Source organism: Molothrus aeneus, chromosome 32 (genome assembly GCF_037042795.1).
Source record: "Molothrus aeneus isolate 106 chromosome 32, BPBGC_Maene_1.0, whole genome shotgun sequence".
NCBI classification, from domain to species: Eukaryota; Metazoa; Chordata; class Aves; order Passeriformes; family Icteridae; genus Molothrus; species Molothrus aeneus.
Genome location: NC_089677.1, coordinates 1674299 through 1795812, shown reverse-complemented (window position 1 = coordinate 1795812; position 121514 = coordinate 1674299). Strand labels below are relative to the sequence as shown.

General features: G+C 41.7%; 4 protein-coding genes across 8 annotated transcripts; all 4 read left to right on the top strand.

Annotated features, from left to right (window-relative positions):
- The first annotated feature begins 7344 nt into the window (after window positions 1-7344).
- On the top strand, window positions 7345-24368 carry LOC136568411 (1-acylglycerol-3-phosphate O-acyltransferase Pnpla3-like). Of its 2 annotated transcripts, none has more exons than XM_066568401.1 (9): window positions 7345-7586; window positions 12264-12496; window positions 12846-12911; window positions 15652-15861; window positions 16938-16998; window positions 19126-19344; window positions 19661-19793; window positions 20968-21084; window positions 22146-24368. In XM_066568401.1, exons 1-9 carry the CDS (start codon window positions 7400-7402, stop codon window positions 22435-22437), a joined length of 1518 nt encoding a protein of 505 aa, XP_066424498.1. In that variant the 5' UTR covers window positions 7345-7399; the 3' UTR covers window positions 22438-24368. The 2 variants fall into 2 exon arrangements, with proteins under 2 accessions (XP_066424498.1, XP_066424499.1); XM_066568402.1 differs by lacking the exon at window positions 7345-7586 and adding an exon at window positions 8022-8099.
- A 1646-nt stretch (window positions 24369-26014) lies between these two features.
- Window positions 26015-45002, top strand: SAMM50 (SAMM50 sorting and assembly machinery component). Of its 2 annotated transcripts, none has more exons than XM_066568419.1 (15): window positions 26015-26073; window positions 27789-27899; window positions 28926-29027; window positions 29499-29586; window positions 30139-30245; window positions 32202-32332; window positions 32540-32627; window positions 33219-33347; window positions 34008-34079; window positions 35162-35248; window positions 36566-36636; window positions 37045-37112; window positions 37916-38062; window positions 39150-39291; window positions 40663-45002. In XM_066568419.1, exons 1-15 carry the CDS (start codon window positions 26053-26055, stop codon window positions 40706-40708), a joined length of 1410 nt encoding a protein of 469 aa, XP_066424516.1. In that variant the 5' UTR covers window positions 26015-26052; the 3' UTR covers window positions 40709-45002. The 2 variants fall into 2 exon arrangements, with proteins under 2 accessions (XP_066424516.1, XP_066424517.1); XM_066568420.1 differs by lacking the exon at window positions 26015-26073 and adding an exon at window positions 26966-26983.
- A 2420-nt stretch (window positions 45003-47422) lies between these two features.
- Window positions 47423-98825, top strand: PARVB (parvin beta). 3 transcript variants are annotated; one of them, XM_066568407.1, is made up of 13 exons: window positions 47423-47664; window positions 66885-66974; window positions 68828-68898; window positions 75463-75565; window positions 78890-79030; window positions 79360-79475; window positions 84683-84741; window positions 86323-86342; window positions 87525-87586; window positions 88799-88867; window positions 89764-89865; window positions 91488-91560; window positions 95781-98825. In XM_066568407.1, the coding sequence occupies exons 1-13, from the start codon at window positions 47550-47552 to the stop codon at window positions 95855-95857; spliced, it is 1098 nt and encodes a 365-aa protein (XP_066424504.1). In that variant the 5' UTR covers window positions 47423-47549; the 3' UTR covers window positions 95858-98825. The 3 variants fall into 3 exon arrangements, with proteins under 3 accessions (XP_066424504.1, XP_066424506.1, XP_066424505.1); XM_066568409.1 differs by lacking the exon at window positions 47423-47664 and adding an exon at window positions 47907-47927; XM_066568408.1 differs by lacking the exon at window positions 47423-47664 and adding an exon at window positions 64430-64538.
- A 1264-nt stretch (window positions 98826-100089) lies between these two features.
- PARVG (parvin gamma) lies at window positions 100090-120782 on the top strand. The gene is made up of 13 exons (XM_066568452.1): window positions 100090-100193; window positions 105014-105115; window positions 105615-105679; window positions 108477-108579; window positions 109525-109665; window positions 110060-110175; window positions 111050-111105; window positions 112000-112022; window positions 113962-114023; window positions 114135-114203; window positions 115053-115154; window positions 118641-118713; window positions 120676-120782. The coding sequence occupies exons 2-13, from the start codon at window positions 105037-105039 to the stop codon at window positions 120753-120755; spliced, it is 969 nt and encodes a 322-aa protein (XP_066424549.1). The 5' UTR covers window positions 100090-100193; window positions 105014-105036; the 3' UTR covers window positions 120756-120782.
- The last annotated feature ends 732 nt before the right edge of the window (window positions 120783-121514 follow it).

The following is a 121514-nucleotide window of genomic DNA, read 5'->3' as shown; positions in this document are numbered from 1 at the left end:
TGGGCAGATTTCTGTGGCACTTGTTAAGTCCCTGTACCCTTTGTGCTGGCATTGTGTGGTTCTGTCAACCAGCTTGTGGTTTGGTTTAGCCATCTGCAAGGTGCAATGTGCTCCATATAACATCCTTCCCTTCTCCAACTGGAAGGAAAAAAACCTAGGAACCTCAAATCCCTGGTATTTAAAGAATCAAGAGAACCAAGACTGCTCTACCAAAGGCCTATATTTATGCACAGCATGTATGTTTACATCCCACCCACACACTCTGTTGACAACATCTTCACCTATGTTCAGCTCCATAATCTCCTCTCTAGAATTTCTTAACGCATTTTCAAATGTTAAGAAGGTGTTAATGCATGCTAAGCAGCTTACTGGTCTCTGTGTACACAAACAATCACTTCCTTTTATTACAAATGTTAGTTTCATACTTTTCTCACGAGCTTCCACCTCTCAGGGGTGGTGAATGAAGGACCAGCTGTTTCTCTGCAGAATGAGAACCCCCGTAAAGAGGTGAATATAAAATAATCATGTACATTTCCTGGCTAATGGATCACTGTGTGCAAGACAAGATTCAAATGCATCACAACTCTTGGGAAAAATTCTGCCAGAGAAAGTGTACATATGTACATATCTATATCTAGAATAATTCCCTAAATAGTATTGGTCTTAGACTTGGGAAGACAAACACCTAGTCTTTATGGCAATTATAGGTTTGAAGTCTTTTCTTAGGTCAAGGCCAAAAGTAATTGATAAAAAACAAGGTTGCAAGTCAGCACTGGGCATGGTCATTGCTGTATCTCATTAGTATGATGTATAGAACTGCATGGGATCTTTTGCAAGAAACTGTTGCAACATGCATACCAGGCCACAAAGTTATGAAACAAAAATAAAGTAATAAATATATTTTTTTAAATGGGCCATGTTCCTGTGAAACAGTATTTGGACCACGTTCATATGAAATAGTTCTAGGCTATTTGCTCCATGCAAGAGTTTTGAAATTATGAAGAGTAAAGGCAACGGTTTTTGATATCAGATCTGAGAAGCAATTTTAACTCTCAGGATTTTTCTGTTTGGCTTTCAGAAGGAAAAACACAGCTCACACCAAGGAATTCAAGATATGAAAATTCTTTGCTTCTCCTACCTGAACCAGTTACACTGGTTTCCAGCCACCCTCGGATATAAAAATGTGCTGAGTGCACATTTATTTTTCCAATAAATTGACAAAGCAAGCCTCTGGCACCAGCACTCAGTCACTGTTGTCATTCCTTTAGCACGAGGTGGAAAGCTCTTGATGATGAGTGAGGGTGTTACATGCACTGTAATTAAGCAGACCCTGGCCAGTGGTTCTTCTCTGCCTGCTGTCACAGCCTGTTCTTGAGAGACACCTATTTGCAAACAAGCTGGCCAAAGGCAAACATGCTCTGTGTGGTTTTTTTTAGTTAACACATTCTTTGGATTATCTTTTCTAAATTTGTTTTATCATATTTCTCCCTCCCACATCACCCAGAGGAAGAAAGGGTTGGCAGCAGAATTTGCATTTCAACAGCCAGAATTTTTAGGCAGGCACCTAGGTCTGAGAACCTCCCCTATATTTTAAGGTTCAGCCACAGTCACAAAATTGTTTGCACAAGTAAACTACAAGCCAAGTAGTAGCACACCAAGTACTAAAGACAAAGCAACCAGAGAAAGTAGTTCCAATGCAGCTTCCAAAATGAAAATCCCTGTTTTGTAAGAGCATACACCTTGAAACAGGACCTGTAAAGAGATTTTTAAAAAAGCTAGACCTACAACCCTCATGCTTCAGCCACCGAGAGCACAGGGCTCTGTCTCTACAGAACGACTTAGTGTTGGATTGTAGCAAAAGGTATGTGAAATGGATGCTTGATTTTTGATTTTCTTTTCCTTTGGAAAAGATCATGGCAGAAACCTCTGAAAAACACCAGAGGTTGCTTTGTCTGTCTGGTTTTAGGTTTTGTATTGCCCTTTTGATACAGATCTTCACAGCTGATTTCCCTTTGCCCAGACTGGAGTCTGTTAGTCCACAGTCACAACTGCAAGTCAGAGAGAAGACCTCTCAGTTTAGTTCAAAGGGTTATGCTGTGAAGTTTGGAATCTGCACTAAAACTGCTCAAACTGTCATCATCTACTGTATCGGACATGGACAAGCCAATTTTTGAGCTCACAGTCTCAAGTTTCTTCAGTTTTACTGTACACAAAAATAATGACTTAGAAACAGTCACCAGAACCTTAACCTGAACTCCTAAATCCATACTCAAACGTTAGAAGATCAGGCCCAAGGGAAAAAGCAGTTTTCACTAAAACAACCTCTAGCCAAAGTACCCTGAGAGTAGTGAACCTGAGACCTTTGCAAGCTCACTGGGTCATAAGACGTGCAAAGAGAAAAAAACCCCACCAAGTGCCTGAGTCTTTGCTGGTCCATATAGTTTGAACAGAGCTGGAAGCCAATAATGGAACAGAAGGATGCTTGTGCCAAGTGTAGTTTCTCTGTGAGGTTTACAATAGAGTGTAGTGAGGGGATTTCAGTTGATGTTGCTAACGGACTAAAAACCATTGAAACATATCTTGGCAGGATGATTTCAATGTCCTTTCTTTGTCCCTGCTCCCCAGTGGTGAGCGTGCACATGGGGCCTTGGCACCAGGGATGTAATGAATTCCTTGTCCAGGTTATGGTCTGTATTTGTCCTCAGCTTACCTCCCTCTGTAACTCAACACTTATCCATTCCCGCCCTGTGGTTCCTCATGCATTTTAAAGAGGAAAAGCTGTTTAACAGTCTCCTGGCTACTTATCCAGTAGAATTTCTCTTATTTTATGAGGATGGTAGGATGATCCCATAAAAGGAGTAGAATTAATATTTGTTATTGATTATAATTTCTGTGACAAATTAGCATCTTCAGAGGAACATAAGCAGCAGTTACCTGAATAACAAAGACAGCAGAGCTCACATTCTTTCTCCCCTCCATGCACCGAAACAAGAGGAGTAAACTTGCAGCATCCCACATAAGAGATCTCAAAGGGAGTGTAAAGCAATCCCTTGGTTTTCCTTTTTGGGTTCTCTTAGGCAGAGGAGAGCAAGGCCTTCTATCATGAACCAAGGCTGCATTACCCACCAAGGGCACCTAAACTTTGCCAACAAATGTTTTGTGATTCTGCAGAAAATTTTCACAGCAGAGCATTTCCAGAAAGGTATTAGGCAGAGATGAGGCTTTGATATTTTTAGATTAGGTAGATGATCACTTGACAAGGATACACACACATGACAGACTGCACTGGCAAGTGTCCTGGGCTCCAGAAATTCTAGCAGGTGCTGTCTCCCCTTCCACCTTCCCCATGAAAAAGGCCATTGTGCTACATCAATCTCTTTTAAAATGCTTTAATAATGAATCTCTGAAATTGAAAAAAAAAAAATCATAGAAAACATTTGTTGTTTCCAAGCAGGGCTTAGCAGTAACTTCTTGAACCTCTTGGTCTGATGACAGAAATTGTTGTCAGATTTACACAGCTGGCCAAAATCTGAGACCTGATATTTTGTTACCTGCCCAGTACTGCTTGTCACTTCCTGCTAGTGCTCCATTCCATGTGGTTCCTTTTCCCATAAATTATGTGCCTTCAGCTACCTGCAGGTATTTAAATGGTACTTTTCTCCTAAGGAATTAAAGACACCTTACAAGTACACTACCAGTTTCTCTCTTTTTGCACGAAAGGTTTTATTTAGTCCACATCTTATGGCATGCCTGTATCATGATTAACATAGCTGCTAAATGGAAAGGATGAAGGGTGGTTAAATGACAAACCAATGACACACAGGTGTGTCTGTGGAGTTCATATGCCAGACATTGGGCTGGGTCAGTGTCTGCTTACAGGTTTGCAAGCTGCATGCAGGTTTCCTGGTAGATTATAACCCCACTGAAATACATTTGATTTTCATCACGAGGCCTTTCAGGCCTTGCTTCATATTCCTGGAATTATGGGAAAATTATTATTGTCTTGATTCAGTAAAAGATTTAAGATGTGTATGCAACACATATTGCAGCATATAGTACATGGAGTGATTCTTGGTAAAAAACACGATACTTGTCAACAATATTTGATATAAACTATGAACTTGATTAAAACCTTGATATAAACTTAATATATATCTCAAAACTGCATCTTGTACAATTGCAGTAGGGTTGGTAGTACTTGTGACAAGGTTGTATCACCTTTCTTGGATGGGATCCATCCTGTTGTTATGCACCTTAGCTTAAATTTTTTTGTTTGTTGCCCTTTTTTTTTTCTTGCAAGAGATGTTATTTGCTGAACTAGAGATGATGTAGTAGAGAAATTGCACTTTCTGTTAAAAGCAGCCCAAGAAGACACAGATAGTGAAAAAGGCTGGGCATATGTGGGACACTAGTTTTAGAAACAAATTTGGTATTGTGTACTGAGGGAAGTGCAATACATTTAAAAACATTGATGTAAATTGAGATAGGGAAGGACCTGGATTTACCAGTTTATCACAGTAGAAGTAATCAGAATCTGTGATTCAGCTTCCCTAGCAAGGACTGTGTAGAGCTCTAGAGAAGCCCCATCTGAAGGACCAGTTGCTTTACTGGTTGGGGAGCATTTGTAGCACCTGTGTCATGAGAGGAAGCCAGAGGAGCTCAGCTCACGGAGTGTCACAGAATGGGTAATAAAGGGAATAAAACTCCTGCATAACACTCTTTCCACTGTCAGTGTTATGCAGGAGATACTAATGTCAAAGGACCCAAATCAGAGGAGCAGATGGTTATGAACTGGCCATTTTACAGGAGAAATAGGACTCCTCCTGACTATTTGGGAAATGTGGTTCAGGAACAGCCTTCTAGTGAGAGTTTAGGGATTAAAAAAACATTTTCAAACAGAGTTGATGTCTACCAGCAAAACTGAGCTTAGCCCTGAAAAACCTATTGATGTGATAATGTTCTGAAAACCCCCTACTTGCCTGCCATTTAATTGGCTCTGACAGACTTCTGTAAATGTCCAGAAATGTCCCTCTCTGAACACCTTGGTGTCCATTTTCCAAAACATGGATTAAGAAATGGTATTCTCCCACACTTATGGTCTGAGTAAATAGCATGAGAGCACACATGAAGTGAATACAAAATACAGCACAGCTAGGCCCTTCCTTTAGAAGAGAATGGAAAAGTTACAGGAGTCACAATCACATTTTTAATGAAAGAAGGCTCCTCTAGGAAGTGTGAGATCTGGTTTCATCTTTTCAGCTCCTTCCTTCCCTGTGAACTGAAAGGGGTTCAATTCTTCTTCCTAAATAATGGGAAGCACCTTAAAGACAGGCAGGATTTGGATTAAGACACTCCCTGCTCTGCTCACTGAAATGGTGAATAGATGAAGCTGAATGGCCTAACAAGACAGAAGTGTCTAGAGAGTTACTTAGAAGTGAGAAAACTGGAAATATGGCCCAGTGCTTGTGGTGCTCACTTAGAGCCAGAATTATGGCTTCAAATCCACTTAAAAAGAGCTTGAATTCTGCTCTCATCATGGCAGTGCTTTCTATTAATAAAACGTCTCACAACATAACCTCTCCACCAAATACACCTCTCCTAGGTGTATTTGGAAAGCATGAACTCCTCTTGGGTCTTGGATGTTACAACATCCCATTGTTATGATGCAATGCTGCATGCAGGTAGCTAAAGGGGATTTCTGCAGTCCTGAGTGAGGCAATTAAATCCTCAAGTATTTCAGAGGTGCTATTCTCTGTTTTATTTTCATAGTTGAGCCCTGGGGAGCTCACTGCTGGGCAAGGTAATTGTAGTGAATTCCCTTCTGAGCTACTCAATCTCTACCAGCATTGCAGGGTGAGCCTAATGGGAACTCAGGGATTTGTGGTGACAGAATCACATACAAATGCCAGTTCTTACAAATTTTAGAGGAAACCTGCCCCTTTTACAGGGAGCTAAACTCCACCTGGACATGTTCAGATGCATTTAAGAGGACTTGAGGAGAAAATTAATTAGAGCATATCTCTGGCCTGAAATGCAGCACTACACAGAAATATCTGAACTGTTGTTTAGGAAAATAAGCCTGCAGAGCTCAAAGCGTGAGATCTTCAGAGTCTTAAAGATTACAAGACCTCCAGAAGTCCACCACTACCTGACAGTTTTGATGCATCAGTCAGTTGGTACTACTGAAATTCTGCTAGATGATGCTGTTCTAGACTTCAGATGGCATTTAGCTGCTTTGCTTGAACTTCTTTCTGTAAAATGCAGGTAGAACACGAACATAGAATTGTTTGCAGATTGAAATTGCAACCTGAAAGCAGATTATTCTATAATTTTCCCGCTATAAGCCTAGTGTTACTATCATCATGAATTTTCTTTAAGTTCAGGAGTATTAAACAGAGAAGATCATGCGATTTGAATGCCTGCACACGCTGGCCCAGTGGATTCCTTTGAGCCATGGATAATTGGAGTGATTGCTAAGCCCGCACTTCCCACGGCCCGCAGGGGCTGGGGAAGCGGTGCCGCCTCCCGCTGCCCGCCGTGCCTGGCAGATCCCAGATCCCTTCCTTTCCTACCTGCGGATCACGGCGCGATCGGCCCGGCCGGCTGCCGGCACCCCAGCTCACCGACCCGGACCCTCTGTGTCCCACTGATCCCAGACCCACTGTGCCCCACTGATCGCAGACCCATTGTGTCCCACCGACCCGGACCCCACTGTGTCCCACCAACCCGGACCCACTGTGCCCCACTGATCGCAGACCCATTGTGTCCCACCGACCCGGACCCCACTGTGTCCCACCGACCCGGACCCCACTGTGTCCCACCGACCCGGACCCACTGTGCCCCACTGATCCCGGACCCACTGTGCCCCACTGATCCCGGACCCACTGTGTCCCACCGACCCGGACACACTCTGCTTCACTGACCCCGCACCCCACTGCACGTCACGAACCCCGGAGCCCACCGGGCGCCGTGCGGCTTTGGAAGGGCTGTGGGCGGGCCGCGCCCCTCTGGACCGCTTCGCTCGGGGCGGGACTGGCAGACAGGCAGGGCTGGGGTACCGGCGGAAGCTGCCCGAGGCAAGGGGTCCGAAGGGTCTGGGGGGACCGACGGGTCTGCGGAGAACGGCGTCAGCGACCGACGCGGGGCCCAGGGCGCGGATCGCACTGCGCCTACCCAGGACGGGGGAGCGAGAAGGCGGGGCCTAATTTGCATTTGCCCTCTAGTTGGCTGGGGGCGCCTTGTGCCACCGAGCGGCGGCTCGGGATTGGCTGCGGCGGGGGCGCGGCCGTCGCGTAACGCGAGGAGCGGCCGCGCCGGACGCGCTCAGTCGCCGGGCTGCGGCCACCGTCACCGGAGCGCTCCGTCCCCGCCCGCCACAGCGCGCGTCCCACCGGCGACCATGCTGGACCGCGAGGGCGGCTGGAGCGTGTCCTTCGCCGGCTGCGGCTTCCTGGGCGTCTACCACATTGGCGCCGCCACCTGCCTGCAGGAGCGCGCCCCGCACATCATCCGCGACGCGCGGCACATCTACGGCGCCTCCGCCGGGGCGCTCGCCGGCGCCGTCCTCGTCGGGGGCGGCTCTCTGGGTCAGCGGCGGGGCCGGGGGGAGCGGGACGAGGCGGGCGGCAGGGAAGGGCCAGGTGCGGCGAGCAGGGCCCGGTGCGGCGCGGGAGGGCGGGCGCGGCCCCGGGGTCGGGCCGCGGGGTTCGCTGGGCCGGGCTGGCTCCGATTCTCTGCTTCTCTTCATCCCTAAAACGTGTGCCCGTGGGTGGCATTAAATCCGAGCGGGTCCGTGGCGCAGGGAATGATGCTGGCGATGCCCGGTCCGATTCGCACACTTGCGCAGCCGAAAGGTCGGAGTTCCTCCCTTGCGTGTCCCCCTGAGGGGCTGCTCTCGCCGCCGCTGTCCAAAGTCCAGGAGTTACCTGGGAGAGCGGGAGGCAGTCGAGCCCTCACACCCTCCAGAGCAAGTGGGCCAGCCCCGCCATCAGCTGTAAACAAAGTGTTTGCGCTTCGCTGGGAAATGGAGCATCTATCTCCCTGCACGTGAAGTGCCGGGCAGCTTTATCTTGCTTCCTCCAAAGCTGCTCCTTTCTGGGGTAAGGCTAAGAGAGTTAAGGTCAGGGCTTAGGTTAGCTTTAACGTGCTTTTCCTCTCTAATCTGGGCACGGTATATGTTGCAAAGGTCGTTTAGGTGTATGGCTAGAAACAGTAGATTGATTAAAATCACTGATTTTAATTGTTATTTAAACAATAGAGGTAATCTTGTGTTGTATTTATGCCGGATTAAAGATGTTAGTTTGAAAAAGAATGTAGTGTGCTTTGTGAAATACACACCTATTTTCTAGCAGTATTAAAAATACACCTTACTTTTACGTACTTAGGGCTCATGAATATACATTTTTCTAATGAATTAAACTTGATAAAAGCTATCAATATATCGAGGTGTTTAGGACAAGCAACAGGATTGCAGTTTAAAAAACTATATGAAATATCTGAAAATGGTTTTCTTTCTAAACTAAAGGAATCCACTTGTCTATTTCATTACTCCATACTGATTGCTCTTGCTAGCAGCAACCTTGACTGCTTTAGAACTAGAGAATTTTGTAAATTCAGATTTCGTCTTAGAAGAGGAGGAGAACAATGAGTACCTCTTTTGAATTTGGAGAGGTTTGTGGGTTTTGCTTTTAAATTTCTGAGGAAAAACTCCACTGACAGAAACAAGCAGAAGTTCTCTGTAAGTAAAGCAGCAGGAGAGCAATGCTTGTCCCTGCTGCTTTAGCTCCCGAGCTTTAGCACATAAGCTTAATTTCTTCAAAGCTTTAGCAGTAAACTTGTGCTGCTTAACTTTTTTTGCTGTAATATCCAAACATGACACATTTGAGTTATTGTGAGCCTGCTATTAGCTTTTGAAACAAATCATATTTTTCCCCAATAGTTGGTATTTTCAGAACATACCAAGTTTTAAGTCTTAAGTCATTGTAAATGATTTGAGAAGGAAACTGTCTTAAATATTTGAAGCACTCCTGAGCCCAGAAAATGTATATTGTTTGGCAGTATGAGTTAATAACAGCTTTTAAATGGTTTAGCACTTTAATAATTAAGAGTTGTAGATTTCAAACAATTTATTACCTTTCCCAATTATTACCAATCTCATATGTCAACTGAGATTTCTGATTTTCTCTAACTAATAGAATTTGTGTGTGGTCACTGTCCAAGGTAGCAGATTCCATGGGCAAGTGTGTTTCTACTGGGGAAAAAAAACCCAAACAAAGGCATCACTTGCAAAATAATTCAAAACAATCTACATTCTAAAATTTGTGAATTACTGTAAATTGACAAAACTAATAAGGTACTCCCATGCTAATTCTCTGAGTTTCTAGCTGCTGTGTTTTGTTAACTTGTGTGAAAGCAGAGGATGGTAAATAAGGTATAAAGAAACTCTGTTTAACAGTGATAATAAGATATATTTTGTGAGTTTGTATCGTATGCCTCTCTTACTCTGATGTATATTAATGTGCAGTATTTGTGGTTCCTGTAGTTGGAGGTGTTAGCAAGTCCTGTGGTTTTTTATCACAGTTGCATTTTCCTGTGGGTAGACAGAGCCCAGCTGTTCCTAGAGGTGAGAGGAAGGATGAGAGGCAGCAGGCACAAGCTGAAACCTGGTAAATTCAGATGAGGTGTAAGGAAAAGACAGTTGCTATGAGAGTGGTAAAATAATTGAACAGCTTCCCAGAGAGCTTGTGGGATCTCTACACATGGAGATGTTTGGGGTTTGCCAGGACCCAGCCCTGAGCTGGTCTGTGTGCTAGTGCACACAAAACAGGGGGTGAAAATCTGTGAGCAGGGGTTGTGGCTGAAATCTAAGTGCTTATTTAATTTCTTACAGCCTTGCAGCCAGATGTTTTAAGTGAAAGGTTTTCTCTTTGACTCAGATTACCTGCTGGATAGGTGGTGAGTCTGTGGAACTTCAAAAGTGGATAAATACAAACATTCTTCTCATGAATGGAGAAAAAAAGTGTACTTTTATAGACTGACAAAGAGGTTTCTCTCATTAAATTTGGGAAGCTTAGCCATGATTGTTTTGAGGATGAAGTGCATTCCAGGCTATTCCAAACTGGAATGTTAAAGTTGCACTCTGTGGATGTCCTGTAGATCTCGTATTTTGATGGTGCTGTGATCATCCATTCCAGTGAGGCACTTAGAGAGAGCAGGTTTAGTGCAGGCTGCAAATACAATGTCAGCTTTTACTCAGTGAAATGAATGAATAGTTAACAAACAATTAAAAATAAGAATGCAGAACTATAACAGGAAACAGTTCAATTTATTAGGAATATGACTTTCTTTAGCTCTCCTGTGTTTCAAAAATAAAACAGATGTACCAAGACCTGTCTAAAATCCCAGTTTGACTTGAGCTCTAGCCCTTAGTCCCTTTTGGAGGAGTTCCTGTTTTGGAATACACCAGCCTAAGAGGTAACTGTATTTTAGTCCTGTTGGAAAGGAAGGGAGAAGGAAAATAAGTTGGACTACTTTGAAAAGAAGTTGGACTACTACATTTTGTTGAACTATTAACAAAAAGCTTTGTAAATTTTCAGTGTTTAATATCTCTTAGATAGAACTCCTTTTTTTTTTTTTTTTTTTTTCCCTTGATTTGGAGCCCTTCCAGGGTTTAAAGTAGGTTACAATAAACAAAATATGTCAGCTTTTTTTTGTCTTTTTTTTCCCTATGAACTACTTTGAGCATAGAAATTCTTGTATGTGGAGACAATGGGTAACTGCTAAATCAAATTGTATGTGTTGGTTTGTATTTTAGAAAAAGCAAGTGACTTGCTTGGTGCATAAGCTTTCCAAAGTATTTATATTGGAAATGGTAATTATTGCGTATGCTCCAAGACTGCTCTTCCTGGCCAGAGCTCTGATAGTTCAGTATCTCAGGCTCCTGCAGTGTGGCTATTTTTAGAAAGTTTAGAAGACTGAGCATTGCTAAATAAAAAAAAGGAGTTGATAATGAGTATCTGGATGCAGGGAAAATTAGAACTGCTAGAACTGCCTGATTCTGCTTTTGGAAGTAAGTTTGTCACTGGTCAGAATGTGACTTGTGCAAATTTTTTATTTATGTGTAAAATGTGTTTTACTAAGATAAACATATATTTAACCATGAACAGTTAGCTTTGTCTAAATTGTTTTCTGCCTTCTGGAGTGGGGTTGGTGTCAGGCTACCTGTGTCAGTGGATTTGTGGCCCAGGATTTCCCTCTGTGAGGATGGAATGAAACAATTGAAGTGGTAAAAACAAAATGTGTCTGATACCTCAGATTTTGTAGAGATGCTCTTTTGGACATAGACTCTTGGTTGAGAATGATAAATGTTTAGTTATTGCTGTTTGAGAGGGGAATAACATTGTAGAAATGTAATATTTCTGGACATTAATCTGTGCTCAAAGGCTTAAGCAGATTTGTTGCCAGTGCAGTGCTCACATTTAAACTGATACATTTAATTTATCTGTTCTAGCAAGCTCAAGTATGCAAGTTCTGAAAATATTTTTAGAAGCCTATCACTCAGGTTGATAAGGTGTTACTTTAAGCTTTCCACCTTCTCCTTTACCAAATTACAAGCAATTTTCTCAAAGTGTGTCCTGGAGAAATGTGACATTCTAAGTTCAAACAAACCATTGCAGGTGGATGAGCTGATCTTCCTCCTGTGACTAAAATGTTGAGAAGATATTAGTGTTCTTCAGGGACAGTCCTGTCTTCTGTAGTGGTTTGAAGTTCCCAAACATAGATTTAATTGGAGAGAAGATTATAATGTGTCTGTTACTGTAAAAATGCACCTACCTGGCATTCCTACTAGATCACACTTCATGCTCCCTTTAGTGTTTTTATGTATCAATGAGGAAAAATTGTACCCTGAAACCTTAAGTTTGGTTCATCTTTTTTTTTTTTTTCCCTCAAAAAATGTGTTTCTGGAATGATTAATTCTATAACAAGTGTGACATATGGGTATTTTACACTTAGAATCTACATCTTAATGACATATAAGTAGCTTAATCTTCACCAAGAGATCTTTTTGAAAGTTTAAATTTTTTTTTTTGTCTCTCAGAAAACTCCTAAACTCCTTAACCATGTTGGGCAGTTACTTAATCTGTTAAAAAGCTCTTGCATTTTCATTCTAGTACTAAGAGAGATAAGTTGGAGCTCTAGATATGCTTTATTAGTCCAAATGTGGGTTGTGTTTCTGCTGTTAAATGCATGCATTTTCTTTCCAGCTCAGGCTTGTGCAGATGTTCTGGCATTAGCCAAAGAAGCTAGAAAGCGAAATCTGGGTCCTCTTCATCCTTCCTTTAATGTGATAAAGATAATAAGAGATGGGCTGATGAGAAATCTTCCAGAAAACACGCACCAATTGTCATCAGGCAGACTGTGTATTTCACTAACCAGAGTATCAGATGGCAAGAACGCCTTGATATCTAATTTTAACTCTAAAGAAGAAGTTATACAGGTATGTTTCTTTTTGGCAACTTTTAGAAACTTCTATACCTACTTTACATCTATACTTACTTTAGAAACTTCTTTCTGCTTTAAGCATTTCAGATATTCTTATTCTGACAGTGTTTTAAAGAGGAATTCAAGCATTTTTAAACCAGATTCATGTACTGCTTTTCCCAGTCATTGTGTCTGTGAACTGTTTTAGGGAGGAGGTGCAAGGGATCAGTCATAAAAAAGGAAAAATGCCTTAAAAGTGCAGTGGATCTAGCCTTAGTGAATAAGAATTTATTTTATAAAGATAAATGTTTATGTCAGCAATGGAACTGTTAACATTTAATTTTTATGGTGTCATTTTCTTACAGGCTTTAATCTGTAGTTCATTTGTCCCTATTTATTGTGGTCTCATTCCACCATCATTTAGAGGTGTGGTAAGTCTCTATTTTTAAGATCTAAAAATAGTTCTGGCTCTTCTAAAATATTAAGAATGCATGTGGGGTTTTTTGTTATCCTACTGTAAAGTAAATAACGTCATCATTGCTTCCAGTTCTGTAGCTGTAACAACTTTCCAAAAAAAGACAGGAACACTGAATGTGTGGAAGATATTATGTGTATTTTAACACATGTATTTAACACACTTATTGTCTCTGTCCCTCCTCTGCCTCATAAAATTCATTAATAAAAGAAAAAGATATAAGATAACGAGTATGTAACCTATGGATAAATATTTATTGAAGGAAGTGATGCTCTTTCACCTGCACAAATTTACAGGAAGAGTCACCTATAATTTTTGAAAAAAATGTCTCGTAATATAGCTTATTGTGTATCTTCCTGTTCTGCCTGTAGGGATATCTACCTTACAACTGGAATAAAAGTTCTGTGTTCAGTTAGGTGCAGACAAAGCTTTCCATTGCCTTCTGGCATTTGTATTCAGTGTAAGAAAGCTTACTTTTTAGAGGCAAAATATCAGTATATTAGTAAGTTCTGTTGCTTCCCAGGAACAGCTGGTTACAAAGCCTCTTAATACTTCATGGCTGTACTGGGCTCTCTAAAATCCCCTGTTTTAGAGACAAAAACTGCAGGAAAGTTGGCATGGTTTGTTGTAGATGTTATAATTACAGGTCTGGAAGCAGATCTGCATTTCAAATCAAGGCAGTGACATCGGTGGCTTTTTGTTACCCTGTTCTATTCACTTACATGTCCTTTCTCTCCACCTCTGGTCCTCTTTGCACAAGGAGAAGGGAAGGAAGAAAGAAAACTTTAAATGTCTTTGATTACACACTGTTCTCAAGGCAATTTGCAAGTGTTAAAAGGTCAATAATGGATGTGAAATGGTTTTGTGGTTTTTATTTTTTTTCTTCATGCTGAAATTTAAGCAAAAGTGATTAGAACTGTCTAGGGATTTTCTTCATCTGTACTTCTAAACCTTGTATGTCTCCTTAAACTCTTCCAGATTAAAGGTGTTATGAAAACAGGACATTGGACTACATCCAAGGTTTAGGTGGATCCAGGCTAATCTGGCTGTTCAGTTCTTGTCACCAGACAACAATGTTATTTTAAAAGGCTTAGTTCAGAGTACAAAAACATACAAGGGATGCTTTATTTGGCCATATTTTGGGGAAAGGAAGGCATAATTCTAATATTTCACTCTTTGTAATTATTTCTAGATGATTTTAATGCTTAGGAGGCATTTTTTGATGTAACTTGGTAAGAATACCACAGTTACATATGATTGGCATGACTCCTATAGGCTTAAGCACAACAGAATGTCAAAAATGTAAACTTTGGGGCATTGGCATGACTCCTATAGGCTTAAGCACAACAGAATGTCAAAAATGTAAACTTTGGGGCATTTTGCTGTTTACTGCTTGGGATTCCTGCCTATATACTGTAAAACAAAGGCTTAAGGATAACATTTAAAAGGTGTATCTAACTGCCAATTCAAAAGCTTCTGGGTGTGGTGGCTTTCATTTGTTTTTTTTTACTTCTTTCAAACACAGCAGTGGTTTTAGATTTAAAAAATTACTTGGAGGAACAGCTGAGTAGGTACTCCAAATCATGAAAATCATTTAGATCAGTAGAACAGTGACTCAGATAGGTACTTCCTACTTCCACCTTTTAATAATTTCATGAGAAGGGTCCTCCTTTGCCAGACCTGTTGTATTTTATTTATGTCACGAAGGACTTGGAGATTTCACTTGTACTTTAGTGATTGCATTACACACCTAAAGTTTGGCAGGAGCTGCATGCTGCTGGGTCCAGAGGGTATCCTGGGAAGCTGACAGGTCATGAACTGCCCTCTTCCTAATTCCTAATGTGTTTCTCAGAATTTCCTAATGTGATACTCAGAATGGTCAGGGCCTGAGTATCAGGGCAGCTGAAACTGATAATCCAGGTTGCTCCTGCTCAAATCAGTGCTCTGTTACATTTGTGTTTGACAATTTTTGGTTTGCTGCCCTTCTAGGAAGGAGGAGAATGCAGCCTCTGACCCAGCAAAGCTGGTGGTGTGGGAGCAAACCAGTTCCCTGTGGCCCACTGGAAAGCTGGCTGCTGCGAGTGAGTGGAGGGGGCTGTCTGTAGCCACTGCAGCTGCTGCACTAGACAGTAGTTACCCCAAAACAGAGCATTTTGGGGCTTGGATCTTAAAATGTCTGAGGTGGTGATGTATTAAAACTACAGAAATGGGTGATTCAGTGTGAAGGAGACAAAAGCATAACCTGAAACTTGCACACGAAGCACAACAGGTGTCTGTGACTTGGCAATTTTTCTGAAGCACTGTCCGTTTTTACTCACACTTTCCTTATGTCCAAATCTTTTTTGATGCTTTTTTATCAAATTCTAATTATGAAGAGTACTTTCAAGTTAGAATGGTTTAGTATCTTGGAACTTGAACTTTGAAGCATGGAGCTGCTTCTCTCTGTGAGTTGTGTAGGATTATCATCTTTAGAAAACATACTGAAAAATCCCAACGGGAATATGCTTTCACTGCCTATGGAACTATAGGTAGGAATGTTTATTGGCTTTAGAGAACAGATCATGCCACTCAAAATGTTTAGCTTGGGAGCAGCAGGCTTAAGCTACAGCCTTAAGTGCTGTTTCATGGTTGCATGGGGGACTGATGCTCTGACGTTGTCAGCCCTTGAGATGTGTTCTTTCTGCTCCTTTTTGTAGCGCTACGTGGACGGAGGAATCAGTGACAACTTGCCTCACTATGAGTGTAAGAACACCATCACAGTGTCCCCTTTTGCTGGGGAGTGTGACATCTGTCCCAAGGGCAAGTCAGCCAACTTCCATGAGATGAACGTGACCAACACCAGCATTCAGTTCAGCCTGGGCAACCTTTATCGCTTAACACAGGCACTCTTTCCACCTGAACCCAAGGTCAGCCCCTGCCTTCCTTTGCTTCATCTCTCCACATGAAAGCTTTTGCAGAAAGTTGCAGTGTCCTAGCTTTTCATCCAGTCACATAAACTTCTCTGTGGATGTATCTTGTTTCTATTTTTTCATGTTTTGTCTATGTCCTCCTTGGTTTTAGTCTCTCTCAGACTAAAAATGCATATCCAGCTACTGGCTTTCAGTATTTTTTTGGGAATTGTCACAGGATTCTACCATAAAATCAACACTGGGAAATTAACTACTGTCAGTTTGTAGTCCTTAAATGTTGGCCTGCTAAAAAATTAGAAGTTCTAAAGTTTCATGGTTTTGTCAAGATCTTAATTAATACTTGTCACAGGCAAGTTGCCTTTAAACTTTGCTTATTGCTGTTAGCTGCAGAGCTGAAGAGGGAAATGCTCTTGAATTGCTGTTGTGAAAATTGGAAAAATAAAACCAGACCTTTTCAACTGGCTTGGGATATAGTACAGCAAAGAAGCAATTTTTCTGACTGCTGCAGATATATTTTTCTGACTGCTGCAGGCTTTTTGACCACTTCAAGACAAATTCTAAATTCTACTTATGCAGGCTTTATTTTCTTTTTCTTTTACTAGTACCCTTGTGTAGGTGAGGTAGTATTGCATCTGGTAAAAGATATTTTCATAGCAAAGATAAGTCTGAGCCTGAGCATCAGAATTGCACAGCTGATTTTTCAAAGCTTTAGGAAGTAAGAAACACTGGGAGGGAATGAGGGGAATTGACACACTCCAAATACCCTGTTTCATTGCTGCTAGCAGCTTCTGAAGAGCTAATCAAGGAAACAAGAGGGAAGTCTTCCAAACTGTGGGAATGCCATAATTCGGTGCATCTTTAACAGCTGAAAGTCAAGTTAATGTACATGATCACTTATTCATCATCACAGTAGCCATATTAATCTGAATCTGCTGTATTCCAGCAATTGTTAAGGTAGCTTTTTTTCTTACAATAGTGGAAGGTGGAGGAAAGTGGCTCTTTATTCTGCAAACTGTTGATCTGAAGTTGAAATTTCTTTTTATTTGTCTGACTCATTTACTCTATATTTGCAGGTGCTCGGCGAGATCTGTGAGCAGGGATATTTGGATGCTCTTAAATTCTTGAAGGAGAATGGTATGTTAAACTTTCAGATAATTACTGATTATATGGTCTTAACCTAAGTTTAAAAAACAAACAAAAAGACCCCAGATCAAAACAAACAAAAAGAGTGAGAGGGTTGTGTGTAGCTAAGAAGGGGGTTGGTCTTTGAGAATTTTAGAAGGATCTTGATAGTTTCATTCTTGTAGAAATGCAACAGTTATAGTTCACCTGAGGTGAACTGTGCCACACAAAAATTGAACTTTCAGAGTTTTGTCAAATCTGTGTGAAGTAAATGTTAAGTGAAATTTCCAAAGAATTCCAGTTCTACGCAAATCATATTATTACTTGGCTTTATCTTAATTGTGCAAGATGGGTATAGGTTACTGCTTCCCACTCCTCTGAAAACTGTATCTTCTATTACCTCCACTCTGCTGTCATCCAAGTGATTTTCTGGTAGTCCAGAAGTGGGAGCTGGCTAACAACAATAAAAACTCAGTTACAGACAAACCGCCTGTGTGAGACAAGACTTTAGAAGATGACAACTTATGATGGAGCAGTTGTTGACACCCAGATAAGTTTAGGAAGAAGAATTACGAGTTCTGCTACTCTACTCCTAGAATTCTAATAACATGTTTTATATTGATAAATATTGTTGCTCTGCAAGCTTTGAGACAAACAAGTTGAAAACAGTAACTTGATATTAGGAGGAAGTTAACCATGTGTTAAATGTGCCTGGGCACTGTAGTCTTTGGATGCAGAAGCAAATTGGTACTGGGTCAGATCACAGGAATGGGAATAGAAATAGGACTTTTGCACTCTTACAGAAAGTACCAGCTGCAGGATGTGAGCAGTCATTGATGTACTCTGCTGATACCTGGTTACTGAATATTCAAGTTGTCTTGAAACAATTCTCTTCACTGAAGAACCTCACAATTCTGCTTATGAGCTTGATTTTCTATAAAGTTGTTATTATGTGTTATTATTATTATTTAATGAGAAAGTCTTGCTTTATAGCTTTTACAACATGATTAAAAGCACAAACTCTACAAAGAGCCTCTGGTTTGTGGTTGTCTGTGCTGAGCTGGGTTCTGTTGCTGTCCTGCACCCACAGGTTTCCTGTATGCAAGTTTCCATCTGACACTAATATCTGACATTCCTTGCAGTTCTTCCTTGGTCTCTCTGCCCCATGTTCTCTCTGTATTGCACTATTGTCCTCCTTTTCACACTGCTAATCCTGTGATCAACTTTGTTTTTATTCTGTCACAGGGTTGTTTTGCGTCAAGCTTAATCAATGATAATTATAACCCTTCCAAGGTCATTCATTATGCATCACCTTTCCTATTATTTCAGCTGTAGGAATTAATTTCCCCCCTCCCCCCATCTGTGACACTTCAAATATTTTCCTTTGCTAAATTCACTGTATATTCTTTTGACACTTGTCTTTTACTAGTACTTGCAGTTAGGTTCTGTTGTATGCAGGTATAGATTCTATTCAAATTTGGTAGTCTTGTTTCATATGTAATTTTAAAATTGTTTTCTGGAAATCAAGTGTAAATAAAATTTTTGTGTTTTTCTCTTTGTATTTGTGATCCAGTGCTTGTTTCTAAGGTAGTTATCAGTGCTGTTTCTTAATTGGCACCAGTTTTGCAATGCAACCCATGTTGATTTAGATCTGTACTTTGGATACAACTGAAAAAAATATTGTAACTAGTTGCTTTCCTTTTCAACCCTTTTGTAGTAATGCCTCAAAGTGCTCATGTGATACTTGGCATGTCAAATTTCCCAAATATATGATGCGTTTTAGGTGTTTTCTTTCAAATACATATTAAATCAGCTTTCCTCCTCTCCTTTAAATCCTTTGCTTTTTTGCAGGAACACAATTTTGGTAAATGACTGTGTGTTTCCGGGGCAGTTTCACTTAATTGTTCACTTTTTTCCTTCTCTTTAGAACCTGTTTTAAAGTAAGACCTAAACCTTCAGAACGGCCATCACTGTGATTAAACATTTGTGGGATCCTAAGAGCCAGATGCATTTGACATGGGGTGGATGATGCTGTTCCCTCAGGATAGATCTTTGCTCAGACACACAGACTTCAGGTTCTGTACAGGTACTCAGGAGACCTGTGGATCAAACCTAAGTGAAAGCTCTTGACTCTTTCAGGTATTCTGAATGACTCAATTTATATCCACTTGTCCTTCACAAAAAAAAAAAACCATGAGGCTGCACAACAACACCTTGACCATGTGAAGAGAAGAAAATTGACAGAAAATAACGGAGTAGAAACTTTGAAAATGACCAGCTTAAACGACCAGCTAAAGCAAAACCCATGGCCTTTGGAGAAGAGCATATTTGAGAGTCTACCTCCCAGACTTCGTAAAGGTACATGCTTCAGGCTGTTTCCTCTAACTCTGAGTGGCAAACTTTGACTTTTTTTTTTCCTTTTTTTACATTAATTCTTAGATTTATTGCTTAGGAGTTCTGGATAGTGTGTTTTGTCCCTGTGTCATGAGTCTGTGTTCCCATATTTTAAAATATCATAGAGAAAGTTTATGGTAAGAGATTAATTCTTTCATTTCCAACTGAGCTTTATTCAGTAACACTTGATAATCTTGACTGGATATTACAAAATTCTGTGAAAATTATTGAAACTGCTTTCAGATAGTGTAACATCTTTTCCCAAATTATTATTCTTAAGCACTGCAGGAAGCGTGTAAAGAACAGAATGGGTTCTATGCTCAGTTCTCTAAACTGTTCCCCATGCGGGTGATATCCTACCTGATGCTGCCGTACACGCTCCCAGTGGAGTCTGCTTACTCGGTCGCTTTACGGTAAGGAACTTGTAAAGAACTCTTCTAGAATTATCATCATTTTGGAAATGTGCTCATTGAGAGCTTGTTCAGTGTTGGGGGCATTCTGGGATGCAATAATTCAAATGGTAACTGTCAAAAGACCCATTATTTCTACCTATGTGATGCATCCTAAAGCCTATATAATCCAAGACTAGATAAATAAACATATTAAGAAGCTTGTTAAATTATATACTCATATTACTAATAGCTACCTTGTAATTGCTCAAAAGAAGCAGCCTTAGTTGTGCTTTCCAGGAATACATTCTTTACTATATTCTGCAGGGGTATCTGAGCTCTCTCCACATCCTTCTTGTGCTTCTTTCTGAAGTCTGGAGTGAAATCCACTGTTTACTCACCATGTAAATTCTCTTACCAGTTTTGTTTAGGTTGACTGAAAGTTGTGCTCTTGAAGTAGGGCTTAATTTGATAAGTTTCAATTCTTGTCAAGGAGAAGTTATGCTCAATTCACCGTGAATTCTAATCTTTGTGCTTGCTTAAGGAAATTCCAGTCCTTGAGCAGCAGATGTCATGACTATCTTTAGAAAATCTTCAAAAAATAGTTCTGGTAATCAAGTCATATAGAACTCCAGTGAAGTATTTTGTTTCTGTGCCACTGAATGTGGCACTTCCATGCCATTTTTGGTGGATGGGGAGGCAGCAAGTTTCTCCAGATGTCTCTGTGGGGCTTTCCTCCTTGTCCCACGCTGATGTTCCTGACTCCTGTTAAGGGGTATCATAAAGAAAAAATGTACAATTGGTACATTATTCTTGTTTTGCCTTCTCTTTGTTCTCCCATTGTGCTTTTCTTTTGTTCTTTCTCTTTTACCTTGCTTTAAAGTAAGCAGAAAGTTCCTACCACAAAGGTCTTGGAGACAGGAATATTATGCAGGATTCCTGTGCTGGTCACAGGGTGTGGAATGCACACACTGGTCAGCCACTGAGAGATGCAGTGATTTGTGGTGCCCCTTTTCTTAGCTTGTAGAAGAGAGGTGAAAGCGTAAAAGGGAATTCAAGAGAGAAGAAATAGACACCTTGGTTAGGGGAGTTGGTTTGGGGAGAAAAAAGCTGTTTTGGACGTGGGACAGGGTGTGTAAAAACATAACTGAGATTAAATCTCCTGCTTACAAAAGCTGCATTTTGGTTTTGCCTGCAGGTTGGTGAATTGGTTTCCTGACATGCCTGCTGATGTTCGATGGATGCAGGAGCAGCTTTTTCGGATTGCTGCCACAGTTTATGCCCAGGCTAAAAGCAAGCTGTTCTGTACAGCCAGGTAAAGTACAGTGCTGCTGCATTCAAATGATGCAGTTTTAGAAATTCTCTATTTTTGAAATCAGTTAAAGTCTTTTCTTGAATAAGAAAAGCCAACACTAGTTGGCCTTTGAGGCATCTCTCTGAGCAAAAATGTAGCTCTGGATATATTTGCTATTGATCCTACTGTCCTCTCCTCAGTTACTTGATAGCACATGTAATCCAGTGTTTTTTCTTCCTTCTTAGTGATATTTCTGATTCCTTTCCGCAATATCTATAGGTTGGATATTAGGAAAAAAAATTTCATGGAAAGAGTCATAAAGTTCTGGAATGGTCTGCCCAGGGAGGTGGTGGAGTCACCATCCCTGGATATGTTTAATAAAAGACTGGTGCCATGGTTTAGTTGAGGTGTTAGGGCATGGATTGGACTCAATGATCTTGAAGGTCTCTTCCAACCTAGTCGTTCTGTGAATTCTGTGAATAAATTTGGGGATTGCCACCTTCCTGCTTTTACCCTTATTTAGCAGTCTCTCATATTCCAGATTTACCAATCCTGAGTCTCTTAATCTGAGTCAGGCTTTGGGAAGACACAGAATCACAAGTTTATCTCAGAAATAACTTCTAAGAGGGGTTCTTTGCTCACTGCATCACAATTAAACAGAAACACGGTTTTCCTTGTGGAAAAGCAGCTCAAGCAGTGTTGAAGTGTCTGTGTATGGCAAGTTGAGGTATTTTTGTTTGTGAGAGGGGTTGTAGCATGTTGTTTTGTTGGGTTTTTGTTGTTTGGAGTTGTTTTTTTTTTTTCCCCAAAAGCACTGCAAGAGAGAAGAGAAAACTTTTTAAAAAAATAGGGTGTTCTTGGCTAAAACTTCAGTTTCCTGTTTCTCAAATTGGAAAAGGCTAACCTGGTGATTCAAGTGCTGGTTTAGTGTAGACAAGTTCTGTTCCAGTTGTTCAGGTTAGTGATAACAAGCTGATTGTAAAGTCGAATGCAGAGATGGCCTTTGGGAATATTTGCTATTTGTAAACATGACAAAAATGCCATTGAAACACTAATAATCTCCTTCCTTATTTTTTAAACAGGAAAGACAATTATGCATCACTAAGAAAATGTCAGACTGTCCCATCTACTGTGGAATTTCGTTCTTCATACTGCCACCTTAAAATGCCTCACTCTGCTGCACACATTGAGAGCTGGCTCTGGGAATCTTCATGCTTCATGCAGTCAGCTATGAAAAATGCTCCTGCTGATATCCAGGAGCAGTCTGACTTGAAGTCCTATCCTAATTTCCTCCCAAATCCTGATGAATCTGCGTTGGAAATAGATATTGACTCTTCCTCAGAGACAAGTTTCCAAACTGCTCCAGAGTATTAATAGGGAAGTAGATCCCACAGTTTCCAAAATTGAAATTGGGGAGAGAAAATTAAAACCTAGACTAGGGATCACTTTGTTTGTTGCCAATAAGTCTTGGGAAATTACTTGTTTACAGCTTCCTGACAAATCTGCCTTGGGACTCTTACTGTTTTAAGGATTATAAAAACAGTGGCTGCTATACTAAGTAACAGATTATAGCTCTGTCGAAGCACCAGCTCAATCAGCTCTACTGAGACTTGTAGTTAAACAGTGTCTCTCTGGAAATAAATCTTTTTAAAAATTCCTTCCAGCATAAAAATATAAATTCTGTAAAGAGATTGTTAGACAAACAGGCATAGATAACAAAACATTTTTTTAAATGGAATTCTTAACAATATTATGTGTTAGGATTACTTTTATAGCACTTAAATGAAATTAGATTTTTACTCCCTTAAGAGGAATACACAAGTGAGTTTCTTAGTGGCCTCCAGTGTCCATTTGCCTTATATTTAAATATACTGTTGTGTTTATGGAAAGTTGTCTGCAGAAGATACTGTAGGAACAATATTATTCTAGGTTGTTGTATGTACTCTGCAGTTCCTATTACCTTTTCTCTGTGTCTCTTTCTCTCCTGAAGTACTTCAGGAAAAAATGGCATGAGAAATGGGACACCTTCCCCTGAAGTATAAACAAGTACACTTTCAGTGACTTCAGAGGACTTTCTTTTTTTTTTGGAACTTAACATAAAGGCTTAATACTTGATCAGGTATTGAAAAGTAGGTAAAATGGTGACTGTGGTTAGTAGCAAGCAGTATGTGGAGAAGGTGTTAAACTTCACAGAAGATGTTAAAAAAATCAATTTATAGCAAGTGGTGAATGATGTTTAGGTTGTCTCTCTAATTGTTGCCCCATTGTTTTTGGGGTATTTTTCCCCTCTAGTTTCAGAGATTTTTCTTTCCTTCTTTCACTTACCTGTTGCTAAAGGAAGAAAAAGAAAGATGTCCCTCCTGTCTCAGTGAGGTAGGATGACCCAAAGGAAGTTTCCCAAGACTGTCAGGCACAGCAAAAGTGTAAAGCTTGGTGGAAGTATCAATATTCAGGGAGCTCTGCAGAGGTCTCAAATAATAGGTAGAAAATTTAGCCAAATCATACCTCTATTGAGAAATGGCAGCTTAAATCATTTCCACTACAAAGGTTCTGCATGATTTTAACAAAGACAATGCATTAGTGGATGAGGGCATCTGGGAAGGAAAGTAATGTTAGGATTAATTGCTGTTCTCATGGCTTATCAGGTCTTGTACAATTTTTCAGTAGAAGAAAACAATAATGGCTTTAAAATTGATTCGCACCTGTGTTTGGGGGGAGCATGTGACCTTGGGAAGCTTTTCATTTGAGAGGGAATTCTGTACAACCCAGGGAAAAGCTGCTTGAGGACCTCTTGTTCAGAGAAAGGGGTTGGATTGTGATGCTCTGGAGCTGGAATATGGGAGTGTGAGCTTCGGGCAAAATGTAGCACTTGAATTGGGCCTACCTTTCAAACAGTCTATCAGTTGTGATTTCCCTAAGCTTGGAGTGCTGCATTTTACAATATTCAAATGGATTTTAGGTTGGGGATGAAGTGCTGAGCTCTTTATTTCCGTACTCTACAAGGCTGGTGCTACTTTACTTCAACTCTTCTGTTCATTTTTTTGGGTGTATATATCATCAGACTTGCAAGAAAAAATGTTGGAATTGTTACTCTAACTACAATTAAAATATATAAGATCTGTTTTAAATTGTCTTCATTCATTACAAGTTTGTTTTAGAATTAAATCGGGAATGCCAAGTTTTGCTTCTGGTCTTTGTTGGAATACTTCTATTAACTACATTTAAATCAACCTTAACCACTTTTTCTGTTGGGCACAGCTCCCATTTTGTCTACTTTTTCTAAAATAAAAACACAATCTCTGTTACCATGGTCTCTGAGCTTTCTTGAGTGTAATTCACCCTGATGTTTTGAGAGATGCTTGTGCATACTCTGGCTGGACCTGAATGTCACCTCAGTTTAAAATTTTGTGGGTTTTTTTGTCTTTTCTTGGTTTTTGATGGGATTTTTTTGCTTTCTGCAACCAGTTATTTTACAAATACCTTGTTGCATTTAGACAGAAATAATTAAAAACCAGAGAAAGTTGGGTGTGAAGGGAGAAGAAAAGGGTGCATTTGTTTCTGAGCTAAAACTAACTTAACAGATAACTAAATATAAATAAGATAATGAAAACCCATTAAATAATTTGTTCCATTAATAATGCGCTAAAATATTTATTTATATTTAATATATATATTTTAAAACATACATAAATTATATCAGTAATGTAAAGTATAACTAATATATAATAACTATATTATCTATAAATATACAAATATAAAAATGACATACAGAAATAGATATAACAATTTCATGGAATGTGAAATAATAGTAGTAGTAATAATAATAATTATAATTACAATACCAACAATTTTAAGTAATTTACAACATGAGCTTTCAGTTTCAAGTGCCCAATCTGCTTTCCCAGATTTGGGACAAATCCCATGGGTTTGGGATGTAACACGTGCGTTTGGGGTGAATTCCCCGGGTTTGGGGTGAATCCCGTTGGTTTCGGCTGACACAGGTGGGCTTGGGGTGAAACAAACACGTGAGTTCAGGGTGAATTCATGGGTTCAGGGTGAAACTGTAGTATACGATAGAGATCATTCATGCTATTTATGTATAAAATGTTGTAAAATCCAAGCTATGTCTTTGACCACCCGGCTGGGAGCAGAGTCTTATCTTTATTCAATTAGCTCCCGGACAACGCTAAGATAATATCAAGTCTGTTAACATATGAATGGAACCTTCCTGGGCCATGATTGCTGACTTCCCTGGAATGTCAGAACCACTCAGGAGGGACCTGCACCTGGGAGATCGCGTCTACCACACTCAAGCACCGGTGCCACTCTGCTACATGCGAATACAGGCTCTTCAACCATCGAGACACCTGGATTCACTTTTGTCTATTCCTGCACATGTATGGCCCCAGTTCTGCATGTGAAGGGACACAAAGGAACATTCAGTCATTTCTGCCTCAGGCAGAATAAACTGTATATAAACTCGCTGCATGAAGCGGACGGGGTGAACCACTGGGAGACGCGGACACTTTGTCGGTCGGATCCAGGTTCACCCAGCGCCGACACGCAGGGTTGACGCTGCCTTGGCTGTGGTGGCTTTTTTCCGAAATTCTATTTTGTTAACGATCTAATAAATCATTGCTAAATTTTCTTATAAATTTTGTTTCTGATTTGATAATTTATAACAAAACGAACACGTGGGTTTGGGTGAATCCCCTGCATTTGGGCTGAATTCCCCGGTTTTGGCTGAATCCCGCGGGTTTGGGGTGAATTCGCCGGGTGTAGGATTAATCCCCGGGGTTTAGGGTGAATTTCCCAGTTTCGGTGACCCCCGGCCGCAGGAAGCGCTCCCTGGCCGCACCCCTTCCGCCGTCCTGACCAATGGGCGCCGGGCGGGGCCGCCTGTCATGGCCGCCCCCACGCTGCGGCCCTGAGCGCCCCTAGTCCGCCGGAGCCGCCGCCGCCGCCGCCGCCGCCGCCGCCGCCGCCGCCATGGGCACCGTGCACGCCCGGGTGAGCGCCGGGGCCCTGGGGGTCGGCCGGGGCGGGACCCGCCGGGGGTGGGACCCGGGCAGCCGCCCCGGGGCCGCCCGAAGGTCGCAGGGCCCCGCGCTCCCCGCCGCGACCTTCGGGCCGGGCACGGCGCGGCCGCGGCCGCGGCCGGGAGCGGGGCTGCGGCCGCGGATGCGATCGGGGGCCGTGTCCCGCCTCAGCCGCTCCGCGCCTCCGGGCCCGCCGGTTGTGGCACAGTCGGGCCGGGGCAGAAAGAAGGGGTCGGAGCCTGTGCCAGTGCCCGGAGGCGCCTTCCCTTCCCAGCTCATTCCTGGGACTTTTATGGAATCAGTGATACTGACGGCTTGGAAGCGACCTTTATGGTCGTGTGGTGACACGTCCCCGCTGCCATGGGCAGGGACATCTTCCACTATCTCAGGCTGCTCCAAGCCCCAACCAATCTGGCCTTCCCTGTAAGGAGTAGGCACAGCTTCTCTGGCCAGCCTGTGCCAGGGCCTCACCACCCTCCCAAAGGAGATAAATTTCTTACTATTTTTCTCCCTATAGAATACTTGGGTCTTTTTCAGAGAGGCTGAGGTTTCCCAGAGCTGACCTACCCAGCGGTTGGGCTGGTAAGAACGAGGCTGGGGAAACGAAAACAGAATAAAAACGACCAAAACCAAACAAAACCCAAAACCAACCAGCTGACAAAACACAGTGCAAAGAGAAGTGCCCTTGGTGAGACCTGGAGGCTGGAGCCTTGCATTGCTAGGAGAGGGCTGAGGGGCCTCATGCCTGAAATCATCGTGAATATGTGCACAAATCTCCAAATCCGTCTACCAGTGCTTAAAGAAGAAACATAGAGGTCTAAGTGGTCAGTTTTAAGGCTGAAGAACAGCTGCAGGGAGCTGCCTCCAATTAAGGCTCTAGAGTATGTAAATACTGTGACTAATGTAATTTCTGTTTCAAGATTTTTTGCTTGCATTCTTTGTTTTGTGTCCATCTGTGGTGTGAACTGCTAGACAATATTACGTGGATACAAAGTGTTTCACGCTTGTCTGAAATTTGTGGCAGTAGTAGAAGCTTCCTTTGACTGGATTTTGATATGCAACAGCAGTTTACTATTCAGGAAAGCAGCTATTCTGATAAGTCTTCTTTTAGGGCTCTTTCAGGTATAATAAATAAAGCCATGTTGTGTTTCATTAAAGTGTTTGGCTCTGATGGTCAGAACCTGAGGTTCTCGAGCTGTATTTGAAAAGAATAAGGCTAAAAATAAAAGAAATACTGAAATATAAAGGCAAATAAATACATGCAAAGCAAAGTAACATTCTGAGGAAACTCTTTTTATTTTATTGTTTGACATTCATAGTCTTCTGCCTTCTAAAACCCAAACTAGACAAGTGACAGCATGAGCCTTTAGGGTTTTTTAAGAATTTGGAATTCATCTTTCTACACAAGAAGCCTGTCTTAAAACTTAAGACTATTTTTTGGAAGAATGCAGATTATTTTTCAGAAATCATTCAATGTGGAAGCTATTTAGCTTTCATTAAAAATTTCAGCAAGCTGGTAGGTGTCATATATTCTGGTAAATTCCTTTCATTTTAGTTCTCTTTTGCTTTTTTCCCTTAGGATTGGATGAGCTCACTGTTGAGAACCACGGGTTTTTCTCATTTACAATAGGCACCAATCACAAATCTGTGTACCCTATTAAATGCTGTTTTCTCTTATGCTTTCAGAGTTTGGAGCCTCTTCCAATGGCTGGGCCAGACTTTGGTGCCTTGGGAGAGGAAGCTGAACTGGTTGAAGTTGAACCTGAGAGCAAGCAGGAAATTCTTGAAAACAAAGATGTAAGTGCCTGAGCAACATCCTGAATTTTTTGGAGAGCAATTTTTTTCAGCAATTGGCAGTAATAGAAGGTTGCTGTTATTTTGCTGTTGTATTATACATAAAACACGGAGTCATACAAATATTTCTGATCAAGTTATTATCATCTGCATAGTCTCTTTTACAAACTCTGGTATAGAATCATAGAATTGTTTAGGTTGGAAAAGACCTCTAAGATCACAGAGTCTTAACTGTTAACCCAGCACTAAACCATGCCCCAAGTGCCACATCCACATGGTTTTTAATCTCCCAGGGGTGGTGACTGCCCTGAGCAGCCTGTTCCAATCCTTGACAACTATTTGAAGCAGATTTTTTTTGAAATTTACCCCTAAAATTATAATTCACTGAAAAGATTGGAAAAATAAGGGAAATGCAATCACTGGACTCCATTTGTACTGGCTAGTGTGGAAAGTGCTGTGATTTTTACAGTAAAATTGTCTCAGGTGATATTGTATCAAAATGAAAGTATAAAACCTCATAATGGGAGTGATTTTTAGCTGCATTTCACAGTGCACTGCTTCTGTGGTAGTGATGATTTTAACAGAGTTTAAATATTTGTGGCTTGTACACTTGCTTGATTTTCTTCTTTTAATTCTTTGCTTATATATAGCTGATAAAAGAAGTAGCAAATAACTACAACTAACTACATAATTCTGTCTTATGTACTTATTACTTGTGTGATTTCTGGAGTTGCTTCTTTGTCCAAACAACATTTATAACCAAAACCCCATCAGCTGCAGTCTATCAGTGTTTCTTCTGCTACATCCAGTGTTAACTTTGGTGTTAGAAATCTCTTTTCTTTCATTTTTCTGTTATGGGAACAATGTCCCAGAATCTCAGAAAGCAGTCATTTCTGATGATGTAGGTTAGCAGGAATTAGCCCTAGGAATCATCATGGTTTCTCACAATAATTTTTGTGCATTGGTGACCTTGATCCTCGTTATTACATGCAAATCCAGTACTTGTGTGTAAAGATTTGTTGTGTTTAGGTGGTGGTTCAGCATGTGCACTTCGATGGACTTGGAAGGACCAAAGATGACATCATCATGTATGAAATCTGTGATGTTTTCAAGGCAAAAAATCTCATTGATGTAAGTGTTGCAGCAAATAACAGACTTGCTGTTTAGAAATTAATTAAAATTTTTTCTCTCTTTTTCCTGCTTTGGGCAACTCCCTTCAGACATGGGGCAACTCTGTCAAGAACAAGGGCCCCCTAAATAAGTTGTAACTACTGGAATCTATTTGAATAACTGTTCTAACTATTAAAGTAATTAGGAAGCAAACTAACAAAAGGTATGAAGGTATTGACCCAGATGCTCTGGGTTTAAATTATTTCTGCAGATGCAAGTGTTAAAGTGGTTGTGTTCTGTTTTGAAGCTGCACATGTGTGTCTTTATATACAAAATCTGTGAATATTTTACAACTTAGCTGCATTTTAACTAATTTATCCTCATTAGTTTTTATTAACCTGAAAGACTTGAAGGGACTAGATTATCTTGAAAGCCCCTTCCATCCCAAGTATCCTCTGATTCTGTGAATGAGCAACTTTTCTCGTGCTGTAGGTGATGAGGAAATCACATGAAGCTCGTGAGAAGTTGCTTCGTCTTGGAATCTTTAGACAGGTGGATGTTCTGATTGATACCTGCCAAGGTGTGTATTCCCTCATTTATCCTCACCTTTATTCTCTTATATTCATACCTGTAATATATATTTCCCTGTGTAATAGGTTGGATATTTTTTGTGTGTATAACTTAGTCTTGTATACCTTTTTATATATTTTAGAAGACTAGGTGGGTATGCTGTGGATACAAATGTATCTACATCAGTTATCCCTATGGAGGAAATCTGTTTGCATGTGTTTGCATATATGTGTATGTCAACGAATGAATTTTCAGCACTTACAATGATTACAGTAAGCTTTCCTTAATCCACAGTTTCAAGGAACATGTGAGGGAAAGCTTGAAAATGTGTCCTGTACTTGTATTGTGCATCACATTGACATGAAATTACTAAAGCCAGTAATCCTATGATTGAGTTAAATTCTGCATTCACATCCAATCATCCTTTTCTCAAGCCATTTCCCTTTGTAGTGTGGACTTTTATTATGCCTTAACTCAGTTTTCAAATAATTCGAGTAACCTTCTGTCTGTAATTTTTAAAATATCTCTTTAGAGATAACATGCACTTCATTTATTTCTTTAGGAGATGATGCCCTTCCAAATGGTTTAGATGTGACCTTTGAGGTAACTGAATTGAGAAGGTTAACTGGGAGCTATAACACCATGGTTGGAAACAATGAAGGCAGCATGGTATGGATTATTTCAAATTACTAGTAATGCCTTTTAATATTCCTCTTACCTTCAGTTTCAAGCCTAGCTAGGAATATGGTGATCCAGTCTTGATCCAGCCTTACTAAGACTTTGTCAGGCCTTTGTGCCAGGCTTTTATTCAGCAAAAGCCTATTTTGAGCTGGGGGACAATGCTGTAGCTTCCAGCTCAGCATGTTAGTTTTTTAATTCTTGAAACTTCTTGAATTATTTCTTGCTACTATTTAAGATGTTTCATCTCCTGGAGAGATTAGCTAGGAATTTGGCATTTTGTTTCTATGAAGTATTGTATATATATAAAAAGTATATATATATATATATATATAGTATATATACTTGAAGTATTTTTTTTTCTCAGTCAAAATGCTTTATATTTGACTTAGAAATTTTTCTTGTTTTTCTCTTTTAGCCTGGTATCAATTATTCTGGGCTGTAGGTTTTTATGAATTCTACAAACTTTGGAACTTGTTTTCATATGACTCAATTAAGGATGCATCAGATTAAAATCTTGTATGAACAATATTTGCCAGTTGCCCCAGGAAGCACCAGCTGTACTGCTGGTCTGTGAGTGTGCTTTTACCAGAAGTGCTGCTGTGAGCAAGTTGTGCTTTCGGGTGCTCATCCTGCACCCTTTTTGCCTTCTCATTTGCACAGGGCAGCTGTGCCTGGGGCTGGTGGATAAGCCAGAACAAGGGGCTCATCCTTTTCCTCTTAGGGGTATTTTTAACCTGGATGTGATCCCACATGACTCAGGTGATGGTGTTTTGCATGTCCAAGGAAAGTTGGAACTGGGTGAGTTGAGAGCTGCTTATGCAGCTCCACTGCCAGGAGCCAAGTCCATGGTGTTGTGGCCTGAAGGAAGCCAGCAGGGAATCCTACCTGTTGCTTCCAGTGCTGCTCAGAACTGACTGAAAGCTGCTTGGGTTTCTCTTTTTGTGCTCAGCTTCCTCTTCTGTTTGATGTTAATTTATCACAGAGAAGTAAAACTTGTGAATGCTCTAAAAGCATGACTTGTGTACACTGATGTTGGCAACCCAGATTACATTTCCTTAAGAGTTGAATAGATTTATTTATTCTAGTCCCATAAATTCAGCTGAAGCTTATACATCTAGTACTTCATACTAAAAGCCTTTTCTTTTTATGGCATAATAACCATCATTACAAAGCTCAGGTTACTGGTTTGCTTCCAACAGCTGTCAGACAAAGGCAGTCAGGATTTGGGAGTTTTTTAGTATTCTTTTCCAATAGAACACAACAATAGTACAGTGGTAGTGTATATGTTGGGAGGAAACCTGCTCCATCTTTTCTGTCAGAGGGCCAAGAGCTGGCTGAAGGATGCAAGGAATTTGTGTCAGAATTGGCAAAACTGTTTCAGCAGTTTCTGGAGAATTGCAGAATTGAGTTGTGCCACCAGGTCTAGTTGCAAAAGGATCTTAGTGCTCAAAACAAAACTACAGGGAAGTGGCTCCATAGTGATAATTTTCCCTTGCTTTGGTTCTGATGAACCCTCCCTGACATGGGTTTCTCCTGAGGATCAGTGGGAGAGTCTGCAGTTGCAGAGCAGCTGCTTGTTGTGCCAAAGATTTGTTCTCCAGGACTTTGAGACAGGCTTGGAGATTTTGCTGGAAGTAATACCAGTACTGATATCTCAGTGAGAGTGCAGATTAAGTCAGCAGCTACTAAACAACAATAAAAGTTGGATGGTTGATTGTAATTTGCACTGTTGGCTTTGCATTGCCAGCGCAGAGAGAAAACTAACAGAAAAAAAACACATTCACTTACGTGTATTTTTAAATATCTTAATTCTAATTCTCATGATGTCCCTGTCTTCAGCATATGATTTAGATGCAAGGCAGCAGACAATATAAAATATTATGGTGTGGGGAAGTATTTGTTTGTTTGTCTAGTGTTTTGGGGTTTTTTATTTATTTTCTGTAGGTACTTGGGCTGAAGTTCCCAAATCTCCTTGGACGTGCAGAAAAGGTGACCTTCCAGTTCTCCTATGGAACAAAAGAGACTTCATATGGCCTGTCCTTCTTCAAACCACGGCCTGGAAACTTTGAAAAAAAGTAGGGGATGTGGTTTTCGCTACTTCTTTTTTTAGTGAAGGAATATAAAACAATTAAAAGATCTTTCCTTGAGTAAGAATTACATTTATTCTTTCCTGAGGGTCTGGTAATGATGTAGCAGAGCTGGTTTCTTAAATTTTTGTAGTTATTCAGAGCTGTACCTTAAAGAGTTTCCCTTTAAAACATGCCAGTAATGTTGTGTTTCAGTTTTTCAGTTAATGTATACAAAGTAACTGGACAGTTCCCTTGGAGCTCTCTTCGAGAAACAGACAGAGGAATATCAACAGAATATAATGTGAGTGTAGCACAAGTGTAACACACGCTTCATTTACATTTCAATTGGGCTCTTGGAAATATTTGTTTTACTTTTTGAATAATTGAATCACTCATGCACAGGGCTGACTTGTCTTTATTTGAATGAGGTCAATGATTTGAAAAGGACAGTGGTTGTGCATCTTGGATTTTTTTGTTACAATTCAGTCTCATTTTGGCCATATAAAAATGCCAGTATGTTTTTCTTCAATTTTTTTTTAATTATCATTTCAGAGAAGCAGCTGACTGCCTAGTTTACTGTATCAGCCCAATTCAAGATATTTTTCATTTGGAATGGATTCATTGGTGTGCATCTAACTCACTTGGCTGGAGCAGAATTAGCATAGCTCTGAAATGGAAAAGGGCTTCTCTCTGTTTCAAGATGTTTGGGAAGAAAGCCACAGACTCAAATATAAAAAAATATTTATTTTAATTTTGTAACAATTGTTTTAATGAAAAGGGCTTTTCTCTGTTTCAAGATGTTTGGGAAGAAAGCCACAGACTCAAATATAAAAAATATTTATTTTAATTTTGTAACAATTGTTTTAATGACTTTCTCAATCCTTTATTGTAGTTTCCCATCTGGAAGACCAATCACACAGTGAAGTGGGAAGTTGTGTGGAGAGAGCTTGGCTGCCTTGCTAGAACAGCATCCTTTTCTGTTCGAGAGGAAAGCGGACACTCTCTAAAATCTTCTCTCTCTGTAAGGCTTTTTCATGATAATATTTTAAAAACACATAACTTTGAGTCATCTCATACTTAGGAGTGATACCAAAGGAGCTTTTTGTCTTTGGAGGGAATGTATTTTCCTTCAGACATCTTTTGCTGTGTCTAGTCATTGCCATGGAGTAATCCAGGAGGCCCAAAGGGAGAAGAGGGAATTAAGAGAATTATAGTTGACTGTTAGGCTTTGGCTTGTTCTCCCTCTGTCTCACCTGCCGTCTCTTTTTGCAGAATTGCTTTGTTTTGTAGCAGACAGGAAGAGTAAATTTCCTCATCCTAAGCCTTTTGTAAACATTCTCCCTGATGCCAGCTTCTGGTCACTTGCCATCTTTCACTTACAGCTTACAAACTGTAGGAGATAAGCTCTTTGCAGATTGGTGGGTTGCAGCTGGGCTGCTGCTCTGTTTTGGGTGTGTGCCATGGCAGAAAATACAAATGTATGCATTTCATGTGGCCTGTAAATGTCAAACAAAGCCAGTCTATACGGATATTGTTCCCAAATCCATGTAGCTATACTAATCTTAGCTGGAGCTGTGCTTGTCTTCCACTGTTTGCACAGTTTTGGAAGGAAAACAATGATGTCACTCTGAGGCATTCAACAGATATGAGAACCTAACTGCAATTTTTTTCTTCTTTCCAGCATGCCATGGTAATTGATTCCCGGAACTCCTCAATCTTACCAAAACGAGGTGCTCTGCTGAAAATTAATCAGGTAGCTTTAAATCACTTGTGCTATTATTGGGGTTTATCTGTATGTTCAAATAAGTCTTAATTTATCTAATTGATGTTCATGTTCAAAAGTCTAAAGTTAAAAATTAATCTAAAATTGACTAGGGGACTATGCAGACTGGTAATTTCCTTTTCTGTTTACCCAGTGTGCCTTTTAAAATCATGAAACTTTTTTTATGGTGGAAAATTTTCATTTGTATGCCATTAGTCAAAGAGCACAGCCTCTCCATCAGAATTAAATTATTTATTAGCTGAGAGACAATATCCGTGACAGTATTTGCACTACGCTTTCAGTGGGTATTAATTAGCCCTTCTTTTTTTTAACACTGTCATGCACAGATTGCCAGGCTGCAGTCCTGTTGCTACTTACATAATTTCTAAGTCTGAGAGTTAAAAATGAAAGACTGGGTAAAAATAACTCTCCAAGGCATATGCATGTAACATTTTGGCTGAGAAAATGCTTTTCCCTCTTGTTACAGTCAGAGCCTTTCTAAAAGTTGGCTTTTCTGCTGTGTGGGTAATACTTCAGCAGCATTAATTTCTCCAGTGCTTTAGAGGCAGATTTGAAATGCCATTGGAACTAAAAGTAAGCAGCAGTGGACTGTTGTGAGTGAGAAAAGTGGTTGTAATTTGGGGTTTAGGTACTGTGTAATTTGTTAGATTCTGCCTCTAACACTGAGTTAGTTCAGTCACTTCATGAGAGCTGAACATAACAAATTGTGTCATGCCCTTCTTCACCAGATGAAATCTTCTCAGATCTAGGAAAATACAGTCTTGATTTTGGATGCTGCATTTTCCAGCTCCATTCTATCTTGCCTTCATTTACAAAATGGCTTGGAAAGCAATAGTTTGGTTTAATATTTGCAACAGAAAAAAATGCAGCTCATTATTCTGAGGCTCAGAAGTTCATGCATGGCTCAGTCCAAAAATCAGCTGCCTCACCATGCCCACGTTTCTGTATTTCTTGTAAAGAAAAATACTGCCTGTGCTGATGCAGACATGCTGAACTTTTAGAGGAAAGAAACATATATCTGTTGCAACTTCCATAAATTTATGTCTTTGCAGGAGTTGGCTGGCTATACAGGTGGAGATGTGAGCTTTCTGAAAGAGGATTTTGAATTTCAGTTGAATAAGCAACTTCTCTGGGATTCGGTAAACTTTTTAAAGATATTTTAGTAATTGACCTGAGGTTTTTCTGGAGCTATTAAACTTATGTCTTATGATTATTTTCCACTATGGATTAGGGAAAAGATTGTGAAAAATGGCTGGAGTAGCTAACTTGATTCTGTTTTCTGGAAAATGGACTATCTGTATTTTTAACTTTATGTTCCTGCTGTGCACAATCACTTGAAAAGTGGGAATTTTGGAGAGAACTTGTTTCACAGTTAACCATAAGAATGTTTTTCCTTCCAGAAGTGATGTTGATCATGTCTGTTCTTTGTGGTCTTCCTTAGAAGAGATTTTTCAAAAACCTTGGAAGTTTTTGAAAAACTTAAAAGCTTTAAACCTTCATGAATATTCTGTATAATCTTGGTTTAACTTCCTTTTTAGTTGAAATATTGAATATGTAACTGTTCATCTTGGTATCATAGCATGTAATTGTTTCTTGTGTATAAGATTATTGGGAAAAAAATTGGAATTGATTTCAACAGCATTGATTTAGTATTAGGTGGAAATAGGATTTTGAATTGAAATACTGAAAAACTGTAATAAGAATTTCAACATATCCCAGGAATATTTCTAACTGAATTTAGAAAGAATTTTTTTATCACATGGAGAGAGTGCAGTAAATTCTTCTCAGAGCTGAGTGGGGAATTAAACAGCAACTTCCATCATGAAGATTTAAAAGTCAGGGGTTACAATAATTTCTATCCCAGAGGTATTGACAATAGATGTCACTGTCTATCAGTGACACCTAGCACACAGGCAGCAAGCAAATGATTATATCTATTTATTTCAATGATTTGAATTGCAAGAATTACTTTTTATAGATAAAGAATAACTCTGTAGTTTATTTGATATCAGTATAGTGAGTCACAGAAGGTGTTTCATGTAATTATAAAGGTAATTTACAGACAAGTTATAATTGTACATTTTGGCAGCTGCTTGTTGGACTCAGTCTCCTGTGGGTTTCAAATTGCCAGGAATAATTGATGGCAGCAGTGTTGTCTTAATTCAGGACATGAAAATTCTCAAGACAAGAGGTTGACAATGAGATTCTCAAGACAATGAGGTTGAGTGCTCCCTTAAGCTGTTGTGGTTCAATTGTGCTATATTGCCATTTTCAAGGCACAGCACTGCATAAAAGAAAGAGGGCAGCAGCCATCAATAATTTCCTGAAAATCCTGTTCAAATCTGACATACAGAGTGCGATATCCACAGGATGTGAGCACTGTTACCCTGGGAGACTGGATGGGAGCTCTGCCTGAGGAATAAGTACTAATAAACAACTTGTTTTTCTCTCCAAAGGTTGTTTCAGCATCACTCTGGGGTGGAATGCTGGTACCTATTGGAGACAAGCCATCCAGTATAGCTGACAGGCAAGTTTTTTAAATGTTTGGGGTTTTTTCCCAGTCAACAGAGGTATTGTATATAGAAAACTCTGCACAAGAGAATAACAGTAGTAGTTCTGAGGAGAATAAAATGTTTGCAGTTAGATGTAATTACATGTTCCTACTCAAGCCATTTTCATATTGGGCTGGTGAATATTTATAAATTGCTGTGTAGTAGCTCTGCCTGCCCATATTTCTGGTTGCAAAATGGTATTTACCACCTGCAAAATTCTGTAACAGGCATAGGTTTATTCAGACATGAAGCCGTATTTTGACTCTGGTTACTCTGTAGCAAATTTTGCCTTCTAATGCTGGTGTTTAAAGATCACATTACTAAAGCTGTTACAAAGTCACCTTTAAGTGAAGCATTAAAATAAATTTATCTGTATTCACTAGGTTTTACCTTGGTGGACCAACAAGTGTGCGTGGATTCAGTATGTACAGCATTGGACCCCAGAGTGAAGGTCTGACACTTTTAAGTCCCCCTCCTCTGACAATACTGTAAATATTAGTGTGTCACAGAGAGTCCTTAAACTTTGTATAACCTGAAAATAATTACACTCATTCTCTACTTTTGAGAAGTGTTATGGCTTTGATATGTTGTTTACAGATCAGTTCACAATGGGATAAAGCCAGGTAGTTATTAGTTAAGCTGTGATTAATTACTAATTTTATAAACCATGTGTGTGTTCAAACTTGCACACTTCCAGTGTGTCATTTTAATTAGTAAGCAACCTTCAAGCTGGAAAAGTTCCCCAAGCATGGTTATAGCAACAGTTTGTTTGATACAGCCTATGTTTAGGTAGCTTAGGGGGAAAGATAATCTGCTCAGCAGAGGTGTTTGGAGTGCCAGGAGCTTCCTCAGTTCTATTCCTTACTCTGCTGTTATCAGTGGATTCAATATCCAGTCTATTTTGAAATTAATAGTTCAATTGTATCAATTGGCCATTTTTATTACCAAGGGAAGTATTGCCAAGGTGGCCAGGAGGTAATTCTGATGAACTGTCATGCCTCAGGCTGTTCTGGTGAGGGAAGGAAGAAAAATGTACTTCCCTTGGAAGGTTTAAAGAAATGTGGAAGTTCTAATTTTTCAAACTAATAGTGGTGAGTTTGGAGAGAGTCAGAAGCAAATGGGAAGAGTTGTAAAGGGTAGAACTTATGGAATGTAAAACAACTTATGCATGTGTTTTTGTGCCTTTAACAAGTGATTCTTTTAATATGTTTCACAGTAAATTAAAATGTTTATTCCAACATTTTGCCCAAGCAGGTGATTATTTGGGAGGAGAAGCCTACTGGGCTGGAGGGTTGCATCTCTACACCCCTCTCCCTTTCCGGCCTGGCCGTGGAGGGTTTGGAGACCTTTTCCGAACACATTTCTTCCTTAATGCTGGAAATCTCTGCAATCTCAACTATGGTAAGACTCAACAGAATAAAAACCCCTCTTCTCTTTATATAAGAGCAAAAAGGAGAGTTCTGTGTGTGTTCGCTCAGAGGCACTTTGTTTACTGCATATATTTTGGTGTTTGTCAAAAACCTGCTGCTTTTTACTTCTATATTTGACAGATTGCCAGTAGTTTATTTAGCTCTCTCCATAATTTCCAGCACAACTTGTAGGAAAGAGAGCCAGGAGGGTAATGGTAGTGTCTATGAACAGGTGATGTTTGCAGACCAGAGTGTAAGTTAACACTTGCTATCTTACACCATTCTGAATGAAAGATGATGGTTTAGCGGGGTTCTGGTGTTTACTGGGATGAACTAAAGAAAAAGTAGTGGCATTAGATGAGGGTGCGGTAGCTGATGGGACTCTTTTTCCTTCCATCCCTAACTCTATTCAGGATATATTTCAGTGTATTAATGTATGACTTTTCAATATGATTTCAGTCAGTTTTAGAATATAGTGATATTTGATGTCTGCCTCACTTGATGTAAGAAAGGTGACATACATATGGGAGGGAGATAATTCAATCAACGTAAAAATAGTAGAGACCCACTAAATCATAGAATAGGGTCCCAGAATGGTTTGGGTTGAAAGGCACCTTAAAGCTCATCTTGTTCTCCTGCCTGCCATGGGCAGGGACACCTTCCACTATCCTAGGTTCCTGCAAGCCACATCCAGCTGGGTCTTGCACAGTTCTAGGGCTGGAGCAGCCACAGCTTCTCTGGGCAACCTGTGCAGGGCTTCAGCACCTTCACAGGGAGCAATTTCTGTCTCATATCCAATCTAACCCTCCTCTCTGTCAGTGTGAAGCCGTTCCCCCTTGTTCTGTCACTCCAGGCTCTTGTCACTTGTTCTGTCACTTCATTTTTCCTGTGGGCTCCCTTCAGGTACTGGAACAGAGCAGTAAAGACATTGAAGTCTTTAATACTCATTTCCCTCCTTCTTGCTAGTAGGTGCCCTATAATAGGACATAGAGAGCAGCCAACAATCCAACTGAAATCAGTATTTTTATTCTAGTTCTGCTCTCTTGCTGTGCTGCTCACCTGTTGGTGTTTGACTGCAGGTGACGGTCCTAGGGCGCACCTGCAGAGGCTGGCAGAGTGCATCCGCTGGTCCTACGGCATGGGAATAGTGCTGCGCCTGGGAAACATCGCCAGGCTTGAGCTCAACTACTGCTTCCCCATGGGAGTACAGCCTGGAGACAGGTTGGTTTGGTACAACAGCTTCTGCAAAGGTTCCTGCACTCCTGTCTGCTTTCTCAGAGAGAGCTGTGACACATAGGTTTGTTTAGTCCACACCAACGGAGACATCTTGGTGCTGCTTTCCCAGCCTGCTTTATTCACCTTGGTTGCACAGTTGGGTTCAGACTTTGCTTCCTAAGTGCCACAGTTCATTTATCTTGAGAGCAGCTGTTAATATGTGCAAATAGCTGTGCAGCAGCTTCATTTCTTGTGGGGAAGTGATCACACAAACAGCTTGTGGAGTGTTCTTAAGCCTTCTAAACCCAAATGATTGGATAAATACCTCCTTTGCTGTCTTTAATAAATACCTACTTTAACATCTTTGCTTGAAAAATGAACACAAGTTTATCGATAAAGAGGAAAGAAGAACAAATTCATTTATTAGCAACCAGTTATCCTGTATCAAGTAAATATTATAATGTTGTTATCTTACTGTAAAAGTTCCACACTGTTGTCTCCTATTGCAAAAGTTTCATACCTTCTTGGTGTTTTCTTGTGGGCTTCTCCTCTAAGCACTCACTCTTTCTTCTTCACAAAGCAGCCAACTGATTCCAGTTCCCTTCTCTAGCCACCCCTCTCTTTTATAGCACTCTTCTTCTCACTGGTTACAGCTGTGGCCTGGTTAAGTCAGGCCTGTTCCTAATCTTTGATAATTAGCCCAGCTGCAACTCCTTAGGAGTAAGATTACTTTCTACTCTGTCGGGGATGGAATATAAGTAAGTAATCTTACCTCTTTAAGAGTTGCAGCTGGGTTAATTATCAAAGATTAGGAGCAGGCCTGATTTTAACAGGCCACACTTGTAGCTAATAAGAAGAGTGTTATAAAAGAGTGGATTGGTTGGCTGAGGGGAACTGGAGTTAGTTGGCTACTGCAAGGATAAGGAAGAGTTAGTGCCTAGAGGAGCTGCCTATGAGAAACATCAAGGAGGTATGAAACTCTAGCAATATGGAACCCTTGCAATATAATGATAATAGAACTCTTGCAATATATGATAATACTGCTCTATTTTCTTTTATTCTATCCCCTTACATTATAATATGCAATAAAAAGTTTCAGGAGTTCTGTTCTTGTTTGTGAATATTGTGTGAGGTAACCAGTCTTTCATACAGGAGGATTGTTTCTGTGGGCAATGTGAATGTATAATAGCAATTTTAAAATTATGGGCTTTATTTGGAAATGTAAATGCTCCATGTGGATGACAGATTGTCAAAACATTTATTTAAAAAAACTATTATCAGCTAAAACCTTTAGAATTTGGGGATAGGGAGAATTGATTTTCATTTCATTAGTAATTTATGTATCACTTACATTGTTTATTGTTTGTTTCTTTTTAGGATATGTGATGGTGTTCAGTTTGGAGCAGGAATAAGATTTCTATAATACAGAAATATTTTACATCACGGAATTAAATTGTGCTTTGGAGATGAAATCAAGACTATAACATAATTCAAAATGGTCCTTTTTCCTTGAAATGCAGATACACAGCTGAGTGATTTACCTCTTGGACTCCACAAGAAACTACATTAAATAATTATGCTCTAAAGGTTCATTGTACCTCTGATTCTTATCAAAGATGGGAGAATGTTTGTAGGAGTCTATCTTACAGCTTTTAGTTCTTGGTTTTTACTTGAAGTATTAGAGTTGTGTCAGATATTGGTTCTTGGATATGGTTCATATCATTAGAGTTTTATTGGTCTACTCAGTCTTCCTTCCTCCAACTACAAGTCCTTGAAAAAGCTGCTGCAAGTCAAAAATTATACCATTTTAATGGTTCTAAGTGACTCAAAATGTTCTGATTTGAATATATTTCAGTTGTAAATCACCTCTGTTTAAATTTCGAAAATCTGAAATGCATACTGTAAAAATTCAAGTTATCTGTCTAGCATAGTAAATACTAAAATTATAATTTAGAAAGGTTCAGGGCTCTGAACTTTGAGTGTTGTAATGCTCTCAGCAAAGCTGTTGATTTATGTCTTGTAAAAGCAGCTTTTTGTAGCAGCTGCAAAAAGTGACTCCAGACATACAAACGTGTGGAACTGCCTGGTTTCTCTGTGTCTTTCTCCTGACTTGTTGAGATGCTAATTTTATCTCCCAAGTCACCTCTGACTTTATCACTTGGGGTATAATCCAGTTTATAAGGACGGACTTACTCACTACTTTGGTCCTAACATCTTTGGAGGTAGTTGCATACTGATTATTTTTATGTGCATCAACCCTGTGTGGTCATGCTGAGAGAATATGAACTTGGAGTGCCCTTTCCCTGTATCACTTTTTTTTGTTGTTAAGTGTTGTCAGGTTTAAAATCACAATACAAAGAAGATTCAGGGGGAGCAGAACAGAAATACATGAGCTGTTAAACTCCTGATTTTTTTTCTGCTCAGATAAAGACAGCTTTGTATATGCTGGTGCTCTGCTTGACTTTGCTGAATATGTCAGGACTGCCATGAAAGCTCATTCCCAATCAAGTCAGCACTCAAACTCTACCATTTAAAAGAGAACACAGTTTTATACATTGGTTTAGCATTGGTAAGTATTGCTGTTGGTGTAATGCACTAATTAAATCTGGTTTAGTTGATAATTCTCTAAAATATGAAGGCTACAAACTGGACTGTCTGGATTTGCAGAGCTCTGCTTGATTAAACATCCTTCCCCTCTTATAAAGTAGCAGCATTAGGCTTACAGATGTTCAAAATGGTGTGAATGACAGAAGTCAGCTGTTTCAAATAGCAAAATTTGATATAAAAAAACTTTTTCAGTGTGTTTATCTAACAGATACTGTAGCAAGTATGTATTTAACCTAGCATTTTTGATGACTCTTTTGTTGTTATGAGATAAAATATGAAACTATGTTGGGAATGTCAACAAATGTTAATAGTTTTTTCCAGCACTATTGACATTTTGACATATAAAAATATTTTTAATGTGTATGTTTAGATACTAAAATGCTGTTAGGGTTTTCTCCTAGTAGTTCAAAGTTAGCTGCATTCTACTGCCTTAAGAGTTCTATTTTATGCACAGTGTTTACTCAAGGCTGCTCAAGTGCCATCCTTTATTATGACACAAGACCCTAAGCTCAGCTGGCTGTTTGAGAGGGCTCAGTAGTGTCCTGAGTTGAGCAGGCCTAGGGGGAGCCCTGAACTCAGTGTGCTCACTACACACCAGCCAGACCACAATGAAGCTTTGAGAGACTCTATGAGCATCAGGGGAGGAATGGAAGAAACTGCTGAAGGCTGAAGAGATCTTTTGAGCACATCTTCTTGCTATGCCATTCAGCAGAGAATTGTCCAGCGGGATAACAAGAGCAAAATCATGTTCCATGAGGCTCCACCTGCATCACTGTTTTCCTACTGGCATTGCACTAGGTTGAAAAGTAACATTTTCTTATGGCATACCACAAGTGCACAAAAGCTATCCAGTACAGAAAGTATGTCTGAATTCCTCTGGAAGAAGCATCTGGATTATGTGGTGGCTTCTCTGGAGTAGTGTATTAATATATTAATTAATATATTTCCATTTAAATTTTGCTGCGGAGGCTCAGGTACTTTAGGTGGATAAGGTAGAAATCAGAATTTCAGTAAAAGCTGCCATAGTGTTCAGTGGGAGAGCTTTGGCCAGATCTGAATCCTTGTTCTTCGTGGTTGTGTTTCTGGCCAGAGCTGAAAGGATAAACAGAGTAAGGCCTGCAGTCAGAACTGTGATTCAGAAGCTTGGTGTTTGTTTAAATGGACATTTTTGGATATCAGTTTACCTGTGGAGTAGTGAAGATGCTCTTGCTTTTCAGGCATGCCACTGTTAGGGACAGCAAGGTGGCAAGGAATGTCCCCAAACAGCACACCTGGAATGTGCTTGTGGTCTCCTGATTTCATGTGAGTAGTGCTGAGGCTGTAGGTCCCACCAGGCTGGCAGAATCCCTTCAGCTGTGGTCTTAATTCACTGCTTGCAGCCCTTTCTGGGGGCTGAGGGAGGCCTGGGGAGGAGAAGATTGTTTTGGGACAAGGTTTGAAGGGTCTCAGTGATGTGTCAGGGCACCCATGAGCCTGGGAGAAGGTGGCAGTAGCATGTCAGAAGTATGGCAAATACTTCCATCACCACTTCTAAGACAGTGGGTGGTTTCCAGCTGTTCTGCTTACATAAAAAAGTTGAAATTGCTCTTTATATTTGGAAGATCTGGTGTTCTCAGGTGCTGTTAATGAGTAAGTTTCTAGGGGGCTTAGGTGAAGGTTGAAGAGGAAACTGGGAGGCTGTGAGAATGTAAGGGGCAGGTTTGCTGCTATATTAAGGCCATAACTGTATTTGATTTGAAAATATAAGCTTTAAAAATAAATTCTAATGCTGACCTCAATAATGCAGAAGTGTGCTTCAACAGAAGTACCTTTGCTGTCACTCAGTGCCTTTTTTCACACAGATCTGGCTGCCAGTCTTTGTGGAGATGTAGCAAGTAAGGTTTAGGACTTCCTACCTTTGCAAAATACCTGCTGGTTTTGTCAGACATTTGTGTAGAAACAACTGTCCCTGTTGTGCCCTTTGAGGGAAGTGTCCCAAGACTTTCCCATGTGTGATCAAACACGGAAAAGTGAGGGGAGGTCATGTTGGATCTCCCTTCTCTGGGCTGGGTGAGCACTCACATGAAAATGTGTGTGCATTTTTACTGTGGTGTTACAGGGAAAGAAAACACTATGAGTCCTTTGTGGGACTATTAAGGAGTTGGTGAGGTATCTTGAAGATTATCCAAAACTTTGTATGGGAGAGCATAAGAATCCCAAAATTATGGAATTTGAGTGTACACTACAGTTTGTTCTGCTACTCTTGTCTTGTTTTCAAGAGGGCTGGCACTTGCAGCCACTGCATCGATAGGAATCTTTTCCAGGAGAATTTTTGTACAGCTTTTCAACTGTGGCAAACTTGTTGAGATAGTGGATGTGTGTTTTGTGAGAGCAGTGTTAAATTGCTGTTAGCAACTGCAATGCTGTTGGATGGTTTTACTGTAATTGGGATGAGACACTGTGCTGAGCGTATCCTGTGCTTTCTTCTCTTGTTAAGCAAAAAACACAACCCAGAGCCAACATCTGCATGGAATAAATGGTCTTTGTACAAGCTTTTCAGTTAAATAGAATTCATAATAGAAGGCACTCTGAAGCAAATCAGTGGCATCAGTTAGATGGCACATTCCTGCCTCAGTATTTAATAAATAACATTATTAACCCTACCTCCCCCACCCCAGAAAAACCCCAAACAACAACCCAAACCTGAACACCAGCAGTCACACCCCCAACACAATTCATTTATCTGGCAGACCAGGAGGAAAAATTAACTGTGTCTTGTGTCTTTAAAGTTTATATCCAAAGTCAGTACAAGTGGTGTTATAATAGGACAAGACCAATGATTTGCTGGTTTAAGAAGTGGCTGGGTTTGCCTTGCTTCAATATCTGATGAAGAGAGACCATATATTCAATGTCACTGTTATTTTGTGATATATCTAATAACAGTAACCTCAGATGGTCTAGAAGTTTGAAAGCAGTATAAAGTGCTATGAGGTCAAAATAAAGGAAGCAACACCTCTATCAAAAAGGTGAGCAATATTAAAATGAGCAGATGTGGATTTAGACTTTTAAATATTCAGCTAAATATTAAAGTAGCAGTTCAGTGCTGAAAATAAAAACAGATTTTAAACAAGGCTTAGTTTTTTAGTGTAATTCTCTCAAATTACATGTTTATGCTCTGGCAATCTTTAAAATGAGAATACACTCATTATTGGAATGTTGAATATATTCTTATAGAAATACATAGGAATCTCATTCTTAATGAGAGGAAGGTACCAGAGGGAATTTTCTGGCTGCAGAAGGCTGATAGTTCATTCATTATGGGGAGTTTAAACCATGTAGCTGGGCTTGCTCTGAGCTGCAGGCCACTGACCTGATGCAGCAGCAGCATCAGTGTGTCCCTGTTAGTGGCCATTAGCCAGTTAAATCACTGCACACTAACGCTGATCAAAGCAGTTGTGGAAGCTCTTCATTTCCTGTTTTGAAGAGCCCTATTTGTTTGATGAATCTTTAAAAGGCCCCAGGTTTTGTTTTGGTGTTTCTGAAGTGTGATTTGACTTTTTGTTGCCATGGGCTCTCCTGTCTCAAACAACTCCACCTCCTTTTTTTCTTTGCAATAGGCTGAATGCTTTTTCTACTTAGCTGTAGATTGAAGCATTTTATAAATAGATAGGACATCAAAGTCAGAGGTGAATGGATCTATCTGTGGCTTTATTTCAATTATTAAGAGACACTTTCTTTTAAGTGGTTACATCTTGAGTCCTGCATTGGAGTCAGTGAAGTTTTATTTACCATTTTTTCCATGTGTGTAAATTAACCAGTTTGCTTTCTTGCTCAAAGTTTGTACTCGTACATTTTCTGATTGTAATTCCATTTAAAAAAATCTGGTATGAGAACTGATTGATTTTTATGGGGCTTTTTCCCCAGAGATTGGATAAAATGCTTTTTCCACACTGCCTTGATGCTAAGTGTAATCTAAGATTTCAGTATGCATTTTATGAAATGAAAATATCCACTCTACCAGTCCTGTTGGAGATTAACATTAATGTGTGGGTTTTATATGAATTCAGGTTATTGGTGAACTGAAAATGGAGCTTGAATTTGTAAAAGGTCTCATGTGGCTTATGCCAGGAGGCTGCAGTTGATGTCCTTGCTAATTATTTAGTTTTGCAAAGTGGTTTTGTAACTGGTATTGGTCCCACCCCGGTAAATTCTCATTTGCAGTCTAAAAGCCTCTGCTACAGGCAACACATTGTTGTCACAGGAAATGAAATTTATTTACTGTTCCAAAGGAGAGTTTCAATAAAGTTCACGGAAGTGTGCACTGCCATTCAAAAGAGCCTTTCCAGCCTGGTCATGTGTGCCCTCTGCTTCCCTTCTGCTGGTACTTGCCCTTGGGTGACTTCATGCTCAGTCACACTGGAAAGCTTGGGGGGTGATTTTGGTTTTTGTTTGTTGGGTTTTTCTTTTAGTTGCCAAAGTGACTGTAGAAAAGCAGCTGGAGGTGAGGGACAAGAGTGGGTCTGGGTGACAGAGGGGATTAGCTGGGGTTAAATCTCGAATGAAACTCAGAAAATTGTCTCTGCTACATTCTGCTCTGAATGTGTCCTGCCTCTGTGTCAGGTCAAGCCTGCAAATCTGTCCCATATAAGCTGGATGTGCAGCTCCTGAGCCAAGCTGTGTTGGTTTGAATGCGCTCCTTTGTTGGGGCAGGTGCACAGACAAAGGTTGTGTGTGACTTTGGGGACCCAGCAGTCCCGTTAAAATCAGTGTGATCACTTCAGGAGCTTAAACAGGACCAGACCCTAGCACTAGAAACTCCTTAGGACCTGTTTTTAACGTGTATTCCACAACCCCCTTATCACGCTGCTGTGAAATGATAAGGAATAAGAAACTCTCCCTGTGGGATCCCAACCGAGTGTCTGGTTTGGGGCGTTTCTCTGCAGACACACCGTGCTGATGGCAGCAGCAGTGCGGGGACACCTGAGAGGTGGTGGCTTAGCAAACACAGAGCCTACGGCCCCTTCTCCTCGATCCTCCCACAAAGGGGATGTCAGACCCGACCGGCCACATGACAGGAGGAGAAAGCAGGCTGGTCTGCCAGAAGGGGCGCATGGCCGCAAAATTAGGCGGCACACCTGAATAGAGCCAGCAAGGAATTACGGTGCCCTGACAAATGGCACATGCTGAGCGTTTGCCTGCAGTTGTGTCCAATTGTTGCAGAATGTGTACTATATAAAACTGTTCCTAAGACAGGATCTTTGTGTGCTTTCAAGCCTAACACCACTCTGGCCCGGCTGTGGTGGGACCGGGGGTGTTGTTTTGCCGCTAATGCTTTTTACCCATTTTTCCTGGCACCCGCGTGGGTCCGGCGTGCCAGATGCTCCGGGAGAGGGGCCCGGCCGCAGGTGATGCTCGGGTGGGCTCGGTGCCCGCCCCCGGTACCCGGGGGTGTCCGAGGCTCGTCCCGCCCCCGCCTCCCTCGGACTTCCCGGCCGTGGCAGGGCGCTGTGGCCGCGGCAGCTCCCAGCCCGCCCCCAGTGCTGCGAGCGCACACCGCGGGCTCGTCCCGTTCGCTCGGGCGACTGATTCCCCGCTGCCGGACTTGGTTCGGCTCCGCGGGCCCCGCAGCCGCCGGGCGGGATCGGGGCGGGCTCCCCCGGCGAGCCCCGGCAGAGCCGATGTCCGCCGCGCCCGTCCGCTCCCCGACGCTGCGGCCGCACAGGATGAAGAAAGAGGAGTCGTTCCTGGGCAAGCTCGGCGGGACCCTGGCCAGGAAGAAGAAAGCCAAGGAGGGTGAGTTCGCCGGCGCGGGGGAAGGAAGGAACGTGCTCGGGCCGGCGTGACTCGCGGCTGCTCCGCCGTCCCGGCCCGTCCCGCTCCTCCGCGGGAACAGCGGCGGAGCCCCCGAGCCGCGCTTTGTTCGGCGGCCCCGCGGAGGGGCCGTGCCCGCCCCCGAGAGCCACAACGCGCCTGGGCACGGGCGTGGGGGGCGGCTGGCAGGGATGGGGGAGACTGAAGGAGGGCGGGACATCAGCTCATGCCGCGTGTGCGGGAAGGTAAGCCCAGAACCCATTTTGTGCTATAAAATAAAATCCTGGTCACCAACGAGACTATGACTGTCGTTTTCTTGTGGTCTGAAAGCTGTGGACCCCGGAGGGAATGGTTAAGTCCACCCGTGTTTCATTCCAGGTCTGCTTCATCCATAGGCTTTATGTTGGTGTAGGCACTGTGCCCAGAGACACACCCATCCCACCTACCTCACTATGAAGGATTCCGCATGGGCATACATAGCCCAGGCCGTACGAGTGTGTCCGTGTGGGATGTCACTGCTCCGTGCTACCTAGGCAGGGAGGCAAGAGCCTTCCCTTCGCTGCAGAGAGCCCGGAAGCTCCCCAGCCCGAGCCCAATGGACCAGCCCCTACGCTGGGGGCTCAGCCCCTGTTGCACACCCTGACCTGGGGCATGGGCACATCTGTGAGGCCCTTGTCAGGGCTGTGCAGATAGCAGCCTTGTTGCTGTTGAAAAAGGGAGGTGTCTCATTGCTGGACTTGATAAAGCTGGCCCAGTCCTGAATGCTCAAAGTGTGCCTGTCCTCTGGGGATGGTGTCTGCTGCTTTCCCCAGCTTCCCTGACTCACCAGTGCTGGCTTTTGTGGAGGAGCTGCACAGACTGTGTTATCCCCAGACTCCCGGCATCTGCCAGCAGGAAATAAGTGTGTCCTTACCCTATGGCTTAACACAACTGTGATTTGATGGCTGGCTAAAACTGGCCTTGGTTTTGTCCTCGTGTCTGCTGTGTGTAGGGTAGGGATGTAATTCAAGTTTCAGCCTCCTTTCAGCTGACTGTGGAGCATGTTTTGCCTGTACTGAGTCTATGAATTGCCAGCAGCATTCAGAAGACAGCTTTTTAATCTTGAAAAACACAATATTCGGCCTTGAAACCTGGTTCAAGGAAATTGCTTCCCTTTCCTTCTGCTGCCTGTTTTGGTGTGGCTTACTGGTGTTTCCTTTGTTATCCATTTTTAATCAAGTTTCCCTGATGTGGTTCTACTGAGGAGCAGCAGCACAAGCAGTTGTGTCTTCCTGAGATGATCTCATTTGCTTCCAAAGGAAGATGGTGGAAAAAACTCGTCTCTGGCAAGGAGGTCAAGCATGTGCTCCAAAAAAGTGCATGTCAAAGGTGGCTTCAAAGCTGAAACAGGTTGGCAGCTTCCCTTCTTAGGCATTTCAGCTTCACTAGGCCATGTTCTTGAGGTGGCCACTTACAGCAGGGGCCACCCACTGGTTTTGCTGAGTTTGCCTGTGGTTTTACCTACTTGTGTGGCCACAGCTCCTCGTGGCAATGGAAGGGCCTCTTTTGGTCATTGTGCCTGGTACTTAGTGGGGAACCACACCAAAGCCTCCCAGCCCTGCTTCTGTTGGTGTGATGGGGAGGAAGCTGCAACACAAGGGGCAGCTTTTCATGAGAGCATTCCTTCCAGTCTGAAATGCCACTGTCTGCAAGCCAGAGGAGCCACTGGTGTGACATTCCCTGGTGCTGCAGGGGCCCAGTCCCTTTGTTGTGAAGGGAAATGGCTTTTTTCCCTTTGTGGAGCAGCTCTCCAGTGGAGAGCTGCTGTCTCCATTGCACAGGCATGGCTGTCCCAGCCATGCCTGTGCAATGGGAGTGGGCCAAGGGGTAAAGAGTGATGAGCTGGGGGGTCTGCAGCAGGGAGAGAGAGGCTGCAACATGCCTTGTGGAAGGACCTGGGCAGCCTCAAGAGCAAATTTCAGGGCTAGAAACTAATTTTCTTTTTTTTTTAATGTGAGTGTGGAGCAAAGTAAACTGGAAGATCATCTGAGTGGTGTTCCTTGAAAGAGTTGGTAGAAGCAGATGTGTTCAGCATTTCCCCATGTGTTCAGCCCTTGGGAACTCCTGTCCTGTCTCCAGGTTTCTGCTGGGTTTGCCTGAGAGGACCAGCAGAGGTCAGAACGATCTTCCCAGAGTAAATCCTGTCCACGGCAAATGAGAATGCTGAGGGCTGCCACAGCCTGAAATGATCCTTTCCTCCTCTGCCTCCATCAGCTCCAAAGGCTCTAGCCTGAGGGCTCTTTATACCTTCTGCTTGCTTTCACTGCCTATGTATTGCAGCTGTTACTGTCCCAGCTGTGCTCATACAGTGACCTTTAATGGGGTCTTTGTGAGAGCTAAAATGCACTTATATCAATCCTTTTCATTTTTGTGCACAACTTCTGAGCCATGCAGCTCAAAGCTCCTTGTAATGATATTGAAAAAGTTCTCATTTGTGGTTTTTGTTTCTTTAATCACAGGTCGTAAATAACCATTATATGCAGCTGCTAACAATGAGCATCTAAATTTAAATTTTTTTTTTTTTGGCTAATTACTTCATAACTTATTGCAATGCATTTTTGGGGAGAGTTTTTAGGCAGCCTTGACTTGAGAGAAAGAGCAGCTCGTGGGGAAGCTGTTTTTACCCTGGTTTCCTATGGAAGGCTGGTGAGTGATCTCAGTGTCTGTTTGGCTCCTCCCTTCCTCTTCCTTCCCAGGAATATTTTTAACCCCTAGTTTGGGTAAAAATGTCCCAGGGGGAAAAGTCTTGCTGATTATTAATGCCTGCAGGCTACGTCAAAATGGGTCACCGGTGAGTATAGGAACACGTCGGAGGAGCTCTGCAGTAGGAAAACCAGCTGATGAACTCAACCATACCATGATAGTACTGGAGAGCCCACTGGGGAGGGACTTGGCCAGAGAAACGACAGAAGAGGCCATGGGATAGCATGGAGGGAGATGTGTGTTCCTAATCTTACAATCAGTCATGATGCACATCCTTAGAAAAGTGGGATGTGTCAGTTCCAGTGCTCTGCGACCTCTTCCTCTTTGGTTTTTACTTCTCTCCCTGTTCCCCGTTTAGGCCACATGGAAATCTGAAAATATCTATGTTTGCCTGATGTTTATTGTTCCATGTCTCTGTCTTGGTGTATCTGAGATTTACATTAGGTATTAGGAAGAAATTTTTCACCTTGAGGGTGGTGAGGCCCTGGCACAGGGTGCCCAGAGAAGCTGTGGCTGCCCCATCCCTGGCAGTGTCCAACACCAGGTTGGATGGATGGCCTGGGCTAGTGGAAGGTGTCCCTGCCCATGGCAGGTATGAGATGGGCTTTAAGGTCCCTTGCAACCCAGACCATTCTATGATTCTGTGATTTTAGTCTTTCAAAATGTGCCACCTGTTCAAGAGCTCCAAAATCTGCTTTAAGTACCTTAGAAAAATGTTGGGGTGCTGGCAAGGCCCACAGAGGATATAGTTTTTAAGCCAGATGATTCCTTAGCTTCTTTTCAGATTTTGTAGGTTTCAGGTAGTACTACATTTCAACTTCATCTGCAAAAGGAAGTTGAAAAATCTGCCCTTACATGTTTGTCAGAGTGATGCTGCTGTACTGAAATAAAGGAGGGGGTTTTGCTGCAAGCTTCACTCCCAGCCTTGTTGTTGCAAAGCTTGATTTTCTTTTCCTCATGACACGCTGTATGGAAGATCTGGGCAGCAGGTGTTTGGCTGAATAAGCTTTCTGTTATTGTATCTGTGTGTGTGTATAGCCAATATGGGGGACTCAGTGAGAGAAATAAAGCAGAATCAATTGCTTAGTGCTGTGTCCCAGTGACATGATGGAGGGTGGGCACAGGGCTGAGGAATCTCTTCTGGAAAAGTGCCATTCATTTGTGCCTGATGAAATCAGTAGGAGAGGGGAATGAAAGAGAGGATAGCACTGCAGAGGGCAGGATTATTGCAACAGGAACTGAATCTAGAGAAAGTTTTGTGCTTTTCAAGGGGGGCTGAAGTGCTGTTCTTGGGATCCCTGTCTTGGTGTTACGGTGAGATGTCCTGATGGTGTCTCACCCCCTTCTTAATTTACTTTCTGAACTCACAGGATGTGGCAGTGAATTTTTAGGCAGATGGAGAGACAAATACAAAAGGAGTGGGGTCTAATTCTGTTGTCTTGCTTCACACGAGTACATTTGCTGCAGACTGAGAGGATGCTTGGCTGGAGAACTGTGTCTGTGCATTGTGATGTGCTACTGCTGCTGAAATACCCCCACAGAAGATGAGATGAGTGCTGGTTAAGTAGAAGGACTTGCTCTTTAAGAAAGGAATTTGCAGTTCCTTTCTGCAGTAGTAGTAGTTATGTTGAAGCTACACACTGTTCCAGATATGTGTGTATATATAGAAAGTCTGTGCAAACACACGTAGATAGATTCATATTTCAACCTTGATTTATTATCCTTTCTACCACTGATTTAGAAAGACCTAAATTTCCAGTTGGAATCTGTGTAGCCTAATTGCTGTTTCTCCTGTAGAGCTCAGGCCTGATCAGGTCTGGCTGCAGTCTTGGTAGAGTGGTGCTGGTTTGGTTCTCTGTTCTAATCTGGCAAAAGCTGTACTGGGAATATATGTCGTGTTAATATCTCAACTGAAATGAACTTTACATGCACAAGAATTGTGCTTTTAACAGTATCATAACCCCCACATTTTCCTCCTGTAGCTGCACTTAGGCTAGGATGGTTCACCCAGTTCACCTTAGGCACAGTCTCCTGGTGAGACAAGTGAGTTTGGAATTACAGCTCCAAGTTTTCTTCAAGACAGGATGCAGTAAGACACCCAAAATAGCTCTGTAGCTCTTCAGTAGTGTTAAAGGAATGCCTTGCCTTCCTTTGAGGAAAACAGGCATTCAAAAGTAATTTTATTTCCAGAATTGCAATCTTTAAAATAAGATTCATTGTAAGAATACTGTTAAACTTCATTGTAAAACCTTAGCAGGGTGGTTATCAACACTTCCAGGTTTCCAAATCAGAATTCCAATCCTTTTCTCCCTAAAGTCTACCCTTATTTCAGAACATTTGTTCAATGATACCTGTTTTAATTTCTTCTAAAGAATTTATTAATTATGACACTGGAGAGAGAGACTTTTAGAAGGAGGCAGCTGGCTGTGTCCAAGGAAGTTTATGGGTGAGACTGATGTACTGCAGAGCTGCACATGGACTTGATGGGAATGGGGGGAGCTGCAAAGTCGCAACTCACGAAAAGTCTGTGTGAAGAGGGGACTCCTGATCTCACTGGTGAATCTGTGCAGGGACATCAGGCTGTCTTCTGCAGTGCATGATCATAAATACATTAAACTACTGATTGTGTGCTGTGTTGGTAAGAGTTGGGATACTTAGATCACTTCATTAATATACATGTATCCTACTGATATGCACATTGGCAACAGGGCAGTGCAGAAGAGAGAGTATAGTCATGCATGACAGTGCTGAATGCCTTTTTATGTACTTCAAGGGCTGTTACAAGCCAGTGGATCTGAGAATAGATGGAGCTGGTGGAGTTTTCCAATGCACTGCTCTGAGCTTTGGATTGTCCTTTGATGTTAGGAGATTTGGGAGATTAGCTGAGAAGCTTTTTTCATTGCAAAAGCATGTCAGAACAACTTGCTGCTAAGGGATCCAAGCTTATGTGGTCTGAGGCAAACCAAGGGCAACACAGAGTCTGCTGGTTGCAGGAATTGGTGTTTCAGCAGCCACAGCTTTGCTGTTTAGCTGGAAGGAGCTTTGGTGTATGTGCCTTGTGCACACAAGTTTCACAGTCACAGTTGAGGAGATTCAGGTTTGTAGCTGTGGAAGTCCAGCAGAGCTGCTACTTTAGGGCTGCCCACGTGGGATTTGGATGCCAAATTGCTGTCAGCTTTCAAATGCAGCCAGTCAAGTGTACAGATCTCTCGGGCACTAGAAATCACTAGAAATCAGCCTGGAAGATTCCTGAACTTGTCTCTGTCAGGGTTCCTGGGATATGTTGTCTCAAAGGGGAATGTGACCATACAGAGACACTGGTGTGTATCACAAGGAGGAGTTTTCTGCCTCACCTGCACCATCATTGATTTGTGATCCTTGTCACTCCTGCAGTGCTGGAGGGGCTGTATGTGCCTTCTCAGTCCCGGAGTCTTGTTTTTTTTTCAGCCCTCCTGCTCCTCTCAGCCCTTTCAGGAGATCTGGAGGTCAGCAAGGAAGAAGGAAAGGAAATTGACCATGTTTCTCAGAGGCTGACCTTGTGCTGACCTCTGATCATTAGAGCAATTGTAACTTCAGCACACTTCCAGATTCTTTGAACTAACAGGATCCAAGTATTTTGTTAGAGAAGCCCAACTACCTGAAGGTCATGGAGGTGGCTCCAGAGAATGATCTGACCTGTGCCAGTGTCAGGATGAGGCTGATGGCATGGGCTCTGTTCTGCTCAGCTCTCACAATATCCACATGCCTTACTCTGCCCAGCCTTGAGGTCTTCTTCATGGCAACCTTGGTAGTTGCTTATCCCCACCCTTGTACAGCCACTGCCTGCTCTGTGAGATGTGCTGTGGGTGTGCGCTGTCACTGATGAAGCTCAGCTTTTCTGCTCAGGGCACAGCCCAACCAACTGAGTTGTTCACTCTCACTCACAAGGGATAGTGTGGACTGGACCTTGCTTTGCCTGGCAGAGGCCTTGTGTCCAGAGGAGGGCTACAAGCATCCAGAGGAGGCTAATATGGTGCAGGGCCTTGAGGGGAAGCCACATGAGGAGCAGCTGAGGGCACTGGGTCTTTTCAAATGGAGGAGACTGAGGGCAGACCTCACCAGGGGCTGCAGTTCCTCTTTGGGGGCAGCAGAGGGGCAGGCCCTGATCTCTGCTCTGTGTGACCAGGGACAGGACCCAGGGGACAGCTGGAGCTGTGTCAGGGAAGGATGAGGTTGGAGTTTAGGAAATTTTCTTCCTCCAGAAGGTGGTGGGGCACTGAACAGGCTCCCCAGGAATGGTCACGGCTCCAAGGCTGCCAGAGCTCCAGAAGCGTTTGTACAATGCTCTGAAACACAGAGGGGGATTGTTGGGGGGTCTGTGCAGAGCCAGAGTTAGACTTTGATGCTTTATGGGTCCCTTCCATCTCAGGGTATTCTGTGATTCTGTGGTGGCTGTAGCATACCTGTCTCTGGTTGGTGTCATAGGCTGCATCAGCAGTTGTACCCTGCTGAGGGAGGTGTGAATTGTTGTGAGGAGGATGGAAGTGGAAGGGAATGAAGGAGAGTGTGACCAGTAGGACAGCACTGCTTATCCAGGGCTTCAGCCTGGCTGCCTTCGGGAGGGGTTCCTGAACCTGGATGCTGGATCTCTGCTCAGGACAGGCTGCTTGGTGGCTGTGGGCAGGGGGTCTAAACCAGCAGCTGTGTGTAAGCAAACCCTGTTTACTTTTGGGACTGGGCACAGCACTGATGGAAAGGGGGAACAGAAACCTCAGTGTTGTACAGCTAATAGGCCAGTGGCCAAGTGATCTCTCCAGGGTGAAGCATATTGTGCTCAGGTGCAGATTCCCTAATTGGTACTCTTCTGATGACCGAGTAGAAAGCTGCAACCTGAAATTCGTGACTTCTGTTGTGTATGTCTAGTTTGGCTGGAACAGGATGATAGACAACATGTGGTGTCAGCCTTCTGTAATTTGAACCCAGTGAAGCCTTGCTCTGAAAACCAGATGTGGAGAGAACAGGCACACCTGGCAGCACGTACTGGGAGCAGCAGGTCTGCAGGCTCCAGGCCCTTAAATCACTGTCACTTCCTCCTGGAGGAACAATGGGGCTCCTAATTATAAATCCTGTACACTGATTTGTTTCCTTGCACTCTCTGCAGACCCGTCTCTCTCCAGAGGCCTTAGGCTGAGAGGGAAGGCCATGGGATGAGAATCTCATTTTGGCTTTTCTGGTGGTGAGGAAAGGAAATTCAGTTCTGCCTCTCAATGATTATTTCTCCAGGTCAAAAAAGGTTTCTTTATAATCCCCTGTCTGGCAATCAGATACAGACTTTTATAAAAACTCTTTTCAATGGATGCTGCATGTTGGTTATAAAACAAGCAAACTGTTCTGGCTCCTGGAATCCCAGTTCCTTCTTTAGCACTTCTTTCATTGTGTGGTTGAATAATAATGAAATCCACTGGAAAAAAAATAGTGTATTTTCCATTATAGCTGCCATATGGCTTTACTGCTAATTTTTAATTAGCTGTGGGAAGGTTGCATACACAGTTTATTTGGAGTAAGGAAGGAGACAGAGCTGGATGAGGAGATGTCTGTATAGAGGCATGGTATCGTGTCTCTTTTAGTGTCTTTAAATAGAAGAATGTGTAATCCTCAGAAAGTGTTGTTCCACTAGGTCTGTTTGGCAGATGCATGCATTGGTGCCATTAAACAGATGTAGACGCTTCTGCCATTTTAAAATAGAATAGTGTTGTTTACTCTCTGGCTTGCCTAGTCCAGCAGATGGATCTGGAGGCTTTGCAAAACTGACAGGATTTTCTTCAAAAATGATTGGAAAAAGTAACCACTAGCCCTTCCCATTTAACATTCTCCCACAGGAGCAGGGTTATGAAATTGTACCTCAGGATTCCTGTTTGCCTTCTTCCCCATGTATTGCTCCCAGTATTGGTTCCACTGGAAAAGTAGGCATGGTAACTCTGCAGAATTTGGTCTGACAGGAATCTTGATGCTCTACTTCGAATTCTGGAGTTAAGTTGCATAAGATCATCAAGTCCAATTGTTCCCACAGCACTGCCAAGTCCATCCCTAAATCATGTCCCCAGGCGCCTACAAATCTTGTAGGTACCTCTAGCAATGATGACCCCAACACTTCCTAGGGAGCCTGTTTCAGTACTTGACAGCCCTTTCAGTGAAGACATTTTTCCTCATATGCAACCTGAACCTCCTCTGGCACAACCTAAGGCCATTTCCTCTTTGCTTCATCATTTGTTCCCTGGGAGCAGAGCCTGATCCCCCCCAGCTGCACCCTCCTGTCAGGAAATTGTGTAGAGCCAGAAGGTCCCCCCTGAGCCTCCTTTTCTTCAGGCTGGGCCCCCCACTCAACTGCTCCTGGTGCTTGAGACCCTTCCCCAGCTCCTTTCCCTTCTCTGGACACGTTCAGTGTCTTTTCTACCATGAGGGGCCCAAAACTGATTCCAGGATTTGATCTGCTCCCTGGCCCTGTCTTCCAGCTCAGGGGCTGGGTACAAGGAGAAGAACCAGTCCGATTGTTAAAGAGGGAGGCAGAGAAGGCATTTGTACCTCTGCCTTTTCCTCAGCCTTTTTCATTATGTGTCCCCATGCATGCAGTAAAAGGTGGGATTTTCCTTAGCACTCCTTTTGCTGCAGATGCATTTGTAGAAACATTTTTTATTGTCCTTTACCAGATTAAGTTCTAGTTGGGCCTTAACCCCCTTAATTTTCTCCCTGCATAACCTCACGCCATCCTTGTAGTCGTCCTGAGTTGCCTGCCCTCCTTCCAAGGTGATAAACCATTTTCCTGAAGAATGTCCAGCCTTCCTGGACCCATTTTCTCTTCAGAGCTGCCTCCCAAGAGACTCTTTGAGACAGATGTATCCTATGTGTCACCACCAGGCTTTGTGTCACGCAAACTGATCCATGATAAAAAAAATCCAAAATTCAAGACCCTAACCAGACTTGAAGCCAGATATTGATCTGCTGGCTCTCATAGTTCTCTGAAACTGGAAGCATAGGTAATGAAATTAGGTAATTAAATAAGCTTATGTAATAAAGCCATATCATTGGGAAACTGGATTTTAATTGCATCCAAGATGTTATGCTGCTAAATGGCCCTGCCATGCCAGGAGCAAACCAGATGTACTGCCTGTGAAGCAGATCTGATGCTGTCTACCACACAAACTGTGGCTGGGTTTTATTTTTGCATGTGGAAGGGAAGAAGCTGTTGTGCCTGACCTAACCTAATGCAGCAACAGTCCAGCTTCAACCTGAACTTTTTAGGTCCTTCCAAGGAAGGTTTCTCTGATTATGTTCTCCTATTTTCTGAGCTTCTCTCTGTTTCTGAGTTTTTTGAGGGTCCCATTTTAGGAAAGAGACAGATGGTAATGGAAGATGAGAGGGACTGGCCTTAGTATCCACTCTCTGCTGTTATGGTTGAGGGAAAAAGTTATATATTTGTTTCCATCTGATAAAAGAGATTTTAGTGAGGGGCTTTTCTTCCTGTGAATGGCATTAGGTATAGGTGCCATACTACCCAGAAACTTGATGGAAGGCATCCTCAGTGGAGTGCTTCATTTGCTGTTGATCCAGTGGTTGGTAAGAAGTTTCTCCAAGACTGCAGACACAATTTGAAACTGTCTGAGCTGGGGAATTTCACTCTTGTGCTGAATGCACAGGAGATGGGCACTGTTGTTTCAGGGGGTTGGGTGCTTTAGCCTGCTGCAGCATAGCTGTCCAGGTGATTCTCTGTGGGGAATGTGTAAGATTCCATATCCATTGCAGTCATGGACAGAGTAAGAAGAGATGCAGAAGACGAGGGAGAAGATCCTCTGGGCTACACCTGCGTTGTGTGAGCTCTTTGTCTCATGTTTTGGGATGTGTCCTGTTCCCTGGTTTGGGACTGACCTGTAACTGAGCTTCAAAGTCTTTAAGATGTCCAGCACCACGGAAGCACCACCTTTTCTAGCTCACAGGGCCTGGTGTTACCAGTGCAAAGGCTTTGAAAGGGACCACAGAAAGCTCTAACTGCAAATCCCATGAAACTTTGGTGTGCTGACTAAGTAAATGAATAAAAATAACGGCAGGTTTTTTTGATACTTTGTGAAAGTTTTCTTGTGCTTTGGACTTGTTTTGATTTGATTCTTTGGCTGGCTTTTGTTTCATGATTGCATTTTGATATCCCTTGAGGGCTGTGCTTGGGAGACTGGACTGCAAAGTCAGTTGAAGGGCTCCACTCTTTCTATGAAGTCTTCAGCAGCTCCATTAGGAAATTCTGGGGCTATTTCTGACTTAAACCCAGCAGAGTAAAACATCTAAATGCTTTTATGTCAGCCACCATCTCCACTGTACCTTCCCTTCATGGACTGGCTTTTATCTGGTTGTGGGCTCTGAGTTCCAGGCTTTTACTGTGAGGTCTGAAGTGCTTTTCACTGAAGTGCTTGTCTTGACAGGCTCCTCTGCTGCTCAAAGCAAGAAGTAAAATAATTTCCCTCATATAACATATCTGGAAAACAGTGAGAAAAACTCCCTTATATTTTGTAGCTTTTACTTACACAGATCTTTCATCTCAGTTCTAATACACTGCTTACCGCCCTGAGTTCAGGGAGGATGCAGGAAAGGTAGAGCTGGACATGAGCAACCTCGGGATATGGTACACTGAAAACTCTGTGTTGAGTGTTTAGTGTAAAGCTTCTAGTTTGGAGTATGGCCTGTCCCTCCACTGGTCCTTGGGTATTTGCTAGCAAGCTCTCAATGTGTGTTGCAAGTAGAGTTGCTGCATGGAAGTGTTTTTCAGGGTTTTCCTTGTCTTTCTGGGTGACATTTGGGCAACTGCAGCAATGAGGCATGTGCACTTTTTGTGGTCTGCAGAACCATTTATCTTGGCTTGTTCTTCCTGTAGAATCATGTTCCATGAGCAAAATAGTTGCTTTTTTTGAAGTGCAAGTCATATCTGTAGCCTCCTTTCCATTCCCCTGGAGTTTGGCTGTTGAGCTCTGTCCTGTCAGCTGTGGAAGACGGAGCCTTGCTGCTGCTCACCTGCCATCAGTGCCTTTAGAAGTGAGTCTGTTACTCTGTACTTCTCTTGACATGTCCAGAAGAACAAACAGCATAAAATGTTCTCCTATTTGCATAGTAGTGGTGGTGGTGGTGGTGACCTTTTCATTCCTCTGTGCAAAGGATATGGGGAGAGCAGGAAGATAAGGCAGGTGAAACTGGCTTGGCAGATAACTAAGGGGGGGTTCACTCACTTACCTACCTACAAACGAAGTGCCAAACCATGTGGAGGAGGTGGAAGAAAGTTGGTGGAGGAATGGAAAGCTGGTCACTTGTAAAACATGCTAGCCTGAGCTGCAGTAATGACTTTTTTTGAAGCTGAGTGTTCTGCTTGATAAAGTTTGCAGGATTAGATGTGGGTGTGGGATCCAGAGGTAGAGCTTGTAGGAGGCTGTAAACTGAAGTGCTGTTTTCTCCCCAATTTCTTCAGATTTCTTCTTGCAGAAGACAAGGGTTGAATGAATGGGTTGGGTATCTCTATTCCAGAGTAGTCCTGTTAGCTCTGCTTCTGACAGCTTCTGCTGTCTCTTCCGTGGTGGTTTGCTTTCACTGGACCCATTAAATGTGGATACCTTAAGCAGTGAGTTGATTCTGGTTTCTGAAGTTGCTTTTGGCTAAAAGAGGCTTGTTGTTGCTTGGCATCTTGTGGAAATCAACCTGCTTCATTTGGGATCTTGGGCTGAGTTCCTAGATGTGAGGGTGCTGTTCCTTCAGCTGCTTGTGGCCTTCAGCTTTGGTTGTAGGAGTACACCAAAGCCTGAGAGAGTGCTAAGGACTTCCTAGGAGAGCACAGTTTTTCATGGAAAATGGATGGCAGTGAATTGAAAATGCCTTGATGGTTTTCTACTGGGAGTGGACACAAGACCAAAATCTCTTTCAGTCCTTTTCTTTTCTTACCAGACTTTGTCTTTCCCTCTGCTCTCATATGTCAGATTTGGCTCCATATCTCCCCTTCTGCTGGAAGTTGTTCTGGTGCTCATGCAGTGTCCTTGGGAGAACATAACCATTCACCATTATTGTGTGGGGAGAAATGACCCTTTCTGTGGAGGGAGGGAATTATACCTGGGAGAGGCTGAAAGAGTATATTTTCCCCATTTCCAAGGAGAACTTGGGTGCAGGGGAAGGAGTGTAGCTTTCCCTGGCTGTTTTTAAGGTTTTCTTCAGCTTTAATTTTTGCCTGGCTTTTCCCAGTCAAAAAACTTTGGGATTGAAGCAATCTATTCAGGACAAAGCAAGTGCATGTCCTGGAGTGTAGAAGGTATCTGCTGTGCATCCTCGAGGGTATCCATCTATTATTATCTTTTTAAGTATAACTTTACAAATATTTAAAACACCATTCTTGTCCACACTGGTATTTCTGCTGTCTGGGGGTGGAGTGGGCTTTTTTGTTTGTTTGTTTGTTTTTTGGTTGGTTTTGGTCATTTTTTTGTTTGGTTGGTTTTTTGGTTGGCTCTTTTAATTAATTTTGCCCAGCATTAATGTTTGTGTGTCCACACAGTGAAAATTAACTTTATATTTTTTCCTCTTTCTTATCTGGCTAGTTTTCAGACACACAGTTTCCCCACTGTGTGACATTCTGTGGCTTCTGGAACCAGTAATGTCTGCAAAAGGAAGGGGTGAGTGGCAGGTAGGGCTCAAGATGAAGTCTGAGTGCCTCTTTGCCATAAGGGATCCCTGCCTGATGAAGACAGCAACATAACGCCACCAAAAAATGGAAATCCTCTTTCCACAGACACCCCCCAGACAACTCCCTAGAAGAAAGAAACCTTCTTATTTGTGAAAATACAAAAGCAGTATTTCACCCTTGCAAACAAAAGAAAGCCCAAATTTCTTATAAATGTTCCCAGCTGGCTGAAGTGTTGAATATGCTGTTACCATGGCAGATACGTTTTACCTTTGGCAGAAATAAGGGGAGATCTTTCTTTGGCAGTTGCAGAAAGACTTACACTTACCTGTGTAAATTTTAGCACATCTGCTTAAGCAAGTGTGGCCTGATCTTTGCAACTAAACCAAAAGCATTATTACAGCCCTTTCCTAAAAGTTGCCTTTGGCTTTTGCTTTTCCCTTTTCTTTTATGCCTTTCCCTTTCTTTATGTACCAGAGTCTGGCCATTGCAAGTGCCTTGCCTGCTGAGGCATTTAAATGATCTGCTTTTTTACCACAGTTCTGCTTTGAATGCAGTCCCTTGATACAGTGCCTTTATGTGGATTTGGTCAAGTCTTTGCCTTTGATCTGCCTGGGATTATTAATTCTCTGTTATAGTTAATGGCTGCTTTGTCTTTCTCCTGCAGCCTGTATGAAAAGATCTCAGGGCCTTTTGTAAATGTGCAGTGATCAGTAGTGTGAGCTGTGTGTGGTTTGTCTCTAGAAAAGAGTGCAGTGTAGCAGCATGTTTGAGCCTGGTTCTGAAACCTTTCAGTTTATCAATTTTTCATAGAAAATGTGAAATTTAGCAAAACTGCTGTTTGTTAAATGGGCCTAGAAAGCTTGCAGGTTTCCAGACAACTTTTTGTAAGAGTTTTAGCTGTCAGGTGGAAATGTAGTTGTGGGCATGGCTGCCTGTGTTAGTCTGTGATAGACAGGGGAGCAAGTTAAGAGGTTGGCACTGCAGTGTGTTCAGGGACTTGTTGCCTTCTGGTCTGACCTCCTCCATGGAAAGCAGGAGGTCCAGCTGATACCTGATCTTTTATGCAAGGGTTTGCTGCTTAACCAGGGGAGTTTGCCCTGTATCCACGTTCTCCTCTGAGATGTAAGTGAAAGGGCCAAGCATGGTCCTGAATATGGGCTTTCTATTTTGCACGTGCTGATCTGGACTATAAGGATATGAATGCAGGCAGGTGAGTTGCTGTCTGAAAAAGTGCAGCAGCTGGTCAGTTTTGTCTCTCGTGAGAAGGAGGAAACTTGGGAAGCGTTAAGAACTTGGGGCAGGAAGGGAGCTTCCTGTGCAGTTTGAATTACCTGGGCATTGCAAGTTTGCTGTCTGTGTGCTTCTCCCACCAGAGAGAAGGACAAACTTACCTGGACAGATCATTTGCAAGGACCATCATCATCCAAGGACCTCAAAGTAGCCTGATAGCTTCCAAAGTTAGGATTGAATCACAAGAAGGAAGTGCATCATGTAAAATTTGTGGTCAGGCAGCACTGCTGAGCCAGCTGGGCACTGGCTGAATGCAAAGAGAAGCACAGGAACTCTGGGATCAGTGTCACAACAGCTGCTGCTTTCTGCAGGGTGGGATTCAGCCTTGCAGTCAGAAATAACCAGAGCTAAAATTAAGTAGTATTTTCCATCTGTTTTTGTAAGATGCAGAGGCTTGTGGTCAGATTTTTAATAACAAGGCTGTGAATGGCAAAGACTGAAGTGACCTGTGCTGTTGCTGATACCTATTAAAATTACACTCAAATTAAGAGTGAAGGTAGAAAGCTGTTGATATCAGTTGACTCTTTCTTTTAAAAAGGAGAAAGCTGGGACATCTTTTTATAGTGTTCCTGCTAACTTTAAAGGCCATCTCCTGGCTTTTGAGAAATCCTTGACAGCTCTGGTGGCACTTCCAGCTTTCTGTAGCTAATTGTTTTTGCTGTGTGCAGCTTGTCTGTAATCCCATGTCTGAGACAGCCTGCCTGGCTTACAGATCTAGTGCTCTGTTCTGTGTGTCTGTGTGTGTGATCTGATCATTCTATTTATTTGTTTGAAAGGCCTGCACAGCTTCCAGTGTGACTTAATCATGTTGACTGCTGACACTGCCAGGAGATTGTCAAAATATTGCAGGGCTGCAAGGAACCCCTGCTGCTTTCCTGGGGACCAGTAGAGCAGTGACCTTTTCATGTGAATTTAAATTTCTAGTTTAGGGGAAAACACAGGGTTTTTGCTGAAAGCCAGTCTGGTTTAAGCTGTGCTCCTTCAGCCTCTTCTCAATGTCCTACCCCTTCATGCTGCATGTTTGCTGTGACTGGTCTCTGAAATGGAATGATACGGCTTTAGAGAAAGGTGTTTTACACCAGCATTGGGTAGAGAGCAAAACACCTGTGCCATCACCACAGGGGAAGCTGTTCCCTGTGGGGAAGGGAAGGGGAAAAGAAGGAGCCCTGTGACTGGGCAGGCAAGGAGCAGTAATACCTCATGTGGGACCTGTCATGACTGTAACTTGTTGTGCAAGTACAGCTCTGCTCTTCAGTCACTGCCTCTTGCATGGACAGCTCTGGTATAAGCCTCACAGCAAAGTCACTGCTGCTGGTACTTGCCAATCTTTTAATATCCATGATCTTCTACAGTACCTTTGGGTTTGTGAAGGCATGGGCTGAAAGCCATTCTTTGTTGTACATTTGCATTAAAATACCTGTTGGGTTCTCAGAAATGTACCTGTTGCTCCATCCTGATTATAACTGCCTCGGCTTGCTCATTTGTGGGGTCTCTTTTCTTTCCAGCATTGTTGCTCTGTTTCCTTTCCTGCTTCTGTTTCTTTGCTCAGCAGTGATAAGTGAATACTGGGGGGGGGGTGGGCAGTGAGCAGGGAAAAAGTCCTCAGCATTGTTCCAGTGCAGCGTGAAAGGCTTCTGGAGTGCTGCAGGTGTGGGGAGTGCCCTGGAAAATTTGTGTTCCTGAGTGCAGGTGCCTGTCTGCACGCTGTCTCTGGGAACCTGCGTGTCCCTTGGGGCCAGCCATGGCAACCCAGCTGTGCCCTCACCAGAAGGTGCGGGTGACTTGCTTGGGAAGCTCCATGCACAGCAAACAGCATCCCTAGGTGCCTGCCCTTAGGCAGCCAGGCTGGGCCAAGGCAGGTGCTGGGCTCTCTTGGGACAGGGAGGGATTCCTGTCTGGGACCACAGCCAAGTGCTGTGTCCGCCCTCCTGGCCCCTGGCCCCAGCAGCTGGGAGCTGATCTTAGTGCCTGCTCCCGTGTCACCGTGCCCAAATTAGCGGGGTTTGGCAGTCTGGAGGTGGCAGTGCCGTATCCAGTTGCTGCCGTTCCGTCAGCATTCAGACACCCCATGGGCTCTGTCTGTGACCTGTCCTTGCTGCTGGGGCCGGGATGGCTGGACTGCTGTGCAGGAGGCGCAAAAAGGGAGGTAGGAAACACTTCCTCTGTGGCAGGAATCTCTTAATGAGGACCTGGTGTGCTGGGCTCTTCCTGGGAGGCAGCTTTGGGAAGCTTTCTGCTGGCAGAGGTGACAGAGGTGTTTTGGTCCCATGGGATCTGGCACAGCTGCACAAGGTCTGAAGACAAGTATGAAGGTTTTGTGTGGTTCTTCATGTCTTGAGGGATGGGGGCTTAATACACAAATTTGCATTAATGTTTTCTTCCATTTTAGTAAATTGCTCAGAAACCAGGTATTTTTGTTAGGAAGAGTAGAGATAACTTTTAAAATAGAGTAAGTGCATCACCTTACTTGAACTTCTGGGAATAAATCTAGTTTAGCTGCATTTAGAAGTATTCTGGCTTGAAATGTATGCATCATTTTTTTTTTCATATACATACACTGTGCCATGCATTTACTGCCCAGAGGAACTTAGCAGCTCTCTGCATTGGCAAAGCACTGGGAACAGTGATGCCCTGAACTCACTGAACACTTGGCATTCCCAGAATGACAGCACTGCTGTGATAATGAAGAGTGCTACATCTAGAAATAAGGCTGGTAGTTCCTAAATAAGTCTGACTTAATTGAAATTTGGACATTTAGAGTCCTAGCAGGGTTTTAAAAATCAAACCTCAGTTTTCACGTGAATAGTCTTATGCCTCCTGGTGGCGTTATAATGTAGGAGTTGTTGGGTTGAGAAAGTTCCAGTTGGGAATAATGCAAGCAGGGCTGGGTAAGGCAAGTTGTTATAGCTGGTTTGATCTGTTGTATGAAGCCTTCTTGCTCCCTGACTTTTTTGTTTGTGGACTTTTTCAAGAAAATGAGAAGGAATGCTGAAAAGGGGAACTTAAGAATTTCTGTACCAGCATCTTTATTCAGGAGGAAAAATCTCGGCCTGAGGATGTTGTGTTCTGTTTGCAGTGGGGAACCATGGGACATAAACCATCTGGTCTCAAAATACAAGACTGGGGTTTATTGCTTGCACTCCATAACGAGGATTTTAGTGGTGATCAGTACCATGTTGTGAACCAGAATTAAGTACCTCTTGAGACTGCACTTAAGAAATGTGAGAACTTGTTTTAAGTACCTGTTTCAATTTTCTGTGAGGGAAGGAGTGGGGATTGCAGTGTATTCTTCTTCCCTGTCCTCATCTGTGGCAGTAGGATCTCTGTCTTTTCCACTTCTATGGGGTAGAAAAACAGCAAGTCCTGAAACAGGGTTTTGTAACCTTCACAGACTGCATGCTAATGTCAAGCCTGTGGAATGTTTTTCCAGTGGGAAAGGGAAATAACGGCTGCTCTTGAAGGGGAGAGCTTGCAGGGACACTGTGACCATTATTTAACTGTTCCTCCTTTTCTTTCCTGAGAAAAGTTTGCCTAGCAAACCTTATTTATCTCAAAGTCCTTGCTTTTTCCTGAAAAGAGTGTGGGACCCCTCCCAAAGGAGACTGCACTACCACAAATCCAGCCACAAGTCATTTTAGTTCATGCTTACACAGAACTGTCACTGAAAGTACAGGGCTGTTGTGGTTTCATGCCAATGAATGTCATCTGAGTTCAAGGGGAGATGTGCCTTGGAGGATGTGAAAGTGTTACAGCAATGCTGGTGCTTTTCTTACTGACAAGCTCTGGGAAAATACTGAAGAACTATTCAGTGTTTGCCCTCAAGTTTAGTTCCTTCCTAATGGCAGGATGCAGGGAAGTATTTCAACATCCATTTTATTTATGAAGCATGCTTTACTGAGCTTGCCAATGAGAGTTGTAAGTTTAGGACAGCTTGAAGTAGAAAAATTCCAATTTGTGTTCACCAGATCATGGCACATCTATTTTATCAAGTGGCAACACTGGAATTAAATGCATTTTCATCTTTATTTGGTGGGTCTGCCTGGGATTCTCTGAGGATTTAAGAAGGCCAGTAGCAAGTTGCATGTTCTGCAGCTGGAAAGGGTGGTGATGAGTGGTTGTGCTGTAAGAAAGGGGTTTGTTTTTACAGTTTGATGTCTGCTCTAGGCTGGGCCTGTCCTGCAGGCAAAGCTCACACCTCTTCCTTCTGGAGAAACAAGCACTCTGAGCTTGTTCTTACACAGAATTGGTTTTCTTTTTAAAAGTTTCCAGCCACTTCTGTAGTAGCTCTGTTTAATAGGAAGCTGTAAAAGGATGTTACTTGGATTTTATTTTCCACTGTGGCTGCAGTTCTTCATGCCATAAACTGTGGTCCTGTTCTAAAATGGATCTACCAGATGTTGTCTTTTATTATGAACGCTGTCCCCAACCCCTACATATACACCAACTCTGCATTTATTACATTCTTTCTGTTGTTTTTTTTTCTTCTATCCAGTGAGTGACCTCCAAGAAGAAGGTAAAAATGCCATCAATGCACCAATGAACCCAAGCACTGTGGACATCCATCCAGAAGACACACTATTAGGTAAAGTTTCGTGCTGCAGGGATGGTTTGTGAAGGGGGCCATTGTGGCCCCCACATCATTGCTTCAGTGCTGAATGTAGATTGTCCAGTTGGAGCTGAGAGGATTGGAAATGACAACTGAAAAAGGTTGAATATTACTTGTAGACTGGAAATTAAAAAGGCTAAATGGAGTTTGAAGAGCAGTGCCAAGCAAGGTAGTTTATGGACTCTCTCCCATGTCCATCCCCATTCCCTCACTCTGAGTCCCTACAAGAGAAACAGCATAATTTAAAAGCAAAAAGTGTTAAAACTTGTTGAAATAAACCACTTTTGTCTCTCCTGGCCACATATCTCTTAATCTAGCAATTAGTTGAAGCAAGCTAATTATGAAAGAGTAAATCAGACATCAGGATAAATAATAAAATAGGAAATTAAACTGAGAAGGTGTTATTCATTGGATTTTCTGATTAGGAGAGTAGTAGGAAATGCAAAGTGCTTTTTCTAAGATGTGGGTGAAGTGTTGGTTGTTCTGTGTTGATATGTCTGGACCGGGAATGTCTCCAGTGATTTCTTCTGGATACCACTAAAGCTGGGTATGTCTTTAGAAGATGCAGAACTTCTGCTGAAGGCCTGTCCTGCAAAGACATGATCACCACGAGTTTTGTGGTAAATCATGTTCTGTTATGGGTCAAGTCCCATTCAGGGTTAGTGTTTTGGTTGTGTAGTGGGTGTCACTTCCTTATGATGGACTGCCTGAACTCACCCTAGGCAGTAATGAGGAAGTAAAGGAACAGGGTGGGAAAAAAGGCAGCAAAAGAATTCATGTTTTATTCATTGGTTTGTGAAAATTTTTCAAGTGTGTTTAGGTAGCACAGTCTTATTTTTTCGATAAAAATGAAGAGTCCTGGAAAATACTGACGCCAAAATGTGTGGGTGAGGTCTAAGGTAACCAGTCAGATACTGGTTACTAAGTACTCTAGTCAGTCTCATGAGCAGGATGTGTCATGTTTCCCATCTGACAGCAGTGAGGTCTGGCTCTGCAGTGGGAAGTCACTGTAGGCTGGTCACTGCCGGGTTTTGGGAGTTCACTGAGCAGTGTGACAATAGCCTGACCAAGGGTGATACCAAAACTTTGTTGTCCTGATAGGAAGAAAGAATTGAAAAATCAATAGGAAAATTGGATTGTATATGGCCTGCCTTCTGGCCATTAGCACTCCTCACACAACTCATCAGCAGAAGAAATGGAAGACTTTATACCTGTGAAATCTATTTTATGTTCTTCCCCCATGCACCAGTACAGCTGATATAAAGTGGGGTAATTCTATTTCATAAGCTTAATCAAAGGTTGAGGAGTTCCTGCACTCAGGAGCACATGTGTGACCAAGTTTTGGGGAACCAGAGAGTGGAGGCACAAACTCTCAGCCCAAATCTCAGCAACTGCACTGAATGTAGTGCATTAAGCTCACTCTTTTCTTCCAGGTGCTGCAATTTGGGACAGGTGTTTTCAGTTAGAACTTAAATTCAAACTGAGGAGAGGGAGAAAAGTAGTTCACTGTGTTTTTTGGTGTGTTACTATGAATGTGCCCCACATCAGGACAGGGATTTTCCTGAAGCATTCTGCATAGGGCAGGGCTAGAGCAGGGGAAGGTCAGGGGAGACAATCCTGGTTTAGGGAAGTGGGGCTGTGCTGTCATTCTGTGTGTCTCTAAAACTGCCTGACACTGGGGTCATTGGACATCCCCTGGCTGAGAGGATGAGTAGGCACTGCCATTTCTCAGTCAGCTGATGAGCCCCTTAATGGTGTGGAGTTGTTGCAGTTTCAGCAGTGCACATTTGAAGTGGATCTCACTAAGGTTTCCCCTCTTACTTGAACAGAGGAGAATGAGGAACGCACTATGATCGATCCTAACTCAAAAGAAGACCCCAAGTTCAAGGAGCTGATCAAGGTAGGAAATCAATCTTTGGTCCTTCTTCAAACCTTTAACTAGTGAGCTGGAGTAATTTGCAAGCTGGTCAGCCAAGAACATAGTTGAGGAACGGCAACTTGTTACTGGAATGTAGCTGTAGAAACTGAGAGCAAGGTTAACAACAAGGTAAGGCTAAAAGCAACAGTGAGAGGGACAAGGAAAGGCTGAATGTCAGGGTGCCCATGGAGTTATGGAGTTAAGCTCCATTGTCCATTTCTATCCTTATGATGATGACAGCAAGGATCAGTGCTTGGTTTGAGTCTGTCTGCAGTCCCTGCACATAAAATGTAGGTACCTTCTGTTTCTGAAAGCTGGGAAGGAGCTCTGCAAAGCATTAATGAGGTTTCAGGAGAAGAAAGAGTAGGACTGAAATGTTGGGGAACGAGGAAGGAACCTCTTGTGTTCTGGGAAAATTGGAACTGAGTTTCTTCTTGCCTTACATTCTGTACTCAGTTTACCTGTGTGCTGGGTCAGGGACAGCTGGTTCTGAGTCTGTCTTGTTGCTGGACACAACTGCCCTAGGTGTTGATACGGTGTGCCCAGATGTGCCGATGTTACATGAGACTTCCTGACTCAGCAGTGCCCATAGTTCCTGCCTGGCATGACAGAGGGCATGCTCTTGAAGGACTTGTGTTTAGGAGAGCCTTTTCTATGCAGAAAGTTGTTGGGGTTTACATAGGGCAAGCTTGAGCATGAAGAGAAGGGATGGCAAGCCTGAACAAGTGGGATCTCTTTCAAAAAAGTATTGTGCTGGTGTTACACCTCCCACTGCACTTTTGCTTCATTTCTTTAAAGTAATTCTAAAAATAATTTTGTAGGAAACGACAATCCAGCTATATCTGTGGGGCTATGAAAACTTTGGATAGTGTATATCATTTCCTGAGAGGGGGCTGAGCATATTCCCTGCAGAAAACCTGATGCACTCTGGCTGCAGACACACTGGCTGCTTCCCCAAAGCCAACTGCTTCAGCAAATGCCTCAGCAAACTACTTGCCTGGTACATCTTTAAAACAAGCCCAGTGATCTGTTATTACCACTGCAATAATGTGTTTAGCATCACAAAACCACATCAGACTGAGCTTAGCAAGGAACTGTGCTCAAATTTCTGTTACTCTAATTCACCAGGAGTACATTGTGGTTTTAAATTAAGTGACTGCACATTCTTTCTTTGTTAGTACCTAAATCCATTAATTCTCTCAAAGGTGCAGTGGTCTTGCATCACCCTCTCAGAATGTAATGTGGTTTCTCTGCTAGTGGAGCAGTGATATTATCATCTGAACAAGAGTCATTGCAGTGGAGGAACCAGATGTACTCTGTGATTCAGGAAACTTGATATGGAGACTGCAATTGCTTTTAAATTGTGTATTTTCCTCCTGAGTTTAATACAAGTTTGAGTCTTCCCTAGATGCTGGAGTCCAGCAAGGTTTGGGGTTTTTTTTCAGATTAAAAACCTGAAATCCTCCAGGAGGAATGAAAACCAGGGCCAGAACGATGCTTGAGGATAATGTTTGAGTGTATTGCAGAATCAGGTTCCGCGTCACTAGGCCAGTTCACACTTGCACAAGGAGAGAGGTTCCAATGGAATGGGATCAGCTGGTGCAGGGAGCAGCATGGAACTAGAGATTGTTTCCTTGGGATCATCTCCGAAGGAGAAATGTGTTCTGTAGAATGCCTATGTAATTTGGGTAATTGCTAATAAGTTGCATACTTCTCCGCAGTTAGAGTTTTTATAGAGATTCAGCGGTGTTGGTGTGAATTCACACTGTGTTGGTGTCAGTCTGTAAGCCAAGGGGAGGTTTGAATTATGCTGGCAAAACTTGCTTTATACTACAGAGTTTGGATAATGAAAAAAAAAGAGTAATTTATTCTTTGTTTTCTGTTCCTTGGTGGTAATGGCATTTTCCAGAGCTCCAGTGCTGGATGAGAATTGCTGTGCTTTAGAAACTCAGCCAGCAGAAAAGTGTCTGCCCTGCAGAGCCTGAAAGGAAAGGTCTCCATGGACTAGTGAGGAGTGAGAACTTGAATAGATGGAGGTTTTTATAGTTCCAAGTGGTTCCTTCTCTCTCTTTCCCCTCAGACAGGAATGTGCCAATAGCAGCAGCAGATCCTGGTGTCTTTTCAAAGCTGGCAGTGGAACTCAATTTCATTGGGGGCCAGCCCAGGTCTCTTTCAGCACCAGAGTTAGACGTGCCAACAGCTTGCCATTACTGATGCTGAGTGTTTCTGTCCTGCCAGTTGAATGCAGTGGGGTAAATGGATCTCAGTGCAAAGAAGCAGCAGAGGTATCTGCTGCTGGCACTGCTTTAGTACCTCTTTGTCTCCACCAAATGTTGGTTTAATTTCTGCTAACTCCATGCCATAGGAATTATATGTACTGTGGATTGGGCATTTGGAAGTGATTTTGACAGAGCCTTTGTAACTCTAGAGGGACAGACTGTACAGCATTGTGGTCATACAGACACCAGCAGATGAAAAACACAAGAAAAAACCTCATTCCTCTCTCGTAGTAAAGCAAATATACAGAGAATCTCCTTGTTGAAGGCTGCTTAGTTGGGGATGTGAAAATACCTGCTTTAAGTCTTCTTGCACATATGAAAACCATTATGCCTGTAAGTGTTGTATACTATCACCATGGACAGTTTACTAAAAATAGTCACAGTTTGTCAGTATGAAGTGTTCAGCAAAGTTCCCTCTCTGACCAGCAGCTTTTTTAAACTCACTTCAGTTGCCCAGTGTGTAATGAAAATTTGGTAGATGGTTGAACAGACCTAAAACTGAAAATTCAGGTCAGGGAAAGAGATGAGTTACTGCTATTTTTTATATGTGTGTATAAATATTGCATTCACAAAATGCTCTATTTGTAGCGTCTGAAATATGTCAGCTTCTTTTACTTGTTGTCCAATATTTGCTCATTTTCTGTATTTCATTAAGAAAAATATGAGAAAGAGCTTCGGCTAATTGAATGCAAAATTTTAGACCATCGGCTTGCAAGAGTTGGTTCCTGTCTGAAAGTGCCTTGACCACAGGAAGCAAGCCACAGTTGTAAGGTGGTTTTCCTCCCTGCAAAGATTTCTGTAAGATTGATTTAGAACTGCAACAACTTCTAGCCTTTAAAAGACTCATCTAAACTTTATACAGATCCAAACACTGCTGCTCTGGACACTGCCTTAAAAGAGTAATCATTCTCATTTGTAGTAAAACGCTCGCTGTCCTGGAAGATACCAACTTTTCCCATCTCTGGTTTTATGGCTTTTTTTAGATTTACTGAGGTAAAGAGAAAACCAAAATGAGGCCACTGTCCTTTGACGTGTGGTTTGTCACATGTGACCAGATGAAACTGAGCTCCCTAAATGCTCTGTGATCTGCTTTTGGCAACAGGAGGCCTTCCCCTTGTTTAGAGGATGCCAGTGCTTTGTGCTTAGCCACGAGGCCTGAATGTGAATTTTTGCTATTAATTTTCATGCTCAGCCCTGAAGCCAGTTTCATAGCTTTGATCTCTGCTTCCTGATTTCCCCAGAAGCTGAGGGGAAGTGGGTCATTGAAGCCAGGGTTTTCTTTCTGGGCTGTTTTTGGTGGCTGGGCTTCCTGTTTTCCCACTGTGCCAGATGTGTTCATGTATTTTGAGTTGTTTTGCATTTTTTCTACTACTGTACAGTGGTGACTGTGGGGTCGTTATGCCCTTGAACTCTGAATTTTTGCAGCTATGAGTGCATGTGTCTGAGCATTTGGCCCAGTTCAAAAGTGCCTTAGATGAGTGCAGACGTGCAGGAAATGTCAGGCACAGTTGTGAGGACATCAGAATATCGTATTAAATTTTTAAAACCACGCTACTAGCCCTAAATATTATAGAAGGCTATAGAAAAGCAGCTTTTTATGAGTCCAAATGTAATATTGAGCTGTATGAAGTGCAAGCACAGGAAGGAAGAAATGGGTAGCGTATGAGACTAGACACATCGAGGTTAAGCATCTTTTCATGCATAGGAGATGCTCTTGTCTGCTTCCCACCAAGCACCAATGTGCCTGTGTCAGGCTGTTAAAATTTTGAGACATTCAGGTTATTGAATATTTCCTGCTTCTGCATTTTTATGAAGGAGAAATCACGAAGAACTGGAGAGAGCTGATGTTCCGTGAGCAGAGTCAGAAACTATTTCTGCACCTGCATCGTTTCAATAAGCAATGTGGTGTTTCCTCTGTAAAAGTTAAAAAGAAAAAAAATCTGTGCTGAAAGCTTTTCCAGGTTTCTAATTAAGACATAATCAAGGAATCAAGAAAGCCTTGGGATTTTTTTCATTGCAGTACTTTACAGTCTTCAACAGCTGTTGGAAAAAAACACCTAGATTTTTTTTTCCTTTGCAAACTCATTATTTTTAGTGGAGCTAAAGTTGTAGTCTGAATAGTAGAGAAGTTAGAATGTTTTTTGGGATATTTTTCTTTGATTTGGGTACTAAACTGTGAAAATAATAAAATAATTATGGCTAGACCTGTTTAATTTGTCTTTTTTGTAGTTTTTTTACTTAAAGTTTTTCAGTTCTAAATTTTGTGAAACATTTAATTAGCACATAGTCTATATATTTTCCTTTTTTAAGACCCTCTGCTGTGTATCTGCACTCTTGGAAATGGGATATTGGGTCTTACATTCTAGTCTTTTATTTATAATTCCTTGGCATTTTCTAGATTCTGACTTCAATACCATTCAGCACAGGACAAACAAAATAAAATATTTATTAATGGTTTCAAATAGTTTAGATCCTGAGTCTTCCTTTAACAAAGCTTTTGAGGACTTCTTGAAATCCAACCTCAGGTCTGTAATGGGATCTGATTATATTAAATATCTTCTGCTGAGCTTCAGATAATTTTTGAAAGCCTGTTCTGTAAATCTCACAGAAGACTTAAACCTTTTCTGATTTTGATTTCTTCAGTTGATTTTTTTATGGATGTCAGTGTTTCAAGCTTGTATAATTATGGAATTGGGCAGTCACCTTTAAAAAAATCTCTTTCTAGATGATGTCTTGTTATCTAGGACTGATTTTTCTGTATAACTGGTGAAGTTTTTGAGGTGAAAGATAGTATTGTGCTTCTCATTGGCTTCCAGCTGTGGTGATCTTTTGCTGACTTGTCCCTGGGGGAGCAATGGGGTGATGATGTTGCTGCTGCAGAGCTCATCCTTGTGTATCCATATGTCCTCACTCACCTCCTCTCTTGTACCTGTGTGAAAGAAGACCACTTCTGACAAAAGATAATGATATTGAATAGTGAATAACTTAACAGAAAACCTTTATTTTCAAAGGCAGATCTTTGGAAGAGTAATTTTTATTATTGAGGTTTTAATCATTCTGGACAGTTTAGAGGGCAAAGGTGATTTACCTAGGTGAGCATTGATGCTGATCCTTGTTTTCTATGGAATAAGCACTTGCCAAATCACTCAGCCAAAGCTTGCTTGCCAATTACACATCGCCCCTATTTTTAGAGCTGACTTTCAGCTCTGTATTTTCAGCATGCTTTGGAAGTACTAGAGACATGGATTAGAGGTACATGAAGCATTAGTGTTTCATGTTTGGTTTGTAAACCTTTTCATGGTCACTTAGCCTAGCCAGATTTATTTGAGGTTTTTAGGTTGAATGAACATCAGCAGCCAGGCTGAATGTCCTCGTGCTCAACATATTCAAATGCTCTTTTTCCCTAGGAGTCCCAGGGTGGCTGTTTTCCCCTGCAAGCCTGCATATATTTTGTTTATTTGCTTTAGTTTCACAATCTCTTGTATAATAAAACCTTCTTAGCCATCACAATTGCCAAGAAGAGGCAGAAATATGGGGTCTAATCAGAAGTGAATTAAAAGAATCTGCAACTTTGTATGAATGCAAACTAAAGATTACAGAATCTTTAAATTAAGCTTATTGTTTCAGGTGGTTCTAGTCAATGGATTTTTCACATCTGTGATTGGCAATACTCCTATCTTACAGAACCTAGGAAGTAGCAGGAGCTAACATTGTGTCTCTTCCCACAGAACTGTGCTATTTTTGTGAAAATAATTTAAATTTCCGAGTAGTAAATTGGAGGAGAATGTTGCTACCAGCTTCAAACAGTCAAGGCTTGTTTTCCTGTAACTGTTCAGAAATAATTGTCTTTGGCACCTGGGAGATTTAGCTCAGTTCCTTTTCTTTTTAAAGATTCTTTATGCTCATTCCAGTTTTACAGATGACTGAATTATTTTCATAGTTATGGTAGTCAGCATATGGGAACTGTTAAGATGGTAAAATTATTATCAGACCCATTTGACCAAGATTTTAATTGGACTTTTGTATTCCACAATAGCTGAGGATAAAATGCCTTGTCCTGTTGTCAAGACCTGAATTAAAAACAATAAGGGACAATCAGATGCTTTTATTCTATTTTATTTTTTTCATTCAGGTCTCATCCCTGCAAATTGGAAATACATAAATATGCTTGCAGTTCATCTATTTTATAGTCCTAATTACTGCCTTGAATGAAAGGAATGTATTTTGGTTGATTTTAAACATTTGCCTCCTTTTTCTGTGCTTGCAGGTTCTAATTGACTGGATTAATGATGTGCTGGTGGAGGAGAGAATCATTGTCAAACAGCTTGAAGAGGACCTGTATGATGGGCAGGTGCTGCAAAAGCTGCTGGGTGAGTCCCTATCAGAGAAGGTGACACCAAAGACTGGGAGGGCCCAAAATTAACCTCTCCCAAAGCTGCAGACTTTGCAGTAACTCAACATCTCAGGGAGATGGTTGATGTCACTGAAAGCTGCCTCAGCTTCTCCATCTGTTCTCCTCAGGCTGTCTGCTGAGAGGGGAGGAAATCCAGGTAATTCCTAGGTATCTGTTTCATGGACTGACTGTAGTCCAGGCAGCTGAAGTGTGGGGTAGAAAAGGAGTGAAGAGGTTTGTGTTTGTGGGGCCAAGCAGAAGCCATGTGGTCAAAAATTTTGTCAGTGTATTTTGCTTTTGAAAGCGTCTGGGCTGAGAGCTGTTTTGAGGTCCTGATTAAAAGTATTACTTTTGGGGGTGAAAAAAGAAAAAGAGAATGAATGACAACAGACATGTGCTCAAAATGTGCACCTCTGTGTGAATGAAACATGAGGGGATACACTCTTTTAAGAATTTGGGATTTTGCAGCCCACTTCCATCTTTGCAATGTGTATGTTGATGCAGCAAGCACAGTGGAGAAGACTCAGGATAATCCAGTGGTTTATGCGGATGCTTTTAGAAAACAAAAAAGCTTGAGGCTTCCAGTTCTGTATAAATACACACTTTTTCTTAGCCAGACTGCTCTCAGCTCACTTCTGATGTGTTTTCAGGAGTGGGCTGGGCTGTGGGATGTGTGTGTGTCACAGTGGGGCAGGAGGACCTAGTGCTGCTGGTTCCACTGGCTGCTGAATATTTTGCACAGGCCCCTTAAATGAGAGGTGTTCTGATGTACATCCACAAGCTTTTAAAATTAGTTAATGACAATTAGCTTTGCGTGCAGTTGAAACTCCTCAAAAACAATAACTTGAGGAATGAAGCAAGAGTACTTTGAACACTTCTAACACAGGGTTAGCCTGCAGCCAGGAGCCTCCAAATGTTGTACGGATCAGCACTGTACAGGCAATTTTAACTGGGGAATATTTGCTTGAATCCAGTTGTTCTTCGTAACTCTGCGGAGCTGGGGAAGGGTCTGGAGCACCAGGAGGGGCTGAGGGACCTGGGGGGCTGAGGGACCTGGGGGGCTCAGCCTGGAGAAAAGGAGGCTCAGGAGGGACCTTCTGGCTCTGCACAACTCCCTGACAGGAGGGGGCAGCCAGGGAGGGTTGGGTTCTGCTCCCAGGTAACAGGATAAAACAGTCTCAAGCTGTGCCAGGGGAGGTTCAAGTTGGATATTGGGAAAATTTTTGCACTGAAAGGGTGGTTAAGTCTTGCCACAGGCTACCCAGGATGGTGTTGGAGTCACCATCCCTGGAGGCGTTCAGAAATCATGCAGGTCTTGCACTTGGGGATGTGGTTTAGTGGTGGACTTGGCAGTGCTGGGTTAGTGCTGGGACTCAGTGATCTGAAGGTTTTTTCCAGCCTTCCAAATGGTTCTATGGTTCTCTGTGCAGATCAGTCAGACTTAGCATATCTGACAGGAGGAAAGATGGACTTGGACATCTTGCAGCCTGAGATCTTTTACTGCACCAGCTTTTACTCATTTCCTGCATTTTGGGCCCCTGACTGGAGAGCAGATGCATCTCCTCTGACTGGAGCTACCGCAGCTCTGCCCCAGTCTTGTTCTGTTCTTCAGCAGTGTCTTTTTTCCTTCACCTTCCCTCACCTTCCTGGAAAAACTAACAAGGTGTGGTCATTAAACTTCAAGTAGTAGTTAACCATTCCTTTTAAGTGAGAGGCGTTTTGTCTTGATAGCCAGGCCCCCAAAAAAGGATGAAAGACAACAGCTTGTCACTGGGCTTATGCTGAAGGGATTTGAAGTTAGATATTAGTAAATGACTGATGGAGGTGGAGCTCCTTGTTTAGTTAATTTTATCAAGATGCAAGCAGTGCCACTCAGAGAAGCTGGAATGTCTTGGTACACATGATATTGGTGTGAAAGGAAATAAATTTGTTTGCTGACTGATAGGTAACCTGGGCTGAGAATAGGCAGAAGCCCTAACATATGAATGAAAAATTATTTTGCTTTTTTTCATAATCTTGATAAAAAAATATTGATTAAAAAATCCCTACGTTAGATTGCTAGAAACATTTAAGAAGTTCAAAGTATTTGTTAGTTGATAACCTCCAAGTCTTTTCTCTTTGAGTTACTAGAGTACTTTTTGTATTGCTGCCACTTTAAAAAAAAAAGAAAAAAGATATCTTCAGCTAGATAAAACATCCAGAAGAAGCATGCTCTTAAACTTGAGAGCAGAAATATCTCCATTATTGGAAAAAGAGGAATTTTGATGACTCTGAAACATTTCTGAAAGAGTCATCAGAGTCTTTAGAATCTCATTTTGTGAAAACAGTTTTGATGAAGTATGTTTTTTGTTTTAGAGAGTGGAATAGTATATAATTAGAATATGGCCAACGACTCCTGACATCCTGGACAGATCAGCACAGTGAGTTTGGCCACATTTTTTTATGGGTGTGGAGCAAGAACAGGGATGAGCTGTTCCTATTGCTCTGGTGGCTGGAGGACTCTACCCCACCTTCATCAGCTCCCTGGTTTTTCTTTTTTTTTAGAATTTTAGCTTCTGTCTCTTTTGCAAGGGCCACAACACAGAGAAAGAGAAGAACAAGTTGTCTGTGACTTTGGCCACAAATAGTTATATTACATAAGCAGAACTGAAATTTTAGTAATGGAATTTTATACATTTTCCTGTTATATTTCATTTTGGAAGTAATCTACTGGGATGTGACAATGTCAACAACATGACAAGATTATACCAACTTACTTTTTAAATTAGTTCCACTGATCTAATCCTGGTATGAGTCTTGAGGGTTTGAGGATGCAAAATGTGCTTTAGCTTAAATTCATACCTTCAGCCGACTTGAAATTAAGCTTGTCAAGCTGAAGTAAATGTTCATACAAAATATTTCCCATTTATTGTCCTAAACTAGCTTTAAAAAAGTCCTTTATACCTGTGCAGATTCCTCGTGCAGTGAAGGCTGTGTTGTGCCAAATGCTTTTCTGCAGTGAAAGAAAATGGGAGGTATAATTAATATTGCTGTTAGCTTGATGTCTAGCTGAAAGTTGTTACATATTTTGATATCTGATTGATGAGCATGTTCAGCCAGACTTTACCAGTTTTGTCACATTTTTATTGGAACTGACATATTTTGGTGAAAGTTTTACTTTCAGCTATTTTTCCATCCAAGGAAAATAATTATCTTAGAAAAGTTCTAGTGGACTCCGGTGGTCTGTGCTTATCTCCACACAGTTTAATCTGGTTTTGTCTGCCCTTTTTATTTATTTATTTTGTTTGTTTTTCAAATGCAGAAAAATTGGCTGACCGTAAACTGAATGTGGCGGAGGTGACACAATCTGAAATTGGTCAGAAGCAGAAGTTGCAGACGGTCTTGGAAGCTGTCCATGATTTACTCCGACCCCATGGCTGGACAATCAAGTGGAATGTCGACTGTAAGGACTTTTATTATATTTTCTGTCTCAGTAAGTGTGTTATCACTTAGGAAGTCTGCTAAGATCATTTTTCCCCAGTATCCTCCAGTGCAGTGGAAAGCAAGCAGTTGGGTCTGCCTGTCTGTGATCAGAGAAGGTCGGGACTTGTAAGTTATGCTTAAAGGAAGGGCTGAATGTAGGCTTTGCTACCTAATTCAGGAAAAAGGAGGAAGGATAAAAAGACTGTGTTGACCAAAAGCATTTTTCACAGCCTTTTTCCCCCAGAGCTGTTTGTTTAAAATAACACCTCAGTGTCCTTTCACTTGCTTCATTTCCCTTGTTCCCTGCAGCCATCCATGGCAAGAATTTGATTTCCATCTTGCACCTTCTGGTGGCTTTGGCCATGCATTTCCGAGCTCCCATCCGGCTGCCTGAGCACGTGTCTGTGCAGGTGGTGGTTGTACGGGTGAGTATCAGCTCCTGGGAGGAGCAGAGGGGATTCTGCAGGGCTGGGCTGCTCCCACCCATTGCCTTCCATCTCTTGTCATTTAGAAAATGTGTGGTCCCACTTGTTTGGTGAGTCCCGTGCTTGGGAATGCATTTTTGGGTTCCATGTGCTTAAATGAGACCCCAAGGACAGCACATCTTTAGTAGGTTTGGGGCCACCCTTTGCTATTTCAATAGCATGCTCAAACATGCAATGGGATTTTGTATAAGGGAGCATTGAGCTTGTAATTTCCATCACTCTGGTACAGTTTTTTTGCCATGCATTTTTTGCAGAGAAGCCATCGAAACCTAAACAGCACAGGAAGGAGCTTCAGCATATAAAATCTCCCCAGTCTGGAATGCCTGTTAGCAGTGTGGTTTTTCCCCAATGACTTCATGTGCAGACTTAGACACATTGTTTTCCTTGGCAGGCCTGATAGACTTTCATCATTTCTTTCACAATCCTGTGATTTTGTTAGCTTTCCTTAGGTATGGGGGAGAGATCTGAACTAAGGAACCCTGACTGCTTCCCTCCTGCCCTAGATACTGCTCTGGTTATTCCTTTCTCTGCTTTGTGTCAACCTTTTCCTCTACAAAGGCTCTACTTTCAAGCATCTGTACTGCTTCTTTTTCCTTGCCTTCTATCCCAGTGAAAGTTTCCCATGGGAACCCAATTTTTCTCCCAGCTGCTGAACCCCAGGCAGATGTGTTCCGGCTGGCACTCTGCTCTACAAGTGCCTGTTTGCTGTGGCACTCACTCTGCAATTTACTGTTCCAGCTGTGAGTTTCTTTTCAAGAATGAAGAAGATAAAGTGATCCCACACCCTGTTTTGCAAACTTGGATCCCCTTACAAGATGCAGGGTGGTAGATTAGATGAGCTTCATTTTGCTTTATATTTAAGTGTTTCCAGGTTGCCTGCCTGGATGCACTAGACATGTAGGATGTGATGTAAATGAGAAATTGATGGATGTTCCCTGGTTCATAATAAATGTGTGTATTATCTATAGGAGGTGATTTCGAATTTAAGAACAGTGAGATAGTTATAAAGTAACATGAATGTAAATAGGAGACTGATTTATTTTAAGATTTCTTTTGTCTGTCTTGGAAAGATAAGGAGGAACATATAAGCTGGTCAGCAGCTCTCTCACATCCTGATGTGAAAAACCTCCTTCTGCCCAGTACAGTGAAGTGTCTTCTATAACTACTAAGGCAGAAAAAAATATGAGGTAGAGAGATAAAGCCTCCCTTTCCTTGTCCTTAGTTCAAGCTACAGAACCATCCACCTCTACAGCAGAAAGAAGGCTGTGGAGAAGGTTTTCACTTCTTTTCCTGTTGGAGGGATATAGAGGAGACTCCATCTGGTTCACCAGAGTCCCTGGATCTTGAGACTAGATGACATAAAGGCTGACAAGAAACTAGGCAGGAGAGAGAGCAACACCTGTGTCCCCAAGGAGTCAGGTATAGTGGGGGTTAAGTCAAATCCTAGAGGCCCTTGCTCTTGGATCTAGAGCCTGGAGTCCTGGCAATGGGCATGGGCACAGCTGGCCCTGTGCAAGAGGAGGCTTCTCTCAGCCCCTAACCCAGTGCTAGGAAAAGCTTGCAACTCTTCATCTTTGTTTATTTAAATGGAAAGCAAGGGGTGGTATGAAACAGAGCATGTTCATTCTGGAAAAAAAACCTTCTGCCTTCTGGTTTGGTAAACTGAATTTTTGTAGTTCAGCATCCACAATCTAGGATGCTGAATAATAATCTAAAAATACATGCTGGTTCAGTAACACAGATCTCTTTAAATGAACTTTGTTTGGCCTCTATTATTCTAATGACAAACAGAATGGTGATGAGGTGAATATTGTTCCTAATCCAAACTACTAAGAAAACTACTATTAAGAAGATTATTGCCCCTATTACCAATCTGTTTTGAAGTGATCTCTTGTTACATATCCCAACAATGAACAGGGTTCTGTCAAACTAGATCACAGTTAACATAAGGTGTTAACTGAGAGGTTTTCATTTAAATGGCTCTTTTTGCTTGGATATACATTTGAGGGTTAAATAAACAGTTTAAGTGACTTCTGTGCAAGTCTTTCAGAACTGACCCTGCAGCAAAAAAGCCATGCAAGATGCTATGGGAGTATGGTGCAGGAACACACCCACACTGAAATTTTCAAAACTAGCTAAGTCTCATTTTCATGGGTGACTTTGATTATCTTTATCCACTTGTTGAGCTGTCCTCACACTGTGCACATCCCTGAGGTGCTTCTTCCCCAAAAGGACTGTGCTTACACCATGAAAATAAAGTGGTTTAGCAAGTGACTGCTCAGCCAAGATGTGTGCATTTCCACAGCCCATCCCAGAGCAATGCAGAACACCTTATGAGCTTGTGTAAGTGCTATGGGCTCTTTTTTACTCTTACCTTCAGTGTCCTAATGCGCAAAGAGAGATAATATTATGACAGCACTGTGCTACACGGAAGATGTTTATCCAGATCTCCACAGTTCCATGGTAATTCTGCCCTTTCATTAAATCCTTCTCTTCCTTTACCATCTTGAGGTGACAGACTGAGACTTTCTTAAGGTGTTGCTTATGTTTTTTAATTAAAATAATTGATTTAGAGTCTGAGAAATATCTGTAGCTCAATCTGGGTCTGTCAAACAATGCACTATCCTTTTTTGGTCCTGCACTGTTAGTTTGCTCAGAAACCCACGAGCATTTCGGAGATGGCTTTCTGTTTTACCTTCCTTGGCAGGAAGAACTTTTAGCTAGCTATCTGTCTTTCCATATTAAGTGGAACAACTACAAGACCAACCCAGCAGAAAACCACTTAGCTTTTTATTATTTCATAATGGCCTCCGTGACATAGCCCCTCTGACGAGCAGAGTTCCTGAAACAGTTACTTGGAAGTAACTTGAAAACCTTTTTGAAATCAACCTCCAGAATTAGTTTTCTTGCTGGTTTCTTTGTGTGAAGTAGGAAACTGGGGAATCATGGCAGTGTATGCCCAAGTTATTCAAGAAGGGTCCTGGCAGAGCAAGGGTTCACGTGGGCCTTCTAGTTAAATTCTGTGAGCAGCTACTCTAAGTGCTGAGTTAAGAGTCTAGGGTGATACATGCTTTAATGCTGGTGTCACTCAACACATGCCTGTCATTCCAGCTCTCCTCAGTGAGGGCAGGGAGGAGAGAAACTGTTGGTTTTGGTGATGCTTCCAGTGAGGACTGAAAACACTGAGATTTTCCAGCTGACTCGACTGCCTGCTATTCTAAATGTAAGCTTGCATGGTGAAGAAATACCCTAATTCAGGAAAACCAAAAAAGTTCTCAGAATTAAGTGGAAAAATTGTCCTTAAGGCTCACTGTATTGGTTATTTTTGCAAGGTTCAGGAATTGTCGTCTTTTATGCTTAGCTCGTGTCAGCTTCATTCTTAAAATTGCAGCATGTCCCACCTTGGTGCTGCTGGGAGATCTGGGGTATTTTTACAGTAATTCCCTTTTAGTGTGAGTTTCAGACTGAAAGGTCAGAGCCAGGGCAGGATGAAGAATAAATGTGTCTGGTGCCAATGGTGGAAGGAATCAACATTTTATCAAGGAATGACATTTGCTTTTGGATTGCAAGGTCAGGAGACCTAGGCTTGCTGTGAGAGAAGCATGCTGGGCTGCCTGGGAGGAGGAGCAGTGCTTCCTTTTCTACCAGCTGGGGAGCCAGTGCTGGAAACCATTCCTCTTTCTTATCAGGCATTTGGAGGCATTACTCACGAGTCATCACTTACTGAGGTTTTGTTCACAGGTTACCCCATCTTCTCCCTGGGATTCAGGGTGCCTGGAAGGTCCTGAACCCTGTGTTAATAAAGCAGAGACGTGGTGGGATGGAATAAAGGCAACATTGTTTTGTATGCAGGAAAACACTGCCCTGTCAGATGCCTCCTCATTTTTCCATCCATGCTGTCATGCTGGCTTTTCCCCCAAAGCTCCTGGCGCTGTTCCCATGGCTCCCTTGGGGGAGCAGGATGAGATAGGAGTGTGATAGGGAAGTGAGGGCTGTGAAGACGTGGCCAGCTGGCAGCACAAAGCCCAGGGCCCCGGCAGGCATGGAGCTGTTACAGCTCCCCCCCTGCCTCCAGCCAGGCTCCCTCCCTTCCAGCAGCTCTGCCTGCCTTCATTACTTCAGTAGGGAGTGGAGGGGCAGGAGCTCTTCTTGCAGGTTTTTAGATTTCAATTCTCATTTCTCAAACTGCTTCTGGGGAAGGATGTGTTTCTCCTCAAAGCTGTTCTCCCTAATAAGTTCTTGCTTGAGGTTTGGCTGAGATGGTAAAGTTGTACAGAGCTTGTGCCTGGGGGGGGGGCTGTTTCCCTTAACCCTCCCCTAAGTCATGCTGACAGACCTGCTTCCTAGATGGCTGCTGAGATTTGAGCTCTTTCTGTCAGCTTTTTGAGCATGCAGAAGGGAGGAACGAAATTCCTCTATTCATGCATAGTTTTGAAAGGAACCCATGGAGATGCTAAGCGAGTTTTTTCACTCAGGTGAAAGCGCTTCCACCCTCTGAGGTATTTTGAAACTGTCTCAACACATGCTATTTCTCTTGGGTAGAGACTCCTTATTCGTGCAGAAAATTGTGCCAAGGAGAGACAACCTGGTATCAGGGAAGTGCTGTTCATTGTGAAATCATTAGCTGAGCTTTTTGTGCTCCCTGTGTTTCCTTGGAGGATGTGTGTGTCCCTGTCAGGTGTGTGGCAGAGGCCCTAGTGGCATGCCTGCTCTAGGAGAGCTGTGCAGCACGCTGGAGCCCTGGCCTGGGAACAGCCATCCATGTCATTTCTGTCCCAGAAGAGTCAGGCTGCCAGATGTGCCTAGCTGCTGGCAGGCACTGTGACATGACCAGCTGCCCTGTGGGAATCTAAGGTGGGGTTGACAATCTCCAAACTGTATTCCAGGCATGATGTTGACTGTGGTCTGAGGAGGAGGAGGATTGCCAGTGAGGCAGTTAGCTGCAAATACACATTTCCCAAACATCCCTGTGGCTGTCAGCCTGATCAATGCCACTGTTCTGGGCGTGAATCCTCCTGTGTCAGCTGTTTCACCTCTGCCTCTGTGAAACTTAGTGAATTCATCCAGTTCTGTTCTCTGGTGCTCTGAAAGATGCTGAATGAGCCCCTGATGAGCTTCTCCTTTGCTAATTCCATCTTCCTTTCCAGAAACGTGAAGGCCTCCTTCAAACCACTCATGTTTCAGAGGAGCTGACGACCACAACAGAGTAAGCACAAAACACTTCTGTGCAGGATGTGAGACCATTTCTAAGCATGAGGGAGAAGTTTAACCATCCCCCATCCTTGCTAAATTAATGAAATCCTTTCATGTGGTGTTTTTTTAACTACACGGAGATGACTTGGTCTCTGAAAATATGCTACAATGGAGAAGTGTCCTCTGGAAATTCTTGTGTCTTAGAAGCTTTTAACTGAAAGTGAGCCTTTTTCCCCCCCTGCCTACTGAATGTAGCTATATATATGCTTAGTGCTATTTTCTCTATTAAGTGAAGGGCTAATGTAGATATTTTGGGGGATAATTAGTTTGAAAAAAGGCAATTCTTTGACATAGCTCTCTAAACTGAAGTGATACAGTTAAAACTGTAAGGAGAGAAGAGCTCAGCAAAAATAAATAAATAACCCTCTTCTCTCTCCAGTTTTTGTACCAGCTTACTTTGCTGTATGTTTTTACAGTACTTTTTGCAAAGAGAAGGCTAGACATACATTTTGGCTTCAACTGAAAGCTGAGGTTTTCCTTCACATGGCCTGAAGGCAGCTTTTCTAAGAGGGGCTTACATGAGCCCTCCCTCAGTTTATCAGTGTATTGGCTCTCTGTAGAATTGGCTCAGCTTCCCATGGCTTTGAAGATAAAATGAAGCACCATGTGGTGCTAAGTGGGGAAGATCTTTCAGATGGAAGTGCACAGAAATGAGATCATAATATCTCTGTGTGGACATTAAAGATCTCATAGTGGTTTTTGTAGGATCAGAGCTCTGGCTCAGGTTTGCGGGCCAAAATTCCTCCCCTCTCTCCTGTGCCCTCGAACAATGCAGTGAGCTTGTGCTCTCCTCCAGATGTGGTTTGCAAGATGTGATCTGCAGGCTGGGGCTTGGACATTTTTAGCAAGAAAGATGTTTGCAGATTTGCCTGTGTGTTTATATGTATGTTTTATGAAGCTAATTAATATTACACAGTATTAGGAGGTTACTGCTTAATGTGTTGCATATCCAGACACAAGTACACCTATGGAAAATGCAGTGATCAGCAGAATCCAACATTCACTGAATGCTTTGCAATTCCTCTGTGCAGATCAGGGCCTGATTCTCAGCTGATAAACATCTGCATGTCTGATGTCACTGGCTATGTATGTATTTCATACACGGCAATTTTATTTACATACTATTCACATAGAATGTGTTTTCTTCAGAGAAAACAAGTTAAAGTGAGATAGACGGCTTTGCTTCTTGTAAGCTGTGTGGTTTAGATTATATTTGTGGAAATACACATACAAGCACTTTTAGTCATTCACCCTTCATCATCAAAAGTACGGATAAGAAGTCATATTTATGTGCAAAATGTAATTAAACATTTCCATTAATTTCAAATGGATTTCCCTGACTTCCCTGGTGCTCTGCTGGGGACATTCCTGCAGCACATTGGGTCTGCTTTGTGATGTTCTCAGACCCCTGAGTTTGTACAAGTTGTTGGCCCTCTGCATATTGAAGGACAACTCCTTTTAGGGCCATTGTCTTGTCTTCCCAAACTGATTATTCATGAACTAACTTCATGTTTTTGAATTCTCTGACTTGCAGGATGATGATGGGAAGATTTGGTAAGTAACAACTCCGAATTTTTTTTTTCTGTTTGATTTGTGTCAGGCACAGAAATCTGGTCATTTTTTTCTTTCAGCAGACCAAGACAATGGGTTGAGCAATTCTATGAGGTTGGAATGTGTTGTGGGGGCAAGTTTTGTTACTCCATGCAGATATGGAGCATAACGGGTAGGACCAGATCTAATTCCTTTGCATGGAGAATCTTATCTCCTTTGTATTTTCTAGACTTTGAGGTTTAGGCCTTACCAACTGTACGTCTGGTCTTCTAAACAAAACCCATTTCTTTTGCTGTTGCTGCCAAGAGATTTCCGTTTTTGCATTTATTTTTTTTAGTAACATTAAGTCATTTCTCATTTTAAGATGTATGCTCCTGTAAAGGATGAAAAGAAGTAATTTATTTTCTTTATTTGCACATTATAATAAGTCAAAACTATCATTTCTTTTCTTGCAGCATAGCTACATTAAATATTAATAAGGCACTGGAAAATAAGTAATGTCAGGGAGCTAAAGGTGCTAAATAATGTATCTTCAGATACCAAAGGAATTTAGATAATAAATGTTTGATTATTTGACAGTAGAAAACTATTAAAATGTGTTCTGTAAATAAAAAGTATTTGATCGTGGAAAAGCTGTTAAAAATTATGTTGAGAACAGGTTTGATTAGATATCAATAGGCAGTGCTTTGAAGGTAGAAACAATTTGAATCTTTATGCTGTCTGTAGGATTTGCTCTTCTTAATGCTGCTGAAACAGAATTCACTTGAGTTCAGTTCTAGACTTTACTGATGTCAGGGGTACGTACTACCAATAATTTTAAATTAACCTAATTAATGTCTGAATTTGACACTGAATGTGGATGCAACCATAGCTGTTTAAGTTAGGATTGGGATATAGTCAGGATTTGTGTTTCATTTTAATTTTTCTTTAACCCACGTATTTTGTGTACCAATTTTGAAAGGCAGAAAAGTGAAATCAGTGAATATCTTTATTTTCAGTTACCTCTGAAATTCCCTGGGCAGTTTGCTCTTGCATATAGCCAGACACCAAAATAGGGTGCTTTTAGCTTGGGTCTCTGTTATGTGATTTTCTGAGGAAAAACCTTTAGGTTTTGAACAGGAAACCTGCTTTCCACACTTGTGCTGTTGGAGGTGTTCTGATTTTAATTTCTTCCCCCCAAACCAGAGCGTGATGCCTTTGACACTCTTTTTGATCACGCACCAGACAAGCTCAGCGTAGTCAAAAAGGTAAAAAGTAAAATCCTAGCTTTATTTTCCACAATTTATTTATTGCAATTTTTTTGTGCTTTTGGAAAGATATTCAGAAACATCCAGCTAATAACAGAAGGGGACTTTGAAGTAGTGAAAGGGGTGTTTATCCCCAAGGATCACTGCTTCAAAGCCAGGTGATGTTTTCCAAATATTAAAATGCAATTCACCCATAAAGAAGTTTGCTGAATATAAAGCTTTTACAAAAGAGCTGCTTTTGCCCAGGTGCTAAGCACTTATTCCTATGGTCCCTTGGTTTGTCCTTTAAGGCTGAGCATCATTGCACAGCATGTCCATCCAGATATATTTTTGGCATGACTTTGTGTTAGACAGAGCAGAGGGGTAATGTAGCTGTTTATCTCTCTCTGCCAGCTCTTGCTGCTTTGGGGCAATATATAAGAGACTCCATGTAGATATGAACTATCCATCAGATAGTTCCAGCCTGGCTGTTAAGCTGCTTATTAGGAGAGCAATATGTGAAGATCAGAGTTGTAAAATGTCCCTTCCCCTTGTGTGAAATAAAAGATGTGTGCTTTTAAAATAATTCTTTGAAGTCTCAGGAAGATTTTTATCTTTCCAGCCTGAAATGTCTTTTAGAAAAGTCCTTTTAAGTGGATAAAGAACTAACTTAACTCTTTCCACACAATAAAAGTGGTAACGCTCTACTATGTGTTCCTTCTGTAAGTGGTGTAAGTGGGCTGACAGATCTCTGTGCTTCAATCCATTAGCACAGGTCTGGTTCGTAATGGCAGGATTTGCATCTGGAATAGAAATCCCAGACCTAGGCTACATCCTGGCTGTAATCCATGTGCTGACTGCACACATCCCTCCAGGAACAGAGTTGTGTGCACACCACTGTGCTGTTGTCACCTTCAAGAACCTCAATAAATTAATGGGGACAGTAAATGCACCTACTGCCCACTTCATCTTCAGACTCCGATGTCATCACAACATTTTCCCAGGCCACTAAAGTTTGCCTGATGTGCTGGGAAAGCTGCATGTAACAGCACCATCTGCTGAGTTCTGGCATCTTGTGCAAACAAATAAGTCCTGCATACTTATTTGTGCAAAAGCAGGCAGCAAACATGCCTATTGTGTTTTTAAAAATGTCTTTAAAGGTTATGTTAACTTCTTCACATCAGCACTGAGTGTAATGTCTGACATCACTGTTTCTGCTGGTTTTTTTAATAGTCTCTGATCACCTTTGTGAACAAACACTTGAATAAACTCAATTTGGAAGTTACGGAGTTGGAAACCCAGGTAGGAGGCTTTGTCTTCTTGCATGTAATCTGTGTAAATTGCAGATTTTCAGACATGGCTTGGCTAAGCAGAAGCAGATCTTCTTTCCAGAGTTTACTGAGCCATGAGAGATGGTTATCTTACTGGTGCAGCAAAATGATAAGCACAGTATCCAGAGAATTATACCAGGAGTATGGGTAATTCATTCGAGCCTGGCTTGGTGTAATACCAGTCATTCATTCACTGCTGTTTTACAGCTTTGCTGAAATAAATGGGCAACTGGATTTGATCTGTCACAAGAAATTGTTGCCTCAGCCATACCCAAGAATTTATTTTTTAGAGGATGTCACACGTGCCATATCATGATCACAAGTGGGAAGTCTTAGAACTGCATAACATTATCCCCCTTAGCCAGTCAGTAGCCATCTGGTCTGGTAGGAACACTGAATAGGGTGGCTGAAAATATGTAGGATTTTATTCAGGGTTTTCTGAAACCATAAACAATCTATTTTGACTTGGGGGAAAAATTATTTTATTAAATTCAACTTCCTACCTGTGACAGGGGAGACTTATTTTCAAGATTTGATTAAGGGCAAAGATTTGAATGTCTAACACACACAATTTAAGAGGGATTGTGGTTGAAATTACCTGATACTCTAGCAGTAGGACTGGGGGTATATAATGTACCCCAGGAAGTTTGGGGTTTTTTTAACTACTGCTGTGAAGTTGGCAGGATTCCTTAAGCAAATTAAATGAACATGAGGAAAGCAAGAAAAGACTTCTGAACCATCTCACACTTCTGTGCTAGCAAAAAAAAAAAAAAAAATCAAAATACATAATTTGGGCCAAGCTTTCTTTCTTCTTGTTTATGAATGGTGATTTACAAACAGATGCTTTCTCCTCATATTTCTCTTTAGTTTGCAGATGGTGTTTACTTGATTTTGCTCATGGGTCTCCTTGAGGACTATTTTGTACCTCTTCACAACTTCTACTTAACACCTGAAAGTTTTGATCAAAAGGTGGGTAGAAACTCCAGGTTATGCTCTTTCTGCATTATTATCACATGTTTTTTTCCAATTGTTTTATCTTTTCTCCTTGTGCCAGGTGAAACAGAAGCTGGTATATTTTCTTCCAAAGATCTAGCAAAGAGGCTGTGGCACTTGATGGTTAAAACTACTAAAAATTATGAAATGAATGGGTACATTCCTCATAGTTAAGGAAGAAAGGTACTCTGTTCCTGGCATCAGACAACACATAAAGCTTACAAATATCCAGGGTGAATAAATACAATAATGAGTGCTCTGTACTGTATAGTACTTTGCATAACCAAAGTAATTTTTTAGATTGTAGTACTGCCTGAAGTGTTCTTGTGAGTAGGTCTTTCGCTCTCAGCCCCACACTTGCTCCATTGTCCTGTGTCCCTTTTTGTGCTCACAATGAGAAAAGTATTTAGGCTGTGTTTTCATGTCACAACCAAAAGTTTGCCTCTGTCTACAGTTGTTCCCAGACCTGCACATGCATCTGTGTATATTTGGTGATGGTATATCAGAATACCCTGAGCCTGCTCCTGCTGCAGTCCTGCAGGTGCCCCCTGCTTTTATCATTCTGCCAGGTTCTGCAGGGCAGAGGACAGGTTTTGTGTCGGCTGAGCTGCAGCAGGAGGGGGCTAGGTCAAAAAGGGAAACATTGGCTAAAGTGTAAAGATGGAATGCTTTGTGAGTGCTGTTTAAAATGGGGTTTTCATACTGGCTCCTGCACACGTTGTTGCTGTCAGCCCCTCAGCAAAGGTGCATCTCTGGGAAGGATGATTCTCTACTACATCTCACACATCCCTTATAGCTTTCTCTTGCTTCTTTGTCCCATTATCTTCAATTTTTGCTCTTGTAGAAATGCAGGGTGCTGAGTTGCAGCCAGCATCTGTTTGGTTACAATTTTATTATTAATGGTTGGAATTCATAAAGATTACCCAGTATTACAGAAGTCACAGGTTTTGTTTAGAGACTTAGCCTTGAAGAATGGGGATTTGTAAATTTAAGAAGGAGAGGTAGGCTCTGTGTTTTGGGGGGGGAAAAATATCATGTTGAAAGTGATTGGTTTTGTCACAATGAATGAGGAGGAACTGCAGCAGGTAAAAGAGATTATTAATAAAGCCCTGAGTAGTAAACTGTGTCTCTCCAGAACTGTCATGTGCAGTGACAAAACTGCACAGAATTCATAATGTTAATTACCTTGCCTAAATTTCAGTAAGTGTGGACAAGAAATCTGCTATGCAGATCTCTTGAAATTGTAATTTTTGTTCCTCAAAGGAGAGATTAAATGAAGACACCTACCTTCTTTCACTTTCTCTTTTTGTCCATTTTCTTTTCTCAGAATTTGTGCTCCTGTGTGATCTCCGGGGGCTTGTTCAGAAACTCTTTATGTACAGTGGTGCTTAGCTTATTTTGAAGATTCTCTGCACAGCCTGCCCAGGAGCTGCTGTCACCAAGCACTTTATGGTTCTACTATGCTTAATCATGTAAATGTTTAATATTGATTTAAATAGAATTATCAAGTACAGAGAGAATAAAGCTTCTAAAAAAATTGATTAAAGGCTTTTGATGCCTATATAACTCTGAGATTCTAAACCCTTTATGTCTTTCAGGTGCACAATGTTTCTTTTGCTTTTGAGCTGATGCAAGATGGAGGCCTGAAGAAGCCAAAAGCTCGCCCTGAAGGTATGGACGTGCCACGTGGCTTTAAACCGTGTATAAAGTCATCAGAGCAGGTGTATTTCAAGTGCAATTCCATTCAAAGTAGCAATAGTACCACAAAGTGGAGCTGTGATTGGGCCCCTTGAGGGTTTTCCAAAGGATTCACTGTCTGTGCCTGGAGTATATCCTGCCCATGCTTCTTGTCTGGAGCAGATTCACTGAGGCGTCCAAGTGGAGCTTTAGTGAGTCATTCAAGAGCTGTTCTGCGCTACATGATAAATTCAGCTGGTGTTTTCAATAACAATCCAAGCAGAAAGCTTTTCATGGTCTAATTCTTGTAATTCTTGCAACTGGTGCTAGTCTGGATTGGATTGGATTGAAGTCTTGTGATTGGATTTCAGTGACATATAACTGGAAGGATTTAAGAGTTTTTTTAGGAGAACCAGTAGCAAAAAATCTTCTTGATTTATGTGGATGTAGGAGTTGGAACTAAAAAGTGTAAAACCCAGGTTTTCCCTTTAAGTCTCTGAACTTTAAAATTATTTAATAAATTTAAAAATTGATGAGGTCTGCATTGTTCCTTACACTAGGGATAAAAAGAGGAATTAAAACTTTATGACTGCTGAATGAGCAATTTTTATTCCTGATGTAACAGACTTTGTATGTGTTACAAGCTTCTGCATAACAAAAGAAAATGAGGACTCCCCAAGAAACATTTGTTCTGACTTAAAATGAGAAAAAGTGGTGATAGTAAATAGATTACCAAACAGTGGAGATGGTTGTAGAGGGGGGAAAAGGCACAAGATAATATTAAATGGCTTATACATGCTCTCAGTACGTTGTTGTAAACTGGGGAATGAAAAGCGCTCCTGAAGAATGCTGAAAAGAATGATGAAAACCAGAAGAGGTTACCTTTTCATGAGGCTTTCTTACATTATCATGAATGGTAAGACACTATACCAGATCTTGCTTGTGGAGATTCAATAAGGAGCAAAATATGCTTTTAAGTGTTTTACTGATTGAAAATGTAATTAATACAAGCTGGAGAGCCAAATTAGCTCATACAACAATCCTTTTTTGCTTTTTGCTGCTGCAAGATATACCATCTCTTGTGTGTTTTCCTTCCTCTTCTCTGTGTGTGGCCATTCCTGGCAGCAGTTACCAGCTGTTGGAGTGAGTGTGCTCGTGTGGTATCTGTGAAACTGACTGTGGCTCCTGAAAAACTGCTCTCTTGGAGAGGACAGTCACATCTTGGGAATGGCTTGTCACTGTAGTATCATTTGTAAGATCTCGTCATGTATTGCAATATGTGTTTCACAGAACAGTAATTAATTTTGACAGAGAATCTGAAGTTCTGCCAAAGAATTTTGTGTATAGTTATGCTCTGTTAATGCCACACTCTGATCCATTGTTTGGTCATCAATAGGCTGGGAAGCCTGTCAGGTGAATCCATGCTCTTTAGCATGAATTGGGTAGTAAATGCCTCTTGGATTAGAATCATAGAATTGGAAAAGACCTCTAAGACCATTGAGTTCAAGCATTAACCCAGAGCCATCATGTTCACCACTAAGCCCCATCCCCAAGTGCGGCATCTACACAGCTTCTAAATTCCTCCAGGGATGGGGGATGCACCACTTCCCTGGGCAGCCTGTTTTGATGCTTGGCAACCCTTTTGCTGAAGAAATTTTCCCAATACTCAGTTGGGGAAACCTGCCCTGATACAACTTGAGGCGATTCCCTCTCATCCTGTCCCTTGTTCCCTGGGAGCAGGGCCTGACCCCTCCCTCGCTGTCCCCTCCTGTCAGGGAGTTGTGCAGAGCCAGAAGGGCCCCCCTGAGCCTCCTTTTCTCCAGGCTGAGTTCCCCCAGCTCACTCAGCCCTTCCTGGTGCTCCAGCCCCTTCCCCAGCTCCGTTCTCTTCTCTGGACACGCTCCAGCCCCTCAATGTCATTTCTGATGTGAGATTCCCAAAACTGCCCCCAGGATTTGAGGTGGTGGGCTGTGGCAATGTTCGCAGGGGTCCCAGGATGAGGGAAGAGATGAGAATCTTGACTCCATGTTTCAGAAGGCTGATTTATTATTTTATGATATATATTATATTAAAAGAAAAGGATATACTGAAACTATACTAAAAGAAAAGAGAAAGGAGACATCAGAAGGCTTGAAAGGAATAGAAAGGAATGATAATAAAATCTTGTGACTGCTCACAGCCTCAACACAAGTGGCTGTCATTGGTCATCAAGTGAAAAGAATTTCACATGCTGGGTAAACAATTCTCCAAATCACATTGCAAAGCAGCAAAACATGGAGAAGCTGAAGCTTCTCATTTTCTCAGGAGAAAAGACTGGCAAAAGGATTTTTCATAAAATATGTCTGACAGTGGGCCTGGCTGTCCAACCAGTTTAATTACTTGTAGGATTTAAGGAAAAACATTGTCTAGAGCAGAACATTATTTTTATCCCTATAGATCATGCTTTCTGCAGTGCTTGGAAGAAATAGGTCTTGTTAAATCTTGTATGTGTCTGTGTACAGGTGTAAACAGAAAGAGGACCATACAGGTCATCTCCTCTTCTCTGTTCTTCCAGCCAAATTCAGTGGATTGGGCCAGCAGCAGAACTTGGTGCCGAGTTATTGCAGCAGAACTATGTTGTGGTGGATTAATTTAGTATCCTCTAATGAGGTTGTTATGGACTGTGAGAGTTTTAAATTAATGGAATATTTTAAAGTAATTTTAGAGTGTATGGTCACTTTCAGTTAACATTTTATTAGTTGTTGCTGTTGGTAATGTTATATCTGTGCACATTTTATCTTATTATAAGAAGCAGGAGGCTGAGAATGTTTATGCTTGGAAATACCTGTTAGACACTGCTCAATAAGGAACACTGCAGTTGCCTACCAGGGAGGATGCACTGCACACTCTGTAGTCTAATGCAGCAGTCTAAGATGACAAGGTCTGAAAGTTAGGAAAATGGTAAACTGGAATTACAGTATAACTTTTGCAGCAGACATTATTAACTGTTGATCTGTATTGTCAAGGAATGGAGATGGAATTTTCACTACTGGAAGATAGAAAAAAAGAAAAATTAGAAAACATTCAGCATTAAGCTTGTGTTTTAATTTGGGTTGGCTTGTTTTAATTTGGGTATCAACTTTCTGTGATACCTGGAAAAATTAGAAGTTTTGTATTTCAGTTTTCTGGATAGGACATTTCTTTTTTCAGGATGAATGACTTCGCAGCAATTAGGATCTTTCTTTGGGGCAGGAGAAGATTCTTCTGCAAATGTGAACTGAAAATCATAAATGAAATATGTAAAATAATACCAGCAAAAAGGGTAGAAAGAATATTTAAGAGATGATTGAAAATACCAGATGAAATGTGGGGGTAGAGAGTGGTATCTAGTGTGAGATGGGAGGGAAGGGTGGAGAGGTCCTGGCAATGAGTCTTCAAAGCAGACAGTGGGGGGTTTTCCCTTGCACCTCACATTAATTGTGCTTGGTCTCTTAACAGTTTGCTGTCTTCCTAGGACTTCTGATGATTTTTTAATTATCTGTTCTTCCTCACTTCTGCTTCCATATATATTGGTCACTGTGTATTTTTTGCTGCTTCCTATTCATTTCTGTCATGTTATATCCAAACTTTCTTTCTACCTCTTCAGCCTTCACTGTGCTGTGCCTCCCCTCAGAATCCCTGCATTCTTGGCATTTTATTGTAGTATAGGTGGAGAGGTGCTAACAGGAAAGGTTTTTCTTGAGAGCTGTTCCTGACCTGTTCCCTGGCTGACCGTGGTAAGAAGTGTTATTAAATAATAAAAAGCTTGGAGTCTGCTAAGGATTCAGGCTTTGTTAATTCACTGACCATATCAGAGCTGTGGATGTGGTTCAGTACCTCAGGATGTGCGTGACTGCTTGTTCACTGCTTCTGTGGCCCGGGAAGTCATTAGGAGTATTTCCCAAAGCCTTTATCCCAGGTCTCTGACAGAAGCAGACTTTCTCTGTAGCCAATTTTAGCTGGGGAAGGGAATTACCTTCCTGTTTCCTTGAGAGAAGTCAGCTGTGACTGTGTGATTGTAAAGCTGTTTTGAAGCAAATTGTGCAGGACATTTAAAAGGCTTGGGGAGATCAGAACTCTGTGGATTTTTTTTATTCACAATTCCATCAGCTCAGAGAAGTGGGGACTTCTGTTCCTGTCAGGACAAATGAGGGAAAACACAATGCAAATTAAGGATTTCTCCTTTTCTTCCACAGATGTTGTCAACTTGGACCTGAAGTCTACCCTCAGGGTTCTGTACAACCTTTTCACCAAGTACAAGAACGTTGAGTGATCCTGGAAGCTTCTGAGATCTCTTCATCCTTCAACCTCCCCAAGCAGAAGTTACAATAAACACGCCCTCTGCATGCTGCCATTGTGCCTTATGCTATGTACTTCTTGCATTCTTCCTACAGCTGATGTGTTCTTTCTGTAGCTGTTTGCAAGACAATCCCACTAAAAATGATGCATGTATATTCTCCAGGTCACTTGAAAATGTGTAGGTATTTCACACTTTTGCCAAATGGATCTGTTGTTTGCTATAACCCACAAATTTTCTTTTGAGAAAGGAAATATATACCACTAACTACTTTAATAAGCAGGGAGAACATGAGACTTTTCTCATGGCTCAAGATTCTTTACTTCTGCAGAAGACTTTCTTTTGCATACTCCTTGGTTGCAACTGGCATTTGATGATTTTCCAGGCTTAGAATGTTAACAGTAGAAAATCACCTTTGGAATTTATTTAGAAGCTGAGCCTTTTCTATTAAATAAGGGTTTGTGTGTTCTGTTGGGTGGGTTGGCTGAGGGGAATTACAGGCACTGTCTGAAGCTAATGGCAAAAGCTTCAGTTTTTGTGTTCACCTCTTTCTACTCAGTGTTTACACAGAATAAGTCTTGCAATGGGATGACCAACTAATCCTTTGGTGTCTATTTTTTATTTAATCTCTTTTCTAGGAGAAAATTTGGTTGCTAGGGCCACTGTCACCTGTTAGGCAGGTTCAGTCAGGTTGGTCCAGAGCTGGTCACACAGGCACAGGCTGGATTAGTGCATTTTCCCCTGTCCTTCCTGAAACTAACAGAGGGTATGTGCTGGAGCAGGAGCTATCTGAGTGGATTTTTGAAGAGAGCTTTGTGGAGGAAATGGGATTGGCATTTCCAGAGTAAATGATATGTGGAATATGCATTCAATATCACCCTTTTCCTTTGAGCACACAGAGGAGAGATTTGATTGTTGCTTTTATGTATCACAGCAGCACCTTTTGTTTTATGGGCATCCATTGCTTTGGCTGAAACACTAGGCAGAGTGCCCTGAAGGAGAGCAAGTGCAATTGCTCTGCTCCATAGGCTCACTTGAGTCCTGTTGTAAGTCAGCGTCTTCTTTCCCTAAATATCATTTTTTTTACACCAAATATTATTTGCCTTTGAGCTCAGATTGAAGAGGAAACATGCTATTTGAACGGTATAATTTTACAATTGGGATTTTCTCCTTCCCTTCTCAAACAGTTTTTCATCTCAGAGGGAGAGAAATGAGCTTCTGCTTCTTTGCTTTGTATTTCTGAGTTCTAGTATTTGGATTACTTGGATCACCTTCCCTCACACCTCTAAAAAATAAGAAAGATGGAAGGAAGTTGCCCTTTTTTTGCATGAAAAATTCAGATCTCCTCTGCTCTGCAAGGCTCTCTGGGGAATCTTTGCATGCCTGTGCTTTAGGAAGGAGCTGACCTCTCACTATTTATACTGAGCCTGGAACAAGGATGTGCAGTTCAGATGGGGCCACTAAACGCCACCACAACACCAACAGAGGAGACTCGCACCAGGAGAGATGCTAAGGCCTGGTGGACAGCTCTCCTGGCAGTTGAAGGATATTGGTCTAACTTTTGTGCTGAGAAATAAAGGTGTATCATGAGGCTGGAAGGTCAGTGAGCTGAAAAGTCTCTCAAACTTTTAGTTTAATGCAGGGTTATTTGCAGGAAGCAAGTCTGTTAAATAGTTGTTATTCCATCCTCCTTCCTCCAGGCCAGTTCTGTTTATATTCTCTGAGTTGCTGGGAAAGACCTACAGAGACTGTAGTTTTTGAAATTGCAAGCAGTATTAATATCAAAAGCAAACAGAAGAAAAAAAGAAGAGATGGGTGAGGGCGATTTGGCTTTAGAAAGGGGAATGGTTGTTTCTGAGCTGGGATCATAGAGCTAGCATCTTCAGGGCACATAAGCAGAGGTGAGCAGGTAATGACAGGTTATAAAAGAGTGTCTGTTTTGTTGAATTCTGTGTTTCTGGTCCCCTTGCTACAACCATGGGTCTCCTTTAGCATTCCTTCTGTTAATATCCCTGTCATCCAGGACTGCTCCTGGATCAGGAGTCACAACCTGTTCTGTTGTGGTCTTGTTTGTTGGTAGATGTTGCATAGGGAAAATACTTTTTTCATTCCTTGGCTCCTGGCTGTCTGGCCAGCTCACTGTTCTGTAGACACTGTATTTATTGTTAACCAGATTTTTGAGCAGGGCAGATTGAACTGAAGTGTGGCTTCATCCAAGTGAGCCCAGTTTCCAGGAGGAGCCATGTAGGTAAAGCTTCTCTGAACACCTGCTTTTGTCATGCCTTTCTGTGACACATGCAACATAATTCTTTGCCTCTCAGAAAGTTGAGTCAGTGTTAAAGATGTTATTCATGATATTTTTGTGTTACTGGGGGTTTTACATATGGGTACCAGTCTGAATCCTGTTGAGTTCATCTGGAATGCTGAATGCTCTGCAGCATTAAAGCTCCCACATTTGTAAGTACTTAATGAATGTCTGTCTTTTCCTGTCCATACAACTTGACTTTTAGGTGCATTTACTTGACACACTCAGTTAGAGTGAGCTGTATTACCACTCAAAAAGCTCAGATAGTCCTCAGCTTCATTCTGTTTTTCAAGATGAAAAATGGACAGTGGCAGATTTTTTAAAATCAATTTAAACTGTCTAGGATTTCTTACCCCTCTTTGCCACACCCCAGTACTTTCAGTATTAATGTGTTTTTTAAGAGTCTTTTCTACTGTTTTTAACAGTGTTTACTCTGGATTTCTAACTACTAAAAACCAGCCTTGCAGATAAAATTCTGGACTTGTCATATGTTGGAGATATCCATCTTAGTGATAAGAGTTGTGTACTGTAAGCAAGTTACAATGCAATGCTATGTTTGCTAAAATTCACAGCAGGAGTGTTTATGCATGGTTTTTGACAGTTGTACTATTTATTCAAATAAACAAATAATGATCACTATGTTTTCTACTTTTTTATTCTCAGTGGAAATATCTGTGGGAAGAACTTATGGATCATGAGTCTCCCTTTGCTCTGGTGTGCAGAGAGTGTAGAGTGGCTCTCCAATACAGCAGGGCTGTGTAAAGGAGCAGGAAAATGCATTATCAGAACTTGTTATTGCTGTTGAATCTTTGAATTGTTCTTCAGTGGCTATTTTCATGTGGGGGCCAGGTGTTTGTGGTGGGGGTGTGTGCATGAGATGTGCTTTAAGAACTTACAGAAACACCTACCCTGGGTCAGCCCCTTGGAGCTTGTCCAGGGACTTCTTTGCCCTATTTTCTTGTGATGTTTCCTCAGATTCTGGTTGCAAAACAAAATGTCCTTGTTAGAGGCTCCCTTCTTGAGATTAAGACTCAACAGAATTTCAGGAATGTTAAAAGGGATTGCTTATTACTGTAAAATCTAAGAGAAGGGGTAGGAAAATTCTAGGAACTATATAACCATGTATTAACAGTCATCTGCAAAGCTACAAAAACATGAAAAATGTATAAAAAGCAAAAAATCTTTAGGCATCATAGGCATGAAATCAAATGCAACTCATACAGGATTGACTACTGCTGTTCTACGTAAGTCTAGATATTGCATGCACTGGTCACTACATCAGGTTTTGGAGGAAAATAGGTGTGTTAATAAATGCAACTCACAGTTGGAGGATGTGTCCAGGGAAAGTGGTTTCTGTGGGGAGCTCTTGCTCTTTAATCACGGATGTGAAAGGGGAGGAAGAGCAGCAGCACTGCCTGCTGGAGATAACTCATATCTCACATCAGGGTTTTTGGCCCTGGTGTGGCTAACTTCCTCTCTAAGGATAAATAAATTAATTTTGTAGGTTTCTCCTTCTGCCAGGTAGGTAGAGTGGTGCTGTTCTGCTTTATGAAATACTTGAAGGAGCACGAAGAAAAGGTGTATTGGAACATGATCTTGTCTGCTTTTGTCTCATTTTTTATTATTTACAAAGCACAAGTGCTCTGTGAGTCACCCCAGAGGCAAATCAGCCCAGTCATGCTGGGCAGTGCCATCCAAGAACAATCATATCTTTTTAATACTTTCTGGTGCTTCAGGAGTTGCAGGGCTGTATGTTTCTGCACTTGTGTTCCTGTTTATTTCAGTCTCTGCAGCAGGGACCAGCACACACAATTAAGTTCCGGATGGGACCATGGTTTCGTTTTTAAGAGCCGAGCACTGCGGCACAACTTCTCCTTTGTGTGCTTTGTGCTACCCTGCATGGGAGACCTCCAAGCCTGGGCTCAGCCCTCACCCCCAGAAATTGCATCCTTACTGCTGGGACAAGGTCTTGGAAGAGCTTCTGGAGAGTTACTGAAGGAGAGAATAGTAAGTCTGGAAAATGAGGCTCCTTTGGTGCTTTCTTTTCATAATTAATGTTCTTAACTGGGAGATTTTCTGTGTCTGTGTGTATTGTTCTTACTAAGATAACATCTCTTCTGATACTTATACGCAAAGATGGCTCCTGAGAAGTCTGATACTACACAGGGAAGTGAAAATAAATTTTAAACTGGGCGCACAATGTGCATTTTTCCCCCCTCATTTATTTTTTAATTCTGGTTTCCCAAAGGTCGAAATATTACTATTAACATTCCCATTTGTTTTTTTTTCTCCTCCTTTGTGTGATCTACTTGTTTGAGCTAGGCAGAGTGGGACTTTTGTCTTTTGAAACAGGAAATGAAACAGGTGAAAGAGTTTGGTAGCATTGGAAAGTGCCTTGTGAATATTCTACAGCTGATTTGTAAGCCAGAGACCCCCATTTAGTGCTTTGTGTGGTGCTTTGGGGATGTCTGGGAGCCAGACCCTGTGAAGGCTCATGGAGGAAAAGTGAGCTCTGACCCAACTTGAATTAGTTTTTTATCAGTAGATGTGACATGGCAAGTTTGTGCAATAGCCTAACTCCTGACCTAAGAACAATTCTCTTCTTGGCAGCCACTGCAGGTGGCACATGAGAAATCAAACACCCCTTGGGTTTAAAGGAAAGCCTGTACATCCAGGGCATTCTCAGAGAATGAGCATTTCATTCAGAGAATGCAATTTCCTTTGAATAGTCCATAATTTACCATCTATTTTATTTAAAGATGCTGTAATGAAATGCCTGTACAGTCAGTGTTTGAGCAGTTGTCTCTTACAATGTATTCCAACTACTGATAAAAAAATTTGTGCATGAGGATGGGGGCTGGAAAACCAGGATGTCAGCCACAGCTCTGAGCAGAAAATTTAACTGATGAGAGGCAGGAGCTGGTTGCAGCAAATATGGAAATTTGTGTGTGAGAAACAACTCTTCTGACCTTTCCTGTTTTTCATTAAACAGTTCACCCAAGGAGGTGTCCCAACCCCAGCATGTTCCATTTTGTGTTGTTCCTGCAGTATGTTATTCTCCAAAAGGCTGTTGCCTGGGACTAGGCTTCACCAATATGCTGCATAGCCACATGAAGGGCTGCTTGTGAATGCTAATTATGAGTAATAAGCAGTGGGTCTATTAAATGCTGAAGAACTGCAGTTCTCAGGCTACGAAATGCCTGTGGGAAATCAATACTGATAAATGTGAGCTGAAATAAAATAAATGATGGGCTCTCATTGGTGTGTTGCTATGTAGGAATAAGATCTTGGAGATCCAATAGATAATTCCCAATGAAGGGTCAGCAGTGATGAAAAAAGCAAGCAGGACTTAGGAGGAGAGGAGCAGAGACCACTGTGCATGCTGCAGTGTACCCTTCTAAATCTGGGCAGGTCTGGTTCCTAGCACTTCCAAAAGGTTGTGATCATGCTGGAGGAAGCTCAGAAAAGAGCACTGAGGATGAGCAGCTGGTTTTCCAGGGAAGGGTAACTGTAGGCTGTCTTTGCTCAGTTTTAGAAAGAGATGGACGTGGAGGCTTTGGGCTTCTAGGGCAGGAGTGACATGGAGCATTAACACAGTGGTGTGGAAAATGTGGATCAGTTGGTCTTTGCCTGGTGCCTTCAGGAACAGCTGGTGGGTCAGAGCAAGCAACAGGAGATGGGGCTTCAGGTGATGTAGGGCCACACTGCACCTCCTCACTGCTGAGGGCTGAGAGAGACAGACACATGTTCAAGGGGTGAGCAGGGAGTTCATGGGGAGCAAATGTGTTGACAGCTCCTAGTGACCAGGCCCCCCAGCTTTGCTTTGGGAAGTCTGAACTGCAGACTGGTAAAGTGTTTTGGAGAAGTATCTCTATACCCTTGCACTGCTTATATATTTTGGGGTTCTGTTTTTTTTTTTTTTTTTTTTTCCTAAGGTACTGAAAGGGGGGGACTGGATACCAGGCAAGTTAATCTTACCCAGGGTAGCAATTTTAACTCTGATTGACACATAGGACTGAGGCCCTAGAGGGTATTATGCTACCTTATTGCAAATTCTGAATTTCAGGCCTTTCCTTACAGGTTTCCAAATTTTAGAGTGGCTTCTGATGTTCAGGTTTCTTGGCCAAAAAGATAGTTGAAGGAAGTAAAAGATACACAAATAGAATATTGCAAATATTGAATATTGAGTGAGAATAAGTTGTGGTTTACACAGGCCATTTCTGTTATAAGCTGGACTTCCCCAAGGCATCACAGCTGTCAGAAACCTAATTTAAAAATAAGTTGTCCTTTGGGTTGCTCTCTGTTAATTAACTTCTCTCAGTTAATTTCATCTGGGCAGTCTTATCTCACACAGCTCAGTTGTTCCTCAGGCACTACATCACTCAATTTCTCCTATCTTTTTCAATCAAGCACCTTTTTACAGATGGCATTCAGTTTTGCCGTCACCATAATGAAATGAATTCTCTTGTGACCCTTTCTCCTAGTGCCTTGCTGGCAATTTTGTACCAATTTGTTTTACCAGATTGATGTGCAAAAGCATCCAATTACTATTTTCTACTCATATTCTGTCAGCTTTGGCAAATCTTTGTTAAAACACATGTTCATAACATACTGACTGGCCTTTGTAAGAAAAATGTGAAAGCCTTCAGAGCAGCACTGTGCTCTTTTGTGTATAAAGCTATTGAGCAGAGGAAGGTCACTTTGGAGATGTTCTGTGCCACAGCATTTTCAGCAGGTGCCTTGCTCTGAGTGGTGGAAGCACCTCACTTCAGGCACCTGCAGCACCAGCCAGGTGCCTGAAGTGCACTTTAGAAAGTTTCTTTTCCTAAAACTAGGATTAACTACTCATTTAAATGCTCTGGGTTGTTTTTTAAAAGTCCCATTTCCACTCATTTCACAGGAGGAGTTAGGAAACAGGGCTCTCAATGTGGGCACCATGGGTAGGGAGTGGAAGAACTCTCCTGCAGGAACCTCTGGAGCATCTTATTTTCTGTTAAAAAAAACCACAAAACCAGTCAGCATCCCCTCTCCCTCTCCTACAGTGGCCCAGCAGTAAAAGTCTGGTCATGACAACTGCTCTGCTCTGACTTCCAAAGATTTTTGGACTGTTGGGAAGGATGAGTTCTCTTACTCATGCTAGAACTATAGTCTGCTCTAAGTGTCCAGAGCCCTCATCCTCCTGTAATTTCTTTCACCTCTGCAGGCCACAGTACAGTTGCAGTTTGTAATTCTGATTTCTGGCACTTAAATCAGTGTGCATTTCGTTTATGAAGAACCATTTTGCTTCTTGCATGTCTGGAAGGCTGGGCCCAGAGAGCAGTGGGAAATGGAGTAAAATCCAGATGGTGACCAGTCCCAAGGAGTCCCCAGGGCTCAGCTCTGGGGCCAGTTTAATGTCTTTATTGATGATCTGGACAAGGCAATCAAGGCCTCACTCGGTCAGTTCATGGACAGCACCCAGCTGGGTGGGAGTGTGGATCTGCTGGAGGGCAGGAAGGCTCTGCAGAGGCATCTGGACAGGCTGGATCCATGGGCCCAGGCCAGTGCTCTGAGATTCCACAAGGCCAAGGGCCCGGTCCTGCCTTGGGTCACACCAACCCCCTGTAGCTCCAGGCTGGGGCAGAGGGGCTGGAAAGCTGGGAAAGGCCCTGGGGGTGCTGGGGACAGCGGCTGGACAGGAGCCAGGTGTGCCCAGGGGGGCAGGAGGCCAATGGCACCTGGGCTGTGCCAGCCATGGTGTGGCAGCAGGGCCAGGGCGGTGACTGTCCCCTGGGCTGGCACTGCTGGGGCCACTCCTCAGATCCTGGGGCACTTCTGGGAACCTCAGGACAGGAAATGGACATTGAGGGGCTGGAGCGTGTCCACAGAAGGGAACGGAGCTGGGGAAGGGGCTGGAGCAGCAGGAGGGGCTGAGAGAGCTGGGGGGGCTCAGCCTGGAGAAAAGGAGGCTCAGGGGGGCTCTTCTGGCTCTGCACAACTCCCTGACAGGAGGGGGCAGCCGGGGGGGGATTGGGCTCTGCTCCCAGGGAACAAATGATGGGATGAGAAGAAATGGCCTCAAGCTGTGCCAGGGCAGGGTCAGGTTGGACATGAGGGAAAATTTTTGCACTGAAAGGGTTCTCAGGCATTGGAAGGGGCTGCCCAGGGAAGTGTTGGAGTCACCATCCCTGGAAAGATACAAAAGCAATGCAGATGTGGCACTTGGGAACACGGTTTAGTGGTGGATGAACAGTTGGGACTCAATGTTCTCAGAAGTTTTTTTCCAATTTAACTGAGTCTATGACTCTATACTAGAATTTGTAAAAGAGACTATTCAGATGTCAATAGCTGTCCTCGTCTCCCCACATCTGTACCAGCTGTTCCAATAAAGGAAGCTGCTTATATTTAGTAACTTGTCTCAGTAATATAACTACTGGGTTCTTGATTTAATACTCCTTAAGTACTGATAATTTTTATATTTTCTAGCATTCATGGTATTTCATATCCATGAATACCTAGGGAAGCTTTTTTTTCACTTCAGCTGAAATAGGATTTTACTTATCTAATACAGGGAAAATACAATTAGATGTGATTAAAACAAGTTTTAGTTCAGGTCTTCAGGTCTTTTTTTCCTATGTTTTGATGATTAACACAAAATAATGAAAATTGTTTTTAACTTCTTTTTCTTTGCACACATTTAAATATATTTTCAGATTTTTTTAAAAGCAGCTAGTGATGAAATAGTAACTGATAAAAAAACCCCCTTCAGTTTGTTTGTTTTCTTAGCACTAATTTGGATCTTTATGTCCCTTTACTGATGTTCCCTTCCCCCCAATGTTTTTTACCAGTTTACCAGGAGTGATTAAAGATAATGGATCCAGACTTTTTAAATGCATTTACACAGCCTTCTACACCTGATCAATTCCTAACTGCAGATGTCATTGCTAAAGGTATGTGCTTTATGAACCAGGACAGAAAAAATGCCAAAGAATCACCTGAAGGTCCAAACAGAAAATGTGCTGCGCAAATGAATTCTATATTTTTCAGCAGTGATCCCATGGCTGTATCAAAAATGAGTAAGCCCTGTGTGTGTCATTTGGCTGCTGACTCTTTGGGGGCAGATCATGAAGAATCAAAACAAAGTCCAGCTGGTCCTTTAACGGAAATTTAAGTTTCACACATATCTGACCAAGTGTGTTTTCCTCTTTCTAGAATTGTCCATCTAGATCTTACTCATTTGAAGTACACTGAAGCATAATTTCCAACAGCAAGTTTAGTAGTCTGCTATACCAGTTTTTTGCTCATAAGGAATTAGCTAAAATGAAAAATAAATGCTTCTACATCAGGCAATCAGCAATATTGGGAATATCAAACTGATAGCAGATTTAGCTGCACTTGCTTTAGTCATATCTGATAACTGTGATGGATCTTGTTTGCTTCCTTCCACAGGCGAGAAGAGAAAACTCATAAAACCAACCTCAAGCAACAACCCCAAACTGGAAGAATTGAAACTGGTACCACTTCTTTTACTGCATTGTTTAACCCTCACCGCGAGTTGTGTTAAAGCAAACAAAGAACCTGGTTCTTTAACCTCTTTCAGCCCTGTAAATTGCCCAGCCCTCTGACCATAGTCCCCAGTCTCTACAGATGGGAATGAACTCTGCTTTTGGCATTTGGGCTTCACACAAAGGAAGCCAAACTTTTGTTCCAGGACAGCATCAGGGTGGCTGAGGCCATACAGAATCAAGCTTCCAATGCAGTGAGCACTGCTGGGTGTGGAGTGCAGATACAAACCTGAGTGGCTTCTGATGTGACACCTCTCCTAACCTGGGCTGTGTTCGTGAGCCACACCAGAAGCACCCAGTTGCTCTTTCATTGTGATGGTAATGTAGCAGCTACAAGAATCCAGGGATTCTTGGAAATCTTGGCATCTCAAGCAGAAATGTCAGCATTTGCTGTGACTAAAAAGAGATATGGTGCAGGTTTGCTGCACTGATCCCATGGTAACTTTTAGGAGTGCTCTACTGATTTGCAGCAGCCTTCACTAGCAGCTGGCTCAGCTGGCAAGGTTAGCAAAGAGCAGAGGGGGATGGGATGAAGAGTATGCAAATTACCAGGAATTCAGGATGAAAGCTTTCAGGTCCTTCTATGGTGCATTACCTTCTTGAGGTAACTGTGAAGGATGAGTCCTATTCCACAGGCAAGTACTTTATTTCCATCTAATTTTGAAAGTCTCCCCAGTGAGTTCAATCACTGTTTCAATTTCTCTAATGACACAGTCCACATAATAAAACTTCCTGGAAGAAAAATGGCATGTGTCTTATGCACTCCTTGCATTATAGAGGTGCTGAAATTGTTATAAATATTATGAAAAGCAGCTTAAGATATGTGCTGTTGTTTGCATTTTGTAGCATTTATAAACATGTAGGTAGGTGTGTTTCTATATTAGGTATTCATGCACATTTGATCAAAAATTTTTGATTTTGTGTCAGGTTTTCATGATGTTGTTATACCAAAGGGAAAGCCTGAAAAGTGGTGCTGCAAAATCAATTATGTTGTCTACAGAAAGACTGGATTTTTTATTTTGAGATTACCGAAAATTAAGAGTTTTCCTCAGTTATGAAAATTTCTGTGAACTTCAGTGCTTAATCCATTTCCTGTCAGAGATTCCTGAAATGATGTTCATCACTGTCTAATGTCTTTTATTTGGGTGATGAGGAGGTGGAAATTGTGTCCTGAGGGAGACAAAGTCCTCTAGGTTTCCATCAGTGCCCCTTGATTGCCTTCCTAATCTAAAGATTTGATGGCTTCTCTAGAGAAACATTTGGGATGGAGACAGGGACAGGGAGGAATCTTCTAGGGAAGAACAAGGGAAGCAAAGAAACTCACTGGGGAGAGACACTTTCACTGCATTTTCATTTTGAAGTGGCTTTGGAGAAGTGAGAAATATGAAATGGCTTCCTGTAGTTGCTATAAATATCCAGCTGCATGTAAAATAGAAGATGGTTAAATTTGGAAGCCAGCAGCAAACTTCACAAAGTATTCCTTTTCTCCTTTCCCTGTTTGCTCATTTGTAGACAGGAGGATCTGCTCTGCAGCTGAGTGGGGCCCCCACAACTGGGCAGAAAGCAGAACTGTGTGAGCTGCAGGATGGGAGAGCAAAGGAGGGATGCCATAGGGCTGCTCAGCAGTGCTTGCTGCTTTTCTGACTTCCCTCTGGCTGGACTCTTGTGTTCAGGGTTCTGCTCTACCCCTCACACCTCCGAAGAGTCACAAAGCATCAGCTGAAGAGCACAGCTTTCTGCTCTTGTTATTTTTTAGCTGAGGATGCCTTTTACTGTTTGACAGCTTCCCAGTTCAGGCTTTTTTATTTCTTGTGCAGTTTCAAGCTTCTCAGAGACTTTTCAAACTGTTCTTACATTTTTGTTAATGTTGGCAAGCTTACAGGAATCTGGTACGAATTTTCTCCTCTGTTTACAGCAAGTGAGAAGGATATAATCCACTCCAGACACTCACTCATAACAATCACAGCAATAAAAGCAATACCCTTCCCTCTTACAAGAGGGATGCTCATGTTGGCAGCCAGCTGGGGCTACTGCTTTTCTGTTCTGCTTCACCAGGTCATATTCCTTTTCCCTCAACACATGTGAATAAAACACATGCTTGGAGAAGCACCGAGGAACTGCTTTGTTCTTCCATCTAGAAGCACATGTGGTTCCTCTCCTTTTGTAGCCAGACCTTGGCTTCCTGAGCAGCTTCCCCTTTGCAAAGGCAGGAAGGATATTGAAAGGCCAGTGGGAGGACTACCACGTAAGAAAGTTCCAAGGAGGTATTTGGGGATTGAGTGGTACAACATTGCAGAAAGAAAAAGAAAACAAAATCAGGGGATGAGAGGAAGGAGTGCTAATAGTGTGGATGAGTACAAGAAACTACCCACAGAATGAGCCAAGATTTTTTTCTTACAAACTTCTGCCTGGCAATTGAATTTGTGTGAATTCTGTGATGTGGGATGCAGTCAGGGGATGGGAAGTATACTGTGCAGCTTTTTCCCTGGTGGAAGCGGGTAGAGTGTCTCTTTCTCGAGCTGTATAGCATAATTCCTCAGACTGTAAGTAGCAAGATGTCTGTCTCACTTGATTATTAGGAAAAACTAACCCTTTAGAAAACAACCAAAAAGCACAAAGGAAGTGGAGATTGAAAGCAAACCAAGATCTGAGATAAGGGACTGAAGAGAGAGGTGAAACAGAATATAGCACTGAGTGCTGTGCTGTCTGAACAACAGGATTATAATTGCTTTGTTTTCCCCTGCAGTTCTTGACTGAGTGGATCAACAGAACTCTGAAAGAGGAACACATAGTAGTTAAAAGTCTGGAAGAAGACCTGTATGATGGGCTGGTACTTCATCATCTCCTGGGTGAGCTGGTCCTTTGAGTTTAGCTCTTGCAGACATCTCATGGAGGAGCTTTCCAATCAGAGAATAAACCTCAGGAATCACAGGGGGACCTGTCATCACTTCTCACTGCACTGAGGGCCAGCTGTGATAATCACAATTCTGAACAAATTCCCACTATTGTTTCACATGGTTATTTTACTTCTAAGAAATTCTTAATACCTGCTAGTTGACATAATGAAAAGGTTAACTATGAAGTGTGAAATTCAGCACTTCTGAAATGAAGGAGGAACACAAACCAGGAGCATAAACCAGGGACACAAAGGTGGCTTGTGGTGCTACCAAAAACATTGGATGGAATCAGCACTGCAATATATGTTTTCCTGCATAAAAAAAAAAAAAAAAAAAAAAAAAAAAAAAAAAAAAAAGCTGGGTCCAAAGAACTGTTCTGGTTCTGGAACTGGTAAAATCTAAGAGTTTTTTGGCACTATGTGGTGCTTGTATAAAGATGTGGCCTCCTAGAGCAGTCTGTTACCTATTTCTCCATCTCTCCTGTCCCTACTACATTTTTCTTTCCCTTTTTACTCTCCTTGGGGTAGTCTTTTAAATCTATTTCCTTTCCACCAGGGCTGAGAGCAGCAGCATGAGCAGGACTGGCTGATTTTTCATAGTTTACTTGCCTGAGCAATGAACTTCTATATATGAATTGATATCGATTTTGTACATTATCTACAGAAAAGATTCACTCCTTGGATTTCTGTAGAAGAAATGAAAAAAGCTAGGGCTGGGGGATGATGCTACAAGGAGTGACTTGAGTCCTCTCCCTTTTGCAGAGCTCTTAAATGATACTGAACATTAAAAACAAGAGTTTGTGTGCTCCACTGTCATTTTATGTTTCTAATTATTTTCTTTTTCCCTACAATGATGTTAAAATACATTCTTCTTCTTCCTATGGATCCTCTGTAAAAGAAAACTTAGGATCTCTCAAGCTGGATGTTGAGAAGATTGCATTAACAGAAAAAAAACAGCGAAAGAAACTCTCAGTGATTCTGGAAATCGTGGCCAAGTGTTTGCAACTGGAAGAAAGTCAGCTGAAATGGAGTGTGGAATGTAGGTGCAGAAGTGAAATCGAAGAAAAATTATTCATCACAGGCTTCTTGTGCTATAAGGCTGCTGTGAGGCAATGTGCTGCCAGAACAGTAATTAAACAACCTGTTTTCAATTACTAGTTGAATCAAAAGTGAGACAGAAATATCTGACCTGCCTGGGTCTGCCTCCTCTAAGTGTGCGGCTTGTGAATCACTTGAGAACCCTCAGCATCCCTGTATATCTCACTTTTAAGCTGTGCTATTGCTAAATTTTGATATTATACAAACTGCAATCTGGTGTCCCACTGGTGTTATGGCTCTCCATGACTTTGGGGTTCTCTGCACAGGGAGAATTCATGATGTTGGAGGGAAGTTCACATGTTTTGCACACTGAGCATTGTTTTCTTCCTTTATAGCTATCTTAGCAAAGGACTTACTGAGCACACTGCATCTTCTTGTTGCAATAGCAAAGCACTTTGAACCCACCCTGGCTCTGCCTCCAAATGTTCAAGTGGAGACAATCACCATCGAGGTATTTGTAGTTTCAGTATTTGTTACAGTAGATCCTAGAGTCCCTTCACAAGGCTAACCTGCTTAGAATTAGAAGAAATGTGTGTGCAGCTGTGAAAGAGATACTCGTATTTTCTGTGAACCACACCTTTCAATTTCTGAGTTTGTTGGATTAGATTGAGTATTCAGTTTGGATACTCTGTCTTTAAAAGGGGAAAAGCACTATGCTGTTTTTCTTCCTCAGCCAAACAAGGGAATGGTCGAAACTGAAAGCAGATGTTGACCTCTGTAAAGAAGAAAATGAAGAAATTCTAGTGTTACTGTCTCTAAATATTTTAAAACAGAAGATTGTATTCATAAATCATTAAGTATTTTTGATGCTGAATATTTCTTTCTTTAGGTGATGGGAATTTTACTCCCTTTCTGTTAGGGTAACATTTTGGTATTTTTCTCTACAAGCAGATATCTACATGTCTTCTCCTCTATTTTGTTTCTTAAAGTCTGTTCCGAGACTGTAGGAGATGATTTATTTATTTTATTATTATATTTTATAATATGTATTTATTTTATATTTATTTACAATAAATATATTTAAATATTTATAATTGCAAAAATTACACCACCAGTGTATGTAAACACAATGTTTTTCACTGCATGAAAGGGAGGAGCAGCAAACACCAAGGACTTCCTCTGATGAGGAAGTAAGAGATTTCCTGTTTGAGACTGAAGAGAGCAGAAGGAAGCAGAAATCTCTCAAAGTATCTGTACTAATTGTACTGGAGTTATTGACTGAGTACCCTCTGATAATCATTTAAGGCAGCAAACAGGTCATGAAAGCTTGTTTACGGAATATTTTTGTGTGACAAACCCAACACTGTTTACTGTCCTTTCAACAGGTCACCTCTGTAGGATTAAAGACATCAAATGCGGTGGAATATATCACAGAAAACAAGTAAGTGGGGACATATCTGTTTTTTACACTGTCAATCAGAAAAGAAACATTGTGGGTGTGTTCCCCCTTGCAAAAAGTAGCTGGGATGATGATGAAAAAGGTGTAAGCCCAGGCAGGTAAATGCATGTGAGCTGTTTCTCTGATTTCTTCTCTTTTTTTTATTCCCCTCTTCCCATTTGGCATTATGGTGCAATACCTTTATTTATTCTATATATATAAAACAATATGTATGATTATTCCTTAAACTTAGCATTTGTTATTGCCAGGGAATTTCATAGCAAATATAGTAATAACATTTCAGTACTGTAAATTTACCTGTGCCAGACTAAACTGGAAATTTTCTAAAGCCACAAAGGTTTAAACCTACTTTAAATTTGTTGCTGTTTTTTTTTCATAAATAAGGAGAAAGGAGGCTGTTATTTTCTTATTTTACTGTGAAAGAAATGTTTTAGCTTGTGTGAGGTATTTAGTGTGTGAGGTATTGCCATTATTAAAGGAGTTTAGTAGGATACCATTTATATACCAAAAAAACATGCACATCATTCTAAGAACTATAAACAGATTTTCCTACTGTCATTTTTTATATGCCAAAACATCTTCAAGATCTAATATCATGAGCAGCTTTTTGGAAGAGGATATTGAGTATTGTGCTTGTAAAATAAATGTTCATTGATGTGTGGGCCAGTTAAAATCTCATATGTTTCCAAGACCCTACACAGATATAGTAGATACAATCTACTTAAAAATGTCTGTTGGAAAGTCACTCTGAAATAAAGTTAATGCCACTTTGAACTCTATCTCCTGCTTTACAGGATAGCAGATAAGCAAAGCTTATGAACAAGATCAGCTCTGCTGAATCAATTTTCTAATTCTTGCTTTTTATTGCACTTCCAGAGAGAATATAGAAGCACAGTCAAGTAAGTGCTGGCATTGCCAAGTTCAGTGTTTTGTTATGTACTTTTATACACCATGTCCTGATCCATTTTTACCCCATGATAAAATCAGTATGCTCCCACTAAAGTTAATGGAGATTCATGGATTTTTTCCTCGTGTTTTTCTCCAAATGTCTTCTGTTACTGCCTGCTCATACCAACAGAATACAGCTTGGAAAATGGGTGGTCACTTTGCCTGTGGGCTACAGGCAACAGATGGGAGGGGAGACAGGGCATGAAAGTGGGTTGATGACCCAAAAAAGAAACCTGGCTGGAGGCAAAATGCCAGCTTGGATTTGTGCATGGACCATGTTCACTGTTGGAACTATTTATAAAGGTTTCAGAACTGTGTTTCTCATTGCTACCAGGTTTTGTACTTTCCTTCCCACAGTTTGCAAATGAGATTTTGAAATCCACTGGTACTGCGTCGTGGATGGCAGCTCAGTCAAACATCCCCAGAGCTTTTACCCTTAGGGATTTTGAGGTCTGGGAAACACTTGAGGTGAAAAATGTCCCCGTGGGCAAAGTCTCCAGAAGGTCTGGGCACATGCTCCAAATTCAGTGTGAGCTGCTCTTCCCTGATGCAAAGCAGCACACTGCACCCCTAGAGAACCAAGGGAACGGTTTGAATTCTCTTCTGTGTCCTTTATTTTGGCATTTTCATCCTTTGCAGAGGTGCAAATGATATAATTTAATATCTGTTTATCACTTATTCCACTGAGTGTTCTATAGTGTGGGCTGAAATTGTGAAAAAAACTCCAACTCTCACCCCCTGCCCCAAGCAAAAAAAAAAAGGAAAATAAAACTAGAAAAAAAAAAAAAAGGAAGAAAAAACCCCAACCATAATTAGGTGTTTCTTGTCGTGGGCTGATTCTGCTGGGAAGAGAAATCTGCAATTCACTCTTCAAGATGCTCTCTATTTTTGACAGAGCTTTCTTAGCAAAGAGAGAAATCCCAAAGTGTGGCTCCAGAAGAGGGCTCTCTCTGATTTGTTTGATGGATTCACCTATTCCCTGGCATTGCTCCTGCAGCAACCCGCAGAACAGAGAAACCAGAGGAATCCCTTTCACCAAGGAGGCTGCTCTGTCACTATCTTTTGGGAGGAATTTCCCTTAAGCAAAGCTACCTCTGCTTTCCTGTGCTGTAGAAGCTGGTTCTCCATTTAACTGAGCTGCCAGAGTGCCTCTCCTTGCTTGGGGAGTGTCAAGTATTTTGCTCATGCTTGAACCAGAGCCAGGTTGTGGCTGGGTGAGGAGATGGATCCTGCTTTTGCTGCACCAGGGCAGAAAGGGGAGGTGAAGGTGGGACTTGGATGGATTTCATTTCCTTGGAAGTTTTAGACTACTGCTAGTTCTCTGGCACAGCTCTGCTGGCACCAGCTCTTCACCCACTTTAAACTGGGTGGCAGAACTGGCCATTTTTGAGGTCTCTTTTCAGAGGAAGGGCAGAGTCTCCGTATCTTGTTTGTGGTTTTTTGAAGGAAGGAGGATTGGTATTTTTCTCCAAATTTGGTGTAACTGACATTTCTGTTTGAGGAGAGCAGTAAAACACACAGCTCTTCTGCTCCCTGCATTTTATCCCAGAAGTTCAGGGTAAAAACAACACTTAAGTGAAAAGAAATAAACCATAGTATTGTGAAACTTAGCCAGTGTTCAGACTGGTGGCAGCACAAACTGAGAACCTCTGCAGGAGAAAATTACAGAACTGAATGAAGTAAATTGTTTTCTCTGATGTGGTCAGGCTGAAGGGAAGCCTGTCATCCTGTCCTCTGATAAATATAAAAGCAGCATCTTTGTCTGCCTCCCTGCTACTCTTTTCCTCCTTGGATTGTAAGTTGCAAATACCTTTCTCCTTCTGTAGCCACATCAAAGCTCTGATCTCTCAGTTATTAAAAATGAAACCAATTAATGTTGTTTTGATACAGAAGATGATGCCTTTGATGAATTATTTAGCTGTGATCCAGATAAACTGGATGCTGTAAAAAAGGTAATTTACTTTTTTAATAGACATCAAAATCTGTTAGGCTGAGCTTAAATACTAGAAAAGTCTAGAAAAGTTATTTTTTCCTTTCCCCCTTTCTTCCCTTTATTTCTTTAGGCACTTTTGGAATTTGTTGACCAGCATGTTGGAAAATTAGGAATAAATGTGAAAGACATCGAATCTCAGGTAGCGTGCTCCTAGCTGCATGGTACCCATGTTTTGTCAGCCGCTTGGGTGTTCCCTCTCACCATTAGGAATTCTCCTTTTTATTACAGTAAATTTGAAATTTGGCAACATTATGATTTCCAGGTTTAAGTAAAGATACCCAGCTTTGGTCTCTGAAGTTTCTGAAGCTAATAATTAATGCAAAAATACAGCCTTTGTATTGAATGCTGTCTTTTGTAATGCTACAGGGAGTAATTTTCAGAGTCTGCCCAGCTCCTAAGGGTGCTCTCTTTGTCAGGATGGAAATAAAAGTCTCCAGAACATTAAAATGGAAATCAAGTTGATTCTTGTATTTAGTGATTGTTGATGTTGCATTTGCTTCATGGTATGAAGGCCTTATTTTCATCACATTTCAAAGTCTCATCCTTGACTGTAGAGCTTCTTTAGAGTATGAAATTGCAAGAGAATTTGGGCTGAGCACCCTGGGCTCTGGTGAAAAGAGCACTCAGGTGCTCTTCTGAATTTTTCCAGTGGGCAACTGTAAGAAAAGAAGTTTTTCAAGTGTTTTGTCATACCTAACTAGGCACAATTTTCTATTATTTATAGATATGCATTTGTGCTCATCTGAAGTGTTTTCCTATTTGGAGTTGTTTGTTTTAATAGCTGTCCTTTTACAAGGTTGTATTTTCACAAATATGAATTTGGGAGCCTTACGTAATTAAATATGAAATTCACTGTGGAAGAGGTTGAGGGAGCTGGGTCATTAGACTGTCTGCTTGCCTGAGTAACATTTAAATTCCTTTATTGCTAGAATGGCATTTACTGGAATAGCTTACTAAAGGCAATAATTTTCAGGTAATTCTTATCTAGTTTTCAGATGGGGTTATCTTACTTCTCCTAATTGGACAACTAGAGGGTTACTTTCTGAATTTAAGGAATTTCTTCCTGACTCCGGCCAGCACCATGGAAATGGTAGGTTGTTCTGTAATTATGTAGAGCTTGAGCCATAAAACTGTGTGTTTTGCCTCTTGCTTGCACTGCTGCTGCTGTGTGTGAACTTCCATGCCCACAGTGTTTGCAGGAGGGGGGTTTGGGGCAGTGCCAACACAGGCACTCAGTGCTGTCAAAATATCTCAGAACAGGTCGGTGTCCTCTTCAAAATTAGCTTCTCATGGGAGGCAAACACATGTTACTTGCACTTGTTTGGCATTGGCCATGCTTCTGCAGCCTTCTGGTGAAATCCAGGGCTCTGTGTGCTGGAAAATGGGTGTGTTGTCTTCTACCAGTCTATGCTGCAAACAGGATTTGAAGAGGATGACACATCTTGCAGAGCAGAAATGGATCCCTGTAAGTTCCTTTATGTTGCCCTAAAAATATACCTTAATCAAGACATGGCCAGAACATTTTGAAGGTCCCTTCTGTGTTTGGGTAACTCTTGAGAGTTTACATCCTTTCCTCCCCCAAGGCTGGGGGCTGTAACATACTCAGCCAGACCTGCTTGGCATCTCTTTCCACCTCTACCAGGCAGATTTCATCTGTGCTTTAAAAGTAAAAGCTGTCACCAGCCAGAAGGAAGTGTGTGCTGGGCTGCCTCCTCCACAGGTCTGGAATGTTGATATATTTTGAGATATTTGAGGTATTTTCAGATTGTCTCTGGTGTGGGTAGGCTTTTATTCACTTGGGTCTCTGAGTAGCTCTGAAAATCTTGAAACTGTAGCTATTTTTTCTGTTTTGTGCTCAAATCTCTGGAAGTGAAATGTGTCAGATCTTTTTTGCTTGAGAGCTGCCAGAGAAGAAAATCTCTCCTCTGGCATGGTTTGCATTACGGCTTCCCTGCACAGATGAAGCTTTCATCTTTTCCCCAACCCTGGCACAGTTAATGCCCCTGGGCAATATTTATTTGTAACAAAAATTCTCAGAGGTCCTATATTAACGAATAAATATTCCCATGGAGCTTTTCATCAGAAAGTTTAAAAGCACAATTGTTTGACACCTAGGTTCAAATGTTGTCAAAATTTTATTGCTGTCAGTTGGTAACTGTTCAAAGTATTAGGAAAAAAAGTGGGTTTTTTGTTTTTTGTTTTATGGTTTTTTTTAAATCCAAGAACAGGGAAAATATATTTTGAAGCATCTAATCATACATAATCAAAACATTTCCTTAGAGTTGTTTTTCTTCCCTTTCTCTTCCATTTAGTTTTCAAAATTGTTTGGTCTGTTCCCATTGACTTGGACAGAAATTTTTAACATTTCCATTAGCTTTATTCAGAGGAAGTCACGGAATATTTTCTTATTTAAAAATTCATAAATAACCATTTTCCTTTTGGTTCAGCCCTATTCTAGCCTCACAGATGTCTTTCTGGAAATGAGATAGCCCTGGTACAATTCTGGTACAAATCAAAGCTCAGACTTTCTAGTTCCTACCCTGCCCATCACTGGCATCAGAGAAGAATAGAATGGGGTTGGGTACTGCTTCAGTACAATAATTTCATTTTAGCAAAGTTACTCCTAAGGACTGGACTTGCTGTTGAACAGTTTGCCGAAGTGGTATTTCCAATTTGTTTCTCCTCTGATGCTCATTACAAAATGAAAAGTGGGATGACAACTAAAAATATCGATCAGCCATAGTCCAGCTGTCATTTGTACACAAAACGTGTCGTCAATTCTCCTGTGCTTTCTAACTCCCTGTTATTTTAGACATTAATTGGTGCAGTAAAGTATAAAGACATAGCCTCTGCTGAGATTTAAAAGATCTCATTTGTTGTTGGAATGGTGACAACCACATGCACTGTTGGGATCAGTGTGGTGCATCCACCTTACATTTCCTTGTAACCAAAACAATTTCATGACAGAAATTTAGGAGATGATCAATTTTGAGGTGCAAGAAGCTAACACTGCACATGGGCAGGTTTGCAGCAAGTTTTTTTTGGGTCTTTATTGCTAAAAAAGGCATTTACAAGTAACTTTAAAGCAGCTCTGGGTGCTCATGAATGTAGAAAGGTGTGTGTTTTCTGAGACAAAGAATACAATCACAAAATAGTTCAGGCTGAAACTAGGGGTGATATCTGCACAGTCATGAGATGAAGATTATGATGATGATGGAGGGCTCGTGTGCTTGTCAAAACTGTGTGAATTTGGTTCTTTTGCCAAAACAGGCCCAGAGCTGAAACACCCCAGATGTCCTGGCTGCTGTCCAGTTGTAAATTCTAGAAAACTGTCCAGCTCTTTTGAGTCAGAAAGCACAGCTGGAAAAAGCACCTTATTTTCATGGCTTCCCTTTCTTGGGGAATTACTGTTATTTCTGTCTGAAGATGCTTTTTGAAATGCACATGTTGCCATTCCTTGAAAATCCCTGATGTATTACAGAAAGAGAAATGTGCCCTTTTTGCCTGTGCTGGTTCACTAAGGAAACATTTGATTTATTCATTCCAATTAGCAAATTGTGTAGAACTGCATGGTCTTAAGCTCTCCTGTCTGCTGACTATCAGAGGAAGGAAACAAACCTGAATCCAAACAGGCAGCCTCAGTTACTTGTAAACCAGAGAACCAGGTGAAACATAAATCTGTTGCTTCACTTCAGAGCACAGGGGTTTTGCCTGGCTTGTGCAGGGGGGACTCCTGTGCTTATTGTCACAACATAACAAGGAACAACAGCTTCCCAAAGGATAAATTGCCCAGACTGCCCAGTAGCTCAGGGAAGGCAGGAAGAGACAATCTGAAGTTCATCCAGGTCTTGTTACTCCTTTAGAGGAAGGGAATTTGCTAATTACCAGCCAAGTACACAACTACTCTTAAGCTGTTAGAAGGTGATATTACTTTAAAAAAATTGATTACAACTACTGCTTATGTGTATGATGCTGCTTTTATGTGGGGAAGGGAAAGAAAAAAGCAGTAAGGAAAAATGAGAAAAAACTCCTCACCTTCATTCATAGACGTGGGCTTAATTTCTCATGAGTGTTATTAAGGATATAATCACTACTATAAATGTGAATAGACATTTTAGAAGTACAGCAGAAACTTGTAGCTAACAATCATACCTGATCTTTGCAATTCTGAAGGAAATATAGAGAACTTTTCCCTTTTCATTTTTTCCAAGTGTGGTAAGCATATGAGCATTGCTTAAAAATACCCAGAAATATACTGCATGCATCCATTAGATCCAGTTAGGAATCTAGCCTGTTCTCCCCACTAACACAAGTCTTTTACATGCAAGGTCTATTTTTAAATAAATGGATTCTTCTGCCCACCTCATGGGATATGTTTTGCTGGAGATGGATTTTACATCTAATTTTATATGATAATTGATAAAAATTCTGAAGAGCACTTCATCAAAACTAAGGAGAGGAATACAAATACATATTTATGAATCAGTTCTTCAGCTACTAGAGAAATACTTTTAAAACCTTTTTTTGGTTAGAAAATATTGTCAGCTATATTAATATATCTCTCTCTCTCCAACAGCTCCACAATGTTAACCTGGCACTGGAGTTGCTAGCAGAGGGAAGCCTTCTGAATTTTCCTGTGAACTCTGAAGGTGAGTCATGACATGCAAACTTACCAGGAATAGAACTGCTAACATCCCAGCTTAGCAAAAGTTCAGGTAATTGCAGGAAGCAGGTTCTGGAAATGACACTGGCACATTCCTTACATGGCTGCCCTACAGCTCCAAAAGACCTTTTTTAAAAAATCATTATTTCTATACTAAAAAAGTTGGGTTGTTATAAGTTTAGTAACTTTACACTAAACTTAAACGGTTTAGTAATTCAGTATTTGTTAAATTTTAAACCAGTGACAGCTCCTAGGGAAATTACAGCAGCTGAGCTGGAGGCAAAGCTGTTTTCCTGCCTCATAAAAACTTTCAGTGCATTAAAAGCAAGCTTGTTTCTGTGGGAAGATACCTTGAAGAATTTCTCTGGAAAATCAGAAACACTGATCACTCTATTCAAACTCAGAAAAGTGGTGGGTCAGTCTCCTGAATATGAAAGTCACAGTTTTTTAGTGGCTGTTATGCTTGATTAAGACTTGGGAGCTGGATCTTGATCTCCTTCATTCAAGTGAATGCTTCCATCACTGAATCAATGTACATGCATGCTCCTCTTTCTTTCTCCACCACAAAAACAAGCAGACAAGCTACATTTGGATGAGTCCAGTTTTCCAATTAAAATACTCCACAGAAAAATTTGGTGACAGCTCTTGATGGGAGGAGGGATGTGGTTAATTAATGGGTGGTGCTGTGGTTGCGAAGTCTGACCTCTTGCAGGGCACATAATCTCTGCATTCCTCTACAAGCTTGTTGCTGAAAAAGAAAGTAAAATCTTTATTAAAAATAGCAAATAGTATTCCAGTTCTAGCTCCCTGTTAGTTATTTGTGAGTGGGTGCATGTGTTGGGTACATAACACATGGTATCATGGAGGGGGAAAGAGGATTTAGGGCTTCCTTTGTTTTTCCTTTTGTTTTCTCTTCCCACTACTGCTTTGGTGATGTCAGCAGTTTGCATGCTGGGCATTCACAAACTGTGGGCTTTTTGCTGTGCTGCACAGAGCTAGGAGCCTGGAAAGCTACAGAGCTTTTATTTATGTTAACATTAACAGAGTAATGGGTGTGCGCTCAAGTCTCCATGCTGAGATCCACCTTTTGTGTGAAAATAAATAAATCTTTTTCTTCCTCCCCTTTGGCTTTCCTTCCTCCCCTATGGCTGTTCTGCACTGCCTCAAACACAGAGCTGATCAGTATAAGAAATACTGGTGCCAGCATCCTCAAGTCCTTTACCTTCACTGTGGAAATCCTCAGCTAGTGAGTGAATTTAATACTATTTAGGAGTCATTGCTAGAGCTACACTATTTAGACTCTAAAAGGATCTAATTTTACTAGTGTTTCTTTGTTGGTCTTTCTCCCAGTGATTTACAGTACCATAAGAAGAACAGAAACCCCTCTGAATCCATTATCCTCTTCCACTGAGATTTTAAAATAAAAGAGCAGTTTATATAGCCAAGAAGAAAGAAGCTGAAAACTAAACGAAAAAAAAACTTCCAAACAATAGAAACAAAACAAAACCAAAAATCCAATAAAAAACAAAGCATCAAATGGCAGCAAAACATGATGGAATTACTACAACAAAAAATAAAGTGTCAACAAAAAAAGTGTACAACAAAAAAAGAATGATTCCTGACACAGAATAATCATAAAACCCTCAAGATATAAAGCCCTATTAAATTATCTACTCTGCTCTTTGCTAGTGAATTTCTTGCTCTGCATTATTTGCTCTTATTTGTCTTCCAGCAGCAGAAATCCCTTTTCATCATGTTAATTTAATACATTATTAGTTTCTACCTCTGTAGTTCCTATTTTGCTTCCTGTTGCAATTCAGTTTTCCAAGTTCACATTATAAATGGGGAAATGTGGGAGACTGTCTTTGGCAGGTGCAGTCTCATCCTGTTCCAGGGATTGCTAATACTTCCCATCTGGTTTTGTTGTCTCTGGTTTGTGTATCCACAGATATTGTGAACGGAGATCTGAAGGCTATAATGCGAATTCTGTATTGCTTGTATTCCAAATACAGAACCAAAGAAGCATGAAGAACAAGGCCAAGAGCTTGAGCTGCCCTTTCTTTGGTGGTTTTTTTTGGTTTTTTTTTTTTTTGGTTTTTTTTTTTTTTTGTTTTTTTTTTTTTTGTTGTTGTTGTTTTGTCCCTTGCAGACCATGGTATGGTTTTTGGATTCCCAGCTCTGTTTACAACTGCTTCTGGGCATGCACTGGTATTTGACACTTGCTGTGTTAACACTGTATAGCAAATATGTTGTTCATGCAAGATTTCACATACACAGCCTGAGCAACTGTAAATGTATTTCCACAGCTGGTGTTATTCTAGGGCTGTAGCTCTTATTCCAGATCCTGCCTTCTGTATTCTCTGAGCCCCCCCTGTGCTGCAAAGAAATTAAATGTGTGTTTTTTCTGGGCCCTGTATTCTTTGCTCCTGAAGGTGACTTTGAAAGTTGTTGCATCCTCCCCATTTTCCTGCTTCGGGGAGTCATTTGGAAAACTAGAGATGAGAAAGACCCACCAGAGTGGGAGGGCTGAGACACACCTCAAGTTCAAAACCTGCTTTAGAGAGGTGGCCAGTGCTGTCAGACAAGAAGATATGAATGGGATGCCAAATGAATAGATAGCAAAAATGAAATGTGAGCTTAGCAAGTGTTTTATAAACGTTTCAGTGCTCATTTGCTTCAATATGGAAAAGGCACTCAGCACAATATGCTGGTGTGAAACTGTGCAGGAACAGGGGGTTCTCCTGCACAGCTGTAGAAGGATGCCCTTATTTCCTTTCTCAGCCAGTG

Coding starts and splice junctions, on each gene's coding strand:
- LOC136568411 (XM_066568401.1), top strand. CDS start 7,400: ATGCTGGACCGCGAGGGCGGCTGGAGCGTGTCCTTCGCCGGCTGCGGC. Junction 19,345..19,660: donor ACCTCCCAGACTTCGTAAAG/GTACATGCTTCA, acceptor ATTATTCTTAAG/CACTGCAGGAAGCGTGTAAA. Junction 21,085..22,145: donor AAGCTGTTCTGTACAGCCAG/GTAAAGTACAGT, acceptor TTTTTTAAACAG/GAAAGACAATTATGCATCAC.
- SAMM50 (XM_066568419.1), top strand. CDS start 26,053: ATGGGCACCGTGCACGCCCGG. Junction 26,074..27,788: donor TGGGCACCGTGCACGCCCGG/GTGAGCGCCGGG, acceptor TTATGCTTTCAG/AGTTTGGAGCCTCTTCCAAT. Junction 35,249..36,565: donor AGCAACTTCTCTGGGATTCG/GTAAACTTTTTA, acceptor TTCTCTCCAAAG/GTTGTTTCAGCATCACTCTG.
- PARVB (XM_066568407.1), top strand. CDS start 47,550: ATGTCCGCCGCGCCCGTCCGCTCCCCGACGCTGCGGCCGCACAGGATG. Junction 47,665..66,884: donor GAAGAAGAAAGCCAAGGAGG/GTGAGTTCGCCG, acceptor TCTTCTATCCAG/TGAGTGACCTCCAAGAAGAA. Junction 68,899..75,462: donor AGTTCAAGGAGCTGATCAAG/GTAGGAAATCAA, acceptor CTGTGCTTGCAG/GTTCTAATTGACTGGATTAA.
- PARVG (XM_066568452.1), top strand. CDS start 105,037: ATGGATCCAGACTTTTTAAATGCATTTACACAGCCTTCTACACCTGAT. Junction 108,580..109,524: donor GGTACTTCATCATCTCCTGG/GTGAGCTGGTCC, acceptor CCTCTGTAAAAG/AAAACTTAGGATCTCTCAAG. Junction 110,176..111,049: donor TGGAGACAATCACCATCGAG/GTATTTGTAGTT, acceptor TCCTTTCAACAG/GTCACCTCTGTAGGATTAAA.